The sequence below is a fragment of the Neofelis nebulosa genome, chromosome 14 (assembly GCF_028018385.1).
Source record: "Neofelis nebulosa isolate mNeoNeb1 chromosome 14, mNeoNeb1.pri, whole genome shotgun sequence".
In the NCBI taxonomy this organism is placed as follows: domain Eukaryota; kingdom Metazoa; phylum Chordata; class Mammalia; order Carnivora; family Felidae; genus Neofelis; species Neofelis nebulosa.
This window is the reverse complement of record NC_080795.1, coordinates 39806484-39950662: the sequence shown is the minus strand read 5'-3', so window position 1 is coordinate 39950662 and position 144179 is coordinate 39806484. Positions and strand designations below refer to the sequence as shown.

The 144179-nt window shown below is 34.6% G+C and overlaps 1 protein-coding gene and 2 long non-coding RNA genes across 10 annotated transcripts; 1 reads left to right on the top strand and 2 right to left on the bottom strand.

Annotated features, from left to right (window-relative positions):
- Nucleotides 1-23234: 23234 nt before the first annotated feature.
- Nucleotides 23235-37087, bottom strand: LOC131494300 (uncharacterized). Its single transcript, XR_009253303.1, has 3 exons — nucleotides 36670-37087; nucleotides 26396-26568; nucleotides 23235-23418 (listed from the first exon to the last, which is right to left on the bottom strand). It is a non-coding gene; the product is annotated as an uncharacterized LOC131494300 (long non-coding RNA).
- A 3-nt stretch (nucleotides 37088-37090) lies between these two features.
- TRIQK (triple QxxK/R motif containing) lies at nucleotides 37091-124032 on the top strand. Of its 8 annotated transcripts, XM_058698549.1 has the most exons (7): nucleotides 37117-37226; nucleotides 38306-38371; nucleotides 49796-49955; nucleotides 51411-51586; nucleotides 82163-82244; nucleotides 115468-115553; nucleotides 120897-124032. In XM_058698549.1, the coding sequence occupies exons 4-7, from the start codon at nucleotides 51536-51538 to the stop codon at nucleotides 121008-121010; spliced, it is 333 nt and encodes a 110-aa protein (XP_058554532.1). In that variant the 5' UTR covers nucleotides 37117-37226; nucleotides 38306-38371; nucleotides 49796-49955; nucleotides 51411-51535; the 3' UTR covers nucleotides 121011-124032. The 8 variants fall into 8 exon arrangements, with proteins under 8 accessions (XP_058554533.1, XP_058554535.1, XP_058554530.1 ...); XM_058698550.1 differs by lacking the exon at nucleotides 38306-38371 and having other exon boundaries at nucleotides 37091-37226; nucleotides 82166-82244; XM_058698547.1 differs by lacking the exon at nucleotides 38306-38371 and having other exon boundaries at nucleotides 37092-37226.
- On the bottom strand, nucleotides 121809-124936 carry LOC131494298 (uncharacterized). Its single transcript, XR_009253302.1, has 2 exons — nucleotides 124481-124936; nucleotides 121809-123480 (listed from the first exon to the last, which is right to left on the bottom strand). It is a non-coding gene; the product is annotated as an uncharacterized LOC131494298 (long non-coding RNA).
- Between the last annotated feature and the right edge of the window lie 19243 nt (nucleotides 124937-144179).

Genomic DNA, 144179 nt, shown 5'->3' with positions numbered 1-144179 from the left:
CTTGGGATGTTTTCTGGCACAAAGAAAAGACAGAATAGTAATCATTTTTAATATAATGTAAAAAGAAAAGAGAGGGCACCTTTGCCCTCTCAACAAAGTTCTTGGCTGAAGACTTATAAAAGTATGGTTGATCCATCCAATTTTGAGAGTCTAAAATCAGCCCATATTTCCTTCCACCCATTTCTAATTCCTATCTTATGCTCCTGGCTTCCCCCTCCCCACAAATGTCTTCCTTCATAGCTTCCTTCATAGCTTCCTTCATAGCTTCATAGCTAGATACTTTTCTCCAACTTATCAGTATTTCCTCTCTCACCCCCACCCAACTCTCCATCAACCACTTCTATCTTCCATTCTCAGAACTTGCATATATTTGGTTTTGACACATGTACAGCTTCTAGTAGAAACATAGTGGGTAAGAGAATGGGCTTTAGGTTTAGATTAAGTTTGAATCCCATCCCTGGCAATTAGTACTTGTATTACTTGAGTCAATTTGCCTCAACTCTCTGGTTCTCAGTTGTTTCTTCTATAAAATAGAGTTTATTCCCATTTCACAGTTTTGTGGTAATGGTTCAATGATAAAATGTCTGTAAAGTACACCTCAGTGTTTGGCACAAAACAAATGCTTAATTGATGGTGTTCGTCTTCCTCCTCTTTTTCTCCCCTTGGCACAAGATATACCTTGACCGGAGCTACATTGCTAGGGTCCGTACTTTCCCATCCCTTCCATCATGACTCTGAGAAGTGAAGGGAACCTGAAAATGATAATGTTATTCAATGATGATACCTTCTTAAAAATAAATAAACTATTTTTAACCTAAAGCTTATTTTTTAGTTGTTGTTTTAAATTACCATCAGCTTATCTCGTCTGCATCTTTCCTAGTAAAGACATTATTGGTGTGGGGGGAGTTTTATGGTTAAAATAGTAAGGATGGTTTAGATAGGTTTCCATTCACTTCCACTGCTTTAGATCAGGAAGTATTGCTATTAGATCTAGGCAAAAGCAACAAGAGGAACACCTGTATTTAGAGGGGTCATCAGACACACACAACACACACACAGAGTTTATTGACGACCACATGAACACCTATGATAGTCAGAATCCTGCATTCGACTTTGACATAAAGTGACCACTAACCTGAAATATTCATTCCTGCAACACCACTCAGGTGCTGGTGAAATACTATGCTAAGGTGTATTATGGGTTATGCCATAGGTGACATGCTTCAGAGTGCATGGGGCATTTGAGTAGCAAAACCACTTAGGTAAAGAAAAGTTAAATTAATTTTTAAATTCTTCTTTTCAAATGGTATGAATGTGGTGAATATTTGCACATAAAATATTATTTTCTAAGGATTCAAGAAGGCATTTTTTCCCTCTATGTTTCAATTTGTATTTCTACTTATTGTGTATCTAATTTTTGCAGTATTTCCAATAGTTGCACGTGGTGTTTGGAAATATATTACAACATTAAACTACTTACATTAGTCTAAAACATATATATACATATATATTTGTGGACAATGACACTGACACTGACACTGACACTGACAACTAATGGTGTTAAATAAAAATAGAATTGCAAAGGTTTTATCCTTCTAAATATGTTTAAAATATTTAAAGAGATTTAATTGCATTTTTAAGAAGACATTTTAAAGTTTATTTATTTATTTTGAGAAAGAAAGAGAGAGAGAAAGAGGGAGAGAGATAGATAATGCATGGGAGGGGCAAGGAGAGAGGGAGAGAGAATCCCAAGCAGGCTCTGCACTGTCAGTGCGGAGCCTGATGTGGGGCTCAAACTCAAGCACTGTGAGATCATGACCTGAGCCGAAATCAGAGTTGGACACTTAACCAACTGAGCCACCTAGGTGCCCTTCAAGAAGACATTTTAAATTTAACTTTACTTAAATAGCTTTTAATTTAAAACTAAATGTATTAATTATAATTTTTATACTTTTAAATTTTAGTAATTTTTAATGTTTTAAAAGAAAAATATCACTTCGAATATATACTAAAATAATTTTATATTTTAGCTGCTTTCTTTTCTATTTTGATAGAAATATTTGAATTCAAAGATATTTTCGAATTCAAAGATATTTTTAAAAAATTCATTAATATTGTCTAGGTCATTGGGAACAAGGACAAGTGGAGAACATGATAGAAACCAGCTATAAAAGTGGAATTCAGAAAATCTGCAAAGAAGAGATTTCATTAAGTCTTTAAAAACTGAAAACAAGAGAGGGTGGCCAATTTTTACAATGTGTGACCCACATCAACATCATATAGAAAGCATTATGTATTTTGTATTTAATGGAGATTTAGTTACCACTCAAAACAATGATGAGGAAGAAAATTATGTTCATCAAATTACAACTTGAATTGATCAATTGAAATATCTAAAATATCATATTCTATTTTCTTTTTTTTTTTTGAAGTTTTATTTATTTTCACAGAGATGGAGACAGTGTGAGAGGGGGAGGGGCAGAGAGAGTGAGGGAAAAAGAGAATCCCAAACAGGCTCCTTGCTGTCATCACAGAGCCCAATGTGGAGCCTGAACTCACGAACTATGAGATCATGACCTGAGCCAAAATCAAGAGTCAGACACTTAACCGACTCAGCCACCCAGGTGCCCCTCTCATATTCATTATTAAAAGAAAATCTAAACTGGTCAACAATGAGAATAAAAAATTATTTATATCAAAAGCACCACTCAGAAGAAACAATTCCAATTCTGGCCTGCCCATTAGAAGATGAAGAAAGTTACATGAATGAAGTCAAAAAACAGGAGTAAGAAAAATGAGGTCACTGTAACTTCACTATTTGTATTTGTGATGATCCTAGAACATGGCCATCAAGACTTTCTGACCTCAAAAACTCTTCCTGGCAAAATATGATCCATTTCAAACTAGTAATTATAATATTCCATTGGACAAATGTTTACCAAGTTCCTTTAATATGGAGAAAGAAACTAAAGTATATTATATATATATATATATATATATATATATATATATATATATATATATTCAGGGACTAAGTATTTTTTAATTTCTGTCATAAGTTTCAAATCAATAGTCAAGTCAAATCAGTAGTCAAAAACACTTAAGGTTTCAATTGAAACAAAATTTAGATGTCATCTGCACAGAAAACACAAGCCACTACTAGAGCTATAACCAAGGTTTAATAGATAGCAATAGCTAGTATTTAACAAAGAAAAGCAAACAACAACATACTGACATGATGGTTGTAAAACAATAATACAATGGACCTGCTTAAGTCATGTACAACAATGCTTTCTGGCACTAACAGCACAATATTTACAAAAAACAATGAAGCACTTTTAGGTTTTGTAAAAGCAATATTAAAGTGTGATGTTAGATGATTTTAAAACTAAATATTGCTCAATCAACCAGAGTGTACCAAAGACAAAAGTCAAATTTACCAAGTAACATTTATTATATGTATTATTGAGTTACCAGAAGAAGAAAAATAATTCAAAGTTAATGACTATTTCATTAGTTTCACACTTATTACAAAGCACATTTGTTTTGACTCAAGTAAAGAACTGAGAGAAAAATGATTTTCAATTTTAGGCAAACACTGTTGAATCTATGATAGTAACTCTGACATGGTTGATAAAGAAAAAGGCAGAATTTGGCCAACAATCTAGAACAATCTGTTTATACCATAGATGGCACATAATTTGAATTTATTACTAAGAGACATGGTCTCAACTATGCTTGTGGTAATAATATTATTTGAAGTAACTAAAAAAGTATATTAGATATTGTCTGGGTTTGCTACATCTTAAAAATATGTCAAATTTCAAATTTGAGTGTACCAGCACTCTTGAAAGCTGGAGGGAAACCCTACTAAATGCTGTTAACATAATTATATTTGTTTATTCAACATTTCAGCTGCCCCAGAAGAATATGATCTGGCTCATATCTGTCTGCTTTCTCTCTGTTTCTCTCTTTGTTTTTTCTCTCTCTGTCTGTTTCTCTCTGTCTGTTTCTCTCTCTCTCAGAAACACACACGCACACACACACAACTCTGAATTTCCTCAAGTGCTACCAAACTATTTCTAAATACTAGCTTACAACTCCCTGAGGCTGGAAACTCATTCTTCATTATATTTCTAGCACCTCGGATGCCCAGAATATAGTAAGCACTAAATAAATCTCATTTGTGCTTGGATAAACCATGTTGACTCATGACTTTACAGTTTCAAATCTGATAGTCATGCAAATCTACATTCCTCTGCCAAAGACATATTCTTTTTCCTACCTGACAGATATTTTAATGGTCTCCAGAGACATTTTTATAGATCTTTTTCTAAGTTGAGATGGATGTTCTTTCTTCACTGTTCCCAACATTCCTTGGTTTTCACCTATTAGCGTCTCTTGAGAATATATATGATTTACTTGTCTGACTTTCCCACTGGAGTACCTTAAAGATTTTATTTCATTTCACGTGTACCCTCACTTCTAAAATAGTAAGATAACAGGGCTTCAATAATTATCTTCTGAAATGAATAAAAATTAATGAAATTTATTATTTTCTTTGTGTTTGAGATATCAATAATAATTTTCTCCCAAATGCTATTGTAATTATTTATTTACCCAGAACTGACTTTATGTTATACATAAAATACCTGACCTTTACACAAAATGGGGGAATTTTGTTTTTATAATGGTAGTGCTCAAATTCCTGACAGTCTTTGATCAGATATAAAATATAGAAGTTTAAAAATATCGATTTAATTTAATTTTATGCCTTTTTACTAGGCAGAATTTTCTAACCCATTAGAAATTTCCAACGTCTTTCAGTAAAATGCGGTCTTACCAAACAATCTTCTCTGCTAAATTGTCTTTTTAAAATGAATATAAATCCTCACATTGGAGCTACACCCATTTCCTTAGCTCTACATTTTTATTATAACACTGAAAATTAATGGAAAGAATTAAAATGAATATGAAAAGAGAATTAAAGCATATCAATATTAAGCAGGCTAAATATTTAATACTTGATTACATAATGTAATCATTAATCATTCATTCATTTATTCTACAAACATTTACTGAGGGATTATTAAGGGCCAAGTACTGCATTGGTGCTTCATATAGGATTAAAATATGAATAAATTAAGTTACTGTTTATTGAATTTTTAACAGAAAAAGTTTTACCTTTGGGGCTGACTAAGCATTTACATTTTTTCATTTGTATTGATAACTGCTATTTTTTCTCAGTCTATCTATCTATCTATCTATCTATCCATTTATCATATATTTAAGTGTTCAGAAAACAAGTGCTGTAAATAATTTAATTTTTCTGGATTAATGAGTTTTATAACATTTCTAGACTTCACTTTACTTCATGTTTGTAAGTGCTGTCTTCTTGTTGGAAACCTTTAATATTCTTTGTTGGTCTAAATGATTAGAACTAAATGATTTCTGAGATCAAATTCAAATTTTCTACATTTATGGATAAGAAAGGTGAAGCCCAAAGGTCAGAACTAAACCCAGTTCCTAGACTCCTCGTTCATTCTTTCCTTTTTTCATCATTCTTTCACTCATTCACACACTAATTGATTAATTAATCCATTCATTCATTCAACTATATAAAAATCTATGAGCTGTAGGTGCTAAGATACCAGTGCCTTTTCCTCATGCCTACTTACTAGCACTTAAAACATCAAAGGAATATTCTCCATTATTTCAAAAATCTAAGAGTAAATCACAAACACTAAGTCTCACTTCTTATGACTAGATATAAAGACAGAAATTGAGCTGCATATAAGATGACATAACATGATTCACTTACAAAAATTAAAAAATTGTAACCTAGATAACCAGAGTCCTCTAGCCTTTCAAAGCCAATAAAGTTTGAGTTGTCCTTTCTTTTAATATGCAAATAATGTTTCAAAATTCTATTACATGTACTGTGGAAATACTAGCAAGATCAAATATTTTTTGGTTATTTCCCAAAGGACTTAATTCTTTACTCTTTGCACAATCTGAAATCCTAGTACCAATTTGCTTATTGATTTTGGTGCCTCTGTCTTACTTTCTGTAGACCTCCTGTCTCAGTTCCTTTCAGTTCAATCATTCCTTAATGCATTACTAGCAAAAGGTGCTATTTGTAACATACTTTACAAAAGATTTATAGGAAATGAAGTGAAATTATACCATAGCTCTGAAAGAGAAACAATGTGTAACTGAACATTGGTCAACCTAAAATTATCTAATTGTCCTCAACATAAGTAATTTCCCAGTGGATGCCAATGATCATAGCCTCATTCTATCCAACTAAGGAATTTGGCAGTGGGAACAGCAAAATTAGCAGCATTCTAAGAGATTTATTTTGACAGGAGTTGGAAAAGTGGGGCAGTGAGTAAAAAGAGTGCTCTAATATGACAGAGATAGTATGTCATTTGATGTAATACAATAAAAATATATTTTGATTGAGTGTCAAGAATGAGAAAGACAAGAAGAAATATTAGGACATCTAAGTTAACAAAGGTAAAAAAGGGGAATAAATAATCTAGGAAAAAATAAAAAAAAAACAGAATAAGCAACAAAGTAAAATAAATGGTAAAATTACATTAAAGTGGTAAGAATATCTCTATCTCTATCTATCTATCTATCTATCTATCTATCTATCTATCTATATCTTGTTCCCCTCAATATGAATGGGATGAATTCCCCCTCTAAAAAAAGCAGTTGTCAGCTTTGTGCTTATTTTTTATGAAACACATTGAAACAAAGGGATGTTTTAAAAGGTGAAAACAAAATAAGCAAATTGATATCATGGATAAATAAACAAAAGGAGAACAGTCACGTCTATAAAGACTCATTTGAGATCCAGAGATATAAATAGGTTGAAAGTGAAAAAATGGGGGAAAAAACCTTATTGCTTTAAATACCTTTAATATTAATAAATAAAGATAAAAATAAAGGAAGACAACATTCATCTTAGTAAATTTAAAAATTTTTAAAATAGAAGGAAAATGGAATTAGAAAAATACAGGTTGAGATTAATAAAATGTTAAGATCTAGAAAGCAAGTTATTTGGAAAAACCAATAAAAACAGTTAAATCCCCTAATAAGTCTGATTGGAGACAAAGTTATGAGAACAAAAAACATGATTTTAATAAGATTAGAAACATAATTAGGGATAATACAAACAATAAAAGATTTGTAAAAGAAAAATGGCAACCTTAGGCAACATTTGAAAAATTAGAGAAAAATGGCTATTTTTCAAGCAAAATTTAAGTTAATAAAATCTACCAAGAGGTACAAAGCATGAGGAGATCAATGATCATGAAATAATTTAAAAGTCTATTTAGCATCAAACATTAAAAAACCTTTTTGTTAAAACATCACACTCTCATAAACTTAGACATGCTCTGTAAACCTCTCTGTGCTTAAGTTTCCTTATGTGTAAAATGTGAATAATAATGTCTACCTCACTGAGTCACAGTCATGATTAACCAAGTTAATGTACATAACATGCTTAAAACAGTCTATAATATATTAAGCTTCTTATAAATGCTAGTTACTATTTTATTGAAGAAGAGAAAATCCCGATATTATTTAAATGATTAAGGCCATACAAAAAAGATGGAAAACTCCTCATTGAAATAATTTTTGAATTTGATAAGACAAAACAGAAAATTATAGACTTATTTTACTTATAAATAAAGCTATACTGGGGTGGCTGGGTGGCTCAGTTGGTTAAGCACCTGACTTTCGATATCGTTCAGGTCATGATCTGACAGTTCATGGGATGGAGCCCCATACTGGGCTCTGCGCTGACAGCACAGAGCCTGCTTGGAATTCTGTCTCTCCCTCTTTCCGTGTTCGTCTCCCACTCTCTCTCACTGTCTCTCAAAATAAATAAATAAATGGTAAAAAGACTTTTTTAAGCAATACTATTTTAACTATAATATTAGCAAATTAAATCTAGCGTTTTAAAAATAAATATTATTTAAAAAATAAAAATAATCATTATTAGATAATGTTGTTTATTCTGGAAAGGCTAGAATGAGCTTATACCCATAAATATAATTAACCTCATCAATGAATTAAAGGAGGAAAGCCTTATGAATATATAAGTGAATGCTTAAAATAATTTTATCAAATTTAGCTGCCATTCTTAATTTTTAAAAAGTGATTATGAAAGAAACTAATTATATATAAAAAAGGATGATTTCACAGCAACAAATAACACTCATTCTAAATAGTGAGAGTCTATCTTCTAAAATTAGGAACAAGAGAGGGATTCTTCCTGTTACTATTACTTTTAGCCCATCCACAGCATTATCTATGGTCCTCCATGTTTTATTTTTATCAACACTTAAAACTGTAAAATGCTCTGCATATTTTGCCTATTTTCCTGCTTTAGTCTCTATGTCATATTGACCTCCAGAATGTAAACTTCATGAGTACAGAGTTTTTGTCTGTTTTGTTCTCTGCTATATCCTCTGAGCCTTGAACAACAGCTGGCATAAAAATTAAGTAAGCAGAAAAAGAATGAATTAAGAATTAAGTAACTTATTTCATTTTACTTTTGAGGTAATAACTAACGTAATAAGACAAGAAAATTCAGTTAGAAAAGACAAAATTACTTCTTTGTTGTAATGACTACATATGTCAGGAAAACCTAGGGACTCAAAATAAAAATTTCAAAAGCTACTGGAATTAATGAGCATTTTGGAAGGAGTTGGATTTTTTTTATTCTAGAAATTTAAATCTGAAAGAATATCCAAATCTCCACAGTGGTATATAAAACTAGAGTTGAGTCCCTCTTAATAGTAACCTAAAAATTATCATGGGCCCTTGCTTCTAAAATCCCCAAAGCTCCTCTAATTCACGTTTCTCAATTCTATAATCCAGTAATAAGCTTAATTTTTTCTGGCTTAAGTTAATCAAAGACAGTTTTTTTTCCTTGAGATCCTATACATCCTACTTGGTACAATAAATAAAACTTGATTTTTATGTGTTCTTTAATTTAAAAACCAGTAATAAAAACAAATCTTTGGCAAATCTGAGAAAGCACAAAGAGAAATCACAGGAAATAAAACAAGAGCATGACAGTAAAAACAGCATCAATATTAGTGTCGCAATTGACTGGGATTCTTAGAGAAGCAGATGTTGTGGTTAATTTAATTTTCTTATTGACAAATAAAAAGGAAGTTATAAACATTTGAGAAAATCTTCACAAAATGAATTTCTTCATTTTGTTGTTTTAATAACAATGTAAAAGCATAATATACAGTTTCTTTGGGATTCTCAGCATTATGTTTCAATCTTACCACATTCTGACCGATGTTGAATACTGTTATAGCAATATTCTATTTTTTAATCTATGTTTTTATGTATTGCCTTTTCATAACCTCAGTAATTGAGCTATTAGTATTTTTAAAAATCAATTATTATAAATGCTTTATTAAAATCATTAATACTTATGGAAATCTTCCCATTATTTGTTGTTCATCTTTTAATTCTCTGATTTTTTTAATAAACAAGAGTTTTGGTTTTTTTTTTTAAGTTTATTTATTTATTTTGAGAGAGAGAGAATCCCAAGCAGGCTCTGCACTTGCCAGCTTAGGGCCCAATATGGGGCTCAAACTCACAAACCATGACATCATGACATGAGCTGAAACCAAGAGTTGGAAGCTTAACTGACTGAGCAACCCAGGCACCCCCAAACAAGAGGTTTTCCTAAAAAAATACTTTTATGTAGTCAAATGTATACTTTTTGATGGTTCCTTCACTTTTATGCTTAAATGGTTCTGATTATACAGATATTGTGCCATATATTATTCTAGATAGTTTTAATTTCTTCTTTTAGTTTTAATATTTGATACACATGGAATTTATTTTCATTTTGGGGCTGAAATAGCTCTAAATGGATTATTTTAAAATAGAAACATATTTTATAGACTGAGCCTTCCATTCCTGAGATATGACATTATTTTTATCACGTATTAAATTAAACCTTCATGACTAAAGAGTTTGTTTTTGGATTCTTGGTTCTCTTTCACTAATTTGTCCCTATATTTTTGTATCTGCAATGCACTAATTTTCTTAGTTTTTATTTTTCATTGCTTTTCCAAATAAAATTTAGAGTAGTTTTTACAGGTCTACTGCCAAAAATGAATAAATCATTGCTGTATTTTGGTTGGAATGGAACTACAATTACAGATTGGGGAAAAGGGGCATACATTTTTACAATATTTACTTCAATATGTATTCATCATATAATATTCTAAGGTATACAAAATTGAATAAGACATAATCCCTAATTTTGAGAAAGTTACAGTCAAAATTTGCTAAGTGTTCAGAGAGAAGTATCTTTTGTTGTAATGAGAACACAAGGAACTGATACATGGACCACACAGGGGATCTTGGGAAGCTTCTGGGAACAGATGATGTTTGAGATGACCAATTTATTTATTAAGTGTCAATATTACCCAAGTAAATGTTGGGGATTAAGTAGAACAGAGTCAAACTAAAACAGAATAATTTTAGATGAGTTAAATCACTGAACAAATTATAATACTTGAAAATAAAACAGGGGCGCCTGGGTGGCGCAGTCGGTTAAGCGTCCGACTTCAGCCAGGTCACGATCTCGCGGTCCGTGAGTTCGAGCCCCGCGTCAGGCTCTGGGCTGATGGCTCGGAGCCTGGAGCCTGTTTCCGATTCTGTGTCTCCCTCTCTCTCTGCCCCTCCCCCGTTCATGCTCTGTCTCTCTCTGTCCCAAAAATAAAAATAAAAAACGTTGAAAAAAAAAAAGAAAATAAAACAGACTTTATGCTTTTTAGCATGAAAGCAGAAAGTAAAATGTACCTAATATATCTTGTGCCCTTTTTGATTTAAACATCAAAAGAAGTGGCATGGAATTTAAACACCATGTGTATATAGAAACATACATACTTTTCAACCTCTCTTCTTCCTTTTGTGACAATAAAAAGAATAAAATATAAAAAGAACATTGATTCATCTTTTGGGATATAACAATTTTACAAAATATAAATAAGTATGAGGTAAAAATAAAAAACACCACAAATATGTCACCCAAGGTAATACTGAGAACCATATATCACTTCTAATGCTGTATCTTTGTGTCGCATCTATCTGTATCAATATTGAGATCATAGTAAATATACTGTTTGTTAACCTGATATTTCACTTGAGGAGTTATCTCCAAGTTTTTCAATATCCTTTAAAAACAAGATTTTAATAGGTAACAGGAATCTAGAATATGAATCTAGAATATGAATATAATTTTAATTAATTTTAGTGAATCATATATTTACCTGCTATAATTTTGATTATTATTAACTATGCCAAGCAATTACTTCTGGCATTGACTCACCAACATACCAAGCTGCTTCTCTAAACTGCTGGTATTCAAAGGCAATAATTGTATCCATTCAATGTTTGGGCTACTTATGTAGGGGAAGTGCAAATATTTATCATGTAAAACCAAATGACACATGCACAAGAGTATACATTAAATAATTCTTTATAAAGTTCTCATTCTCTGGAAGATAATTAATTCTTCTTTTTACTAGTTTTTGAGAAATTGAATAAATTCTTTTGAGAATGTAGAAAGTGTATGACACCTGTTTATAATTTTATATTTACAGAGCCATCCCTTGAAAACATCATTGTTCTATAGAGGTAGGAATGAACTTGTTGGCGGAACATCACCAAAGTAAGCCAACTGCTGATGCTTCAAGAGGCCTGTATGATATTATCTTCTTGAATTTGTGATATTTAATACTCACGCAACTCAAAAAATAGTCATTCTTTTTAGTGTTCCATATTTGATTATGTTAGAAGCATTTAGTTAACTTCTTACAGGATGCTTAGAAGCCAGCAAAGAGGAAGTCATGTCCAAGTAAAGTCAGAGGCCTGTCCTGGAAGCACTTTAAAACAAAACTCCAAGAAACTGGATCAAACCAGACAGGCCCAAGATGGTTGACTAAGTAGGCTGGAAACCCCTGACCAAATAAGGAACTCAAACCCCTCCTTCCAATAAATCCCCAGCCCAAGTAATGAATATTCTACCCCTGTGTTAACAACTGTTAATTAAAGATGGAAACTCAAATCCCAGGGGTGCAGCGCTCTCTCTCTCTCTCTCTCTCTCTCTCTCTCTCTCTCTCTCTCTCCAGCTCACCTATTCTCACATCTCTAGAGTGTACTTTGCTTTAATAAACTTTTTTGTTTGCACTGCTCACCTACTGTGTTGTCTCTTTCCTTGAATTCTTTCTCGTGACTAGACCAAGAGCCTTTGGCTACATCTTTTGTATGGGTTGGATCAAAGCTTCAGGGCCAGAGGTCTCCCCAGCCTACCCCAAACGATTAGACTCAGGGAGGTTGATCCTTATTATCTTAAATTGCAATAAATGGAAAGTTCTGAAAGACAATTCACATTTTAAAATTACAATGAGAAATTAACTTTTCAGCTGACCATTACATTCTCTCCTGATAGCCATACACCTGGGAAAACAGGTCTACTATTTGAGTAGATTGTCATGCGTCATGTCCAGATCTGTAATTTCACCTTCAAGGTGTAATTTCATTTCCTTTATTTTCACGTTATTGGAGGGTAACTATCTTAACTATAATCCTTAGGTGCCATCCAGTCATCTCCCTTCATGGATATGTAAGTCTCTGCATGCTCATATACACCCTCCAATTTCTACATTTGGCCAATAACTAATATAGAACAAAATTTTGGGCTTCTGTAACATGAATCCTCATACGAATATCATTACCTGATTTATGGCTGTGTCCCCTGCAATTCATTGTGGAAAGAATGGTCATCTACCAGGAAAGAATCGAAAAGAAGGAAAAAGGAGATAGCAGGGTACTATTCCACTTATCTCCTAAAAATAGTTCATTAATTAGTTTGGAAAAAACCAGTAAGACAAATTTTATTCCTACTTTTTTTCGTCTGCCTTGTATGAAACAGGAAAGTAGAACTAGGTGCAAGATGAAGCCCTGAGAAATTATTTCAACTACAAGTAATTGGAATAACTTGAGTTGTTGAATTACTTAAGGAGACACAGGGCTCACAGAAAATGAGTTAGAAAGGTGTATTCTAATTAAAGTCTAAGTAAAATTCTCATGTTAAGTGAGGTTGTGATTACTAATAGTTAAGGAGGGCACTTGTGATGAGCACTAGGTTTTATATGTAAGTGATGAATCACTAAATGCTACTCTTGAAACCAATACTACACTCTACTAACTCGAGTGTATTAACTAACTTGAATTTAAATAAAAACTTTAAAAAAAGATTAGCTGAGAAAGATATTTATGTTTATTTCTATAAACTATTCTTGTCTATTCCTATAAATACAGTTGCTAATTTTACTAACATGGGCTCAACTATTTCCCCAAGTAGTTGTATTTTGTCTGTAGAAGAAAAATCTTTAAAGTAAAAGGTTTTAATGTAAATTTCAGACACAGCATATGTCTGACGGAGCCACAAAACCATATGAAACAACATAATTACTGCAGTTGGTACTTGGGAAAATAGCGTGGTGCCTTTCAAGAACTTGCAAAAAAGGTTCCTCTGTTAAGTTATACTGTACAATATATAGATTCGTGAACATGTGTTTGATTTACAGTCTAATGCTATGGTACATTCAAATCATTTAACTAGAACTAGTTTGCTAGATCGAAGGCCACAAATACCTTTCCAGTAATTTGACTTCCCACATAACTCAGATATAGCAAGAAAATTTGCTAGTCAAACAGAGGAAAGCAGCTGGTACTCTGAACAATTAAGTTACTCACTGTAAATTATTAGTCATTGTAGAGAATATTGGATGGTTATTAATTTTGGGAAACTGACAAATCAAAGTTTTTAGCCTGTAAATATGAGGGGTTGGAACCTGGATTATGCTAATGACCACTATATGTGGTCTCTTATCAGCCAAAGCCTGGGCATGGAATATGTAATACAGTTATCTAACAATAGTAATGATGACAGAAGAAACTCTCTAAAGGCCCGATATACAAGGGAAGCCACTTCAGATTTCTTTATAAGTCAACATGACTGTATATAAAGTTTGTTCAAACCGAAAGCTTGATTTATGGCCCTCCACGCACGTATTGTACATCTGCTTTGTGAATGAGTAGTCTAAAGGAAAGCCATCTCGTCTTTGAGATAGGAACCAATGCTCATGCTCACTGCATTCCTTTAGGATAACACTTGTGATTCCTGCCTATATGCTGATCTATAATCTTTTGAGCTTTTATAAGATGTGAAAAAGTATATAACCCTGTAAAAACTGTTCATTGTCCAAAACACTTTCTTCCCTGTGTAAAGTGTGTTTCTCAGGCAGCTGTCCTAACTTGGGCTTGAATAAAATTCTCTTTCTTACTTCTAAAGATTCTGAAACGTTTGTTCAATTTGCGTTAACAGTAACAACAACAAAAAGTCATTTTACTTATACATTCCTCAGTTAACTAGCATGTTTTTGGTCAAGTTTGTCAGACTCTGACAAGGCCTGAGGAAAATTTAGGACATGTCAGACAGGCACAAACAGTAAATACATAAGATTAAATGTTAGCTTTTGGTTTCCTACAGCAAATGGCAACTGAAAATATAGTGAAGCCAAATCTCTCACATCTCTAAATTAAGCTATCTCCCAGGGTTTTTTTTTTGTTTTGTTTTTTGTTTTGTTTTGTTTTGTTTTTGTACTATTAGTAGATAAGTTCATGGATTTCATCTACTGAGAGTTCTTTCGGGAGTTGCTAAGAAATAAAAAAGAAAAGTGGAAGAAGAAATAGGAGATGGATTCTAGAAGCTATTGAGAAGTCATGAGGCATGGAGAAAATTTCATGGTCACTAGCAACATTCACAATGAGCATTTATTGTGCAGACACTAGCTTTTTCTCTCCTTTTTACACACAAAGACACATGCATACTTCAACTCACATTTAAGCAGAAAAACAGCTATGTGTTTAAGAAATTTTATTCTTATTTTTTATTTTTGAAGGAGAGAGAGAGACAGAGCATGAGCGGGGAGGAGCAGAGAGAGAGGGAGACACAGAATCCGAAGCAGGCTCCAGGCTCTGAGCTGTCAGCACAGAGCCCGACGTGGGGCTCGAACTCACAAACTGTGAGATCATGACCTGAGCCGAAGTTGGACGCTTAACCGACGGAGCCACCCAGGTTTTCCAATGTTTAAGAAATAGTTTTATACAAGTTTGGTGAACAATAGTCATTCAAAATCTATCACCGTGTCAGTTGACTCTGAAAAAAGAAAACTAAAACGAAGCAAATATATAGTAGTATCTGCTTGGGTCTAGGAAAAAATTAAGACAATGAATTTACTAACCGTTGGACACATGACAGGTGGAGAGGAATTTGTCATGAAAATTGGCAGAAGAGCTTATTTTTTCTACAAGAAACTTAGCTCAGTTAGAGGTAACAAGTGCTGCATTATGCACAATAGTTGAATATTCTTTGTGTGGTTTCCAGATTTTATAGAATACATAAAATACATACTTAGTAAAGAAAATTTGTGGAAAAATAATGAAGAAAATGTAGGGGGAAGGAAGGGGGAAGGCAAAATGGAAGGTAAGAGAGGAGAGAGAAAGAATCATTTTTTCAACCTACCTAAAAATTACAACTTGGGACTTCATTGAACTGGCATATAACCTTCCAATTTGCATGAAAGACCATTTGATTTTAAGTTTCCATTAGGAGATTAAGGACAGGGTTGTAAATATTAAATAAGTAATGATTCATTGCAAAGTAAGTATGTTTGCTAATGTCTATAACAGAATGAAAGAGGAGCTATAGAATTAAGTTCCTCTTTTCAATTCTTTAAAAAATTTTTTTAATATTTATTTATTTTTGAGAGAGAGAGAGACAGTACATGAGCAGGGGAGGGGCAGAGAGAGAGAGGGAGGGAGACGCAGAATTCGAAGCAGGCTCCAGGTTCTGAGCTGTCAGCACAGAGCCCAACACAGGACTCAAACTCATGAATCCTGTGATCATAACATAAGCCCAAGTAAGAAGCTTAACCAACTGAGCCACCCAGGTGCCCCCTTATTTTCAATTCTTTAATGAAGAATTGGCCTAAGTAAGACCCTATGCTTAGGTTTCTTTCTTATTCTGATATCTAATATAATGTTAACAACGACTTGAATTCTCCACTTTTCAGACCCCTGCTCAATATACCCTTTAAAAACTCTTCTTTCTGGGGTGCCTGGGTGGCTCAGTCAATTGGGTGTCTGACTCTTGATTTCAGCTCAGGACATGATCTCATGGTTGGGGAGTTCAAGTCCTGTGTCGGGCTCTGCATTGACAGTGTGGAGCCTGCTTGGGATTCTCTCTCCCTCTCTCTCTTCCTCTCTCTCTGCCCTTTCCCAACTTGCATGCACACACACACTCTCTCTCTCAAAGTAAACAAGCTTTTAAAAAAGAAAACTTTAAAAACTCCTTTCTCCCTTTACTTCATTTGAATCTTTGTCTTCCAAATCCTTGGCTCATCATGTAATGGTAAGATCCTATCCCTTGTGAGGACTTCATTATTTTTTACATCATAGCTCATTTGAACCCTCTCAGTACAAGAAAATGTTAACTATAGATTCCATCTTTATAGTAAATGTGAAATTCAAATATACATACGACATTTAAACAACATGATTTGCACACGGATACTAATGGACTTGATGAAGACAGGGCAGAGTGGTAATGGAATGTCACGTCATTACTACAGTAATTTTTCAGCCATCTTTTCATCAGTAAAAATAATGGCTCATGTTTCCTAATTTGTAAACATATTTTCATGTATTATTTCAATTTAACCTTCCATTTCTGTGATTTAGATAGACATTTTCCAGGTGAATGAAACTTGGAGAGGTTAAGTCACTTGAGCTTCACAAAGAGCTGGGCCTAAGAATCCAGCCCTGAACTAAGATCTGATGAGCTGAGCTGATGACCAAATCATAAACTATTCTTGTGTTTATTCTTCAGTTTAAACAAACACGGGATATTTACATGAAGATCATATGAAAGGAGCATGAAAAAACTTAGGTGAGGAAATTAAAAAGAAAAATTCGGTGGACTCCTAGCCCTTATTCTAGTGTCTGTGGCAGAAGCATTGCTATGTGTTTTATTAAATTCTATTTCCTTTCCACCCTGGGCACATAGAGTATATCTCCAAGCCTCCCCTCTTCCAGTAGGGGGGACCATGTGATTAAGTTCTGGCCAATGTAGTATGAAAAGTTTGGAAATGATACATACTGCTTATATGCATGGTCCCAAAAAAATGCATCCATGTATTTCTCTATTTATTTTTATTTTTTTACTTATGCTTGCCATATGCAATGGATTTACCCAAGATCTTCAAGACTTAGGAATGGTGGAAACTGTAGATGAAAATGTCTGATTCTCTGGGTGACTTCACGGAGCAGAGGCTTCACTCCCTGCCTTCCTGTAACAATTGTGAAGTAAGCAAGAAATAAACCTTTACTATGTTAAACCACTGAAATTTGGCACTTGTTTCTTACAGCAGTTACTGTACTCTGTGCATATGAACAGTTGCAGAATATTTTGTTTTGACTTGAGTTGAAGTGAAGTTCTCTCATCTCCTGGCTGCTTCTACTTTGTGTCTGCTGTGGCTTTATTTCCAATAGACTGATCTGAAGGGACTAGTAGTATACCAGCACGTAGATAGCAATGCTGCTCCTCTCTTTAGCACAGCACTTCTATAATTGAAAGTAATTTAGGGTAGGGGCGCCTGAGTGGCTCAGTCAGTTAAGTGTCCAACTCTTGGTTTCCGCTCAGGTCATGACCTTGACGCTTTGGGGGTTCGAGCCCACATCGGGCTCTGAGCTGGCAGGATGGAGCTGCTTGGGATTCTCTCTCTCCCTCCCTTTGCCCCTCCCCAACTCATGCTGTCTCTGTCTCTCTCAATATAAATAAATAAACTTAAAAAAAAAAGTAATTTAGAGTATATTTAAATTTAAAAACCATATAATTCCTACCATGGACTTCACTGTACTTGTAGCTTTTCAAACATTATTTTGTATAATTTTTATAGCAGCACTGTGAACAGGGTATTACTATCCTAATTTTATGGAGGAGAACTCTAAGGAATAGTGACATTAAGGAGTTTTCCCAATCTGTTGGATATAGATTGGATAGACCTGGCATTTAAATTCAATTCTGAAAGGCCCTAAAGTCCCTCAAAGTGGATTGTGTAGCAAGATCCATCTTTCTCTTCATACTTCCTTCCCTCCATCAAGGAGGAAGAAGAGCCTCAGTATCACATTATAACTTCTTCTTACTTCTGGGCTTATAATATGACTCCCTTCAGGAAGCATAACAGAAGATAGTTGGCTGTGAGGAAAAGAGAATATAATAGCTTCCATTGATATTTGGGGCCTCTGATTCTACATCAGATGTAGAACACTCAAAAGACCATTGTATCTTAACCTACTTAATCATTTAGAAGTAGAAAAATTATTTCTCTCAGATTTTTGCATCAGTTCTGGTAGATGTTCCAGCATGATAAAATTGCCTTGAAAGCAGTCAGTCATATCTATTCCTCATTCTGGACATTTCCCACAACTGAATAACATATGGTTAATTCAGTGAGTATCAGGTTGCTGTCGGAATTTTTTCTTGTCCAGTATTTATGCATTCAGCTGGTTGACAAAACACTTCATTGCATTTACAGAGTACAACTATAGCTTAACATTCCACAACAAATACATTATATATAAAAACATGTTCCATTGAAATTCAAAAAATATACATTGCTAAAATTAAAATGGACCAACTGTCTAGCTTTTCTGTTTTTAAGTCTAATTGAATCTCAGAATTTTGTTTTCCGTAGAAAAATACCCAAGTAAGGTAATAGTGCAAATGATGTAATTGTTAATTTAGCAGATTTCAAATAAAATTTACCAAAGAGAAGCCAAATTTCCAAAATAAAAAATGTATTTTTACTACTTATTGCTAATTTTAAATATTTCTATTTTGTCTCCATTTATTGATTTTTCTAAGATTCTTACAAAAATAGAACACCTTATTTATCTATTTCTGGATATCATGAAGATGGAACTTTATTGTATGTTCTGTAATATGAAATGAAAGTTATTATTTTACAAGGAAAAATAATGCCCTTGAGATGTGATAAGTTACAGAGCCTAAAATACTATTAATGCACCAGGATCAAAATGGCACACTAGGTAAATGCCGCATCCTATCCTTCTGTTTCTATTTCTGGAGTTCATAGTAAAAATATTTTTTCTTTTTAAAATTTTATTATTAATTTTTTTTTCATTTTAGAGAGAAAGAGCACACGAGTAGGGGAGAGGCAGAGGGAGAGACAGAATCTTAAGCAATCTCCACACTCAGCACCAAGCCCAACATGGGGTTCAATCCCACGATCCTGCGATCATGACCTGAATGGAAATTGAGTCAGATCCTCAACTGACTGAGCCTCCAGGTGCCCCAAAATATTTTTTAAATATCGATGGTTGCATTGGAAAGCAAGAAGGATATACCTTTTTGGTCCAGAAACTATGAGAAAATTTAAAAGATCCAAAGCAGACTGCATTTAGTAGAATAAGAAAGCTCATCTGAAGCAAAAGGACACATTTTGTTAGGAAATAAGAGAAGAGATGAAAAACAAATAAACCAGAAGCTTGTTAAGACAAAAATAAATAGCAATATTAAAAAAAAATTTTAACGTTTATTTACTTTTGGGAGAGAGAGACAGAGTGTGAGGAAGGGAGGGGCAGAGAGAGAGGGAGACACAGAATCAAAAGCAGGGTCCAGGTTCTGTGCACACAGCTCAGATGTGGGGCTCGAACTCGTGAATCCCGAGATCATGACCTGAGTGACTTGAGCCGAGTCGAACACTTAACCGACTGAGTCATTCAGGTGGCCATAAATAGCAATATATATTTTTTTGAAATTTGGCAAAAATATTTATTTATTTATTTATTTATTTATTTATTTATTTATTTATCTTTTTCAACATAATACTTAATTTTATTTTTTTTTAATTTACATCCAAGTTAGTTGGCATATAGTGCAACAATGATTTCAGGAGTAGATTCCTTAGTGCCTCTTACCCATTTAGCCCATCTCCCCTCCAACAACCCCTCCAGTAATCCTCAGTTTGTTCTCCATATTTATGAGTCTCTTATGCTTTGTCCACTTCCCTGTTTTTATATTACTTTTGTTTCCCTTTCCTTACGTTCATCTGTTTTATCTCTTAAAGTCCTCATATGAATGAAGTCATATGATATTTGTCTTTCTCTGACTAATTTCACTTAGCATAATACCCTCCAGTTCCATCCACGTAGTTGCAAATGGCAAGATTTCATTCTTTTTGATTGCCGAGTTAAGACTCTATTGTATATATATACCACATCTTCTTTATCCATTCATCTGTCGATGGACATTTGGGCTCTTTCCATACTTTGGCTATTGTTGATAGTGCTGCTATAAACATAGGGGTGCATGTGTCCCTTCAAAACAGCACACCTATATCCCTTGGATAAATGTTTAATAGTGCAATTGCTGGGTTGTAGGGTAGTTCTAATTTTAGTTTTTTGAGGAACGTCCATATTGTTTTCCAGAGTGGCTGCACCAGCTTGCATTCCCATATAAATAGCAGTATTAACGAAAGACCAAAGAGAATTTAAGGTAAGCAGAATTAAAGAGGGGGAGGGATATTGCATACTAAGGAAATATAATATAGGAATTGTAGCAGTACAGTTTCTTTATGTACCAGTAAGCATAGTTGAGAAATACTAAAGTGAAACTGATAAATATACAAAAATTTAATAAATCCACAGTCATGGTCAAAAACTTTGATACCTACCTTTAGAAACTTTTGATTTGTTGAATTGAGGATATAAAAATAAGTAAAGATATAAAATATTTGTATAACATAATTATCAAACTCGATCCAATAGATGTACATAGAATTTTATAGAAGTCTGTATTCAATGGAGGATTTAAACACAAATAGGACACCAAAAGAAAACAACTGACTATGTACTAAACCACAAAATAAATCTCAAAAAAGCTACCAGAAACTGATACCATAGATGAATATATCCATACTCATTGATGTTGCAAGATAATAAGAAATTAACACATAAAATAGCTCTCTTCAAGCTCCCTCCAAATTTACAAACCTATCAATTAAAAAAATTCTTCTAAATAATTCCTTGTTAGGAAAAAAATAAACCTTAAACCATTTTCAAAGGATAAAAGCACTGTTTATCAAAATGTATACTTTGTGTCTATGACAGAAATCAGAGGAAGATTTATAAACCTAAATGCATTATTAGAAAACAACAAAAACTAAAAATAAATAAACATAGAGAACAAAAATAACATAGACTTTAAAAACAGAAGTCAGTAAAATTAAAAAAAATGTTAACAAAATAACAAATAAAAAACAAAAAAAAGATTTCTAAAGTCGATCAACAGAAATCAAAAGTAAGATTTTTGGAGAGATAAATGTAAAAAATTACTGAAAAGTATGGCCATGAAAAAAAAAAAAAGGAGAAATACATTGGGAACTCAAGTTGACAAAGTTACTAAATAAAGTTTACAATATTATAAGAGAATGTACAAAATTTTATGCCATAAATTTTTAAGCCTACAAAAAATGTATATGCTTTAGGAAAATATGAATTCCCAAGTGTGTTCAAGAGAAATTAGAACAATTGAATTAAACTTTAAACCCTACACGAGATGGAAGCAATAGCAAGTCTAATAATTTTTGCCCAGATAGTGAGTTCTGGCAAGACTTCCAAAATAAACAATTTCTCATCTTCTGCAAAGATTTCCAGATCAAAGAAAATAAAGTGAAGCCTCATCTTAACTTTCAAATGATCCAAAGCAGACTGCATGCAATAGAAGAAAGAAGTAACTTAGTATATTCAATAGTTAACGAAACTGAGCAGTGATAGCAAACACCACACACACACACACACACACACACACACACACACCCTACAATGTGCCATTTGTACTTATAAAATAGACAAAAAAACCCATATAAAATATTAACAAGTCAAGTTAAGGAGCATTTTTGAAAAAGGCATGACTAGGTAGTGTTTTTTATAGGATAAAGTATATTCCCAAATTAGAAATCTATTACTGTAATAACAGTAAAATGTTGTTTGTTTATTTCAATGGGTAATGATAGACATTTAGTAGAAATGAATATTCATTTATAATAAAAATATTTAACAAAACAGGTCTAGAATAGAACATCTTTAACTTAACAAAGTGCCAGATATTTAAGTGAACATCATCTCACAATGAGGAAACATTAAAAATATTTCAAATTACAGTTGATACCAAGATGAAGATTCTCTCTATTGTTGCTACTATTCAACATTATGTTAGAGGTCCTAGCTATTGAAATAGTGAAAATAAAGTGGTATATACATTAAAGGAAGAAATAACTGTCATTCATACAGGATGCCAAATTCCAAGGTAGTCTATTATTATTTGCACATGATCCCCAATTCCAAGATAATCAGCAAGCACAATTGGCAACAGCTATGAAATTAAACCAAGTGGAATAGCTTGATATAAGACCAATATACAAAAATCAATGGCTTTCCCACAAACCAGTAGTAAGCAAATTAGAAAATATAGCAACATATAGCAAATATCATTCATAAAACCACAAAAACTATGATATCCCAAAAAACAAACCTCAAGAAAAATGTGTATGACCTGAATCAAGAAAATTATAAAATTTTAGTTAACAAGCTGTAACAAAGACTAGTAATATGTATGTTCAAGAATGAGAACACAATATTAAAAAGGCATTTAAAAATCAGTAATATCAGTGATATATCCACAAAAATACCAGTAAGATTTTCATGGAAAATTTTCACTTGAAAAATGGATTCTAAAATTTATATAAAAGTTGAGAGCTCTATGCCTAGTGACACGATTGAACTTAAATATCCAGATTGGTCTCTAGAATTCTTCATGTTTAATTCTTAATGCCGAAAACAACTAAAAACAATTAAAGATGCATATATATATATATATATATATATATATCCCCAAAGGTTAGTAAGATTAAAGTATTTTCAACCACAAATATAAGAGAAGGTATGGCAAGTCACATTTTCCAAAGGTGAGTATAATTTCTTCCATGCCACAGATCTGCAATGGGACCTCAACATGCTGTGAGAATCCCAAATCTCACAGAGACGCTACGAATAGGTCCTCCTGCCAACAACCCCAGCTAAGTGCAATGCGGCTTGCAATACATACTGACCCAGGTACCAGACATTTGTGTCGAAGAGCTTAGAGAACATGCCACCTACCAGCCATTTGTGTCCTTCCTTAGCAGCTCAGACTTGCCAGACGAGACCCCAGACATTCTGGAACAGACAAGCACTTCCTGTTGAGTCCAGTCCAAGTTCCTGACCCACAGGATTTTTGATTCTAATAAAATTATTGTTGTTTCGTACCCCTGGATTAGCGGTGGTGTGTTAAGCAGTACCAGTTGATGGGAACAGCTGTATTTCAGCGAGTAGCAAGACTACTGAAACTGTTTTTGTCCTGAAACTGTATGTCAAAGCTGGAAACTTCAGTGGTTCTCACAGACTTTAGGAGTCAGGGCTCACCCAAGGTGGGAAATATGATAGGAAACTCTCAAATATTGAGTTGAGAACCTCAGTGTAAAAAGGAAGCAAAGTTAAATATACTCATGCCTCTATTCTCAAAGAACTATTTTTGCCCTGTTTCTGAGCAGATAAAGGAAAAAAAAAAATCCCTGAGAGGTTGTGTTCTCAAGCTAGACTTACATGGATGTACAGTCAAAAGTTGAGGTCCTTATGCTTCAGGAAAGGTTTAAGTGATTCTACATTCTTACTTAATGTGCCTACAATGGTGATACACATCCTCTTTGAAAGACTGCACCTTTCTCCTACAACCATTTTTTAATTTTAATTTTCAAATAATTAATAATTAATTTTCAAATAAAATTGAACAGTTGGAACTTCTGTTCCCAATTATAATTAAGCAATACAGATCAGAGCTAACTTTCATCTGAAACAAAAATTCAACATCTATCAAAGCATGGTTTCAAACATTGTATATTAGGCAGCACAGGACATTGACTCCCGGGGAAGAAAATTTTAGGTCAGGGCTCTGAATGCCTCAGCTTACAGTTTGGACAGTTCCTAGGCCACAGTGCAGGGAAAGGAGACCTAAGTGGAAAAGGCTTGTACCTCCCAATCAAGATGATGGAGTTGAGTATCTGGTGAGGCCAAAACAGCTACAGTTCATAGGAAGGAATGCCAGACCAGAGAATACTGCAGAGTGAGGGTTCTGCATAGACATAAAAGTTACCTTTTCAAATTTCAGCTGAGTGCTGATCAGTGTGTGTGTGTGAGGAAACAACCTGGGTTTGAGAAAGAACTACTTGGAAGAAGCAGACGGAACAATCTATGGGGCTAACACAGGGTCATTTTTAGTTTATGTTCTACCAGCCAAAGTGGAAATACATCATAATTCAAAGGGCATTGGTTAGAATAAACACAGTGTTTTGGGTCAGTAGTGGGGAAAGATTAATAGACTACAGGCTGTAGTCCTGCCTAACAAAGCTTAAAAGTAAAGCCGGAAAGGGATTAAATTGTTTCCAAGTAACAACTGCATTCCGGCAACAACTGCACTCAAGAATATTTTAGGAACACAAAAACTTCTAGCATCCACCAAGGTAAAGTTCAAAATTTTGGGCATTCAATAAAAAAATTTGCCAGGTGGTCAAAGAAATAAGGAAATACAACTCACAGGATGAAAAAAAAAAATCAGTCAATAGTAATAGACCCAGAAGTGACACAAATGATATAATTAGTAGATAAGAATGATAAAACAGTTATTACATTTATCTCCTAAATGTTAAAGAAGGCAGCCAGAAGGAGGAACATGTTAGGGAAAGGAATGAATGATACAGACAAAAATACCAAATTGAACTTCTAGATATAGAAAAAAATTCTGAGGGGTGCCTGGGTGGTTCAGTGGGTTGAACGTCCAACTCTTGATTATAGCTCAGTTCATGATCTCATGGTTGTGAAATTGAGCCCTGCATCAGCCTCCATGCTCAGTGTGGAGCCTGCTTGGGATTCTCTCTTTCCCTATCTTTCTGCCCTCCCCACCTCAAAATAAATAAATGAACTTAAAAAAAAGAAATTTCTGATATGAAAAATACATTGGATGGGGTTAACAGCAAAAACTATAAATTAACTTGAATATAATGCAATGGAGCAATAGAAACTGTCAAAAGTCTATACAGAGAGAAAAATATAGAAAAATATGAACAGGTCAAATAACCTAATGTGCATGTGTTTGGAGTCCTTGGAGGAAGAGTGAGAGGATAGAAAAAATATTTGAAACAATAATGACTGAAATTTTTCCAAATTTAACAAAAATCATAAACACATAGATCCGAGAAACTAAAAAAAAACAAACAACCAAAACACAAGAAACATGAAGAAATCTACATCATAACATATAATCAAATTGCTTAAAGGTACTGATAAAGAGAAAATTTTAAAAGCAGCTAGCAATAAAAGATCATTACTTATAGAAGAACAAATATAAAATGATAACAGATAGCAGACTTATTGGAAATAATGAAAGGCAGAAGAAAGTGGGATGATATCTTTGAAATACTAAAATGAAAACTGCCAACCTGGACTTCTATACCCAGAAATAATATCTTAACAAATGAAGATAAAATAAAGGCTTATTCAGTCATACAAAGAATTCATCACTACAGACATCATAAGAAATGTTCAAGGAAGTTCTTAAAGCAGAAAAAAAAAATAATACTCAATGGAAACATGAATCTACATAAAGGAGCAAACAACACTACAAATTATAAATATGTAGGTAAATAAAAAAAGCTTTTTTATATTTTAAAAACATTTCTAAAGGAAAATTGTTAAAAGAAAATTAATAACATAGTGTCAAGATCATAACATATGTGGAAATAAAGTGCATGACAATAAAAAAAGGCCTGGGAAATGGAAATATATTGTTTTAAGTTTCTTTTACTATATGTAAAGTAATATAATTTCCTACCAGCAGAAATTGAAGAAAGCATGACAGCAGGCCACCCGGGGCACTACGTGTTATATGACCACATATCCTGGGTCAGTTACTGATATGCAGAAATACTTAAATTATACAATTCATATGTCGTAGCTCAAGCATGCATATGCATTTTGTTCTTGCTAAAACAGTAGTAACAAGGCACAAAACTAACTCAACTGTTCTTACTTCAGTTCTTTAAATGTGTATATTCTACCAATGCTCTAATAGTATTGCCAGCGACTTCCATAACACACTTACCTTGTATTTTGAGTTATGCTCAACTTCCACACATCATAGGTTCATCAGAAGTCTGTGCTCATAGGGCATCCTGAACTCCCCATGCAAGTGGGACTTCAAGGAATGGTGGCGAACACGCGTATTGTGTGTATCTCCTCTGCTCATGCTCATCCTCCATTATCCAATTATACATCCTTTACAAAAGACAAGTTCAAAGATAAAATTGTTAACAATTTCATGATGTCAACAGCAGAGCATTAACCAGACACAGGAACCTTCTGAGCTTGGGGTCCTGTGGGCCTACACATTTCTCATGCTGGCCTTGAGGGATACATTCTGGAGCTCAGTAAAAAATAGGTGGAAGTATTGGCTTTTGCAAAGGGTTCAGCACTGCTTGGCTACATTTGGTGGGATTGTCCTTATCCATTCTCTTAGTTCACTTCCCTGTCTCTTTGGCCTAGGTACAGAAGATAGTGTTGTCACCCTGCTGGTTGGGGTCATATCATGTGGCATGATGCCGAAGGATGAAGAAAGTTTCTGGTTCCCAATGACCCACTGAAGCCCCGTGTATGGCCAGATGTTTACCTGGGCCAATAGCCAGGGCTTCCGCTGCACTTGGTAGGATGGTGAGAAAGCCTCTGGGGTTAATTTCAACATTGAAAATTATCTAATTCATTATACCAATAGGAAAAGTTGAAAATCACTATGATCATTTCTAAATATGCAGAAATACATTTGATAAAGCCAATATCCACTTATGATTTTAAAAAAATTTGTTTTTTGGGGCGCCTGGGTGGCTCAGTCGGTTAAGCGTCCGACTTCGGCTCAGGTCATGATCTCACGGCTGGTGAGTTCGAGCCCCGCGTCGGGCTCTGTGCTGACAGCTCAGAGCCTGGAGCCTGTTTCAGCTTCTGTGTCTCCCTCTCTCTCTCTGACCCTCCCCTGTTCATCCTCTGTCTGTCTCTGTCTCAAAAGTAAATAAACGTTAAAAAAAAATAAAAAAAATAAAAAAAATAAAAAAATTTGTTTTTTTAAAAATGTTTATTTTGAGAGAGAGAGTGTGTGAGCCAGGGTGGGGGGGGGTGTAGAGAGAGAGGGAGGGAGAAAATCTCAAGCAGGCTCCACCCTCAGCACAGAGCCTGATGGGGGGCTCAATGTCACGACTATGAGATCATGACCTGAGCTGATATCGAATCGACACTTAACCAATTGAGCCACCGAGGTGCCCCTAAAAAAAAAATCTTTGAAAGACAGATGCAAAAGGGAACTTCCTTAACCTAGTAGAGAATATCATAAAAAAATTCACAGCTACCCAATACTTAGGAAAGAATGTTTAAAGCTCTCCCTTTGAGAATACAGAAAAGATAAGGATGCCTACCATCATCACTTCTATTCAATATTGTAGCATGAAAAAGACATAATAATATTGAGAAGAAAACACAGTCATTTACAAATGACATGATTGTGTAAAAGATAAAATGATGCAGATAATTTAAAAAGAAGTTTAGCAGAACTGTAAGACACAAAATTCAAATATCAATGTGGATATCTACTTCATGCCATGACAGAAGAACTAGTGCCAGACAGCCCTTCTACCATAACAACTGGACAAAACATACGAAGCAATATTTCTCAGGCATTGGGCAAGAGTCAGCACATGACCACAATTCCTTAAAGAAGGGAAACACTTGACATGAGCCCCATGTTCATTGCAGCTCTGTCTGAAGCCAATTTCCCCATCACAGCATAAAGAGCTGAAGCACAAGCAAAGCACATCAGTTTCACTGATTTGCAGAGGCAGATTTCCGTGTTTGGTTTGTCAAAACAGCTGGAATCTGTAGGGCTGGATACTGGAGAGAAGAAAGATCACATTAGGAAGGATCCAAAAATCTGTTTGGAGGTTTCCTCCAAGTCCTTAGCCAACAAATAGACTGGGTATATGCAATGAAAGACTTTGCAAGGCTTACCAAAGACCAGTGCTATGAGACTGGGGGAAGACTAAACATATTAGAGATTTATCAGAGCTGAGAGATAAAATGCCACCCCATGTAGACTGAAAAAACCTCAGAAATACTTCAGGAATAAAACTGAGACAGCAGAAAGACCACACCTTAAGCGAAGGGACCATTTCCTAAAGAAAGAACTACTCTGGACCTATACAGAGCTTAAAACCAAGCCTGGACAAGAACAGGAGGGGAAACAGAATTTGAAATTTGAAGAGAGCCAATACAGGGGGTCTTGAGAAGCATCTCGGAATTTCCTTTAATCCACCTTCACAGAGTATAAAACCAAGCCTTGACAAATCCAAGGTGGTTAGATATAACTGAACTTGCTACTAATAAAAAACAGACAAAAGAAAACAAACAAACAAACAAACAAAAAACACTTGTCAGAGGAATTTAATATACTACAGGGCCCCTACAGTGTATCATCCACAATGTTTAGTATACAATAAAAAGTTACCAGATATACAAAGAAACAGGAAAATATGACCAACAGCAAAGAAAACAGCAGTGAAGAGAACTGATCTTGGGAAGGCCTAGATGTTTTAATTACTAGGTAAAATGTTGAAAGCAACTATTATAAACATGTTCAAGGCCTTAAAGGGAAATATGGCCTTAATGAGTGAAGAATTAAGGAATCTCGGCAGACAGAACTATAACAAACATAAATAGAAATACAGAAAACATTTAAATGGGAATTCTAAAAATTCTACAGTAACTGAATTAAAAAAGTACTGAATAAGCTTAAGGACAGATTAAAGACAGCAGAAGTGGGCATCCAATCTGCAGAACAGAGTAAAGGCTTAAACATTAACAGAACCCCAGTGATCAGTGTGATACATTATCATTCATGCAAATGGCATTAAAGAACGAAGAGATGGCAATTACACTTACATGGCGAGAATTGCATAATGTACATAGGTGTCAAATCGCTATGTTATACACCTGAGGCTAATATAAGATTGTATATCAACTATCCTTCAATAAAAGATAAAAATAAGAATGAAAGAATTACAATAGGCCAGAAAAGTTATTTGAAAAGTTATAGCTGAAAACGTCCCAAATAATTTAAAGCCTTGGCTTACATATCTAAGCTCAGCAAAATCAAAGTAAGATAAATACAAAGAGGAGTACATGTACCCCCTAGACACATGATAGTCACAAGACTGAAAACCAAAGATAGCATCTTGAAAGCAGTCGGAGATGGGAACAAAAAGATAGATTGCAAACAGGAGTAAGAAAAATAATGGCTAACCTCACATAAGCAACATGATGGCAAGAAGACAATTGACTGACTTATTTAAAGAGCTCAAAGAAAAATTACTTTCAACTTCAAATTCTAAGTAACTTGCAAAAAGAAGAGAGGAGACATTTTCAGACAAATAAAATCTGAGAGAAAATATTACCAATGCACCTAGACCAATAAAAAATATGAATTCTTTTTTAAAAATATAATTTATTGTCAAATTGGCTAACATACAGTGTGTAAAGTGTGCTCTTGGTTTTTGGGGTAGTTTCCCATGGTTCATCACTTAAATACAACACCCAGTGCTCATCACAACAAGTGCTAATTCTTAACACCATTTATTGAAGAAGCTTCTTTCCCCACTGCATATTCTTGGCTCCTTTGTTGTAAATTAATTGACCATATATGCATGGGTTAATTTCTGGGATCTCTATGCTGTTCCTTTGATCTGTGTCTGTTTTTATGCCAATGCCATATTGTTTTAATTACTAGAGTTGTGTAATATAGTTTGAGTTCTGGGAGGGTGAGGCCTCCAGGTTTGTTTTTCTTTCTCAAGGGTGCTTTGGTTAAATGTGAATTGGTACAGCCATTACAGAAAACAGTATGAAAAGTTCCTCAAAAACTTAAAAATAGAACTACCATATGATCCCCCAATTCCACTCTTGGGTATTTACCTGAAGAAAATGAAAACATTAACTCAAAAAGATATGCACCTGTATGTTCATTGCAGCATTATTTACAATAGCCAAGATATAGAAACAACCATGTCCATCAATGAATGGATAAGGAAATTGTGGTACATGTGTATGCATATCTATATCTATCTATATCTATATCTATATCTATATCTATATCTATATCTATATCTATATCTGTATCTATATATTTATATCCATCTATGTCTATGTCTATAACCATAACAACTATAACTATATACAATGGAATATTACTCAGACATAAAAAATGAAATCTTGCCATTTGTGACAAGATGGAGGGACTCAAGGGCATTATGCTTAGTGAAATAAGTCAGAGAAAGACAAAAACCAGATGATCAATCCTATATATGAAATCTAAAAAGAAACAAAACAAATAACTCCCATCTCAAAAAAAACCCAAATAAGCCCCCCCACACACACACATGCACACGCGCGTGCACACACACACACACACACACATATAGACAGAGAGAGAGAGGGAGAGAGAGAGAGAGAGAGAACAGATTAGTGGTTGCCAGAGGTGGTTCAGGGGATGGGAAAAAATGCACTTGAACTGCATTTTTTGTTCCAGCATCTGTATCTATCTATATCTATACCTATATCTATATCTAAACCTCAAATTCATTATTTTATTTACTCATTATAATTTTTGAAGATCTATCTAGGAGGTTGTAGTGAGCTAAGCATTATATGCTATTGAAGAGGAATGAATCTTACAGTATTGGGTTAGGGAAGATGGATAATAATTAAAAAATAAAAGTACACAATAAGTTTTAATGGCTTTTTAAAGTAATTGTTAAAAGTTTAATCTCTCTAACCTCAATCTCCTTATTTCTGAAGATAACACGGGAGAGTAAATGTAACTTCAGATGAATGTTGCAAAAAATTATTGAAATGTGTAGTTATATTTTGTTGAGTTCAAAGAAAATGTTCAAAAGTCAAAGTGTATGTATGTATGTGTTTATTTGTATCCATTTTTATTTGAAAGAAGTATACTCACATATATATGTACACAAAAATAGAATCATTTATAATCTCATATTTTGTGTAAAAGGAAACTTGAAAGTTGGAACGGATAAAAAAAATACTAGTTCCATAATATAAAGAAAATTAAAATTGTCAGAGATGTACAAAAGGACAAAAAGTGCCAGAAATGGTAATTATGTGAGTAAATCTAAAAGACAATTCTCTTTGTTTTCTTTAAAAAAGCTAACCATTTAGGTCAAAAGCAAATACATTTTACATTGAAGTTTTACAATGCATTTAAAACAAACATATACAGCAACAATAATACAAATGATGGTGTGGGGACAGATACGTGGAATTACACTGTCATAAGGTTCTGACATTTGTGAAGTGTGGTGTATGAATGGGAAGCAGAATGTAACATGTGTGAGATGTGAAGCTGAAGTCCAGCTCTGGGATGTTGGTAGTGGAGGTAAAAACTGGGGGAGTGTGAAAGGAGGGCATACAGGGATCGCTCTTAAATACACAATTTTACAAGTACATAACATTGATGAATCCCAGCAATAATTTAAGGATACATATTATTAATTCTAGAACACTACATCCAACAATTGCAGAATACACATTCTTCTCAAGTACACTGAGAACAATCGTTCAGATAAACTGTATGCTGGGCTATAAAATAAGTTTCAATAACTTTCAGAAATTTGAAATCTTACAGTGTATATTCTTGAACAACAATGGAGTTAAATTAAAAGGCCATGACAAAAAGACATTTAGAAAACTCCCAAATACTTGGACTCTAAACAAGACAATTCTAAATAAATAACCCAATGATAAAAAAACTCACAGAAAGAAAAATTTTAAATATTTCCAAAAGAATCCTAATTAAAACACATCAAAATTTATGGGACATCACTAAAGCAGTCTTTAGAAGTAATTTTCTAGCTTTAAACGCCAATAATTTTAAAGGATAACAATTTAAATCAATTATCTTACTTTCTACTTAGTGATATAGAAAAATAAGAAAATTAAGTAAGCAGAAAAAAGGAAATAATAAAGAAAAGCAGTAATCAATGAAATAGAAAACAAATATGACAAAGTTAACAAAGCCAAAATTTGGTTTTCTGAAAAGATCAATACATTTGAATCTTACAAACACATTTTCTGTTAGGAGGGAAAAATAGTATAACACCTTGGGAAAAATTTGGTATTATACTTTCTTATTTTTATATATATATAGAGAGAGCACACACGAGTTGGGGTGAGGGCAGAGGGAGAGAGAGAGAATCTTATGCAGGTTCTATGTTCAGCACAGAGCCCTACACAGGGCTTGATCCCATGACCCTGGGATCATTCCTGAGCCGAAATCAAAACTCAGACACTCGACGAACTGAGCCACCCAGGCACCCTTGGTATTATACTTTCATTTACAATGTGCACACGCTCTACAAATTTTGATTCTACTCCTAGTAACAAATCAAAGAGAAACTCTTGTAAATCTGCAGTAGCAATGTTAACAACTGCCCTGTTTATCATAGAACAAACCCGGAAATAGCTCCAAAGCCCTGGAGTAGAAGAATAGATATATGAGTTGTGACATATCCATGCACTAGAATATTATAAATAATTAAATCAATCACAACTATACAGAACACTAAATTTAATCAAAATTTTCTTGAGTGCCCATTAGGTGCCGGGCACTGATCTCAGCACTTGGGGTACATCAGTTAATAAAACTGATGGGATCTCTACCCCTCAAGCAACTTACATTCTTTTTTTTTTTTTTTTTTTTTTTTTTTTTGGGACAGAGAGAGACAGAGCATGAACGGGGGAGGGGCAGAGAGAGAGGGAGACACAGAATCGGAAACAGGCTCCAAGGCTCCGAGCCATCAGCCCAGAGCCTGACGCGGGGCTCGAACTCACGGACCGCGAGATCGTGACCTGGCTGAAGTCGGACGCTCAACCGACTGCGCCACCCAGGCGCCCCAAGCAACTTACATTCTTGAGGTAGAGAAAGATAAGTAATGCACATAATAAATAGGCAAATTATATATAAAGTACACTAAAAAGTGATGAATGATTATAAATGAACAAGTGAAGCATCGGTAAGTAGGCTCTGAAATACCTGAGTTGGAGAAACTGGGGGTTAAGATACACGGGGGGAACATAGGAAGATGGCTCTTCTCAGTGTGATGCTAAATGAATATAATATTGATGAGCCTTAGCAATAATAAATGACAAAAGTACATCCAGATGCTGTGCCTCAATTCTGCCCTGCTGCAGTGGAAACTACGAAAATCGAAAATCGGCAGTTGCTCTTTCCTCCTGATGTGAGGGATTCAGAGGCCTTGTTTTGAGAGGTAAGGGGCACAAAATCAAAGCCGTTTTGATTAATGAGTCACCACTTGAATATAAAGGGGCTATCCACTGGAAAAGCCATTATTATTATGGGGACCCCTAAGAAGGGGGAAAATGCTATCAGTGAATTATCTGTAAATTGCATCCTAATCTCAGAACATTTAGTCATTGTCATATTGGATTAAACTTCCAATGACCAGAAAAAAAAAAGTAAATGTGAACGTTTTCAACTGGCTACAAGATATATACCTTTCACCTATATGTCTTTTGCCAGGTAAATAGCTGACAGCTGTACATTTGAAATTATATCCTCAAAATATTTGTAATATGTGATCCATCTTTCTTCCAAGTACATGAAATAATTTTCCATATATTTATATATAGAGAGATATATTTCTATAGATATATTTCTATATATATTGCCTATATCATCTGAAGAACATTTTTGAGATAAATAATTTTATTCTAGATTTCAGTGACAATCTTGCATTCCATTACTCAAAAAGCAAACATTGAGATATGTATTTAATAATGTATGTCAGTTAGCTTTAAAGAAAAGTTCATTCTAAAAATGTGCTGCTATGTAACTATAATTTCAAATATTGCACAAATTAATAAAAATACTTTATGGTTTATTAATTTTCTGAGTTTTATAAACAAAGTTTTTCTTCAGAAAAAGCATATCCATTTTCTAGGTTTTATTAAGTGGTTTCAATATATTTCTATGGGCTAAAACCAAGATTTTCAAACATAGACTGGAGGTCACACACAGGGATTTCTTAAATGAACTCACATGAAAAATCATTTCTATATATGTTTTAAAAAAATTCTCCTTAAATGCCTCCCTAATGTTCTAGGATGACTAAACAGAAATGGTAATATGCATGTTTGACCTATTAACCAACCAATTGCAGCTACTGAGAGAGCTAATTTGGATATTTCAACCTTTAAAATTTAAGGTAAATAAGTCCCAAGTAAGTTTTAATAATTTGACATTTTAATATTTTATTTTAATATAGTCAATGAATTTCATATGTTTTGACAGAATCATAATTTCTACAAATGATCTCTACAAATGGATTCTCCCAAATTTCAAGCTACATACATAATCATCTAGACCAAAGATGTTAGCACATATAATTATTGGATTCTAATTTATATTTCAACTTACTACAAATTTAAATATAGCATGTTTTATATAGCATGGTAAAGAAATAAGCATATGCATAACATACATCTGGATGTTTTAATTTTACATTAAGCCATTTACTTCTTGTTCAATGTCCCTAAGACATACTTTATTTCATATCTGGTTAGTTTGTACTTCCTAATTTCTTCTAATGTTCATTACTGCCTACAGTGGAATTTCAAATTATGTATGTTCCAAGTATTAGAGCAGAAATGTGAGTTAAAAAGTAAATAATTGAGGCATGGATAACATGAGACTCTCCTACTCCAAAAGTGAAGTTAATTGGAAACATTATTTTTTGGAGGTTGGTTAAGTATTTGGGTAGACACTTGCAAGACTACTTTGCAATAGTCATATTCATACAGGGTAAGTTGGCTAGTATTCATTTTATAGAATATGCTTGCAGAACAACTTGCCAGGATAAGCTATCTTGTAAGAATATGTTCCAGATAGAAATTCGGTGATAGAGACTCATTATTCATTGTTCTAACCTTATTTCCTCACTGCAGATAGAGTTTTGAAATGTATTTCTATGTATATGTGACACAGTATTTTCTACTGGATGTTTAACTAGATACCAAGGTGTAGAGTTCCAGAAATTTGAATGTATGTTTCAAACATCTGGAGCTATACATATGGGCAATATACAGCTGTGTTTATTTCAATGATTACACATTTACATGCATACAATACATTTATTTAAATGTATAATCTCTTATATATGTGAGAATAGTCAAACAAATGCATTTGCTGTACTTATTTGAATATGCAATTGAAAAAGAATTCAAATAAATAATTCACCACTTTTATTTGAATCTTACAGTATTTATTTATGTAACATACTTATTAATATACAATCATAGCTCTTTCTTTTTAATCTAAAACTAAATATTTTTAAAAGATTAAAGAAACATAATGGTGATCATGAGTCATAGAAATCAAGAAATTTTGTAGAGAAGTACTCATAGTGAGGTTTCAGAAGAATTTGAAAATTCAGCAGGACACAAGAATAAAATCATTTGCAATTGGAATGTTTCTTTCATTCCAACAATTTTATCATAGTGGACATTTTAATTGAATTTCAAAGTACTTGTCCAGAAGTATTGTTTTGTTTTGTTTTGTTTTTCCTTTATTATTATTACTGTATTGACAAGATAAACACTTCTGGGTATTGGTTTAATACAGAAGGAAAAAGGGTTACACTATTTTAAAGCCACACACATACAAATCTGGTTAAGAGTATTAAGATAATCTCATTTAACTCTACCTTTATTTCGGGGAGAGGAACTGGAGACCAGCAAATGATTTAGGAGAAAAGAAAAGAAAATTACATTTTGGATTCAATTCCTGGCTCTGATATCCTAGGAGATTTCAGAGACCTTCTAGTTAGTCTATTTATACTTGTCTCAGTCCTTCTGTTTTCTGTACGCTATTTACTTTCTCAAGGTTTTTTTTTTTTTTTTTTTTTTTTTTTAGCTATGATAGGCTGGCTGGCCTAGAGGAAAATGACTTACACTAAAGCAAGAGAAAACTTAAATTGAAAATCGCACAGGTTTTTGAAAGAATTTTAAATTCAACGTACCACAATATAAAAAGTAATGACTGCAGGCACTTCTTCATTTGTTGAATGACTGAACAAATGTAACCTATCTGAGCCTTTTTCATTGTTCACAGGCCTTGGATAATAACATTGGGTGTTGAGAGAATTACAGGATTAAAAGGTATAAATCATTCAATTGTCGAGTGCTTTCCAAATAATAACTTTGTATTTCATTCCCATTTGGTAGACGTGAAAACTGAGTACCTGGACATACCTCCAAAGCTTTGTTGTTGGTCATGTTTCAGGAATCACCTTTCCTAAATTGATTCATCTCCTGTGAAAAGCTTGAATCTGCAAACAATGTTGTTTTCAGAGACAGTTCATGCTTCCCCCATGGGATGCTCCCCGGAGATTGGGGATGGGAGTATGTGTGCGTGTTTAGCTGGGAAGGGTTCAGTAATGAAAAGAACATAATTTTGTCTTTCATAGTTATAAAACAAGTCATAGTCCTTATTTTTAATTTCTATGGTCATTTTGTGAGTCAGGTATTAGAGCTTGGGACTCGCGTCAAAAGGAAGGAAAGGCCGCGGGGCCGACGCCTCGGCGACCAGGACCCGCGCAGAGGAGGGAGAGAGATTGACCAATCGGAGCGCAGGCTGGGGACGGGTCCTGTCCCTCTCCGCCAAGCCCCGCCTCTTTCCGTACAGCCCCTTGGGAGTAGGGGGTGTGCAGCCTACTCGTCCCGCCCCTGCCTCTGAGTGACAGGACCGTGGACAGCAACATTTCCAGCAGGACACGAAGTTTGTCGGCCCTTGCCTTGGCTGAGCTAAGGTGTGTGTGTCCGGCGAGGGCGAGGGGGCTGGGGCGGCCCTGCCAGGGAGGCTTGGGGTCCGGGACTGAAAGCGGGCGCACGTCCTTAGCGAGTCCCCAGAGCGTTTAGGAGGTGGTCGTTCCTGCCTGAGAGCGGCGCTTGGGCTGGCTGGGCGTAGGGAGGCTCTGGAAGACCGGGAACCCGAAGCTAGGGAAACCCAGTAGGTACGGTAATCACTTAAGGACCCCTTCCGGCGTGCAGGGCGCTCGCGGTGGGGGTGGGGACGGCGAGCACGGAGTTGGGGCGGTGGGTGGGCGTGGCCGCCTCTGTTGCTAAGGAACGAGCGGTTCCCGTCCTGCCAGCGTGTCTGGCGCCGGCGCAGGGCCCTGGAAATTTTAGCTCCACCCACCTCCCGAAGCCTCTTTCTCGGTTGGGGATTGGCTCTCTTGTGCTGTCAGTTAATTCGTGTCCTGTTATTTTACAGTCCAGCACTCGGGGTCTCGTAGTTCTTGTTTTGGCTTTTCTCTGGTATTACTCCACTCCGTACTTTTACCAGCCTTCCCCTTCTTAATAAATATCTGCAGACCAAAACATTTGCAGAGAAGAGCTTCAGGCAGCGTTGAGGTGGCTTTATTTGCACGGGGTTGTGGGAGGGACTAGGGTGGGATGGGAGGAAAGGATCTTTGCTTGGTGCTTGGTGAATCCCTGGACCCACAGGGTGTTGGTGTCCATGTGGATGGCTAGGAAAAGGGGGATAGGATATCTAATTTCTTCTACCTGGAATTATTTTTCTCTCTGCTGTAACGTTTGAGCACAATGAGCGGCTCAAGAAGTTGAGGCAGTTCATTTTTGGACAAGCTCCAATACATGATTTCCCTTTCCAGTTCCTACTGTGGAAAGTGGGTGATAGATACTAATTGGATCAAGCCCCTCGGCTTGATTGGCCCACATTTAATGATTAACTGTAAGATGGTAACCACAGATAACCACTTCAGATCTCTTTGCTCCTATCATTTGGCCCCAAATGATTGAGCAGAACAAACATTCCAGAGAGAAAACACATAAGGAGCTAAAGTCTACTTTTACTTCCTTCTGCTAGGTTTACTGTATAAATCTACAAGAAGGAAGCTTGTACTTCTCAGAACACTGAGGAGAACCTTGGCCTGTAAGTCAGAAAACTGTCAGGGTTAGGGAATGTTTGTCCTTGGCCAATAACCTTCATAACTGTTTCCTCATCTATACTTTGCTCTTTGTTCCTAAAAATTAAGGGGGAATAATTGATTATGAAAGTATTATTAATAATTTACACAGATGTGAAGTGTTATTGATTGCACTCTATCTTTTTGTCTATATGATCTGAATTTGTAAACACATAGAAGTATGATCATTTAGCTTAAAGTAGTTTCAAACCTCCCTTGGGACTTCTCTTATCATCGGGTTATTTAGAAATGAAGCAACTCATTTATTTGTTGATTCTGTGAATACTTCTTGTTAAGTGGTGCCTTAAATATCTTGCATGACACTTTTTCTCCCCCTTGACATCACTTGGTTTTTCAAAGTATATACATAGCCTGAAAGGATTCGGAAAGATTACCTTCTAATCTAAGGATGAATGACCTTGATATCATGTACTGCTTTGAGAAGTTAAAGAAAGCTATTCAGTCTCCCCTTAGAGAAAGACACTGTTTGAAGTGTAATTGGACTCTGGATTAAGACCCTGTTTTGGGTCAACTTCTTGAGGGATAAGGAAATTATTCCCCCCCTTGCTTCATACCAAAGAGTGACTGAGAACATAGCTGGGAACAGAATTCGGTCTTTGTTCTTTCTTCCACATTGCATTTTACCATAGCTTAATTTTAGTTCAGCATCTTAAGCCAATCTTTTTTTTTTTTTAACCATTTAATAAACAGGAACTACCAGTGCTCAATAAATTGTTGCTGTCTTTCAAAACCATGTAAACTGTAATTTTTTTCAAATGCCCTTTGATTATTCTCTTAAAGGATATTCTTATATTTAAGCAAGTGAAAAAAAGAAATCATTGTCAAATATTTTGCGAAAATGTTAAATTGTATTTTTGAGATAAACATTAAAAACATAAACTTTCTCTTCTATCACAGTCCATTTTGGACAAAGAAAAGCTGATTATGTTTATGCCACTTGAATACCATTACCTGATTCCTAGAACTCTTTTCTTCAATTTGAATCATTTTTCATACTATTTTAATTTCCCATGGCTAAAAAGTATTGTGATTGGTTCCACTATGGTTTTTTTTCGTGATTTCTGTATGAAAATAAAGGCTATAAATAGCCTGAATTTTCCTAAAGTTTCTTTAGGTTTATCAATGAGAGTGGGCATATGTGGTAGACATTATCATCAGAAAGGGAAATCACTGAAAAGAGAAAATATGTATTGCTTTTTTAATAAACGTAAGAGTATATAGGAGCACATGTCATTTGCCTTATCATTTATAATTTTATTTTATCTATTTAGTATTTGACTATCCCTTTCTCAACTCCATTTCTGGTAGAGAAACTGATATAAAGATAAATGGATTAGAGAAAGCATTCTGCTAGAATTACAGTTTTTAGGGGCTCAATAAATAATCGCTTTATTTTTCCTCACTCTCTTGGGTGTGTAAACAGACAGAGGGAGTTTGCAATATCACCTTCCTTACTAAAGAGCTGATTTGGCATAGGGCTTTGGATGGGAGACCCGAAATGAGTACCAGTACTTTCTGCCTCCTCCTACCTCCTACCTCCTACCTCGTCTTTTCTTACATCTTTTCTTCAGTGAGAGATCATTTCAGTTTGCAGAAAAGGTACATTTACCCAGAATTAGCAATGAAGTAAAAGAAGGAAAAACTCTAGTATTGACAGGTTTCTAATAGCTAATATCTACCCATCAGAGTAATATGGACCAGTGGATTTCAGCCGCCAGTCACCAATCAGATAACTCTCACGTTGGGAAGCTGTGGATAGGAGTAGGATCTGAGGCCAGGACTGTTAACCTAGAGCTCTGATTTTCCACCCTAGATGATCCCTTTGGGTCTTTTGAAATAAGTGGAGGTGTTTTTAAATTATTACTGTGTCTTTAAAAGCTTATGGCTTTTGGGACCCTGAAGTTTAGGAATGGTAAGTATTGTGTAACATAGAGGTCCAGCTCAATGAAGAATTTTCTTCCCACACTCCAAGGCCAAAAACATGTCCTTTGAGAACTGCTGTTCCAGTGGAAGTTCCTCTACATGGAGGCATGAGGCTAGACGAGATTTCACCCTAGTCTTTGTTCCTCTGTGTTCATGTTTTTGTCATCAATAGATTAAGCTCTAAGTGTGAAGGTCTTAATAAAAATACTGCTTAGAAAATAGCTATTTTTTGGTATTTTCCAAGAATGACTAAAACAATGCTAATAGAAAATACTAATGCATATTTTATAATATTTGATATCCTCAAAACATTTCTAACTGAACAGAGAAGGATCTAGAGTCTAAGAGCTAAATCTTTTCACACCTGGTACATACATTTAATCCTTTCTTGTATGACAGAGGTGTTCAGTATCTTTTTTTTAATGTTTATTTATTTATTTTGAGAGAGAGAGAGAGTATGAGCATAGAGGAGGGGCAGAGAGAGAGGGAGAAAGAGAATACCAATAGGGTCCAGACACTGTCAGCACAACATGGGGCTTGATCTCACAAACCTTGAGATCGTGACCTGAGCCTAGACCAGGAGTCAGAGGCTTAATGGACTGAGTGGGCCACCCAGGTGCCCCAGAAATGTTGAGTACCTTTGTGATGATAGAGTGCAATAGGTATATATTTTCTTGAAAAAGAAAAGATGATTTCTTAGCTTCTTAACTTGGAAATGCTAAAAAACGATAGAAAGATAAATACTGTGTACTCAGAGGTTTAACAAATTCTGTTTTGTTGAACCTCCCGTAAATGAGAGGATCTTATGTATTTTCAAGCCACTGAACATGGAGAATGACAGCAGGAATAAACAGAAACTTAGTTCTTCTATAATAGTGTTATGCAGTGAAATAGTTGTAAAAATAACAGACCAATTGGACTGAAGACCTTAAAATTTTGGCAAAGACAAAAGGAAGAAAACCCTTTTTAACATATTTTAGATATTAAAAATATTCAGATATTGCTGGTTGTAGACTGATAAATTATATGGATACCTGTGACAAAATCCTAATTGTGGATTACAGTATATAACCTACACTAGACGGAAGGCACACTGGACTGAAAGTTTTAGACTAGGCTCCAGCAGTAGATAAATTATTTGGGGGTGAGGGGGTGATAATGTTCCAGACATCAAGTTCCTTATATGTGAATATCTAGAATTGAAGATTTGTGGTGTTCTTCCATTTTTATGAAGAATGTGCTTGAACATTATAATAATTCTCATTATTCACAGTGGTTCAATATAGCATGAATGTCTCTGGGCAGGGGCATATTAGGTTTTTTTTTTTTTTTTTTTTCTTTAAGAACCAGTTTATGGGGCACCCAGTTGACTCAGTCGGTTAAGCCTCCCACTCTTGATTTTGGCTCAGGTCGTGATCTCACAGTTTCATGAGTTTGAACCCCGTGTCAGGCTCTGTGCTGACAGCATGGAGCCTGCTTGGGATTCTCCCTCTTTCTTTGCCTCTCCCCTGCTTGTACTCTCTCTGTTCTCTCAAAATAAGTACATAAACTTAAAACAATTAAAAAAGAATTAAAAAAAAAGAACCAGTTTCTGATTCCATATTGTCATTTTCTAGGGGTCCATTATCTGCCTTTTCTCCTCTCCTCAATATTCCACCCTCACACCTCCCATACATACATACATTAAGAAAAGAGGACTGTGTAGAAATGATCTCTATAGTCTCTTTCTTTTTTTTTTTTTTTTTTTTTAATTTTTTTAGATGTTTATTTATTTTTGAAAGACAGAGAGAGACAGAGTGTGAGCAGGGGAGGGGCAGAGAGAGAGAGAGAGAGAAAGACACAGAATCTGTAGAGGCTCCAGGCTCTGAGCTGTCAGCACAGAGCCCGATGTGGGGCTCGAACTCACAAGCCGTGAGATCATGACCTGAGCTGAAGTCGGACGCTTAACTGACTGAGCCACCCAGGCGCCCGTCTATAGTCTCTTGCAAAGCCAAAATATGCTGTATAACAGCATTCGAAATGAATAAAGTGGAACAAAAAATTCCACAAACCCAAGGAAAAGGTAATCAGCAGAAGACTCAGGGGCATACCTGTGAAAACCAAAGAAGAATTTTAAGCTAAAGAACATTTGAGGAAGTTCTTTGACATGTAACATGTGCAAGAATTCATGGTCTCTATGGGTAGGAGAACTCCGTATATGAAGAGCAGACAATGATTAGGTGACAGTAGGAAGACTGTAAGGTAAAACAAAAAGATAAGGAAAAACTAAAAATGAGAACTGTATTAGTTTTATATTCCAGCTTTAACAAACTACCACAAATTTAGTGACTTTAAAAACCTCAAATTCATTATCTTAATCTGCAGTTCAGAAGTCTGAAATAGGTCTCACTGGGATGAAATCAAGGTTTTGGCAAGGCTGCGTTCCTTTCTGGGGGCTCTGGGAGGGAATCTGTTGCCTTGCCTCTCCCAGCTTCTAGTGGCTGCTCACATTCCTTGGATTATGACTCCCTTCATCTTCAGAGCCAGCAACATTACATCCCTGTATTTTTCTGTAGTCAAATCCCATCCAGACCACAGCTAAGAAAAGTGAACTGCTTTTAAAGACCCACCTGGATAATCCACGATAATCTCTCCCTTTTGAGGTTCTTCATTTAATCACATCCATACAGTCCCTTTTGCCATGTAATCCTCACAGGTAATATTCACATAATCACAGGTTAGGGAATCAAGACCTGGGCATCTTTGAGGGACGCATTATTCTGCCTACCACAATGACATATTAAAAAATCTATATTTGAGGCAGTAAAGAACAGAATTGATATTACTGCAGAAAATTTAATCAGTATGAAAAATAGACTTGAAAGTCCTCCTAACGTAAATATTGAATTCTTGAAAAGAAAGTTGATATGTGGAAGAAAAAGAATGAGATCCACTCTATGAAACTTTAGGGTTTTTGAAGAAGAGATTATAATATTGACAATTGTTCCTAATGAAGAGAAGACAGTATTTGAAAAAAAAAAAAAGTGATAAGCAAAGAGGTAACAGGAATCAAAACTTTTTTGAGCTGAAAAAGTCATGAGTGCAGAAAGGAGTTACATAAGGTGTGACAACTCAAAGAGACACAATATCAAAAATTTTTTAAATTAGTATAATGATACAGAAAAAATGCTTCATATATCTAGAAAGAGAGAAAAATAGCATATTACCGTCAGGAAACAAAAGTTAGGCTGGTCTCAGACTCCTTTCCTATAGCATTAAATAGCAGAAGACAACAGAGCAACATTCTTAAGAGGGTTTTCTGTTTTCTTTTTTTTAATATCCATGCAGTTTGTATTTCTTGTGTAATGGCACAGAAAACCACTCCTAAGGTTATAAGGGACCTTAAACTCTACCCTGTTTGCTTTTTTGTGGGGGGAGAAAACCTAAGACCTACAACAATTTATTAGAAGGTGATATAAATGTAAAAGCCATGGCATATTAAAAAAAAAGCTGACAGTATATCCTAGAGTTCTAGAATATTGATGTGGCTCTAAATAATTATGTCAAATCTAGTTAAAAATTGACTATGAGGGGCGCCTGGGTGGCGCAGTCGGTTAAGCGTCCGACTTCAGCCAGGTCACGATCTCACGGTCCGTGAGTTCGAGCCCCGCGTCAGGCTCTGGGCTGATGGCTCGGAGCCTGGAGCCTGTTTCCGATTCTGTGTCTCCCTCTCTCTCTGCCCCTCCCCCGTTCATGCTCTGTCTCTCTCTGTCCCAAAAATAAAATAAAAAATGTTGAAAAAAATTAAAAAAAAAAAATTGACTATGAATGTAAAAAATTGCTTGCATGAAAAGACGTATAACATAAAAATTAATTCAGCAACAACAATCTAGATGTAAATAGCATTTTGTGATTTTATGATTTATATATGCCAGAGATGAAACCTGGTAATTTAAGAGGATGGATAGACTCTAAAATATACCTAAAGCATTCTTCAGCAAACTAGGATCCATGGGTTTCCCAAATCTGGCTCAGTGCTTGTTTTTCTATGACCCATGAACCAAGAATAGTTTTTATTTTATTTATTTATTTATTTAAAAAAAAATTTTTTTTTTAACGTTTTATTTATTTTTGAGACAGAGAGAGACAGAGCATAAACGGGGGAGGGGCAGAGAGAGAGGGAGACACAGAATCGGAAGCAGGCTCCAGGCTCTGAGCCATCAGCCCAGAGCCCGTCGCGGGGCTCGAACTCACGGACCGTGAGATCGTGACCTGAGCCGAAGTCGGACGTTTAACCGACTGAGCCACCCAGGCGCCCCCAAGAATAGTTTTTACATTTTTAAATGGTTGGGGGGAAAACAAAACAAAGCAATAATGTTTTGTAATGTAAACACGAAATTCAAATTTTGTTAATAAATAAAGTTTTACCGGAACACATCTACACGTCTGTTTACATATTGTATGTGGCACTAAAACAGCAGTGTGGAGTAATTGCAACAGATAGGCAGATGTGTGGCTGTGCTGCTTTGCACTGCTCAGAGCACTAGGAATTGCTATGACAGTTATAGTTTGATTTTGCTTCTCAACCTTCAAAGCCTAAAAATTTACAATTTGGTCCTTTATAGGAAAATTTGGCAACTCCTGATGTAAACCGTAAACTTAAAAAATTGGAATTTTCTTTTTATTTCAAGGCACCCAGATTTACTCAGCAATTGCCCTTCAATGTTCTGCTTACCCCAGCATTTCTTTGGTCTTCTATGGACTGGCGTTAAAAACAAGTCTATTATTTTTTACATTTAATCATCCAAAATTTCTCTTTTTCACCTCTGTGCCTTAAATGAAACATATTCACGTAAAGATTTTAGAATTTCATTTCCAAAGACATTCAGTTAAATATTGCAGTACTGTTAGAAATAGTAGCATTTTATTATTGTATGCCAAAAATCTATGTGTTTATAGAGATAAGCATGTACTGTATTTAACAAGTGAGGTATGTATCAATCAGTTAATCAGCAAAGATTTGTTTGGCAGGTACAGATGAATTAGATAGAGGAAGTGGCTTTGAAACAAGGTTTGGAAGGATACCTGTGAATTTAACGTAGATAAGGCTGGGGCTAAGGTAACAAGGCAAAGAGAACAATATTTGTAAAGCTACTAAGCTGTCAATAGGATCACATAGTTGGGAAATGAAAGAAATTCAGTGGCTGGGACACAATTTGGAGAAAAGTAGCTGGAGTTGAGGCAATAAAAACTGTGGTCCAGGCCGAGAAGGCTGTCATGTGCCACACAAAGCAATTTTTTATCTTATAGGCAGTGAGGATCCATTTTAGATTTTTGTGCTGTAGAGCCAACATGATCAGATCAGTATTTTACAATGATAGTTCTTAAACTTTTCAAATACAGCACTCCCTAAATTTTTCTAATGCTATGAATATATGGTCATGGAACAAAAGTTGCATTGGGCTATACCCACATATGTCCTATTTATAACAGAATTTTCCTTGAGGAAGGATACATAGGCAATCCACTAATTATCCTAGGAACTTATGTGGTATGGAAACTTTTGTGAGCAGGTTGCTAAATAAACTGAAATAATTTTAAATTTTCAAAAGATTAAGAAGTTGCCTATAATGGAAAAAAAAATGATCTGTCTGGCTTCTCCTGTCTACACAGAACTACTTTAAGACCAAATATAATGTATTATGTCAGCACACTGCACCAGTGTTATATATGGCTTATAAAAACTTTATTAAAACTTGAGATGATAGATGTTTAGTTATGGATCCCTTGAACATATTGGGATTTTCTTTTCTTAGATATTTAAAAAGCAATGTTTAATGCTTAGCATTTCTTCTAATAAAATAAGCGTATTTGTTTTGAATGCCTCTAAAGAATTTCATTAAAACCATATCTCATTTTAAACATTGATTTTGATATGTAATAAAAAATAGTTTTCTAGGTAATATTGTCCCACATTTATATAGATCCTTATATTTAACACATTATTTTCATAAAAGCAATCTCATTTCATCCTTGCAGTAATCTCTGTGATACATAGAACAGTTCTTTTCTCCATTTTATAGATTTGAAATCTATATCTCAGATGGATGATCTGGATATACTCTTCCTTATAGAGGAAAGTGAGTGTACTCTGTGATCGGATAGATTGCATTCAAATCTGTGCCCTTTTCTTTGTTAACTGTGTATGCTTGGAAAACTCACTTAATCATTAGGAAACTCAGTTTTCTCATTGGGGGTTAATTGTACTTGTCCCACATAAATGTTACGAGAATTTCTGATAATACATGTGACGTGCAGAGCACAGTAAATGGAAACTGCTGATATCATTATTGTTGCTAATATTTGTCATCATCATTAATAAGTGTCCAATACCCATTATTCAAATTTTCAAAATCCAAAAGTTCTGCAAAATAAATTTTTTTCCAAGTTTTCATAAATTGAATTGAGGCAAAACCATACTTAAAATGACATGGGACTATTTATGTCATCTTTATTTTTCCAGTCAGTGTTAATATTGATAAGATTTTACTATGAAATATTAATGTGCTGCCCCTACTTTCCTCCAGGAGTGTTATGTAATTATGGTAAATGGGATATATTACTTTTCTATAATCTGAAAACCTCCAAGGCACAACTGGCCCAAACATTTTATTGTATTTTTTATTTTATTTTATTTTATTTTATTTTATTTTATTTTAATTTTACTTTTTATTTTTTGGCCCAAAAATTTTAGATAAGAACTATATATATTATCATAGTTTTTCATTTTAGCAACAACTTTATTGAGATATAATTCAGAACCATTAAATTTATTTTTTAAGTGTACAAGTCAGTAGTTTTTTGGATATTCACAGAGTTGTGCAACCATCACCACTATCTAATTTTAAAATGTTTAAATAACCTCAAAAAGAAACCCTGTACCTGTTATCAGTCATGCCCCATCTCTTTTGCTCTCACTTTCAGCCGCCCTATATAACTGTTAATTTGTCTTCTGTCTCTATAGATTTTCTCATTCTGGAAACTTACTATAAGGAGAACAATAGGAATAATGTATTAATTGGACTTTTGTGACTGGCTTCTTTCACTTAGCATAATGTTTTCAAGGTTCACCGTGGGCTAACCATGGAGTTACCATGGGGTAACACGTAGTAATATTTCATTCTTTTTTATGGTAGAATAATATTCCATTGTATGGTTATACCACGTTTTATTTATCTATTCATCATGGATTGTTTCCACTTTTTGACTATAAGAATATTGCTGCTATGAACATTCGTGTATAAGTTTTTATATGGACATGACGTGTGTTTTCATTTCCCTTGGGTAAATACGTAGGAGTGGGATTGCTGTATCGTATGGTTACTCTAAGATTTTTTGAGGAACTGCCTAACTGTTTTCCAAGACCGTTTTACTTTCCCACCAGCAATATGTGAAGGTCTAGTTCATATCCTCACCAATACTTCTTAATATCTGTCTAGTGAAGTGGTATCTCATTGTATCTCTTTTTATTTGAATTTCTCTAGTGACTAATGAAATTTAGCATCTTTTCATGTGCTTATTGGCAATTTGTTTCTATTCTGAAGAAATCTCTATTTAAATCCTTTGCCCTTTTTTAAATTGGATTATTTGCATTTTTACTGTTGAGTCGTAAGAGTTCTTCATTAGTCTGGATATAAGACCCATGTCAGATATATGATTTGCAAATATTTTCTCCCATTCTGTTGGTTGTCTTTTCACTTTCTTGATTATGTACTTTGGAACACAAAAGATTTTATTTATTCTGATGAAGTCCGATGTACCTGTTTTTTGTTGTTGTTGCTTGTATGTTTGGTGTTGTATCTAAGAAACTATTGCCCAACCCATGGTCATGAAGTTTTACTCCTCTGTTTTCTTCTATTTTATTTTTTTCTTCTATTATTTCTTATATTATTATTTTTCTTCTATTTTATTATTTCAGTATTTGCATCTAGGTCTGTGATTCATTTGAGTTAATTTTTGTGTATAGTATGAAGCAGAACTTCAGTTTTATTCTTTTGCAGTACCATTTTTTTTAATTTTTTTTTATTTTTTTATTTTTTATTTTTATTTTTGGGACAGAGAGAGACAGAGCATGAACGGGGGAGGGGCAGAGAGAGAGGGAGACACAGAATCGGAAACAGGCTCCAGGCTCCGAGCCATCAGCCCAGAGCCTGACGCGGGGCTCGAACTCACGGACCGCGAGATCGTGACCTGGCTGAAGTCAGACGCTTAACTGACTGCGCCACCCAGGCGCCCCAATACCATTTTTTTTTAAACACTGTGTTTTCAGGGGTGCCTGGGTGGCTCAGTTGGTGAAGTGTCCAACTTTGGCTCAGGTCATGATCTCACAGTTTGTGGGTTGGAGCCCTGCGTCAGGCTTTCTGCTGACAACTCAGAGTCTGGATCCTGATTCAGATTCTGTTTCCCCTCTTTCTCTGTCCCTCCCCCGCTCATGCTCTGTCTCTCTGTCTTTCTGTCTCAAAAATAACATTAACATTTTTTTAAATAAAAATAAAAATAAAAAATAATGTGCTTTCATATTTTCATGTTGACCTGGATTATTATCACTATTTAAAACAGCCTAAACATTGAAAGCTATTTTTAATGATATGATTAGAATTAGTGAAACTTGTGTTCTCAAATACTTGGGGTTAAATTTTGAGTTGGTTTTATTGTTATGAGAGAGTGGTTTGGAACCATTTAAACTTGATACTCTTATATATATAAGAGCAATTGTGACATAAAACTAGAGATGAGTTCAGTGCCTGGCACATAACAGATATTCAGTAAATATCTGTTGAACAAAAATGAATAAATCATGTTATTTGTTTTCTTTGTTGCTTTTTAATGGGCATTTAGTTTAGAAAGTAACATCTAATATTTATGGTTTTATTAAATTATTTTTATGTTTTTTAAAAATTATTTTTATAGGTCAACTCTGTACAAACTGCAATAACAGAGAACAAATTAAAATTGGTCTCTTTGCACACATATTCACCTCTAAAATATAGTGAACACATCTCTCACTACTTTTCAGATAATCATCATACAATGAATGAACCATTCTTAAAGTGTGGTCTGTAGAAATAATGTTACTATTTATTACAGTGGAAAGGGGGTCTTTAAATATATTTGAGACACACTGGGTCAAGTAAGTTTTAAAAGATTTTCCTATTACACAACTTCTCAGGACCTTTTTTTTTTTTTTTTTTTTTTTGAAGGTATGCCTTGTGAAAAAGAGGCATAGTATGGAACCTTTTTCTGAGTATATTTGACCAGAGAAGCTTAATTCAATTGAATCTATAACAGACTTAGCAAACCAAGAAACACTTCTTGGAAAATGCTACCACAGTGTTTTTATTTTGTGGGCATTAGGGCACTGGAGATCATCTGTTTAATATTTCCATATACTCTACTTTGAATTCCAGTAAGAAAAAGCAACCAAGAACACTGTTATTGGTATCTGGAATTGAATTTGCCAGGAATGCAAGCACGGCTTCTTCAGTAAAGATCTTGCCTTTGGAAACATCTTACCCCTTGGCAGCTCTCCAGAGTTCAGACTTAGCAGCATCAAGGACACAACACAAGGTGTGTTTATTTGATCTAACATTTGGCAAAAGGTGTTTTGACTTGTGGTTTGTTTTCTTTCACTTGTTTTCCTTGTTTTGGTTTGTTTGCTTCTGGCAATGAACTTGAGTTTGGAAGGTAGTCTTTCTTATGGAAGGCAGTATTACAATAGGGGAATGTTTTTACTTATATTTATTTTGTGGTATTTGGGCAAATCCAAGTAAATAAAGCAAGATCCATAGAACTATAAATCTGTATCTGAAATATTTTTTGAATCATTTGTTATCATTAATTATGTATTAGGATTTGTTTCTACATTAAATATTTGATATCTCTTGATGTTTGGTACTCTGTGATACTTTGGTACATTACTATATTTTGGTAATCATGTAGGGATCATAATCAGTGTCCCTGCATAGTAAGTAATGAACAGATTAAGATCATCATAAGATGTCGTTCAGTGTCGATTTTAATCTTTCTTGATTAATTGGTATATCCTCTTTTTGCCTGTTTTGTGGGAAGAGGAAATATGTTATAGAATCAAAGAATGTGGGTCCCCATTATATCTCCGACCTTATCTTCTGCTGTCCTCTTCCACCTCATCCTCTGCTCAGAACTTTTCAATGACTCTCTATTTCACTCAAGATAAAAGCTAAAGCTCTTAAACTGGCCTATATGTCTCTACAAGAGATGGTTCCTTGTTACTGCTCTAATCTCATCTCTAATGACTCACTTGCTCAGCCATACTGGCTCCTTTGTTGTTTTTTGAACATACCAGGCATGTTCCCATCTCAGGGTTTATACTGTTCTCTCTACTGAATTGCTCTTCCCTAGATATCTTCATAGCCAACTTATTCACTTTCCTTTGGGTCTTTATTAAAAGATCGTCTTCTAAATGAGATCTTACCTGGTCACCATCTAAATATCCCTGCTCTATATTTTCTACTTAGTATTTATCACTATCTAATGAACTATATATTTTATACTTATTTGTCTTGCTTATTGTCATTGTCCTTCGCAAGAATATTAGTTCCTACGAGGGCAGGTGTTTTTGTTTTCTCTGGGTTTGCTCTATCTGTAGCAACTAGAGTAGTCCTTGGTCCTCGATGAGTGAAATTAATGAAAGAGCGGTTAGTTCAGCAAACATTTTTTAAGCACTTACCATGAGCGAAGCACTATGCTAATTGGTGACAAAACAGAGATGAAATACACAGTTCCTGCCCTCAGAAGTACTGTTGGAAGGGATATAGATGGTTACAGCAGCCATCTCACTACAGTGTTGTGTTATGGTAAGAGTATGAATACGATACTGTCTGCATTTGGAGAAACAGCATTTGAATCAGACTGTGTTGGGCTCATGGAAGGCTTGCTGGAAAAGGTAACCTTTTGTATCAGCCAGGATAGCCTGGGTTATGCTGTAGGAACAAACAAGCGTTCACAGTGTCTTAACTCAACAAATGTTTCTTTCTCACACAGACTACACATCCAAAACGTGTTGGTAGGAAAGCTCATGTACTTCCATGACCCAGATGCAGCAATGGGAAGAGAGTGACTAATTATGCAGTGACACATTGGTCATAACAAATTTCAAAAGGGGGACTATGAAGTGCAATATTGTCTCTACCCAGAGGGAAAGGAGATTTGGAAGATATGTGAGTAGAATTAATGACTGCTATACCTTTCTACTGTTTTAAAGGAGTATAAGATGTCCAGGTAAAGAAGTATCTGAAAGCATTTTCAGACAAAGGAAGAGCATGGGCAAAGGCAGTAAGCTGTTATGTAGTGTGACAATTTCAAGGAACTGTATGCAATTCGAAGTGTTGGTATTGGATAAAGACAGGTAAAGAGTTTGGAAGGAGAACAGGGGTTAGAGTATACCAAACTATGGAACTAGAACTCCATCCTAAAGGACACTGGGAAACACTGAATGATATAATATACTTTAGGGGATTTTCTTGATTAAACTTAATTTATGAAAGATTATGCTAGAAGCAGTGTGGGAGATAGTTTGAGGGAAGCAAGACCAGAGACAACAAGACCAGTAATGATACTAATGCAGTAATACTGGTGAGATGCTTGATGAAGGCAATGATGGAAGAAATGGTAAAAGAGGGGAACAAAAGGTAAAAAGGCAGGAAAAGTATATACATGGGGATGGACTTCAGGGCACCGGGGGAGCCTTGGTACAACACACTTCTTACACTGAGGCTATAGTAGAGGTGATGACCTGACAGTGTTTTTACCTTAGCACGTGTGTGTGGATTTATGTGTGTTTGGTGTGTGCATCAATGTGTATGTTGGTGTTTGAGTGAGCTAGGGCAAGCTTGCAAGTGAGTGATTCTTACCTAGTGGTCTGTATTTTCTTTGTGACTTGGGACATAAGCTCATATGCGTCGAATAAAATGAAGGGGGATAGAAGACTTCAGGAGAGCCCTGCAGGTTGTAATGGCTACTGAGTCAGATGGGACATACCATTGACTTGGGGGAGAGAAGTTGCTGGAAGTGTTATGTACTTATAACAAATTAGATTATATATTTTACTGTAAAAATTGCTTTGGGAATTTTCCAGTTTCTTTTTCTTTAAATTGTTTAGAGATCAGTAATAATTCAAAAATGTACACTTTAAAAGGCATTTATATATGCTGCTTCCATTAAAGGGACTCATGAGATATAATCTAGCTCTAGCCCCCAAATTTTGGTTAACATGATAATACGGACCCAATCACTTCATAACAGAGGGAATAAAAATTTCTAAAACTAATGAGGTAGTTATCCAGTGCTTTTATGGGATCATTCTTTTATGCTAGATTTTCAAATAAAGTACTATAATGTGACAGTGAATTTTAATTTTTGAAAAGAAGTAGAGAAAGTATTAGAATATTTGTGATATTTTTTAAAGAAGTTTTCAGAAGACGTTGTTTGGAATGTACTATAATTTAAAGGATATTCTAAAATCATGTTTCTTGTTTGCCATTGTGTATTAAACCCATGGTTAAAATGTTTGGGATGTTACATTTATTATTGCAAATGAAAGTTTTGAGACCTTGATGGCAGAGCTAGTTTCATCTAATATCAAACTACTGCTCTCAGGAACATACTGAGCTGCTCAATGCATGTTGTGGAGAAAAATGTAAACATTTAGTACAACTCCTGAGGAGAGAATAACAAAGAAGTGATGGAAAAGTTGACCTGAAAAGATTCTTTTCTTAGACTGAAGGGTAATTTAGAACTTTTGACAAAGATTAAAGATAGTTACCAATTTTAAAACTGAGGACTAGTGTTTAAGCTTTTGTTTGTTTGTTTGTTTGTTTGTTTGTTTGTTTAGAATTCTTCCATTGTAGAAAGTATTTTTGAGTACTCATTATGTGCATATACCGTAAGCATGAAATTGGTACTCTCTTAATCCAAAATTTCCAATATTTTCTGACAAAAAGACAGCATATGTAATTTGGCATCTTAAAAGTTGTCCAAAGATACTTTTGTTGGAGCCACTTAGCTGATAATAAAAGATGGTTAGGAGACCAAGTAATGGCACAAAGTGTACAGTTTCTATGTAATTAAATTAGTACAGGCATAGTATACTCTTAGACCATTCTTGTACTCTGAGAACCTTAACTATAAGGGAGCTCACTGACTTTTTAAATGAATGTGAGGTCATCAAGTTCGGGTTGTTTTTTGTTTATAAAAACCATTTGGACTGTGAGGTACCTCAACAGCAAGTAACTGATTAAACCAGCATGACATAATGATACTAACATTTCATGAACACTTACTATGTGAGAAGCACCATGTTAAGTACTTTATATATTTAGCTCTTTAATTTACTGCTTACAACAGCCATGTGGGATAGGTATTCTTACTGTGTCCACTTTAAAAATCGTAAATGAGTTTAGCTTGGTAAACAACTAAAAAATGATTGAACCAGAGGGAAATGAGTTAAGGTAGAGAAAAGTTAACACTCATATTCCTATAAGAGATAGAGATTGCATAGTAATATTTTAAAACTCAGAGCATTTTTATGTGTTTACAGTAACTAACAATAAAGTGTGGATGATTTAAGCTAATGTAATAGTGTTTTGAAAAATATTTACTCAAAAACATGTGTTGAGTGCCTGCTGTGTACCACATTCTTCTAATCGTTACAGGTTTTTAGTTATAAAAACAAATATCCCTGCTCTTGTGGTACTATGTTCTAGTGGAGGGAATTCAGAAAATAAACAGTAGGGTAGATTTAATATGAAAAAGTCTTTTTTAATATTTTTAAGTAGTTGATAGATCTAAGGTAAGATAACTTTTCTGTTGCAAATACTGATAACCTGATAGTTTGTATCATTTTGTAGTGTCTAGGTCAAATCATGGAAAGGATGAAATATTGATTATTTAAAATGATTGTTTATTTTAAATAATTAATTTGAGATTAAATGTTATTGACCATTACTTTGAAGACATATCTTTCCCTCCTCCCTCCTTGCACACTGAGGATGCATCATTCCAAGAAAGCAATTAAATGTCATTTGTCATTTGTAAAAGAACTTTGTTTTGCATAATTACAGACCTGGGTGGTCCATGGTTAAAATGGAATGAAAGTGAATTAAAAAAAAAAAAAAAAGACTTAAGACATTTTTTCCAATGAAGGACACATTTAAGTGCAGTCTTAGCACCTTAAAATAACTGCAAATGCTCATGATTGAAGATTCAATTTTGCTCTTTTTGTTCAGCTATATCAGTGTGCCTTTATGTGTGTATGAGAAAAAGAGGAAGGCAGAGAATAAATATGAGAAGGAGAATGAATTATGCCAGGGCTCCCTAGGTGCCTTTGTTACAGTAGCTTTTCAGAATCCTTACCACTGTAATTCTAGGAATTGACTAAACATTTACATATATTGTTAAAAGAGAGGATGCCATTTCTCTCGGTCTTGGGTTTCTTCTCCTTTCTCTCCAGCGATCTTAGCGTGGCTATACAGGATATTCCTTTATGTACATACACGTCTCTAGTAGACCACTCTGAACCGCTCTATTCGGTAGGCCATCTTTCATTAATTCTTTCTTATGAATGCTTTAAGGAGTTAAATAATGGATACGGTTTATGGACTTCATTATTGAAGTAGTAATGATGTGGTACAGTAAAAAATTAAAATGTTCAATCACAAGGTCGTTAACAAAGAATGAAAAATAATTAAGGGCAAAAGAAGAAAAAAAAGGTTTTAAGATAAAATCCAAACTCGTTGAGAGAAGCATTGGAAAGATTTTGCAGAGGATAGAATCTGTATTAAAAGAAGAGTCCAGTTCTGTTAGTAACTAGATTTTTGTGTTGGAAGAGATAACATGAAAGTCTTTGGAACAGGCTGTCAAAAGGTTTTGGAAAAAGTAGAGGTAACAAAAGTAGCAAATGTAGTTTAAAAATGAACAGTAAGGAATGTAATGCATTAAGGAGAGATATGGCCTCATCAGAAATTGTGATTATAGCCAATAATATGAAAAAGTTTGGGAACATTTTTTTTCTTTATTAATTGATTTAGGCATTTTATTCATAGACTAAAAGTTGTTTATGTTCATGAAATCCTATCTTCTGATCTGAGCTAAACAGGGCAAGTTTGAAGGCAGGGGCTCAGAGCTGTCCGTAGCCTTTTTACTACATTCATTTTTAAATGCCTTATTTGAAAGAGAATGTCCTAGTTTATGATTTTCATATTTTTTCCCTTTTAGAAAGAGGCAGATGGTATGAAAACTGGACTCCCTTATTTAAAGGGAATGTTGATATTTATAACCAAGCTTATCTCCAGCAAGATTTGTTTTTTGCAGCTGTTCCAGGTTGGAAAAAATATTATATTAAAGCCCTGGCTTGTTTTTCTTTCCATATTTGGGGGTGGGGGGAATCTTCAGAATGTGAAAAAGTGATGTTTGATTTTAAACATGAATGCAATGTAAACTGTGATTTTTTCCTTCTATATGTGAATTTTCTGTTTGTATGCTGTGATGATATTACTCTTTTTGTTTCACTGATCTATTTCCTAGATGCATCACACTTGAAAAATAATTTACTCATCATTTTCATATCATCAAAGTATTCTAGGAAGTAGAGTAGATTTTTATTAAGTTAGTGTATGTTATTGAACAAACCATTGTCTAATTTTCCGTTTTGCTATTTTAGTCATTTTCTTTCTGCCCAGGACATCTTTTTCATTGGGAAATTAAGGTGTGTGTTTTTTTTAAATAGTTATGTTATTTGCCAGCAGATATATTTTTTCTTTTATCTTTTCTAGTTTTTGCTTCCATTTTTAAATATAAATGCTGCTGGACATTTCCCTGGACGTATTTTAGGAAGTTTTTAAAACCAATTTAATAATTAATTTTATTTTATACTCTAAACTTAATACATGGAGCTATCTCTTTGGGCACATGATAACACTAAATGGATATCTATGCTTGTACACACATAAAATCTTTGCACATGTTTGTTCAGCATATGCACCCACACATATACAGTTTTTCAGAGTCTTTTTGTTGTAAATATATTGATTTATTGTGAATAAATGTGATTGATTTATGGAGAGATAACTTACACAACTTCCTTGTCAAATTAAAGCAAGACCCACTATTTATCTTCTTGAATATGAAATTTTTTGCAAATTATGATTATGTCAGACTTATATATTTTTTCTTTTTAATAATTGAAACTAAAACTTTTATTTAAAAATTTTCATTGCCTCTATAGCATTTACAGTTAAACTATTTTAACATCATGAAGACCAACATATTGCTTAAATCTTTGAAATAAACCATTACTAGTAGCAACCAATTTATTTTCAGAGAGTTTCTGATTCCTGAGTAAGCCCTTTAAACTTCAATCTTCAGTTCACAAAATCATCACTCTCCCTTTTTAATTGCATAGAACATGAGTACCTGTAATTGATTTTATGAATTCAGTTTATTACATATCTTTTATTCTTCCTTTATTCTTTATACAGTTAAAAGTGTTAAGTGAAGGATATGGGAATTCTTTGTTGGTGCATCCTTTCTATTTTTTCATAAGGAATGCTTTTCATGCTAGTATGACAGTTCATTGCACACATGCCATTCTTTCCTTGCATGAGTGTTCCTAAGGTGGCCTTCGTAAAAATTTAAATACAACTCGCAAAATTAAGAAACAAATTGACATGAAACACAGTGAAAGCTGCTAGCATTCTATTGCTTGTGTTCTCACCTTGAACAAAGCAAGTGATTCCATAGAAACTATGAAACTATACCAATAAACATCACATATGTCACTATGTTTTCTTTGTATTGCTGCATGGTCCCAATGTATACCTATATGAATGAGCATTTAAGGACCATGTGACTGGGGTTGCCTATATTCATTTTCTACTTCTTTTTAACCAGAAGATCCAAAGTACGTGTTTTCCAAATTATTTGAAAAGAATAAAGATGAAAAGATTTTTTTTCAATCAGTACCTTATATATCTGAATGACATGTGACTTCGGATACAAAGAGCTGGGGCAGAAATAAAATAAACTCCTTTATTATAAGACATGGCTGAAGGAGAAGGTATATTTAATCATATAATTATAGAAGTAATAATGTATAAAAGAATGAAATGAGATATATTTAGAAACTATATTAAAATAATTGCATTTTTTAATTCAGAAAACATTTATGTATTTGCTTTGTGGCCTTTGGTTATGAACATCAGTGAATGTTATTCTGTTTGTTCATGGGGCAAATAGCAAACTGCTGACAATAATGTGTCTCTTTTGGAAATATCCTTCTAGAGTACTTGATTCAGAGGTAAATGTTAACTTACCTGAAGAAGGATTTTATCAACACTGTTGAAAATTGGCCAGTGGGAAAGATACCACTTGTAGAGTACTAATGCCATAGTAGAATAACAACTGATTCTAATATAGAAACCATTAAAATATATGTTAATATTGCGACATTTTAACTTACTAATAAGAGTATAGTTTAGGAGAGAATATAACAAAATTTACCATTCTTTTGTCTTTAAAAATAATTACTAGTAGTAACCTGCATAGCTATGTTTAACTGATTAAATAATCTAGATATTAGATGACCTGTTTCCAGGTATGTATTAATTAGCTTTAATTTTTTTTAATGTTTATTTTGAGAGACAGAGAGAGAGAGAGAGAGAGAGAGAGAGCATGAGTGGGGGAGGGGCAGAGAGAGAGAGGGAGACACAGAATCTGAAGCAGGTTTCAGGCTCTGAGCTGTCAGCACAGAGCCAGAGGCGGGGCTCGAACCCACGAACAGCAAGATCATGACGTGAACTGAAGTCGGACACTTAACTGACTGAGCCATCCAGGTGCCCCTATATATTAATTAGTTTTATATTGCTGCGTTAAAAATTACCATAAACTTCATGGTTTAAAGCAACAACCATTTATTAGGTCCCTATTTTGTAGATCAGAAGTCCAGTGCAGCCTGACAGGGTTCTCTGCTCAGGGTATTGCAAACTTGAAACCAAATGCCAACCAGATGTTCAAGGCTTTGTGAAAGAATCCGCTTCTAAACTTATATAGGTTTTTGGCCGAATTTAGTTTCTTGTGGTTGTAGGACTGAAGTCCTCATTTCCTCCTTAGTTGACTGACCTCCTTCAGGCGACTCATATTTCTTGCCAGGTGGCTTCATCCAGCGGTGGAGAATTTCTCAGGCATCAAATCCCGTTTAACTTGAATCTCTTTGACTTCTTTGACTTTGACCTCTAAACCAAGATTTAAAGTGGTCATATTATTAGACGAGTCCCACTTTGATAATATCCCTATTTTAAAGTCAACTGATACAGATATTAATTAAATCGGTGAAACCTCTTTTGTCATTTAATGTAACATAATCATAAGAGTTATATTTCATCATGCTCACAGATTCCACCCATGCACAGACTTTGATTTACTAAGTGCTCCAAGGTCACTTCATTATTTTTGCAGCTAATATCAGGTCTTTCTTGCTGTATCCACTTAACATTTTTGTATTTACATTTGACATACCACTTCCTATGTCTCTGCCACTATTTTCATAGATGTTTCTTATCTGGGCTTAGAACAGGATAGACATAAAGAACCCACACACTGAGATTTATATTTTTAAAAAGCAGCTTATGAATTTCTAGGCAGAGTTACTCTGCGTCTCCATTGTACATTCAAAACTGTTTTGAGAAAACATGGAGTATCCCAGTTAATTGCAAAAAGCTGTAATATATTTAGGAATTGATGTGACAGAAATTTAGTAATGAATTTTCATATAGGTTCATCAGACAACAGAGTTTGAGGTACAGGTTAAACTTGGGTGCAATACTAGGGGGACGTGAGTAAGTGAAAAATGTTAAAAAAAAAAAAAAAGAAAAACAATAGATAAGAAAGACAAATGCAAGGTGGTTACTTAAGCTGGCCACAGCCGCATAAGAAAACGTAGACTTTTGTTTATTCAAGTGGTTAATCTCCAGACATGCTGTACAGAACCAATTACAGTTGACCCTTGAACAATGTAGATTTAAACTTTGCATTTAAAATATGTGGATTTCTTTCAATAAATACAGTATAGTATTTTCTCTAGCTTACTTTATTGTAAAAATATAATATATAATACATATAACATGCAAAATATGTGTTAATTGACTGTGTTATTGGCAAAGCTTCCAGTCCACAGTGGACTATTAGTAGTTAAGTTTTGGAGGAATTAAAGGCTATCCATGGATTTTTGACTCTGTGATGGTTTGGCACACCTAACCCCCATGCTGCTCAAAGGCAAACTGTAGCTGAACTGAGGAAGAGAAAGAAATTTCTCTGCCAGCCTCTTCCGATCTTTTGTTTCTCATTGGTCAAAGCTCACCTTTGGCAGTATGCTACTGTCCTTGTACTTTTAAGATTGTTGTTGGGGAAACTCTCACACTGTGTGCTCTCAGGCTTCATTGTAATCTTGGAATTGGCGAGGAGCCAGGCTTCCTGTGGGTGTTGGAGTCGGTAGGTATTCCTGTGACTGTGGATGTGGTAGTGGAAGTTGTGCTTTCACCTTCACACCTAGAGGAAGCCAAAGTGAGCTGAAGGTAATGGTTGGTGTTGTCCACTGGACAAGTGATTGAGGCTATCGTAGTCAGTGAATCTGGGCAAGTGCATAAATTGGGTCTAACAGAGGTAAATTTATAGTGATTGCGTCTGGCCAACTGCTTTAAAAATTCTTTATCATATGTAAATGCACCTAGGCCACAGTTTGAACTCATTAAATGTTTGTGAAGTTTAATTTTTAAGTAATGTGATGGTCTTGGTTCTTAGAACCTCTTCAAAATTTAGATTGTTTTATGGATGGGGAAATAATTCAAGCATAATTAACATGAGGAGCAATAAATATCAGTCCTTTGCATACTTCTGTTAATTGAGTTCTAGAGTTATACTGAGAAGCATTGATCTTGTGGATGTGTTGCTTTTCAAATATGAGTATTGAACCAGATTGGTATTCTTTACTAGTGTAGACAAAAGCTAATTGTCTAAATTTCACACAATTATAGCAGAATTCAGATTAATGCTTACATGGTCTTCTTAGAAAAAGATTTTGTTATTATTTATTTTGTTGTAATTGTTTGCAAGATCAGGGTAGGATAGAACCTAGGTAGGCTAGTTGAACTGTCCAAAGAACCCTAACCAGGATAAAACAGACAGCAAAGCCCATCAAAATTAAATTGCTGAAAACAGTGATAAAAGAAATCTAAAATAGTCAAAGCAGGGGATGCATATGAAGTAAAGAAAAAAAAAATAAATTTGAAGAGTGTTCTTCAATATTGTTCCAACCAGAAGACTAAGGAGTGGCATCTGTTAAGTATTGAAAGAAAATAGAATTCTATACCCAGCAAAAATATTCTTCAAGCATGAAAGACAAAACAAATACTTCTTTATCAAAAAACAAAATAAAACAAAACAGCTGAGACAATTCATTGCCACAAATTTGCACTACAAGAAATGTTAAAGTAAGTTCTTCAGGAAAAAGGAAAATGAAATAATCAATTTATACAATGAATAAAGAGAACTGGAAATAGTAAATATGTTGGTAAATATGAAAAACATTTTTCTCATTTTTAAAAATTTTAAAAATATACTTGATTGCTTAAGGCCAGTATATTGGCTCTGACTTATTTATTATACATGTAGATGTAATGCATGACAATAATAGCCCAAAGGACTGGGGAAGGGGAATGGAAACTTACTGTTGTATGCAATATGTAATGTAGTAGAAGATTATTTGAAGCTAGACAGTGATAAGCAGTTTATGTACATAAAAAATGCAAGAGTTACCACCAGAACTGCAAAACAAAGAAGAATAACTACAGATTAAAAGTGAAGATAGAGTAGAATACTAAAATATGTTCAATTAATCCCAAAGAAGCAGGTAAAGAAGAGCAAGGAAAAGAACAGATGGGACAAATAGAAAATAAATTACATAATAGTGGATATAAACACAAACATAATTCCATTAAACAAAATGATCTTAACACTCCACTTAAAACAAATGTTTTCAGGCTGGGTGAAAAAACAAGACCCAACTATATGCTGTTAACAGATCCAATTAAATATCTCTGTGCAAGAGATCTCAGGTGTATCCATCTTCCTTGTTTCCACCAGATAACCAAAGAATTTGATGTTTTGATGTTTATTATTAAGAAACATGAAATATATATATGTAACATTTTTATTATGTATATATATTTCCCCTAAATGGTATCAGCTATTTATTTGTATATTTTAAAATGTTACATAAATGTGTTAACACGTGTATCACTGCCCACATATTTTAACTGTATTATATTTCATTGATGAATAAATTGTGGTATATTTACAGGGCTTTGGATTCTTTAAAAAAATTTCTTTTTGCTGTTATTAAAAATGTTGGCAGTGAGTAAGTCTTGTTAGTTTTTTCGTGCACATATAGCATTGTTTCTCTGATTCATATAACTAAGCAGTGGAATTGATGGTTCTGGTATATACATATCTTAAATTTTACTAGATCCTGCCATTGCACTCAGCAAAATACTCATTAATTACTGCTCTTATTTAATTGTAATAATCTGTTCTCTTAAAAAAAGTTCCATAAGTGGTCTTGCATATGTTTTAGAGGTATTCATAGTATTTATAGATATTTAAAAATGTTTGATTGCTATAATAAGTATGATTTTTGTATATGGACTTTATAAATTGTAACTTTGCTGAGCTCTTATAAAGAATCTTGTACAGATTCTAATAATTTGCCTATAGTTTTTCCCTGCCCTTCCCCAGTCACATTATTTGTGAATAATAACTTTTTTTTTTTCCTCTCCAGTTCCCATGTCCTGACTCCCCTTATATCATTATATCATCTGGATTTCTGAGTATAGTGATTATCTTTGTCTTGTTCATGATTTTCACTATTAAGGGCAATCTTTTCTTTACCTGTTTGCTACCCATCAACAGAGTAAGAAAGTTCTTTTCTGTTGATATTTCCTTCTTTCCTCTCTTTCTCCTTTCTTTCCTCCCTCCCTGCTTTCTTTTCTTCTTTCTCTCACTCTTTAAGAATCAATGAGTAATGAATACGTTTTTTTTTTTTTTCCTGTATCTGTTGAGGACTTCCAATTTATTTCACCTTAAATCAGTTAACATGGAGAATATTATTAATGCATTATCTAATATTAAACTATTGTTCCATTTTTGTTATTAGCCAAGCTTTATTGTGGTAAATTTTATTATGATTATGCATACTGGATTTGGTTTCTAATACTATATTTGGGATTTTTATCTCTCTCTTTTTAAGTGAGTTTGGCCTATGATTTCTCATTCTCATAATGTCCTTGCCTTCTTGTCATTATAAGGGTTTATTAGCTTCATTAAATGAGTTGAGAAGTGTTGTACCTTTTTGTTTTTCAAAATAGCTTATCACTTTATGTATCTGATGTAGCTTATTTATATGGATTATCTGTCTCTTGAATGGGTGATAGAACTTACCTGTAAAACTATCCAGTCTTGTTTGTTTTGTTTTTATTTTTAAGGATAGATTTTAATTACTAATTGACTCCGTCAAATGACTTTTGTGCTGTTCAATTTTATGCCTCTTGAACCGGTGTTAGAAAAACTGTTTTCTAAGAAATGTTTTATCTTAATTTTTAAATTTATTGACAAGAAGTTTTTTACAGAATCCTCTTGTTATGTAATAGTAATAGCTGCTGAATGTGTAGCCAGGTTCCCTTATACATTTCTTATACTTGTGTATCTTTTCTCTTGTTCTGTAAGGACAAGAGTTTGCTACCGACAAGAGTTTGCTACATGTTATTTTTCAAAAGATCAGCTTTTGTCTATGTTGATCATTTCATCTCTTTTTTGTCTTTGTTTCCTATTTCATTGTTTATTGCTCTTAGTTTATCCTCCCTTGTAATTGAGGGGCTTTACTCCTTTTTTTCTAGTGTTTTCTTTTTAGTTTTTTTTCAGTCTTTTGTCTATTTTAATTTCTTCTAAGTTTTATGGTAGTTGCATTTTTTGTAACTATTCATTGATGTATAATACATAAAGCAATATGCACATAACACAAGAATGTTGGATGTTCAGTTCTCACAAAATGAATGCTCATGTACACAGAAACCTGATAATTTCTAGGTTGAAGTGTTTCAATCTCAGTAATTCATAACGATGATAGAATGTAAAGTCTTTTATTGCTTTTTAACTATTTCAAATCTGTATTTTCCATATTTTCACTTGATAGCTTTTCTCTAATTATTTCTTTTTTTTTTTTTTTTTTGGTGAAACAATGTGAAACATTTAAAAATGTCAGCTATCAAGCAATACTTTGACATCTTCTTAAGTGAAATGCCTTATAAAAGACATTATACATTTGATAGAATAGGAATTAGGGAATAGGTGATGGGAAATAGAATCTGGTACAAAATAGAATTTATGGTTTTCTCATTTGTGTTTTGGTTCATAGCTGGGATATTTTTTCCTTTATCAATCCATTATTAGAGAAACATAAAAAATATACTTTTGTATTTTTGTACTTTTCTCTATTTTTATTTATTTACTTGTTTCTACATAATACAATTATGCTAGTAAATAACTCAGCGCTTCTCCCTATTAACGTTTTTACACATTATTTTCTCAATTTTTAAACTCAATACTTTTTATCATATTTCTTGGGTAGTATAGTTTGGTGGTTTTAAAAATGAGTAATTTGCATCATTGTTTATAAATATAAGTTTTAATAACACAATATGTTTGAAAACTACCAATCTGAGAAATCCTTATATTAGTAAAATGGTAATGATATAATCACATGGGACTTCAATATAATGAATGCACTTAATGCAACTTCTATGAAATTGGATGTATAGTAGTTATTTTTATATTTTTGACTTATTTACTAATAAAGCTATTTTTAGATAAGTCATACAGAATTATGAAGCTATTAGAAACAGAATAACCATAAAGAGCATTCTGATGGTTGCCTTGAGATGTCTATTTCCTCTTATATATTCAAATTAAGTTTACCTCAGTGAACATATCTTTCCTTGGTTCTAAAAGATATCTTTAAAGTGTATGTAATATTATTACCTGGCCTCTTTAATTTGTTTGTTTCTGGCATTTGTTCCTACGCATGAAAATAATTATAACCTGATACATATGATCAAGTAAACTACCTTTTTAAATTTCAAGGAAATGTAGGAGCCACATTAAGAAGGGAGACAGCATGGCTTTGTCAAAATCATTCATCATTCAATCTTTTATTGAAAAGACTTGGCTCAATTAAAGTTTTATATGTTCCGGTCTGGTATATTAACATTGAGTGTTTCTTGGAAACTATCCATGTACCAAACTAGAATTTTATTTTTCAGTTCACTTTTCCTAAAGTGGTTAGCCAGAGAGAGAGAGAGAGAGAGAGAGAGAGAGATAAGGACAAATCGAGGTTATTTTGGAAGTTTTAAAAACCTTTTTATTACTGAAATATATTTGACACACAATGTTATATTCGTTCTACTTGTACAATGTAGTGATTTGGCAATTCTGTACAACATGTAGTACTCACCATAAATTGGTGCTATTTGTCACCATATATTGTTACTATAATGCTACTGACTATATTCCCTATGCTGTACTTTTTCTCCCCATGAGTTAATTATTTTATAATTAGAAGTTTGTATCTCTTATCTTCTTCACCTATTTTGCCCATGCCCCCACTCCCTTTTTGTTTGCAAGCAACAGTTTGTTCTCTGTATCTGTTTCTTTTTTTTCTGGTTTTTGGTTCATTTGTTTTGTTTTTTTAGATTCCACCTATAAGTTAAATCATATGTTTTGCTCTATCTAGATGGACTTAAGTGACTTGTCACATGATGTTTTTGTTGAATTTGAAAACCTGGTTACTTGAAATATATTATACACACTAAAGTGACTAATAATTAGCATAAGTGATCATTGCCATAATGGTAATTGACACAAAACTAAAAGGCAGCCTATTCAATGGGAGAAGATATTTGCAAATGATATTACCTGATAAAGGGTTAGTATCAAAATACATAAAGAACTGATACCAATCATCACCCCCAAAACACATCAGCCAATGAAAAAGTGGGCAGAAGACATGAATAGATATTTCTCCAAAGAAGATATCCAGATGGCCAACAGACACATGAAAAGATGCTCAAATCCCTCATCATCAGGGAAATGCAGATCAAAACTACAATGAGATATCATTTTATAACTGCCAAAATGACTAAAATAAAAAACATAGAGACAAGTGTTGACAAGGATGTGGAGAAATAGGAACCTTCTTGCACTGTTGGTGAGACTGCAAACTGATATAGCCACTCTGGAAAACAGTGTAGAGGTTTCTCAAAAAGTTAAAAATAGAACTTATCCTATGATCCAGTAATCACACTACAACTGGGCATTTACCCAAAAAATACAAAAACAATAATTCAAAAGGAGACATGCACCCCTATTTTATTGTAGCATTATTTATAGTAGCCAAATTATGGAACAGTCCAAGTGTCTATCAACTGATGAATGGATAAAGAACATGTAGTATATATATACATATACATATATACATGTATATACTATGCAATATTATTCAGCCATAAAAAAGAATGAAATCTTGCATTTTCAACAACATGGATGCAACTACATAGTATAGTGGTAAGTGAAATAAGTCAGTCAGAGAAATAAACAACCTATGTTTTCACTCATATGTGGAATTTAAGAAATAAAACAAGTGAGCAAACGAAAAAAAAAAAAAAAAAGAGAGAGAACCCAAGAATCAGACTCTTAATTATAGAGAACAAACGGATGGTTATCACAGGGGAGGTGGGTGAGGGCATGGGTGAAATAGGTGATGGGGATTAAAGAGTACACTTATAATGATAAGCACTGAGTAATGTATAGAATTGTTGAATCACTGTGTTGTATACCTAAACTGATATAACCCTGTATGTTAATTGTACTGGAATTAAAATAAAAAGTTTAGTAAACAAAAAAAATGAAAATCCATAATTTTCAAATCTTAGATTAAATGATGAATCAATATATATACATGTAATTGCATAATATAGACCTTGAATGTTAGCAATTCGATATATGCGATCTATTTCTTTTTTATGTATGAGTACTTATGTATACATAGCATGTAGCTTTTCAAAACATTGAAAACATTTGGTTTTAGTTGTCTGTTTAGAATTCCATTTACCCCTTATCTTCAAAGTACTTTGATTTTATTCCACCAGTTTCTCCTCCTGTATGCAGACATATACTTACGAGAAGTAGACCCCATGGCTGCCTTTAGGGATAGGTCTAGTTTTAAGAGCAGTCTCATTTTTCATGCCACAGAGTGGAAGCACATGTCTGTAAGGCACAAAATCATGTGATCGGCATCTGTGGGTTATTTAATCGATATTAGTGTTACCCTCAATTGGTCTACATCAGCACAGGTTAGTCACTTGGTAGATTTAGTTCAAACGGGCTTTTGTCCATTGTTTCTTAGATGATCTACAAGTTAAAAAATCTTAGGCATTAACTTTTTATTACTGAATATTATACAAAAAATTAAATGTGACAAATTTCATGGATGATAATGCTGAGAGGTTTGTCAGTATTGGAGGAGAAAGTTACAAACATAAATGTGGAAAGGGCGAAACTATAGTGAATTGTGTGGCACTTGATTAGAAATTGGAAGCACTGACTTCATGCCAATACATATGTTCCCTAGCTCCGTGCACCAACAAGCTTGGAAACAGCATCACCCCCTTAGCAGTGAACATATCCTGTCCCCTGATCTTGATTTCTAAGAACTATTCCTCACTGAAAGGTAACTGAGCTCATGGCAGAAATGGCAGATTCCAGGGCAGGATCAGCGAAAGTATAAGATGAACCTTGAATATTTTATTGTGCCAGAAAATAGCAAGTGTTTAAAAAATAATGGCAATATGTCAAAAAGATATAAGTCACTTAAAGGATCTTCCACTGGCCAAATCCAGGACAATTTGAGCATCAAAATAAACATATGATAGAAATGAATTTTAACCAATTGAATAAAGCAGTAATATGAGTCTATACTGCTATAAACACAAAAATGAATAAATAAATGAGAAAAAAAACCACTTTTTTATACCATAGAATACTAGTTAAAGTATAAGGAATGATGAAATTAGAAAATTATCATTTGACAACTGTATAAGTAATTCAGCACAAAACATCAATAAATGCTAAACTAGTAGTTGAAAATTTGAGGAAGAACAGGATATTTATACAGTTCAAAGTACCCCCCTAACCAAACACTATTTACAAAGAGGAAAAAACTAAATTCACATTGGAGAAGTCAGTGGATTATTGCCTTAATCAAGTGATGAAAGTTAACACCACCAGTTGAGGAAAACATATAATGAGAGGAAAACAGTATCACTTCTGTGATATTCTTGTAAGTTTTGCCAGAAAATAAATGGGGACAGGACCTGGGTAAAACAAGGCAGTCATTGGGAGAAAAGAGAAGTTCAGATTGGTCATGTCCAGTTAGAATGATGCTGTACGTGTGATTGAAGAATCCAGAGCTAAGGAAATAGGTCCCTGATCCATATATTCACAGGATTGAGGTACCCAAGGAGAGCACGTGAGACAGACTGGGGAAGGGTGCATATGAAGATGGTCAAGAAGAAATTAAGAGAGGAAAGGGAGAATTGGACAGCACTAGCTTGGAAACCAACAGCTTAGTTTCAAGACCAAGTATTCAGTAGTTCTACATGTAGCAGAGAGACTTCATAAATAAGGACAGTTTGTCCCAGAGCACAATCTGATATTGTGGTATTGCCCTATCTGCAAGTATTGTCTAAAATAATAATTTGTTTCGTGAAATGTAAGTATTCCATAAGATGATTTGCCATTCCTTCCTTCTATTGCAACACCTTATGAATGACAAAACTAGTCGAGGTTCAGTGTCTTGTGAATTGTACCTGTGTACTTTATAGTTGGGACAAGAGTATACTGGGGCAAAAGTTGGCCCAGGACAGTCCTGGTTTATACTTGTCTGGTGACAAAGAGTTCCCTTTCACTTTCAAAATGTTCTGGCTTGGATGGTAAAATTATATAGTCATCCTGTTCTAGGTCTCTGTTGGCAGAATATTCCTTTCATATATGAAGCTGGGGAGCTGATAAGTATATGTTTTAGCCAGTTCTTCACATCTTTTATTCATTAACCAGATGCTTATTCACTTTCCTTATAATCCTTCTAAATCAGCTTTCCAATAATCCCTGTATTCCACCAAACTTAACATGAAATGGAGGCTTTACAAAATAACATGCAAAATTTGAAAAGTGGGTCAAGTAACATTGGAAACATTACATATTCAAGTCCTCTCTAAGAAACTGACAAGGCACAGGTAGAGACTCAAAAAGCTTTTCAGTAGACTTCCCAAAATTGTTACTATGTGGTCCTAAAACTACCATAGTTGGAGAACTTGGTTCATGTTTGCTTCAATGTAAAATACATATAAACTAAGAAACATTATAACTTTAGCTTTGAATAAGCCAAACTTGGTTTTTGTGATTTTGATAGATTTACAGTGTATCAGAACATTTCATCCATGCTGAGCACAGATATATTATTTGGAAGTTCCCAGTCAAATGTGTTTAAACATTTGGGCTAAATATTAAAAAAAAAATGTACTTTTTGCCTGTAAACCTTGTCTTGGGTAACTGATTGAAAGCTCTGAATCATAAGAATTCACTAATATTACTTGAAAACCAAGAAAAGGGAGTTTGTATTGAGAAATTATGGTAAAACATATATATATATATATATATATATATTTATTTATTTATTTATTTATTTATCTGTTTACTTAGGAATTACAGAGAGAAGACTAGATGCTGTCTGAGATGTTTGCAACTAAGGCTTATTGTTTTCCTTCTTCCTTTGGCCACCAATGTTTGGTACCCACTGGAAAGAATAAAAAATTTTTTATCCATATAATAATTGAGAAAATCTTGGGTTTCATATAATTCTCTAAAAATAACCCAGTTTAAAGGGATTGTAAGTATTGAAAATATCAAATCTCGTGACCTTTAGATCTATAATCCTATTTTCAATTACGTGTTGTCTCGTCAGAAAAAAGTCTGAAAGTGTATTGGTTAGTGGTCAAGGTAGACATGAAAGTGCCTTTTCTCTACCTCAGAATCCCTGAAGCCAAACGTATACTTGTTTCTTCTCTTTCCTCTTGACTCATTAAGCTTTTATCGTTAAGTAGTATGAGTTGCCTGCCTTACTGTTTTTTGGGGTTTTTTTTTGTCTTGTTTTGTTTTTGGAGAGAGAGTGGGGGAAGGGCTGTGTGTGTGTGTGTGTGTGTGTGAGAGAGAGAGAGAGAGAGAGAGAGAGAGAGAGAGAGAGAGAGAATGAATGAGAGAGAGAATATCTTAGAGTCCATGCTCAGAGCTCAGAGCCCAGAGCCCAACTTGGGGCTCAGTGTCAAGACTGTGACATCATGACCTGAGCTGAAATCCAGAGTCCGATGCTTAACGGACTGAGACACCCAGGCGCCCCTGCCTACTGGTTTTATACTAAAATTGTAGATGTCTTTGCTTTTCTAATATGGTTGGATGTGTGCCTCCTTGTATCAGCACTTTGTAATAGTAAAAACAGGGTCTGCAGTTTTGCTTATTTGATACCATGTTTATTATAACCTTAGAAACTTTTTGAAAGTACAGTTGACATAAAAAAAAACTTTATTTGAAAGATAGTGTACTTTATGTCACTAATGACTTTTTGTTGACTATTTTTAAAAATTTTTTTAATTTAATTTTTTTATTTTTTAAAATTCACATCCAAATTAGTTATCATATATTGCAACAATGATTTCAGGAGTAGATTCCTTAGTGCCCCTTACCCATTTAGCCCATGTCCCCTCCCACAACCCCTCTAGTAACCCTCAGTTTGTTCTCCATATTTATGAGTCTCTTCTGTTTTGTCCCCCTCCCTGTTTTTATATTATTTTTGTTTCCCTTCCCTTATGTTCATCTGTTTTGTTTCTCAAAGTCCTCATTTGAGTGAAGTCATATGATTTTTGTCTTTCTCTGACTGACTAATTTCACTTAGCGTAATACCCTCTAGTTCCATCCATGTAGATGCAAATGGCAAGATTTCATTCTTCTTCATTGCCAAGGAATACTACATTGTATATATATATATATACATATATATATATATATGTATATATATATATATACACATATACATACCACATCTTCTTTATCCATTCATCCATCAATGGACATTTGGGCTCTTTCCATACTTTGGCTATTGTTGATAGTGCTGCTATAAACATGGGGGTGCATGTGTCCCTTCGAAACAGCACACCTGTATCCCGTGGATAAATGCCTAGTAGCGAAATTGCTGGGGCGTAGGGTAATTCTATTTTTAGTTTTTTGAGGAACCTCCATACTGTTTTCTAGAGTGGCTGCACCAGCTTGCATTCCCATGTTGACTATTAAAAGTTACCTTATTGGCCAGTCCTTGTTTAACTAACCCATCTCCTTTTACAAATGTAATACAAGAAATTGACTGAAGTGCATTTCCCATTTTGTTGAATTTAAACCCTGTAAATAGTAATGATCATTTTTCTACTTAGGAACATGGTCACTTACTTGATAGAAATTCTCTCCTCTGATTTGAAGTGTTCATTCCTCTAATACTCGTGCAAAATTCAGAACTAAAATAAATGATAATTCCATGGGACCCAGCTACTGTAGCACCCCCTCCCCCAGTGATGAGCATTGTTGATGGTACATACAAGACAGCTTTTTGTCTATTCTGGGCAGTATAAATTTAATGTGTTGTTTTGAAGTATGTCATGTGTCCAGATGCCACAACAATCTGTGCATTAAAAAGACATTAAAATAAAAGTAAGTAAAATATTTGTGGATATTTTTTGATGGAGACCAGGGAATTTGTGATACAATTATGTTTAGATCAACCAATTCAATGAGGTTTCAGGAAAAACAGGAGCATTGTTTTCTTATAGCAATTACAAACATTTTATAATGTGTATTTATAACACTCCCCTACCCTCACCACCTACCCCATGTCTATTTCTCCCTATTACCTCCTTGTATTACCTATTTCTGTTAGTGACATACCATGTCTCTAAGCCAGTATTTTGCCAAGTATGATCCTAAGATTGAAAACTTTGGCAGAAGTTGGTACTTGTTAAAAATGCAGCTTCCTTGGTCCCTCCCCAACAGTACTGACTAGGTATCTCTGAAGAATGAGGCTTGGGACTTTGTATTTTAATCATCACTAAAGTTTAAAAGCACAGTTTTCTTCAGCTTGTCCTCCGCCTTGTACCCCCTTTGTGCTGTTCCCAAATTCTGAAAAGTCAACCCCCAAACGTCTCTTCCTTTCTGCTCGCTTGTGTTGCTCTCTTATTAGATTGCCTTTGGAATGTAACTAGATTTTTTTTAAGCTTATTAATTATCTTCAAACCTTCCAGTCTGTCTAATCATATTAAAAAGTGTCTGATTTGGTTACCTCACTGCACAAAACCCTTTTATGGTTTCTTTTTGAATTTAGAAGTCTGAAGTTTCAGCCGATTTGGATTTGTAAACACTTCCACAGTTTAGTCATACTGCCTTATTCAGCCTCCACCAAAGAGGCTGAGAGATCTCACAGTCCCTGCTGAGGCCTTCCATCGACTTCCAGCAGCATTTCTCAAATGCCAGTCAACAGAATTACCTGTGAGCTCATAAAAAATAAAAGTAGTGATTCTCAAAACATTAATGGCCAAAAAAAAAACAACAACAACAACAACAACAAAAAACAAAAAAACAAAAAAACCAAGAGCAAAAACAAATAAACACACAAAAAACCTGGAGATTCATGGACCTGAGACTTTGAGATTTTCATTCAGTAAGACTATGATGGGGCTCAGGAATCTGCATTTTAATGAGCATCCCAGACAACTTTGATGTTGGTGATGGATGGACAACATTTTGACAAATGCTGACCTACAGCCTTTGCTTGCTCCTGGTGAGCTGGTATGCCTACTAGACTCTAGAGACCTGAGTCTTTCTTCTGAGATGCTCAATTCCAGCCAGAGGGACTGGGATTTCTTCATTTTACCCAGGCCACAGCTCACTCCTGAGAGGCCTGAGTACTCAATGCAGTTTAGAGATAACCTTCTTCAAGACATTACACATTCCTGTTACCTTTATTTGCTGTCCAAGAGGACACATTGGCCGTTTGTCTCCCCTGAATACTTATGACCGTATTATTCTGAGGCTTATTTTTATTATTTTTAATGGACCAATCTCTCGTTATTCTCTTCCTTCTCTCTGTTATACTTTATATCCTTGAACCCTGTCCATCTTCAAGCACTACATCAATTATTACTTTTACCTCTTGACGTTAATTGAAACCTGATACCATTTCCCCAAAGCCTTCTTAAGTGGAGACTCTTCTTTCTTTAACTCTCCACACACCTGGGGATCAAAAGTCTGGTGGTTATCTTTTTATTTTCTTATTGCCACTTCTAGTTCATTTACTTTTCCATGTATATAAAAATAAACAAGATAAATGAAACAAAAAAGCCAACTCCTCTGTAGTTCATTCCCTTTGACTGTAGTACCTACCCTTCATGTGTCTTTATTCCTGTTAACTGTGGCCACCCAGGTCACTCCTCTGTCATCCTGACTTAGGGTCTTTCCACCTTAGCCCAAATCCTTCCACCATCCTGGGTGCCTTCACTATCCACATGTGTAATGTACTATCCTGGCCTCTCATTTCCTTAACTTGTCTGCCATATGGTTTTCCTATTACTTTAGTCACCCTGGATCATAACCTGCTTCATTTCAGTAATAACACCAATCACCTCATACTCTCTATTAATAAACTTTAGTTCTCCAGTCAAAGAAACTCAAGCTCTTTTATTCTCAAAACTTTGATTATTTGACCTCATCCAAATCTTTTAAGTCCAAAAATCGGTCCGCTTTCTGCTTAACTCTACGTCCCCCTGCTGTCTTCACTTCCTTCTCTAGCTTTAGACACCATGGCACATCACTTTACCCACTTTTTATAGTATCCTAGACTTTTCTGCCCCACTGCCCTTCTGTCATGCCTCTCTGGGAAAACCTAAACTTTGCTTCATCCAGCTGTCTACCCCTTCCCCAAGCCAGCAGCAAGCAGCTGAGCACTCAGCAAAAAAACATGCTATTTTCAATCACGTAGTTTAATGCGACCAAGGATTCATGGTTAACAAATTAATTCAGTCTCTTAATGTTTCTCATTAATTCTGTTTTCCCTGGACAGCCCTTTCTGTTTTTCCCCAGCATCAATTCCAGCCTCTGTGCTCTCAAATCTCCAAAGTCCCTACCTTCCATTTCACTCCTAGGAGACAGTGTACCTCTTACTTCATAGTGTGAACGTGGAGCTGCCCGGTGGAGCTTCCTCTAATTCAGACTCTGCCAAACTTCACAAGAGGTATTCTCACCTGCCCCCCTTCCCTCTTTCCTGTTAACATGAAACAGATCGTTTGCTGTGATTATCAGTTCAAGTGTGCACTGAGTCCTATCCCATCCTGCCTACTTGAAAAGCACAATCATTTTTTATTTTTTTTCCTGTCTCTTCACCACCTCCCTCCACTGGCTCCTTCTACTTATTATTTAGACTGACTCAAATTTCCCTCTGCATTCAGAAACAGACAAGCAAGCCCTCAAGAGTAAAACAAAACAAAGTGTGTGTGTGTGTGTGTGTGTATATATATATATATGATATATATATATCATATATATGTGTATATATATATAAATCTTCCTTATCCTCTCCCTTCCTCTCTGCATAGTGTCCTATGTATCCCCTTCCTTTCCCTTATTTTATTTTTTTGTAAATTTTTTTAATGTTTATTTTTATTTTTGAGAGAGAGAGAGAGAGAGACAGAGAGACAGAGAGACAGAGGGGGAGGGGCAGAGAGAGAAGGAGACACCGAATCTGAAGCAGGCTCCAGGCTCCAAGCTGTCAGCACAAACCTGATGCAGGGCTCTAACTCACGAACTGTGAAATCATGACCTGAGCCGAAGTCTGAGACTCAACCAACCGAGCCACTCAGGTGCCCCATTTTTCCTTATTTTATAGTAGATTTGTCTATACTTTCTATGTCTACTTTCTCACCTCTTACATATTCCTTAGCCCATGAGAAGTAAGTGTTTCAATGAGTGTTTCAGGGAAGAAGCAGGGGTCATCATTGTTAAATGATGTTACCAGGGTGTGTAAAACCCTGATGAATACTCCTTTAATTTAGGTCTAAAGGAGCCATTGCTTGTTTCACTCAGCATAGTAATTTTCAGATTTATCTCCATTGTTGCGTCTTATCAGTATTTATTTTTGACCAAGTAATATGCATTACTATGTAAATATGTAAATAGTTTCTTTCTTTCTTTCTTTCTTTCTTTCTTTCTTTCTTTCTTTCTTTCTTTCTTTCTTTCTTTCTCTGCATAAATAAGCCACAGTTTATCAGTTTATCTGTTGATCAACATGGGGGCTATTTCCAGTTTTTGGCTATATGAGTAAAAATACTATGAACATCCTTGTACAAAGCTTTTTTGTGGGCGTATGTATTTATCTCTCTTAGGTAAACACCTAGGGATGGAATTGCTGGTAGTTAACTTTGTAAGAAATTGCCCTTTTTCCAAAGTGGTTGTCAATTTACACTCCCATCAGCAGTGTACAAGAATTTTGGTGGCTCCACAGCCTCCCAATATTTTGTATAGCAAAGTGGGTATCGTAATATTTTAATTTGCATTTTGCTGATCACTGATGGTGTTGAGAGCTTTTCATGTGCTTATTTGTCATCCATATATCTTCTTTGGTGAAGTTTCTGTTCAAGTCTTTTGCCCATTTTTGTATTGTGTTGTATGACATATATTACTGAATAGTTCTTTACACATTCTGGAAGCAAGGTCTGTTTTCAGATATAGATTTTCTGAGTATCTATAATTCACATTTATTTTTTCCTGGTATCTTTTGATGAGCAAAAGCTAGTTTACATCCTCTTTTTTTTTTTTTCTTTTTTGCCTTTATGATCTATTCTGTTTGTGTTCTTTTTAAAAATTTTTTTGCAAGTTTATTTTTCAGAGAGAGAGAGGTTGCAAGCACAAGTGGGGGAGACAGAGGGAGAGGGAGAATCCCAAGCAGGCTCCATACTGTCAGCACAGAGCCCCACGTGGGGCTCAAACTCACAATCCATGAGATCATGACCTGAGCTGAAATCAAGAGTCGGATGCTTAACCGACTGAGCCACCCAGGTGCCCCATATATTGTGTTCTAAGAAATATTCCCTTGTCCAAGGTTGTAATAATAATCTCTTTTTTCCCCCCTAGTAGCTTTATTGCTTTAGCTCTTTTGTTTAGGTCTGTAATCTATCCTCAATTTATTTGTGTATGTGATATGAGATAGGGGTCCAATTTTTGTTTTGTTTCCTTACAAGGATATGCAACTGTTCCAGCAGTATTATTTATACTGTATTCATTTTAGTTTCATCATATGGCTGAAGGGTGGGTCCCAATGACTAAGATTCCTTTCCTGGAATATGACTTTTGGGGTTACACTGCCAACTATCTTACAGTTACTTACAAATTTTTATGTCAGTGTTGGCAGGTGATCAGGATTTTAGAAATCACCTTTGCACAGTTCAAGTTTTGACATATTCTTTCTGCAGCTATAACGGAAATTAATTTGGCAAAGGGAAGATGTGGTCACTTGGATCTCTGAAAACATTAGGAAGACCACTGATTAGTTCTTTAGTTTTACATAGTAGGAATTTATTCCTGCTTATAATAAATTATCTCAGTATTACAGTAGGTCAAAGTATACATTGTCTGCTTGGATGCTGTGTCACACTTTGATAGTCTCCCAAATGACCTATTTTTTTTTCACGTCTTTAAGCGTGGATAATTCTCTCTAGAGATCTGAATTACGTGCCCTTGCTTGAAATAATAAAACATAGATTCCACAAGTGGGGGAATATGGAAGTAACATTTAAAGTACATTTCAGAGCATGGGTAAATTCATGAAAATGTGAATGAGCTTGTCAAAATCATGGAACTAAAAGCTGAGTTTGATACTGCACCAGAACATGGGTAAGGATCACATGACAACTTGGGTTATTGATGATTTTTAAATGTTTTTGCTTTATATGGGAAATGGGTTATTATTTGGATAACTTATATGTTACTTATGTTATCAGCTTTGAATTTTTAAAACATCACTCTGGAAATAATGAATACACCAGATGAGGGACAAATGCATTCTTTATTTACTACTTTGTTCATCCCAACATCTGGCATAAGATTGTATTTTCATGATTGGTTCCCAATTCTGACTCAGCCATAACTAAACATCTTTTATGACTCTTTATAGTGTCATACTTAAGTAAGATTTTTTTTTTTTTAAGTAAGGGTCTTTTAGCCTTAAAAACTGAGATTATTATTTTTTCTGTGGTCATGGGTTGAATTTTTTTAATAACCTGTGTTTTGATCTGTATTTAAATGTCACAGTCTGGAATGAATGCTCTTTCTGGAAGCAGAGACATATGTGAAGGTTTCAGGTTCCTTATTTCTTTACTTGTTCTTTCTGGATTTCATAAAAAAGGTATAAATGAACAATAAAATAACTGTTGGAATGCGATAGAATATTGCACTACCTTTGTTTGTTTTTAAAGGTCACATATTGTACTTAAAAATACGTGTGGCAAATTGCTGTGTAAAATTCAGGTTAAGAAAGGATATGAAAAACAAAAACACTCTCTTTAATCTGAGAAGTCCTGAAGAGTGTAAAGTTTTAATTAAATACAAATTAATTATGAAATATTTTAATATGCAATTTAGGTATTAAATAAAATTAGCATTTTTCTTCCTTAAGTATGTGTTATCAAGTTTCAAGAATGTTAAAAACTTCTCTGATGATTTAATCTGAAATCATTCCTACAGCAAAATTCATAAATAATAAATATTATCTTATTAATCCATATTTTAGTTTAGCTGGGTCTCAGAGCAAGTTAGTTCCTCAGGGAATGTGGTGTTCTTTATAAAAGAAGGTGATGAGATGTAATCTCCAAGGAATTAAATTGTGAAAACAATCTCGGTATTGTACATGCTAATATAAATCTGTTATTCCCTTTCCGCATCTATCACAACACATTTTAAATTGTGGCTGATCTTGTATGCAAATAGCTGTCTTATTAGAAATTGCAGCTCTGTGTGCTCATGTCTCCCTGGATTTCTTGGGAGTTTGCTATCTAACCATCAAAGCAATAGAAATGAATGATGATTGCTGCAAGGCTTTGAAGAACAAAGAAAAGTCAGAACGTTTTAGAGGTTCTAGATGTCTGAGGCATTGACAGTTTGCACCATACACATGAATGGGTATCTCTTTACATCATTTAGAATAGCCTCAATGTGTTTATTAGAAAAGAAAATATTTTTCTACCTTCTTGTGTTTGTCACAGCTAATAAATGTAGGGCATTTGTGCGTGTGTGTGTTCTCTAGGCCTTTTTTGTTTGTTTCAACATTTGGTAAAATTTTATTTTGCTTGAAGAATAGAATAGAATACATAAAGAATGGAATAATTTCAAAGAATAAAGGTTTAATTTTTGAAATTTTGGTTAAGGATTATCAGTCACTAAAATAATTAGGAACAAAAATCAAACTAGCTCCTCTCTATTGTATCTCTTAGGTTGAAATTCTTTTAAAGTTTTTATATTCATAGGTTATATAAATGTGAAATGTATCTATTCACAGAGTATAAGCCTTTATAAAAATATAGGGTATCACCAAAAATATTTTGGTATCGCTTTGTTTATTTAAAGTACAATTTAAAAAAAGTAAAATCTAATTTACTTTGGTGGGTAGATTTTTTTTATGGATCCCTTACTTTTTTTATTTACTACAGGTAAGGAATGAATAAAATACTGGCCTCTAAAGTGTTATCTCTGTTAGGATGTTGGTTTAAATGACCAGGAAGGAATTAAGGGAAGCATAGTGAGTGACCATTTGGGTAGCTAGGCTTAGTAATTTGCTTTTTAAAATTTAAGCTATTCCATGAAGGCAACAGACAAAACTAAATTGAAGGGGTAATAATGCTTCGTGTATGTATTTATTTAAACTAACTTCTCTCCTAAAATGGAGTGATATTTTTCTAGCCCCACATAATCAAGATTAAAATAACTTGACTCCTCCTTGCAATTAATAAATGCGAAATACTATGCAAATGGTTGCTATATGAATAAATTATAATATATCTATTGATATTTTTTATGATGCTTGTATTAAAGTTCTGAATAATCACAAGTGAGAATATAGGATTAGGTGATGTCTTGGTTTTAGTTCTGAAATTTTAAAGTTAAACCACATGGTGTATGAGAAGTGAAGATTTTATTTATTTGGCTTTTTGTCTTACCTTGCACATTCCGAAATATTACCATAATATTAAATATGAAGATTATTATGGATAGAAAAATATTTTTTAACTGAACTTGTGTTTTTACACATAAGTGGTAATTATTAATTTGGGGATGCCTTTTACTGTGTTATGGACCCCTGTTACGATTGTTCAGTGTGACCATAAATATAAATAAACAATACAGTTTGATACGAAAAGATTTCAAAGGCATTTGGCATTTGAGAACCGTAATAATGCTCTTTAGGAAAGTTACAGTTTAATAATTTATGTGAAGACATCTATACATACTTGTTTTAGTTAGGATGATACTACCTACTGTAACAAACAAATATAAAACGTATAGAGGCTCAAATGCTGCAGTGATTCCTGTTGTCACAGCAGTGTGAAAGAAGAAAATAAGTTACTTGAGTAGCTTTCCTTCATGCAGTCAGTCATTCAGGGTCCAGGATGTCATAGGCTCCGTCATCTTCATCAGATTATTTCTAGTAGCATCCTGGGGGCTGTCTCCATTTCAGCCAGATGAATGAGAACACGTGGAAAATTTTTATAGGTTAGTTCTAGGAGTAGAAAACTCTAATTTATCTATTTTTTTTGTTAGCTGAAACTCAGTCACATGCCCATAGCTAGCAGCAAAAGGAAAATTGTCAAGTGAGCTCAGGGGAAAAATCAAAAACAAAAACAAAGCAAAAACAAAGGTATACATATATTTTAGTAAGCAGCCAGCAATCTTTCCTATAGTCCACCTTTCTGGTCGTGAAATAGCCATGCACATCCTCTTTCCTGCCTCTTTAGTAGGTTGATCTTAAAGTTTCCCACTTACTGTATCCGCACAGAGTCAAGGATCAAGCCAGTGCACAGTTCTCCCTCTTAGGTTGGAAGGTGGTTCCTTGAAGTTTACTGACTATGAAATTTTCCTAATGGCAAAGCAGAGGATAACTGCTTCATATCTCCTATAATCACTCCCATTTAGAAAGGGAAGAATGGGAAGGGTGAGAAACACAGCAATCACTGACCCAGCGTGACCATGAAACCTGCTGTGCACAAGGGTGTATGAGGCCACTGAGAAGGTCCATTGTCCCGACAGAAATTTCTTGCTTGGATCCTAATTATGGTCCTTTTAGAGAAGTTCCCTTGCCCATTTTTTCTATGGCTCTCCCTTCTGGATGGTTCTCCTTCCAGGTCACATATGAAGAGGATGTTACAAATCTAGAATTTGCCTTCTTTGGGGGCTGCAATCTGTTGGTTTAAGTTTAGAAGTCCAAGAATTGATTTTCATTCACATACCTTTTTTAGACAAAGTTGGTTTCCTTGTAAATGTAATTCCCTCAGATTTTAGTAACCTTCTTACCATTTCTAGTTAATTCCATGTGACACTGCAATTTCTTTTCCAGACATCTGCTTATTTTCTATGTTACAGAACCCCTGCACTTCTCTGTTTCTACCCAAATACTGGCTGCCTCTGTGATCTGAAACAATAGGTTCAGGTGAGAGGGGAACATCCCAATCGGCTCTCTCTCTCTCTCTCTCTCTCTCTCTCTCTCTCTTTCTGTCTTGTTTTTTAACTGGGAAGTCTTTTTTTTTTTTTTTTTTACATTTATTTATTTTTGAGAGACAGAGAGAGACAGAGCACAAGTGGGGGAGGGGCAGAGAGAGAAGGAGACACAGAATCCGAAGCAGGCTCCAGGCTCTGAGCTGTCAGCACAGAGCCCAACGTGGGGCTTGAACCCACAAACTGCGAGATCATGACCCGAGCCGATGTCGGAAGCTCAACCGACTGAGCCACACAGGTGCCCCTAACTGAGAAGTCTTAATGGGCCTTTATTCTTCAAAGCCCTTCTCACTTTTATTTCTTGCTATTTGGCTTTTAGAAGAAGTTGGCTTTTTCAACATTGTTATTCCCCAAATTACCAAGCTCATTATCATTTTATATTTTTGCTTATGAATTGGCCAGTTCTTGTCTGACCGCATCTTTATTTTGTAGTTCCTTATTAGAAACAGCGAGGAGCAATTTCCAGGCATCATTCAGGGAACAATTAAGTCTGTAATAAATAGACTTCACCAACATATATAAATTCTCAATCACAATAGAATTTCATTCCTCTTTCAGTAGAGTATTATGATGGTAAACAAGTCAGAGAGAGTATCCTCTTCTACCACAGGCTGACCAAGGTACTTTGTTCTTAATATGTACCCTTAAGGTTTGTTGGGGGATAATTTACATTCCAGCCAATTGGAAGGGGAAAGATAATGCAGCTGTCGACAAAGGAGATTTTTTAATCTTCGGGTTTGGGAGTGACACATAGTACTTCCATTCATATTCTGTTGGCAATTACTCAATTATGTATTTGAAGTGAGGCTAGGAAATATAGTTTAACTCTGTGCCAGGAAGACAAGGGAGAATTTGAATTTTGGTGAGTAGGTTGTAATCTGTGCCACATACATATTTTTTAAAGTTTTCATTTAAATCTAGTTCGCAGTGTAATATTAGTTTCAGATCTGCATGTTAGTGATTTTGGCACTTTGATACAACACCCGGTGCTCATCACAAGTGCACTCTTTTATCGCAATCACCTATTCTGCCCATCCTCCCACTCACCCGCCTTCTAGTAACCATCGCTTTGTTCTCTATAGTTAAAAGCCTCTCTTTCTTGTCACCCCCTCTTTGCTCATCTGTTTTGTTTCTTAAATTCTACATATATCTGCCACATATTTAAATCCAATAAAAATAATAAGGTTTGAATGTTGTGTTGTGGATTAAATCAAACAGTGCATATAATGTAGTAAGCATAAGAATATTAGTAAATCTAGAACTCAAATTTAGGCACTTTTGTTAACTGTGTCATGCTTTTTAAAACAAAATGTAAAGTGTCTGAGATTCAAATATTAGTTTTTATTTTGTAACATGGTAGATAATTGGAAAGAAACATTCTGCCAATAGCATGCCTACAACCCCCACCTATCTGAATGAACAGTACATGACTTTCACATTTACAGATAATACTCTCTAATAGTTTGGTTTAATTGAGTATTGATAGTACTTGATAAAAATGAATGTTACTGAGAACAAATAATTGGGAAATTTAATTACCAGCAATTGTATCCTCGATAATTTATTTGGAAGATTTTTGTGTTCTTTATTGATATCTAAAGGGAATAAGTCAAAGACATTTTTACCCAATGCTTTAAAACTGAGTTTTATGGAATAAATTATTCCTGAAGTTTGTAGATAGTCCTTTTGATTTTTTAGGACTTCATCATAATTATCTTCTTTCTTTGCAGCAGGCATTTTGGAGATCAAAGATGGGTAGAAAAGATGCCTCCACTGTAAAACTTCCTGTTGATCAGTACAGAAAGCAAATTGGTAAGCACTGAATTCCCTTTGATACATTCCTGTGAATTAAGATAAAGAAAAAATCAATTATGTGTGATATTAAGAAAATAACTTTTCCCTAATACATATGGTACACAGAATATGAATAATGAAGGACCATATAGTTTTTAAAGAGCAAAAAATAAGTGCAGTCCTGCTTACCAATGAAGAAATACACTTTGTGTACTTGTGATTTTTCTAAGCTCTTATAATTTTTATTAATTTAATAAAAGCAAAAGTACTTTGTATTATTATTCTTAAGGGTGGATGCTCTTATATAGTAAATTTTTTTTTATTTTTTTTATTGTTTATTTATTATTGAGAGACAGAGAGAGACAGAGCATGAGCACGGGAGGGACAGAGAGAGACACACATAGAATCTGAAGCAGGCTCCAGGCTCTGAACTGTCAGCACAGCGCCGGACGTGGGGCTCGAACCCACAGGCCGCGAGATCATGACCTGAGCTGAAGTCAGACACCTTACCGACTGAGCCACCCAGGCGCCCCAGTATTTATTTTTAACATTATCATCTATTAAAGCATTTATTTTTATCCATCTGAAAATTTTTAATTTTGTTGACTGAATGGCAGTAATTTGATAAGCTTGAAATTCTTCTTTAAAATTTTATCTTAATAAAATGGTAGACTAGAGAAAAGTCCACTCATCAACTTAAAAATAATAACAGAAAGCTTATCTGTTTTAGACTGTGCTCTAAGTGCAAGATTTTCTACCCAATCTTTTCAAGATTACATGAAGTATTTATAAAAAATTACCTACATATGAAGTCACAAAGTCCACTCAATTTTCAAGAATCAGTATCCTACAACTAGAACTTTGAACAAAGTGTAGTAAATTAGAAATAATTTAGAAACAAATTCCCATCTTGCACTTTTTCTTTTTACATGTTCCTACTCATTCCCACCCATTCCCACTTCTTTGGAAATAAAAAAAGTAATAATTAATGAAAACCTCTTCTAAATAACTGAAGGATAAACAGAGAAGTTCAAAGAGAAGTCAGAAAATAATTTGAAATTATTCATACCAAAAGAGCAAATACCTATTTCATAAATGTGATATATAAGATGTACTCCATAAAGATATTTCTATAAAACAAAAGAGATGCAAAATGAAAAGAATATTTAGAATATATATAACCAATGAAGAACTTATATGTAGAAAAATAAAGCCCTACTATAAATAAATAAAGTACTTTGGAAACCAGTAGTAAAATGGGTACAAAACATGAAGAGGCAACTCATGAAAGAGGAAATCTAAATAGACAAAAATAATAACAAAACAAACCACTATTACAATAAAAACTGAAATCAAAAGAGTCTTGTGAGGGGCGCCTGGGTGGCTCAGTTGGTTAAGCATCTGACTTTGGCTCAGGTCATGATCTCACGGTTTGTGGGTTTGAGCCCCATGTCGGGCACTGTGCTGACAACTCAGAGCCTGGAGCCTGCTTTGGATTCTGTGTCTCCCTCTCTCTCTGTCCCTCTCTGGCTTGTGGTCAGTCTCTCTGTCTCTCTCTCTGTCTTTAAAAAATAAATAAACATTAAATTTGTTTTTTAAAAAGAGCCCTGTGAAATGATCTAACTCATCTAACTGATAGATAAAAGCAAATTAAAAAACAGTATTTCTAACTACATTAATTCTTCATTAGGATGTTAATAAATCGTGTGGGTTGTTATGTTATTTATGTGTTTAAAAAGAAGGACTAACTTATCAGATTGAAGTCTGATCAAATGGGATGTGCTAACCACATAAAGAGTAACTATATAGTGGATCAATTCACAAACTCTTAAATATACAATTCTTAGAATTTTGACAAGTGTATATACTCATGTAACTAGAAATGCCAATTTTAATAAAAACATTTCCATTTTCTCAGGTATTTCTTCAGATCTGCTTCCAGTCATTCTCTGTCCACTTCCATATGCAACTACTGTTTTGATTTCTATCACCATAGATGAATTTTTTCTACTAAAAAAAAAAAAAAAGGCCTTCTAAGGCTTTTACTGAAATTGAATTTTATCTAATGATCAATTTTGGAAAATAGATGTTAAAAATTCAAAGTCTTCTGTTTTATAAACATGGCATATCTTTTGTTTTATTTAATTCTACTCCTATTTATTAGAGCCAAGGAAGAATGAGATACAGTAATATAATTGTGAGGCCTCAGCCTGTTCTTACACTAAATTGTTCAGAGGGTGCTGCGGTGTGTATTATATTCCCACACAAAGTTCTCTTTCCTGTGTTACTTTCTCTTGAAAGTATAAGCTACACAAGACCCAACTGTCTCACCAGGTTCTTGGGAGATCCATGAGAAGTGTTAGACTGGTTTGTAAACCAGACTGGTGCATGGATATGAATTATCCTGTGTGTACTTTGGAAATACAGTAATCATAATCAAACACAAGTAGTGAGGGTATACTTTTGTTCACTCTTTTTAAGGATAATGCTCTGCAGTCTTCAGATTCTCAAACATATAGTACAGGATATTATATATGTTTTTTTGTAAAGACAAAGAAATGAAATAGAAGAGATATTGACTAATTAATATAAACCAATTAGTTAAGATTAAGTAATTAAAAAAAAAAAAAGATTGACTCATTCAAGGATTTTCTCAAGGAAGGATTTTCTAATTTTCTGTATCAGAGTTAGGAAGTACCATAAGCCTGAGCTCATACTAATGATGATAAATCTATCACTGGCACTGTCCCCCCTTAAATGGAGTGCTATGCAAATGTTTCCCACATCCTATCAAAAATGTGAGGAGGGAATCAAGCAGCTAAAATTATCCAATATTTCAGTATTGGTGGTAAGAAAACAAGTATCAATAACAAATCAAATGAGTATTATAGTAGTTTTTTTAACATTAAATTTTGTAAATATTAAAGTTATCAGTAAGCTAATTTAATTACCAGTTAATGAACATTCGCAAAGAGTAGCGGCATTATGTATTTTCAGTGTTCTCTTATTACTAAATCTCATTTATATAATTTTTGTATGGTCACTCAGTAATGGTGTTTAGCGATACCAGTGCTGCTGTTTGAGTGACGGTTTTAGTATCACTGCTTAATATTTATCTTCTGCTAAAAATTTTATCTTTTGAATTATGTACTAAATGATAGTGATTAATGGCTTTGATAAAAGCTTTCTTTAAATATTCTTTGCTCAGGGAAGAATCAAATGGACTGGCATTGTGACTGGAAACACCTTACAGACACTGAATCTTCACATTAAATGGACAGGGTTTTAATTACTGTAGCATGATCTTGAAATGTGTAGTGAGCTGAGATGAAATAAACTTCTTGCTTTCAAGGCAATAAACCTAATAAAAACTGAATATTCTGAAATATTGCTGACTAAAAGGGGAAATAGTTTAGGTGTTATCATTTCTTCAGATATAATATTGTAAAATTAGGTAGTAAGATTGCCTAATGTCACATGCATTATTCTAGAGATAAGTTATTTCAAAATTGGAAGAGAATTTTAAAAATTGCTTTAACAGGTGTGCCTGGGTGGCTCAGTTGGTTAAGCATCCAACTCTTGGTTTTGGCTCAGGTTATGATCTCGCAGTTTCGTGAGTTTGAGCCCCAAATCGGGGTCCATGCTGTGCTGGCAGTGTGGAGCCTGCTTGGGATTCTCTCACCTCCCCCTCTCTGCCCCTCCCCCACACACTCTGTCTCTGTCTCTCTCAAAAATAAATAAATAAACAAAAAAACCCCACATTAACATAATTAAGATATTTTCTAAATATATGTTATTAAGTATATCAGGCAAAATAATATATATGTGCTAGGTAAATTGTAAAAATACAACTAATTTACTTGTAAATCTCTATTTTCTTATTGGCATATGATATTATAGATTCATTTCTTTAATATGTTCTAGAAAATTGTTAGCCATTGTTTCCTCAAAATATTACTCCAGTTTTCTTCTTCTCTCCTTTTGGGCAAATACCAGAAATTTTATTCTGTGTAATAGGATATGTGCATTTTTAACTGCTAAACTGCTCTCCAAAGTTGCTGTACCATTTTATAGGCCTATAAGCAAAGTAAAGTGTTGTCTATTTCTCCATATCTTTTTGTTACCAGGAGACTTAAAATATTTGCCAATCTCACGCACATGAAATTGTATTCATTCTTTTTAGTTTTCATTGTGTTACTTGCTGAGGTTAATCGTTTCTTGTACTTATTGATCTTTTGATTTCTCTCTTTGTGGATATTTTGCTGCTCCTATTTCCTCTCTTCCTTTCTTTTCCTTCCTTCCTTCATTTCTTTCTTTCTTTCTTTCTTTTCTTTCTTTCTTTCTTTCTTTCTTTCTTTCTTTCTTTCTTTCTTTCTTTCTTTCTTTCTTTCTTTCTTCCTTTTTTTGGTGAGTGGACATTTAATTGCCCTTTCCTTCCTTCCTTCCTTCCTTCCTTCCTTCCTTCCTTCCTTCCTTCCTTCCTTCCTTCCTTCTGTATGTGTATATATATATATACACACACATATAGTTTCTTGAATGAATTTTGTGATAAAGTTGAAGGAAATACTATTGAGTTATTTTTATCTTATTGTATTGAGTTATTTATATATACTGATAATAATCTTCTAGATAATAATTTTTCCATTATTAAACTTGCTTGTTGTTTTGGAAATACTTTACTTGTTTAATGCTACAGCTTTATAATAAGTCTTGGCAAATGGTAGAACAACGCCTCTCCTCAAACTTGTCTCAATTATTTTTTGTTCTTTATCCTCTTAGGTGAATTTTAAAATTAACTTTACATAGTCATGAAAAAGGCCACTGATGGCCAAATTGGAATTATATTGATTTATATATTATTTTGGGAAGAATTTATGTCTTTATACATGAAATTCATATCAATTTTATCCTTTTAAATAACGTATAGTCGATATATTCAATAAATTTTCATCATTTTCTTTATAAAGTTATTGGATTTTTTGAGTTAAACAGAAGTGACATGTACTTCAATTTTTTGCTATTATTGTGACTAGAAAATATTCAAGTGAAAATAGAGATATTCTTATTCTATTCCTAACTTTGAAGAAAATACTTCGTTTTCATTTTGCCATTATGTGTGATGTTAGTTCTAGGTTTTTGGTACATACTTGCCATTGAACTAAGGAAATTCTCCTTTGTTCTTAGTTTACTAAGAGATTTTTTTTCCTTTTTTAAAGTAATGAAGTATGAATGTATGAAAGTAATGAATTTTATTGAAGATTTTTTTCTATTAGAGGAATATTATTTGATATTTTGCTAAATTATATGAATAGATGTTTCTAAACTATCTTTACGTTGCTTACTTTGTTTTTATTTTTAAAAATACACAATTGATTTCAGTTTACTAGTAATTTATGATTTTTCTAAACATCCTTTTTTATGAATGTAATTGGCATATGTCTCTCCATTCTCTTACCATCTTTGTTTAGTTTCAGGTTGAAAGTCATACAAGATTTCTATAATGAATTGGAGAAATATACTTCTTATATCCTCTGGGATAGGTTATACAGATTTAGAAATAAAACCTTCTAGATTGTTTATACGACACCCTACCAAAATCCCTGTCTGAGGCTTTTTATTTGAGTAGATTTCTAGCTACTTTCTCTCTTCTTTTTTTAATCAATAGATAAAATAGATCTATTAATAGATCTATAGTTTTGAGCCACTCTGGATAGCTTACATTCAGTGATAAAGTTGAATAAAAGAATTTCAAATATATTCATAAATAGTTGGGCATAAATTTTTAAAAATATTTTTTAAGTATCGGGGCTCCTGGGTGGCGCAGTCAGTTGAACGTCTGACTTTGGCTCAGGTCATGATCTCACTGTGGGTTAGAGCCCCACATCGGGCCCTGTGCTGACAGCTCAGAGCCTGGACCCTGCTTCAGATTCTGCATCTCTCTCTCTCTGTCCTTTCCCCGCTCATGCTGTGTCTCTGTCTCAAAAATAAAATAAACAGTAAAAAATTAAAAAAAAAATTTTTTAAATATCTTAGTTTCTATTTTTAATTGATGTTATTTAGCTTTATCTTTTTATGAATATTAACTGTGATGTTGAATTTTTTTATGTTTTAAAGAATTAACTTTTATTACTATAGATTCTATTATTCCTTTGTCCATAATTTTACTGTTTATAATTTCCTTCATTGCTATTCGTCTTCTCTTTCTTTTGTAATTATTTGAGTTGAATGCTTTGCTATTTGTTTTTTAAACTTTTTAAAATAATGTATTCATTTAATGAATTAGATTTTTTCATTGCATTATTGGTATTACATTATTTAGAGCTTTCTGAGCTCATATATATTTCATATACTTATGTATTTCATATATATTTATACATTTATGTATTTTTAATTGATTCTTAAACTTATTATTTTTTGTTCAAAGACTTTCAGGGTGATATCAGTTTCTGATATTAAGCTTTTCTCTGTTGCATAATATGTGGTCAATTTCATAAACATTCTGTCTGTGCTTGAAAGGAAGAGGTATTCTCTAACATTAGGATGCACTACTGCTTAAGTTAATTGTGGTGTTCAAATGAATGTTTGAGCTGTCTTCCTGTGAGGAAGGAGAATTAAAATATCTTCACTAAGACTATGGAGATCTTAATTGTCTGTAATTCTATTGGTTTTTGCTTTGTATATTTTGAGGCTGTTTTTATTGCATAGCATTTCTAAATTTGTATATATTTCTAGTAATTTCTCTTTTTTTATTAAATAATGGCCTTTTTATTTATAAACATGCATTTAAGGTTTTTCTTAGAGTCTTTTGTCTCACATTAATATTGGTAAATGCCTTTCTTTTGCTTAGTATTCTGGTATTTTTTTCCTACTGCTTTACTTTTGTCTCAACTTTAACATTGTTTTATGTTTTTGATATAGCCTAAGAATCTTTGTTTTTGAACAAGCAAATTTAATTCTATATCATTTACTATGAATGAAAAATCTAGATCTACTTGCAGAATTTTATTTCATAATTTTACTTGTGGTTTTTCTTTGATGGTCTCTACCCTAACAGCTTTCCTGAAAAAATTTGGACTTTTTTTCATTGTTCAAATTTTGAAAGATTTACATTTCATTTCTCTCTGTCTCTCTTCTTCCTTCCTTCCTTCCCTTCTCTTTCTCCTTTCTCTTTGTCTTCATCTTCTTCATCTTCTTCTTCCTCTTCTTGACTTCCTCAGATTATATTTGTGATATATTTGACATAATGAAAACTAAAGTCTATTAATGTCTTTATTTATCCAAAACTATGTAAAGATTTTTAACTCTATATGATTACTCCTTCCTGTTGTTCATGTTATTGTGTGTATTACTTTATTTCTCTCATTTTTAACAGCACAAACTCAATTATTACAGCTATTATTTTTAGTTTTAATTACCAATAATTACTTAGATCTAACTTTATGTTGGCTGTTGTTACTTTTTGTATTTCACATCTGCCTTCTGGTGAAGTTACTTTTGCCTTCATGCAAATATCTATTAGTGACAAAAATTTCTCAGTCTCTGTTTATAAGGCAGTATTGCTACATTGTACTCATACTTGAATTATAGTTTAGCTGGGTATGTAATTTTAGGATGATATTTGTATCTGCTCAGAACTTTAAACAATATTGTTTTATTCATTTTCTGTTTCTGGTGTTTCTGATGAGAAGTGTTACAATAGTCTAATTTTAGGTATAGTGTTCATTCCTGTGTTTAAGATTTTTCTTTTTATCTTAAATGTTTTTCAGCTCTAATTTAATGCAAATACTTACTTTTATTTGGTAAAAAGAAAAAAAAGACGTAGGATTTGGTGTGCTGCTTCATCCTAAGGATTTTTGTCTTTCTTAAGTCCTAGAAGGATTTCAGTCTCTGATTTTTTTTTGTCTTTTGAGTAATGGCTTTCCCCTCTTCTCTCTAATGTCTCCTTTGAGAGTTATTATTATATATAAATTGAGTGTTCATTTACAATATCCATATCTCTTAAAAATCACTGTTATATTTTCTCTCTCTTTAAATTTCTATCCTATTTTGGGTTTGTCATTTCTCAGATTTATCTTACCTTTGATTAGGGCTTACAAATTATTTTTCTTTCTCAATCATTTATTTACTACTATGTCTAAGTTACATCCATGGGTATATAATTTCAGCGACCTTTTTATCATGTATAAAAGATCCATTTGATCATTTAAACACTCATTCTTTTTTGTTCCATTTCTTTGCCTTTTCTCTTTTATTATTTTAAACACCAATTTTACATATTCTTTAAGATTCTTCCACTATTCCTTCTTATGGTACCAACTTTCCCATTTATTATATTGGTTTATTGTACCTCATGCTATTTTCTTTTTCTTTCATTTTTTTCAATCATTTTATGCTTTATGTCTTCCCTGCCCTCTTGTGTGTGTATGTGTGTGTGTGTGTATGTGTGTGTGTGTTGTGTATTCATCTTCGGTAGAGGGTCATTTGCTTTTGTTTCTGTTTTCTTCCTCTGTGAGAGTTCCAGCAGTCTGAATTGTGAAATATTCTCACAGAATAGTGTTTAATTTAGCTACTGACAGTAGGGCCTTTATAGATTTGGGACAGTTATTCTAGACTTATTTTTTGGCCTAAGTTTCCTGCAATTTGGACCTCACACCTTCTTTTTTGGGACTGATAGGGTTAGGATTTGTATTTCTCACAGGTGACACATCTTTTCTCCACACCCAGAACTTAAAGGAGACAGAAATGATCCTTGCTATTTCCCAAATAAGTACAGGTTATTTTTCTGTCTTTTTTGTATGGTTTGGTTAATCTTTTGAGGACCTCAACTTTATCCATGTATTTCAGTTTCAGCTCTTTTCTTTCAGTAGTACTGTACATGCCTATGACTTAAAAGCCAATTTCCAATCCTCCTGATATCTAAAACCAGGCACTATACATCACCCCCTACCTCCCCACCCAAGGCCATTAAAGGATATCAGCTAGTAGAACTGCCTGTTTTGCTTTGAGTTTTACCTTTGTCTTCCATTTGAACATTTCCATTTTTACTTTTATTATCATAAATATATGTATATGTGTGTATGTAAATATGTATACCTTCAACATCTGTAGCTTTACACGATGGGCTTTTTACTACTGTTTCTATGTGTTTATGTAAGAGAAGCGTCCACCTCAGCTTTGTCTACCCTATTTTCAAAACTGGAAGTCCTTCAAACATTTTACTTGGCTGATAACACATACCACTTTCTTTCTTCCTTGTTTTAAGTATATATACATACATACATACTTTTTGCATCCCTGATGATCACCTCTAATGATAGAGGGTACTTATATTGATTATAGTAATCAATAAAAAAAATCTCCCTAATTCTAAGGTAATTAAATTCTGTATACCTTTTGTTTAATCTATTCTGTTCATATTAGTCTTAAGTATTTTATTTCTCTTGAAATGAGTGTCTTTAACTCACTTGGAAACTTACTGAAATATACTGTTTTTTAACTTTTCTGAAAGTTTGTGTTTTATCTTGCCTGTGATATTTTTTGATGGTTTCCTTTGATTCTATCTCTGTATCCCCCAGGGAACATTACACATAGAAGCTACTTTAAATAAAAAGGGAAGAAAGGAAAAAAAAAGTTTGTTTGTTTGTTTTGGCTAGGTGCAAAATAAGATTGATATGCTTTATATCTTCTACTCAACTACTTTCCTCTCGATACCTAAGCTGTTAATATGATTTTCTGAGAAATTAATTTATATCTTATGAACAACTTGTTTGTTTATCTTTCTAGCAACCCAAGCATAGTACTTGTTTCTTAGTACTAAATGTGATGTTAAATGATGGGGGCGGGGGGGGGTCTTCTGCAATATATGATTAATGTCAAGCTGTTCTGTCAAAGTACTTAAAAAGTATTGGTTTGAGTTGCCTTTATAAAATAAGTTTACATGGATTTTTTGGGGGGAATTAATTTACTAGTTTCCTCTGCTTAGCTCAAATATCCCTAAATAATTTTGAGAAAATTACTTTCTGCAATTTTTACTTTTATATATAATACATTATTATTTTTTCTTTAAAAGAATACATGACATCATTTTGTATGACTGGCTAAATATAAAGTTGTACTATACCAATGATAATCCACTGGACCTATATATTTTTTTAATTTGTTATCTGTATTTTATTATGTTGCTGGTTTTATAAGTTTTAAAACAATTTGATTAACATTTAAATTATTTTTTTTGCCTGTGATGATGCCATTTTTTTTATTTTATTCATTTTGCAGCTATTAAAATGCTGATCAATTGTCTACTGAGATAGTTACTGGAGTTTACGATAGGATTCCATAAGAAAGACTATAGATCCTTGCTTTTGTAATGAGTTTTCCAGTTATTTGTAGTTTACAATATAGTAACTAAAAATTGTGTTCATATGGCAGGAAAATTATTTTTTATGCCAAATTTTATTGCTCTTTTATATGTAATACAAGTAATGTGGTATGGTAATACCATATGGTAATCATATGGTAAGATGAGAAAAGTAAAATTTCAAATAGTGTTTTGCTTTTTGAGGAAGAGGGGAGGTATTTGAATCAGTTGATGAGAAATTATTGTAAAACTGTTGAAGGAAATATAAGTCTTTACTTTGATTAACAAATTTTATTATTTGTCAGTATTTTGGCATGCTGTAAATAACTCATCTTCCAATAATTCATTTGAGTAATTAAATTTAGATTGCAAATTTTTCTTTTCAAATATTTTGACTCTTATCTCTTTGCTTTTCTATTGTATCTTAATTGGTGTGGTCTCTATAAATGGACAATAAATTATATATCTTTGTTATAGAGATCAGACAGTGAATAGAACTTGGTATTCATCCCAGACAGAATTATGATTGAATGTATTTGCAAGATTAAAGCACTGAATTTACTTTTTTCTAATTAAAGGCAATTAAAGATTTCCAGACACAAATAAAAGACAATGAATTGAGGAATAAGTGTAGGAGCAAGTCCATTTGCAGGTGAAAAGATGTGCCTTTGAAGCAGAACCAGCTGTATTTTCATTGAAAGAATAACAGTTTAGGAAGCTTTTCTGCATGTGCTTGCTTGATAGCATAATGTACTCATAAGCAGCTTATGCAGTATTCAGAAAATAACAGTGCATTAATTTTTAAAGTAGCAAAGGCAGAGGAAGAGCAGTACTGCCACATGATGATAATGAGTGTGGCTAGTGTAATGCCGACTGTTGAGAAAGAAAAAAACAGCAAGCTTCTGAAAAATGAACATTTATAAAACAATAACCAGATATTCACATGATAATGAGCAATATCAACAAAGGGCAAAGATGCAGCCTTGTTTCTGGGCTTCAAGTAAAGGAATTGAAAAGCAAAAAGCCAAAAGCAGTTAAGTAATCTATTCTTTCATTAAACTAAGAAAACTCTCGGTAAAACTGTGGCATAGTTAAAACTATTTCTTTAAATATGAAATGATTCATGACATAAAATAGGTTTTTATGTTGAATTAAATAGAGCATATAAATTATTCTATTCTTTTCTAAATTAGTGTAATGTGAGGAATAGTATATGACAATATTAAGGTGCCAAAATATTTGTGGTTTTTATTAAATACATGTTTTTGTATCTACTTGTGATTCTTTATAGAAATGGCACCCATGCTAGAGTTAAATATATTTTAATGTACGGAATAAGAAAGGAAATTTTGACACAGGTAATATCTACTGATTAGAAATTGTAACTGAAAATGACTTTTGAAATTATTCTGTTTTAAAATAGCAGACACTACACAGATTGCCTGCAAAGTATATATAAGTAAAAATTATGAATATGTGTGGAACCATTTTTGCTATCAAAAAGCCCAGGTGTAATTTGAAAATTATTTTGCATCAATGTTTACTTTTTAGTTATGATTTCGCTTTTACTTGATATTCATAATCCCTGTTTAAGCCTTGGAGCAGGAAATTCTGTTGATTATGTACCATGAATTTTCAAGTATATATTTTCAATCTATATTTAACAGGAGAAATCAGAGGCAGGCTAGTTTGATTTGTTAAAGTTGCTGGAATTGGGAACTAGACATATATTATTAGGTGAATCTTATTCTTCTGTAATTGGAAGCAACTTGATAGATCATTTTTTTTTTTAAGTATAAGAATGATTAAAATGATCCCAGGGAAAAGTATCCATTCCACTTTGCTCTTCATTTTATTAGAATATGAACCAGAGCATGCGATAGCCATGTTTCTAGAGTGGAACAAGAAATACAAACTGGTGGTGGAAAGGCTAAGTCCTTCAGAGTCAAGACTGAAGTTCATGTCAATCCCAATTGAACTCCTTCTTCTCTTATCTCCTGGAATAAGTCAATAATCAATTAATCAGTTTCTTGCTGTCTCCCTCTCTCTTTCTTTCTCTTCTTCCCTCCCTTTTTCACTTCCTTCCCCCCCCCCCCCATCTTAGTTTTACATGGTTTCAGGACAGATTTCTGCCCTTTATAATGAAATAATCTTGAAAGGATCTAAAAAGATCTTCAACAACTATCCACACATTTTCCAACCAAGCCTGGGACTACTTTTCTCGAAATCTAGGATCTTGAATGACATATTTTTTATTGTGATTCAGCCTAAAGGAAGAGGAAGAAATATTTCAAAATTCTGATCATGCCAGTCTTACAGAGAAACTGGTTGTTCAGGTTACCATTCTCATTCTCTAGCTGGCTCTGGCCATTGTTATTTATGACTTCCCTCCTCCAAAATTCCTTCTGGATCTTGTCCCTACCAAGCATCTTCTTGTGATTAGTCCTTTACCTTTAATGGTAGCCCAAATCTTCATTCCTAAAGGTTCTGGGTGATTCCTCTATTTATAAAGTTATATAGAAATTTCATGAAATTTTATTATTGGTCATAATAGTACAAGGGATTATCCCAGGAGTTCCCTAACATCTTTCAATAATTCTTTTGGCCTTCACTATGTATTAACAAATCATTTTATCCTTGATAACCAGCATCCAATATGCCAGCTGATACTGTGATTCTTCAAGTTGTCTGTTTACCTATAGGCATGAAGAATCCAAACTGACCCGGTGCCAGTCTCAGTATCTAATTCAGGAAAAGTAATATTATGCCTTTTCTTAAGTTATTTCTTTTTCTAGGTAAAATGCACAACAAAATGTACTACTCAAACTTTGGCCACTGGGAGGATTTCCAACATGGGTTGTATTTTAGGGCCATCTCCTAGGATAACAGTCCACTTCCAGCTGGTGTCAGCATGTTATAAAGAGCCATCTACAAACATCTTTTTAACTGCTATAATGGTACACCCAATTTTATGGTTTGTTGAATTAGATAACCTCCAATTCATAACTGGTAGCTCTGGCCAGATGGTCCCAGAGTCTCATGACCAGGTAGTCAGTCTCCATCAGAGGTTGGTAGCAATCCAGGAGTTGTTTCTTAGCAGCCGTTACCTGCTGAAGGATGCATGGCATTGTTCCAAAACCCTAGAGACTGCCACTTCTTTTTGGGGGTGACCTGCTAAAGGCTTATTTCTATGTCACAGCTAAAAGCACTTCAGCCTTCGTTTATTCTGCCATGTCATAAACTCTAAGAGGTAGAGTAGCTTGCACAGCAATCTACTGGAGAAGCTTTTATTGTCCCATGCCCTACTAAACCTTAGCAGCTTTTCAGGTTCTCTACATATATAAAGTATGTGTGTAGGTTTTAAAAAACATGATAACAGCATGAGCAACCATGTATCCATCATCCAGGTTAAAAATTGGATGTATACCAGTACTTTAGAACCCTCTTTATACCCCTTTCCAATTGTAACTAACACTCTCTGAGCCTCAGAGATTAAGCACTGTCTTAATTTTGTAACAAGTCTGTTTATGCCCCCTAGATATGTCAAACAGTATATTGCTTTATTTTTGAATTTTATATAAATGAAATCATACTCTATATTATCATGTAATTTGCTTCTATTGAATATCATGTTTTAGAGTTTTATTTTTATTGATGAATTTTGATAATAGTTTATTCATGTTTTATGCTTTATAGCATTCCTTTGTATATGTATGCCAACAGTTTTCTGTCTATTCTCTTGGTTTTGATATTAGATCATTCTTAGTTTCTTTTTTTCTATGAATGCTATTCTGAGCATTTTGTGCACATTTTTGGACATGTCTGTTTTTTGGTTCATATGTATAAGAGTTTCTCTACAATATGTACCTAGTAGAAGAATTTTGGATCATAGATCATAGAAGAATGTTGTCAAGTAATGCCAGTAAGTCAGCCTTGTGTCCCTTTCTTAATGGTAGATATAGTGTTAAGTATGACAAGTTGGCCTTTTCTTCTGGAAACAATCCTGACATGCACTAAATCAGTGAACCTCCCCAAATCAGATTTAGGTGCAAGTTTCTGTATTTAACAGAATGTTCTTTCTTCTCCCTCTTATGCATGTATTTGAATGAAGCATCTCAGACATTTGTCATGTCTTCTCCAAGGCTAACATCATATCATTGTCATTGTTATATATTTTGCAGTAGTGAGGCAGTTAAATTCTCTTGGAATGAGACCATGGCCCTGAGACGGACAGTTCTAGTTCTCAAGCAGGGTTATAAGTATACTGCTGTCCCCTTCCAGGAAAGGCAGATAGTCTCTTGGATCTGTGATTGGAACCTAGAAAAATGCATTGGCTAGAATAATTAGCTATTTGTGACCATGGGTAAAGGATTTTTATGTTCCGCTTGTAAGAACAGTAAGAAAATTCTACCATAAATTTGAATTTAATAGTACCCAGTTCGTTTCTCAAAACCAATTAGCCACAGTGAGAAAATAAATAGGTCTGTGGAAATAATCAGTGTGACTGTATATTTAGTTTTGATGATATAGTCAATCTCTGAAACTTCTTCAGGAATGTACATTTCCTTTGATTTACCATTTTAGTAAGTAAGGGGAGTAATATTTCTACTTCAGCTTTACTTTCAAAATACTTCTCACAGCACATATCAGGGAACCAAGCTGAAAATGCTGCCTATCATGTGAGCCAAAACTGTCAAGTGAACATAGGGTCTGTTCTGGATCACTGAACCTACTATCAGGAGTTGAACTTTTTAATTTTTTTAAGTTTATTTATTTTGAGAGAGAGATAGAGAGAACACAAGTGAGGGAGGGACAGAGGGAGAGGGAGAGAGGATCCCAAGCAGGCTCTGTGCTATCAGTGCAGAGCCCGACATGGGGCTCCTTCTCATGAACCATGAGATCATTACCTGAGCCAAAACAAGAATAAGATGCTTAACTAACTGAGCCAACCAGGTGCCCTTGAACTTTTTAATTTTAAATTTACTTTACTTTATTTTTTTAATTCAATAAATTTGACATATAACATTGTATACGTTTAAGGTATACAATGTATTACTTTGATACATTTAGATATTATAATATGATTGCTGCTGTAGCAAAATTTATCTCATTACATATTTAAGGTATTACATTTTGGTCTATATTCATTATGTTGTGCACTCCATCTCTGTAGCTTATTTGTTGCTTGTTACAAGTTTGTACACATAAACACCATCACTCCTCTCCTTCTCCCCAACCCATCCCCTGGTAATTACCATTTTACTGGGTTCTTTTACAGATTTAACTTGTTTAACATATAAGTGATATCATACGGTATTTGTCTTCTCTATCTGACTTATTTGGTTGAGCATAATGTGCTCAAGGTCCATCAGTGTTGTAGCAAATAGGAGGATATCTTTCTTCCTCCTAGATGAACAATATTCCATTGTGTGTATGTACCACATTTTTTAATTCATTTATCCACTGATGGGCATTCAGTTTGTTTTCACTTCTTGGTTATTGTGAATAATGCTCTGATAAACATGGGAATGCATGTATGCCATTGAAATCATGTTTTCATTTCCCTTCCATATATAACCAGAAGTGGAATTTCTAGATAATTATGGTATATCAATTTTTAATTTTTGAGAACCCTCCATATTGTTATTCATAGTAGTTGGACCAATTTATGTTCCCACCAACAATGTATAAGAGCTTTCTTTTCACCATGGTTTTTCTTTTTATTATTATTACAACAGTGTTATTAACAGTGTAGTTAACATACAGTGTTATACTAGTTTCAGGTATACAATATAGTGATTCAGCAACTCCATATATTACTCAGTGCTCATCGGGATGAGTGTACTCTTAATTCCCTTCACAACACCTTGGTTGGTGCTGGTCCCTTGCCAGCACCTGTTTTCTCTTGTCTTTTTGGTGATAACCATTCTAACAGGCATGAGGTGATATCACAAGGGTATTTTGATTTGCATTTCCTTGGTGATTAGTGATGTTGAACATTTTTTCATGTGTCGTTGGCCATGTTGACGTCCTCTTGGAAAATTTTCTGTTTAGTTCTTCCCATTTTTTTAGTGGATTGTTTTTTTGTTATTAAGTTGGCTGAGTTCTTTACATATTTTGGATATTAACCTATTACCCAACATATGGTTGGCAAAGTTTTCCTCCCATCCTGTAGTTTGTCATTTCATTTTGCTTCTTTTGCTGTGTAGAAGCTTTTGAGTTTAATGTAGACCCATTTGTTGGATTTTTGCTTTTGTTGTTTGTGCTTTTGGTATCATGTCAAAAAAAAACATCATCAAGGCCAATACTGACAAATATATTCCGTACATTTTCTTCGAGACTTTTATAGTATCAAGTCTTATGTTTAAGTCTTTGATGCATTTTGAGTAAACTTTTGTGAGTAGAGTAAGATAGGTGTCCCTTTGTGTGTGTGTGTGTGTGTGTGTGTGTGTGTGTGTGTGTGTGTGTTCTGCATGTGTTTCTCCAGTGTTCCCAGCACCATTTGTTGAAGAAACTATCCTTTCCCTATTGGGTATTCTTGGTTCCCTCCAATTATGGTCGAATATTAGTTGACTATATCTACTGAGATTTAATTTTGGGCTCTTTGTTCTGTTCTATTGGTTGATGTGTCTGTTTTTCCATACTATTTTTATTACTGTGGCTTTATATACAGTTTGAAATCAAGAAGCATGATACCTCTGTCTTTGTTCTTTTTCTCAGGACTGCTTTGGCTATTTAGGGGCTTTTGTGGTTCCACACAAATTGTAGGATTTTTTGCTTTTATTTCTGTGAAGACTGCCTTCAGTATTTTGATGAGAATTGCATTGAATCTGTAGATGGATTTAGGTAGTGTGGCCATTTTAACAATATTAATTCTTCTTTTTTATTTATTTTTTTAATGTTTATTTTTGAGAGAGACAGAGACAGAGTGTGAGGGGGGAGGGGCAGAAAGAAAGGGTGATAGAATCCAAAGTAGGCTTTAGGCTCTGAGCTGTCAGCACAGAGCCCAATGTGAGGCTCAAACTCACAAACCGCGAGATCATGACCTGAGCCAAAGTCGGACGCTTAACCAATTGAGCCACCCAAGTGTCCCAACAATGTTCATTCTTCTGATCTATGCATGGGATGTATTTCCATTTGTTTGTGTCTTCTTCAGTTTCTTTCAGCCAAATCTTGTAATTTTCATTGTATAGATCTTTCACTTCCTTGCATAAATGTATTCCTAAGTATTATTTTTTAAAAATGTTTATTGATTTTTGAGAGAGCACAAGTGGGAAAGGGGAAGGGAAAGGGGACTGAAGATCTGAAGTGGGCTCTACGCTGACAACAGTGAGCCTGATGTAGGGCTTGGACTTGCCAACTACGAGTTCATATCCTGAGTCAGAGTCAGATGTTCAGGCACCCACTATTTTATTGTTTTGATGCTATTGTGAATGTGATAGTTTTCCTTTTATCAGATGATTCATAGTTAATGTAAAGAGGTGCAGTTGAGGAGTGCCTGGGTGGCTCAGTCAGTTAAGCTTATGTCTCTTGATTTTGGCTCATGTCATGATCTCATGGTTGGTGAGATGGAGTGCCACATGGGGCTCTGCACTGACAGCCAGAACGTGCTTGAGATTCTCTCTCTCCCTCTCTCTCAGTCCCTCTCTCACTCATGTGCACACTTTCTCTCTTTCTCAAAAGTAAATAAACTTAAAAAAAAGAAATCCAATTAATTTCTGTATGTTGATTTTGTATCCTGCCACTTTACTGAAATTGTTGATTCTATATATAAGATTATATTATAAACAGATAGAGCTTTACTTTTTCCTTTCCTGACTTGAATGTCTTTTATTTCTTTGTTGTCCCTAAGTCCACTAGCTAGGACTTCCATTACTATATTGAATAGGAGTTGTGATAATAGACATCCTTGTCTTATTCCTAATCTTAGAGGAAATAGTTTAAATTTTTCTTCCTTAAGGATAATGTTAGCTGTAGATTTGTCACATATGTCCTTTATTATGTAGAGGTAGGTACCTTCTATATCCAAACTGTTAGGGATTTTTGGCATCAAATGCTGTTATATTTTGTCAAATGGTTTTTCTGCATCTATTGAGATAATCATATGATTTTTATCTTTAATTTTATGGATGTGATGTATTACATTTATTGATTTCCATATTGAACCATCCTTGCATCCCAGGGATAAGCCCCACTTGGCCTTGGTATATAATTCTTTCAATGAATACTTGAAGTCATTTTGCCAATATGTTATTGAGAGTTTTTACATCTATATTCATCAGGGATATTTATAATTTTCTTTTACTGTGGTATCCTTATCTTGTTTTGGTATCTAAGTAAATCTGGCTTCATAAAAAGAGTTTGGAAGAGTGTGAAAGAGTTTGATGAGAATTGGTGTTGATTCTTGAAATGTTTAGTAGAATTCTCCAGTGAAGCTGTTGGGTCTGAGTTTTCTGTGCTGGGAGTTTTTGATTACTGATTCAATCTCTATGGTTATTATCAGTTTGTTCGTATTTTGTATTTCTTCCTGAGTTAATGTTGGTAGGTTATGTGTTTCTAGAAATGTGTCCATTTCTTCTAGATTATGTAACTTGTTGGCAAATAATTGTTCATAGATGTTTCTTTCATTTATTTATTTTAATATAATTTACTGTCAAATTGTGCTCTTGGTTTTTGGGGTAGATTCCCATGGTTCATCACTTACATACAGCACACAGTGCTCATCCCAAGTGTCTTCCTCAATGCCTATCACCCATTTTCCCCTCTCCCCCACCCCTCCATCCACCCTCAGTTTGTTCTCTGTATTTATGAGTCTCTTGTGGTTTGCCTTCCTCCCTCTCTGTTTGTAACTATGTTTTCCCCTTCCCTTCTCCCATGGTCTTCTGTTAAGTTTCTCAAGATCCACATATGAGTAAAAACATATGATGTCTGTCCTTCTCTGACTGACTTATTTCATTCAGCATAATACCTTCCAGTTCCATCCACATTGCTGCAAGTGGCATGATTTCATTCTTTCTCATTGCCAAGTAGTATGCCATTGTATATATAAACCACATCTTTATCCATTCATCAGTTGATGACCATTGAGGCTCTTTCCATGATTTGGCTATTGTTGAAAGTGCTGCTGTAAACATTGGGGTACACGTGCCCCTATGCATCAGTGTTCCTGTATTCCTTGGATAAATTCCTAGTAGTGTTATTGCTGGGTCGTTCTATTTTTAATTTTTTGAGGAACCTCCACATTGTTTTCCAGAGTGGCTGCACCAGTTTGCATTCCCACCAACAGTGTAAGAGGGTTCTCGTTTCTCCACATCCTTGCCAACATCTGTAGTCTGATTTGTTCATTTTAGCCTCTCTGACCGGTGTGAGGTGGTATCTCAGTGTGGTTTTGATTTGTATTTTCCTGATAACGAGTAGATGTTTCTTTTATAATTCTGCAGTGTCAGTTGTAATGTCTCCTCTTTCATTTCTAGTTTTATTTAAGTCTTCTCTCTTTTTTCTTAGTCTAGTTAAAAGTGTGTCAATTTGGGGGCGCCTGGGTGGCTCAGTCGGTTGAGCGTCCGACTTCGGCTCAGGTCACGATCTCGCGGTCTGTGAGTTCGAGCCCCGCGTCAGGCTCTATGCCGAGTGTTCAGAGCCTGGAGCCTGTTTCAGATTCTGTGTCTCCCTCTCTCTCTGACCCTCCCCCGTTCATACTCTGTCTCTCTCTGTCTCAAAAATAAATAAACGTTAAAAAAAAAAAAGTGTGTCAATTTTGTTTATCTTTCCAAAGAACCAGCTTTTAATTTCGTTGATCTTTTCTATTGTTTTTTTGGTCTCTGTTTCATTTGTTTCTGCTTTGATCTTTTGTATTTCCTTCCATCTGCTAACTTTAGGCTTTATTTGTTCTTTTTTTTTTCTAATTTCTTATGGTGTAAAGTTAGGTTGTTTATTTGAGATCTTTTTAATTTCATACTTAATATGTGTGTTTACTGCTGTAAACTTTCCTCTCAGAACTGCTTTTGCTGCAGCCCACACTATTTGATTTGACACACTATTTGACTATTTGGTATGTTGTTTTTCCATTTTTATTTGTTTTAGTGTTTTATTTCTTTTTGATCTAATGGTTGTTTAGAAGTGTGTTGTTTAGTTTCCACATATTTATAGATCTAACTTTCTTTTTGTTGTTAATTTCTAGTTCAGTGAAGATGGTTGGTATTATGTCAGTCTTTTAAAATTTGCTAAGAATTGTTTTGTGGCATATCATACGATCCATGCTGGAGAATGTTCTATGTGCAGTTGAGAAGAATAAATATTTGCCTGCTATTGGATGGAATGTTCTGTATATGTCTATTAAGTCCATTTGTTATGAAGTATGGTTCGTTATAAAGTTTCTTTGTTGATTTTCTGCCAGGATGATCTATCCATTGCTGTATAATGGGGTATTGAAATCCCATGCATTTATTGTATTGTCCTTTATTTCTCCCTTAAAACCTATTACTATTTGCTTAATATATCTTGGTACTCAGATATACAAGGTTAGGAGCATATTTATTTACAATTGTCATATCCTCTTGAGGTACTGACCTTTTCATCATTATATAATTACCTTCTTTGTGTCTTCTTACCTTTTTTGTCTTGGAGTGTATTTTGTCTGATACAAGTTTGGTTATACCCACCATTTTGGTTTCTGTTTGCTTGGAATATCATGTTCTGCCCTTTCACTTTGAACTGATGTGTGTCTTAGAGCTGAAATGAATCTCCTGCAGGCAGCATATGTTTGGGTCTTGTTTTTGTTGTTGTTGTAGTTGTTGTTGTTTTAACTATTTAGCCACTTTGCCTTTTGACTGGTGAGTTCAGTCCCATTACCCTGTTACATTTAGATTGATTATTGGTAAGTAAGGATTTACAACTGTCATTTTATCTTTTGCCTTCTGGTTATTTTGTCTCCACTGTTTCTTTTACCTTCTTTTTTTTTTCTTTTTTTGCGTTTTTTAGTGGTTTTCTGGGATGATTCTCCTGTTTTTGTTTCATGTCTCTCTTCTAGATTTTTCCTTTGTGGTTACTACAAGGTTTGTATAAGACATTTGATGAATAAAATATATTTTTTTCCTGGTGATAGCAATTTATCTTCATTGTCTATAAAGTCTCTGTCATTTCATTCTTCCCCTTTTATATTTTTGATGTCACAAATGATCTCTTTTTATGCTGTGACTTTGTTACCAGTTTGTGGTAGCTGTATTTTTAATGTCCTTTTCCTTTAAACTTTAAGCTATAATTAATAGTTTAACATACTATTCTAAAGAATATTCTAATTCTGACTGCTTGTCACCTTAAAAAGAGTTTTGTGTACTTTTGTCCTTTCTTTACAGCTTGAAATGCTTTTTTCAACATTTCTTGTAAGGCAGGCCTAGTGGCGGTGAACTTCCTCTCTCTTATTTGTCTGGGAAGGCCTTTATTTCTCCTTTATATGTGAAGGATCACTTTGGCAGATAAGATATTCTTTTTTTTTTTTTTTTTTTTTAAATTTTTTTTTCAACGTTTTTTATTTATTTTTGGGACAGAGAGAGACAGAGCATGAACGGGGGAGGGGCAGAGAGAGAGGGAGACACAGAATCGGAAACAGGCTCCAGGCTCCGAGCCATCAGCCCAGAGCCTGACGCGGGGCTCGAACTCACAGACCGCGAGATCGTGACCTGGCTGAAGTCGGACGCTTAACCGACTGCGCCACCCAGGCGCCCCTGCAGATAAGATATTCTTGGCTGACAGTTTTTATATTTCAAATTTTTAAATATGTCATTCTACTATCTCCTGACCTGTGGAGTTTTTGCTGAGAAATGTACTCATAGTCTAATAGGCATTACTTTGTGGGTTACTGTCTTTTTTCCCCTGTCTTTAAAATTCTTTCTTTATCATTACTTTTAACACTTTTAATGAAATATGTCTTGGAAATGGTCTTTTTGCATTGAGTAATAAGGCATTTAATAAGCTTCATGGAATTTTATCCAGTTCCTTCCCTAGATTTGGGAAGTTCTTAGATATTGAATTGTAATTAAATTTACTTAATTAAATTCTCTGCCTTTTTTCTGTCCCTCTTCTCCTTCTGAAATAATCATTATTTAAAGTTGGCTTTTCTAATGGACCCTGAGACCTCTTATAGGATTTCTTTGCTTTTTAAAAATCTGTTTTCTTTCCTCTTCTGCCTGAATCATTTCTAGATGCCTATCTTCCACCTTGTGAATTCTCTCTTCCATTTGATCTGTTCTATTTCCAATGCACTCTAATGCATTCTTTATCTCATTTATTAAGTTCTTTACCTCCAGAATTTCTGTTTGGTTCTTATTTAGAATTCCAGTCACTTTGGTAAACTACTCCTTTGTCTGTTCATTTTATTCCTGAGAGCTTTATATTGCCTGAGTTTTCTTATAGCTCATTGAATGTCTTCATAACAGCTATTTTGAATTCTTTTATCCCTTAGATTGCAATATTCCATGTCTTTGGGTTCAGTTTCTGGAGAATTGTCATTTCCTTTTTGTCATATTGTATTACCATGATTTGATGAAAAGTGCCTACTTTTCACATTGAAAGTAATGTACACTTTTCTTATTTAGGTAAGGTTTTGTTTAATGTGATTCTGACAGGTTGGTAATTAGGAGCCTTCCTTTCACTTTCCAGAAGGTGGTGGTATAGCATAATTTTTTGGTTTATCTTACTGAAAATTGGGAGTCCAGGCATAAAAAAAAAAAAAAGAAAAGAAAAGAAAACTGGCTGCAGAGGGGATGGTGCATATTTAGCACTTGGGGCTGTGGGTGTGCCTACAGCTCTGTAGAGAGATCCATGATTGTGGGGGAAGGAGTCCCAGAGGTCTGTGGGTGATTCTTTTCCCTGAACCCTGAGACAGACAACAGGAGACACTTCCCTTCAGTTCTCTTTGTCTGCCTACTTCTCTTTCCTTTCCCTGCCCCCAGTCACTGTGGTCCCTTCTAAAAGAGAGCAATAGATTCCCCTAGCTACAGAACACTCAACTGGGCAGACCCCACTTGCCAACCACCTTCACCCTCCACCTCCTCTGCCAGAAAGGTTGTGCTGGCACATAGCCAGACCTCCAGCAGCTTTCTCTGCAGCTGCCACCCCTGGTGCCACTGCGGCTCCCCTTGCTCCATGGCTTCCTCTGCTGTCCAGTCTGCCCACTTGTGGGTGTATTAATAGGTGCATCTTTTGAGTGTCCTGGTATGTAGTGAAGAGGTGCTTTTCTTTGGTTATGGATGTCTGATTAGTTGCAAATGAAAGGGGAATAAAAGGAATAACTCATGCTGCCATGATGCTGACCTCACTCTCAGATTTTTATTTTATTATCCATAAAGCTCTTTGACTTGAGAAACTTCAGTGACATTTTGACCTTCTAGGGGTTTGGGTTTCCTGAGTCTTTGGACTTTGATGTTCCCAGTATTTGGAATTGCAACTACCAGATATCCACATGACTTTCTCCCTAAATTCATTTAAATATCTGGTCAAGTGACATCAAGTAGTAATGTTAAGTGACGTTATCAAGGAGACCTTACCTGACCACTCTATCTGAAACACTGCATCTGTCCCTTTTATTTTCTTCTCCCTACTAACTTTATTTTTGTTTTTAGTGGTTTTTATCACTTGAGAAACTGAACATGTTTTTGTTTGCTTATTATCTATCTTTTATTTATTTATTTTTTAAATGTTTATTTAGTTTTGAGAGAGAGAGAGAGAAATCATGAGTGGGGAAGGGCAGAGAGAGAAGGAGACAGAGGATATAAAGAGGGCTCTGTGCTGACAACAGGCAGCCTGATGCAGGGCTCTAATTCATGAACCGTGAGATCATGACCTGAGCCAAAGTTGGAAGCTTAACTGACTGAGCCACCCAGGTGCCCCTATCTGTCTTTTAACAAGGATAATAGACAATGGGTCTGTTTTACTCACACTACTGTGTATTCAGTACCTAGAACACTGTTACATAGTAAGTGCTCAATAAATAATTTTAAAAGGTTTTTATTTTTAAGTAATTTCCATACCCAATATGAGAGTTGAACTTATAACCCTGAGATCAAGAGTCACGTGCTCTACCAACTGAGCCAGCCAGTCACCCCTCGATAAAATAATTTTTAATGAATGAATGAATGAAAGGGTTGGCTAAACATAAAATATTTCATATGTATTCCATAAAATGGAATATAAAAATCCTGGTGACCATAAGTGAACATTTTCAATTATGCTTAGTTAGACGTAAGGTTAACTAAGAACACTTACAATCAGTGATAGGTTCTAATTTCACACTATATTCAGAGGTTCTGGCAATTCTATCTAGCAACTTTAGAAAATAATGACTCATGCAGTTAAGATTGTGGAAGCAGGTGAAAATAATAAAATACTATATATATTTTTTTTTCTTAGAGTTTTCTTGTTTCTTGATGGACAATAATTAATAATTTGTTACTTGCTAGCCAAAAAGAACTTACTTCAGAGATTTCACTTGCTACTCAATAACTATGTGCACATACTTAGAGCAGTTTGGTAGTTAGTTGCTGATACTGGTTCAAAGAGCACTTTCATGCCACATTTTCCTATGCGAAAATGCAAATTTTAATATTTCTTAATTTTGAAATGTCCATTTTTCAGCATTAAATCCAGGTTCATTTTGAAAAAAAAAAAAAGAAAGAAAGCTAAAATCTATTACAGTATAAATACTAAAGCTCACACATCCTAAGTGTATTTCTGCCTTATGTAAGTTCTTATAAATACAGGAATTCTCATAAATTTATTTTATTATTCCAAGTACATTATTTAGGTGTATCATTATCATATTTGAGGAAGGCTTTTTCACTTTATTCCCAAAAATGATCTTGAATTTTACATGCAACAAAAGTTTTATAATGAGTAATTCACATTGACAGAAATACACACTCTAGATTTGTTAAGAATCTCAGATTGATTTGAAGGAATTTTAACTCTCAGTGTCATGATTTTTAGATAAATTTTCTGTTTGGATTGGCAATCTTAACAATGCAATTATCTCAATATATTTTCATTACTAAGAATTATGCATAATGGATAACAGAATCTGTATTCTTACTAGGCCATAAAAGAAATTTCCTGTATTATAGAATTTTCTACTAGAATATTAATTTCACAACTTTATTTTAAACATACAAAGGTGACATTTTATTACTATAAATATGTTTCATAAATTTAAGTTATAACATGCAGTTAACTTAGAGAAAATTAAAGAGAATGTTACGGCTGTTTTGATGATGGTCATTGAGATTGAGGATTGAGAATGGCATTTGTCTTCATGTATCAGTCTGAACATTATTTCTGTATTTCTAACCTTTGCTTTCATTACATAATATCAAGAAATTTCTATTAACATGAATAGTTGAAAAGAATAACGTAACTTTTTAATAGTACAGATCTGGCAACTTCAGGGTAGTCTTCAATTAAATTGGTCACAAAACTGGAAAGAACAGTAGTAGGAAATTTTATTTCACTACTAAATTTTAGTAATATTATATTGATATTATGTAAGGACAAGTTGTAGTTTTTATCATGAATGAATATAAAGTTTCAGTAACAAGAGCATAATAATCCTTCTAACTATGCATGTACCTTTCACTTTTTATTGCAAAACTATTAGGCTGTAATAAAAATGTGCATCCAAATAGGGACAACGATGTCTTTCCTGGCATTTGTAAGGAAAACACACCTATGCTACAGCAGTATATTCACTTTTATAATTCTTTGCTTGCAGATATTTAACGTCCTAAATTAGTAGAAGTTCACTACATACATCTGCTTTCCTAACCTATGATACATGTCCAAGAAGTTCAAATATAAGCATAGCAAAGTCAAAAGATAGAAACTAAAGCTGGTAGAACTAGCACTACAAAGCATTATACTGCTTATTTCCATTATATAATAATATGAAATTTATTATATTGTGTACATTAAATTTTTGAAAATAATGTAGATTATGCTTATAAATAGGGAATTGAAGAAAATATTGATTTGAATTAGAATATAAAATGTTAAGTATACATTTCATAACCTCTAGGACAGTTATTAAAATATACTAAAAGATCTATCAAAATCGTCATAATTTTTTTTTTTGAGAGAGAGAGCACAAGTTAGGGAGAGGGACAGAAGGAGAGAGAGAGAATCTCAAGCAGGCTGTATGCTTAGTGTAGAGCCTGATGCGGGGCTTGATCTCATGACTCTGGGATCATGACCTGAGCCAAAATTAAGAGTCAGACTCTCAACCAACTGAGCCACTTGGTGCCTCCAAATCATAATAACTTAAATAGAATGCTAAGAAACGTTTAAATAATTCAAAAAAAAGGGCAAGAAAAGTGAAACAGGAACAAGTCAAAGGGAACAAAAAAAGAAAGCAATAATGAAATAGTAGACCGAAATAAAAACATATTAATAGTTTAATTAAATGTTAATGGTCTAAGCATACCAATTAAAGGACAGTAGATTTTCAGGTTGACATTTTATAAAATGACCTAAATGTAGGCTGTATAAAAGAAATTAACATCAAATATAATGACATTGGAAGTAAACGGATGGAAAGGAAGCACTTCTTGAATAGAAAGTATCTCAAAAGTCTGCCCCTCTGTGAAAACAATAAGAACAATGCAAAAAAAAGTCAAAATCAACTTTTTCTGAAATCTGGAAATTAATGACACTCTTACAGTAGTCCAAGGAATGTTTATTCCAGAAAAATAGCTGAATCTCAGTAAGAACATTAGACTTTGTTGGGTTTTCACTGACTTTTCTTCCATCTTTCTGTCCTCAACCTTGCAACTACAGTAGTTGTGAAAAAGAGCATCCTGCAGGTACTGGAGGAGGCAGAATGGGTCTGGAGCTATGCCACACTCCATTCTCAGAGAGTTGTCCATATTTGACCTGTTAACTCACTGAAAAGCCTCATTATCAGAACTTGTCTTTATTTGACTGGACTTAGAGCTCACTCTGTGAAGAGCTCTCTCCCAGCTTTTAACAAATAGAGTCAGCGGCAAGTTTTTTTTAACATAACAACTACTTGAAGCAGCATTACTACTTGGGACTAGCAGAAGGTCCTTCTAAAACTATAAAAAACTGGGCAAAGAGATGTCAGTAGTCTTTAAAAATCTCCAACATAGATTTCTGGGAATCTAGAAAGCCACAAGCCTGTGCAGGGCTATGCCATGTCCAATAAAGACTTGAAAAGACTATAATATTTCTCATCTATTGCTGACCTTGAGAAAGCTAGCAGGAAGTAAAGGCTAAGGCAGAACTGTAAACTCCTGTCAGAGCTGGAAAATGTATACCAACACACACACACACACACACACACACACACACACACACACACACCACAGAGCCCCAGCAAAAGTGGAAGACCTACTGATTCAAGATATTTAAGAAAATATTTGTCTAGTCTTTAGGTGAAAATTAAGCTAAGTGGCTGCATGAGACAAGAATACAGACTTTACATAATGAGACCAAAAGTGTCACTAAGAAAACAAATGCTAAAAACAACAAAAGAAAAGCAAACAGCAGCAACAATATCATAGGGGATATATGATTTGTAGAACTGCCACATTACTTTATTTGATATGTCCAGTTTTCTACAAAGATTATAAAATGGACAAGGAATCAGCAAAATGTGCTCCATACACAGAAAAAGAATAGAAATTGTCTCTAAGAAAGATCATACCTTGGACTCATGTTTTTTCAAGTTTATTTTATTTATTTTTCGAGAGAGAGATTGGGGGGGGGGGGGGACAGAGAGAGAGGGAGAGAGAATCCCAAGCAGGCTCCTCACTGGCAGCACAGAGCTTGATGGAGGGCTTGATCTCATGAACCGTGAGATCATGACCTGAGCTGAAACCAAGAGTCGGATGCTTAACTGACTGAGCCACTCAGGGGTCCCATATCTTGGATTTAATTGAACAGAGTCTTTAAGTCAGCTGTTTGAAATATGTTCAGAAACTGAAGAAAATCATGTCTAAAGAGTTGAAATATGAGAATGATGCCTCACCAAATAAAGCATCTTATTATAGAAATGTAAGTTATATATACTTAAAAAAAAACAAATAGATTTTCTTGACTTGAAAAATACAATAATTATAAAAATTTTGCCAAGGGACTTCACAGCAGATGTGAACTAGCAGAAGAAATCAGGGAACATGAAGAGAAGCTAATTGAGATTATCCTTTCTGAGAAACGTGAAAAGAGTGAATGAAGAATGACAAAAAATGAACAGAGACCTGTGGGACACCATCCATAATACCAATCTATGTATAATAATAATTCTACAATGAAAGGAGGGAGAAAAATGGTCAGAAAGGGTATTGAAAACAATAATACCCCAAAACTTCCCTAATTTGATGAAAAACTTTAATTTTTTTTAATCCAAGAACTTTAATAAATTTCAGGTAGGATAAACTAAAGGGATCCACACTGGGCCACATTATAGTCAAACTGTTGAAAGTCAAACATAAAGAGTGAATCTTGAAAACAGCAGAGAAAAGTAACAAACACATGACATATGATGTACTGAAAGCAATAGACTGCCAAACAAGAATTCTATATCTAGCACAGCTATCCTTCAAAAACAGGAGAAATTAAGATGTTTTTGGGTAAATAAAACCAGATGATTTGTTAATAGCACACCTGCCCTGCAGGGAAACACTACAGGGAGTCATGTAGGCTGGAAGAAAGTATACAAGACAGTAAATTTGAATCCACGTCCATAAACAAACAAACAAACCAAAACTAACACCAGTAAAGGTAACAGCATAGATAAATATACTAGATGACTACGTATAGTTTTTGTATGTAACTTTTTTTCTTCTCCTTGCTAATTTATGAGATGCTGCTAAAGCAGTACTGAGATGGTAATTTATACCTGTTAACCAGTATGTTTATAAAGAAGAAAACAGTAACCTAACTTTCTGCTTAAACAAGTTAGAATATGAAGAGCAAAATAATCCCAAAGCAACCTGAAGGAAGGAAATAATAAGGATTGAAATGGAAATAACATACAGGAGAGAAAAACAATAGAAAAAATCAGGAAAATCAAAAGTTTATTATTTAGAAAGATCAACACAATTGAAAAACCTTTAGTTTTAGATACACTATCTACAAAAAAAACCCACTCAAATTACTAATATCATTAATGATATTAGTATGTTACTATCAGCCTTATGGATATAAAATAGATTATAAAGGAATACTATAAACAGTTGTATGCAAAAAATAGATAACCTGGTGAAACAATACTAATACTACTTCTGATGCAAATCTACCAGACCTATGATCATTGCTAGTGGGAATGTGAAACAATATAGCCACTCTGGAAAATGGCGTGGCAGTTTCTTACAAAGTTAAAATATAGACTTGCCATATGACTCAGCAGTCCTACTCTAGATGAATTGAAAGAAAACTTGTGTTCATATAAAAACCCGTACACCTGTGTTTATAGGTAGCTTTTGTAGTATTTGCTAAATACTAGACATAACCCAAATGCACTTTAGTGAGTGAATGGATAAACAAATTCTGGTACCTTCACATAATGGAATGCTAGTCAGCAATAGAGAAGAATTGGTGATACATACAACTTAGGTGAAACTTAAAGGACTTATGCTGAACAAAAGAAGCCATTGTCATATTATTGAAAAGACAGAGCTATAGAAATGGACAGTAGAACAAGGGTTGCCAGTAACTATGGGTAGGAGGAGGGATGGATATAAAAGGACAGCACAGGGAGTTTTTTGGAATGGGAGAACTATTCTGTACCCCGATTATGGTAGTAATTACATGAATCTGTACAGAAGCATTAAAATTCATAGAACTGTATACCAAAAGGAAAAAAAGCCAATTTCGCTGTATGTTAATTTAAAAATAAAATATAATAAATAGTATTATAGGATTATATCGGAGAGAGGAAGCATAAATCACTCAATCAGGAAGCTTGGGTATAGAGAGAAAAAGCTTTTGTTAACCTAACTATGCCATAGGAAACGAAAATACAGAAATGTGATGAATGGTGCCATTGAACAGAGAAATTAGATAATTGAGGTCCCAGATGAACTTCATAGTCTTAAATTATTCAGGTTTCCTTTCATATAAAATGTAATGAGCAGAGGTGCCTTGGTGGCTTGGTCGGTTTAGTGTCCAGCCTCTGCTCAGATCATGATAACCTGGTTCGTGAGTTCAAGCCCTGTATTGAGCTTGCTGCTGTCAGCACAGAGCCAGCTTCGGATCCTCTGTCCCCCTCTCTCTCTCAGCCCTTCCCCCACTCGCTCTCTCTCTCTCTCTCTCTCTCTCTCTCAAAAGGAAATAAACATTAAAAAATAAATAAATAAAATGTAATGAGCAATTGCCAAACAGCTATTTTGGTTACTGCATTATTGATATAACCAAAATCAGACCTGTGTCCAAGAAGCCACATACATATAAAATCTATATTATATATAAATTATATACGTATGTGCAGGTGTGTGTGTGTATTTTTACTAAGTTAAATACTCAGGAGGCAGGGGCTTCTGTATTTTACATTTTTTTATAATCCTGTGGTCATAGGTATCTTTCTTGAAGCCATAAAAAATTTAAATGTTGAAAACCTCTTTGGGTATAATAGAAATATCTAGTTTTGGTTATAAAGAAATTGACGAAGTCCCCTGTAAATGTTTTCACTTCGTAGACTGAAACTTCATTCTTCAGTCTATACTTTTGGACATGATAGTCAGTAAGCAGAATGCTACATTAATGACAGATGCACTATTTGGAGAAGTACCAGGTGTAAATAATTTTTAAAACCATCTATTTATTATAAATACATTTTCAAATGTTCCTATCAAATTTAATATAAATCTAGAGGTATTATTCTCTAAGAGATTACAGGAGTTGAATTGAAATAGAACACATTTAACCAAGAAGTTATACAACAAGTGAAGTAGGGCGATAAATCCCCACTCTAACATTGACTCTTAGGTATGTATTTGAATCTGTTTTATGACAGACACATCATCCAGAGTAAAACATATGTGTATGAAAAACATTTGGGTGAAGACAATCCTTTTTTAATTTTCCCCCCTTGCACCCGGAGATTATTATAGACCATATATAAAACAATAAATGACTTTTTGGCCTCAAATCTATCATCTTCCAATTTCTCTTTTGATTCTTCTTATAAATTTGTTTTGTAACCCTGAGTGGAAGCATTTGATGTGTCACCATTTTCATTGTTCTGAACTGTTTATATCTCAGCAGGAGTAATGACATGAATAGTTTGACTGTTCAGATGTGAAATCAGAGTGAACACTTGTCAACGCTTTTTCAACAAAATTAAATGTTGCTAATTTAAAATGGGTCAGAGTAATATTTTTCTGTATTTTATTCATTCTATAATTTAAATTTAGATCATTTGATGTACATTTTTACAATTGGCTCATTTCTGGATCATTAAACCTTATCATCAAATAATATTTATTAAGCTTCTACATGTTCATAGATCCAGAATGACTGCTATATGATAGCAGTTGAGAAAATAACATAAACTGACTCTTTTTAAAAAAAAAGAAACACATAGCTCTTCAGCTAAAGAAACACTTTATGTATCTAATGAACACAAATAGAGCGTTTTTTCATTACTCCCATCCATATGACTCACTTCTTCCTGCCATTTCTAATTCTAAAAATCTATATGGAATTTTAAGGGCACTTTTGGATCATTAGCAAACACATTAATATTTGCACATAATTTTTTAGAATATACTATTGTGTAGATGAACTGCTTTCAGATTTATTTCAGTGTGGGGAAGATGTGGAAACTAAAGTTAGAAGTTGTATTACTTACATAAAGGAGATACAGGGGAAAGATTTGGAAAGAAACCAGTCATGAAGGAAAAGGAGTAAGATGGAAACAAGGCAAACTAAGGAGAATGTAAAAGAGAGATTATATGGTCATATGCTAACTCCCATAGAGTGACAGATTGTATTTGAGACCCATTGACCCAGTTCTTAATTAAAAGTTTGGTTAACAAAATAGTGTATTATTCTAACGAATGCTTTTGTTATTGTTGTTTGTTGTTGTTGTTAAATCTATTTTCTTCACAGGTTATGTAACTCATTAGTTACATACAGGTTACACACAAACTCAGTTTTGTTATTCATAAGTGGTGTCATCAAATGGTATACAAAAAAGGAAGTTTGGTGATACTAACTTAATTTTTATTCATCTTTGGTAATGAAGTGTGGTAAAGGAGATTGAAACTATTATCTGAATGTAGCTAACCTACATATTTATCTAGCAGTATTTATTTTGTCCTCTATTAAGAACAAACAAAAGTTAAATATGCATTTTTCTAATGAGATCAGTGACTAAAAGTTAAGTACTTACGGATTCTTTCTTAGTTTCTTATTCACAGAAAACTTGAGGATATTCCTCCAATTGATTATTTGGAAACTTAATATACCATTAATAAAATAATTTGTAATGAGCTCTTATTCTTCATTTAGGAAAATAAAGTTAGCTTTACCTATTAAAGGGACCTTATGTATACACATTTGCCCATTTGTTCTTAAATGCTTCCAAAAGGCTTACTGTCTTTACTTTAAACATCTTACTCTCTCAAATAAGTTTTTATCTTTTTAGCTCTTCACTGCACACCAAATCAAAGATGTCTGTTAACTCTTCTTCCTTTAAAATCAAGAGAGGAGGAGAGGTTGACCTTAGGGTGACAAGTTTATGGCTTCCATAACTGGGAGCTACTTTTCAACTCCGTGTCCCAGGTTTACTGTATTTAAACATTCTTGGACATTTCAGATGGCTGTTAAACTTGAATTATATATAAGCATAACTCATTGCCTGAAATTATTTCTTTTTAGGTAAACAAGATTATAAAAAAACCAAACCTATTTTACGAGCAACCAAATTAAAAGCAGAAGCAAAGAAAACAGCAATAGGCATAAAGGTACCTGTATTTGGTAACTTTAAAGTTTGATATATGCATGCCATTTCATTTTCTAAAACTGGATTGCATGAATGTTGAATTCTAAATGTTTTATGACATTTCAAAATCAAAGTCGAATGCCAGAATTGAAGGTTTTTATAAAGAATTTGCTTAATGGGAAACATCATTCCAATTCTGAGACTTGACTTGGTCTTAAAATAAAACACAATGTCGCATAGGGAGCCAGTTATACTTAAAGTTGAAATTTATTTTTTCTCTAGCTACTGTGTATATTGTTCAAACAGTTCAGTGATTTATGTGGCCTGAATAAAAAAATTTCTTTCAATTTCAATAAGTTTACTTTTATGGTTATTGAAATTTTAGTTATAATTATATATACTTAGATCATTCATGTGTGTAATTTTACTCTGTGCATTACTATTGTTGCCAGTACTCTCTATTATAAAATTCTAATGATGTCCCCAAACTTGTTCTTTTAGAAAATCAGTGTTTTAACTGCTTAAGAGGGATAAATGCATCTGAGAATGATGTTAGCAGATACTAATCCAATGTGTTAGCATGATGAAGTTCAACAAAATTACATGTACATTATTACTCATGTCCATTTTTTGCCAAATATTTAGAGGTTAATCAAACTGTAAATACAAAAATTAACTTGACAGTTGTGCTGTCAAATGTGCAAAATTAAAGTGACTAGTATATATACTTTATTTAAATATTAAAATGTTAAAAAGAGATTTTGGCTTTATCTGGCAGATGAAAAATCAATTTTTCTAAGTTATAGCTTATAGCAAATGCCAAGGTATTACTACCAAGCTGTAACAGCTGTTGAACTGCCAGATGATATATTTGGTTGTCTTCCAGAATTTGCTATTATGATCACGAAACACTGCCTTCTTTTTACTCCTGATTGCTGATTTTGATCAAGCATTGCCGTGTGATACGGTATGTTTTCACAACAACAATCTCAGTTAGTGCTGTTGTGTCAGTTTTTAATGAAAAAAGTGAATTGCCTTTTTGTTTAAAAGAGAGATGATTAATCTTTTGGAGTTTTCTTCTAATTTCACATGAAATTTTATTCATCTGTAAAATTATTTCTGGGACATCATCTTTCTAAAAGTAATACTTGGGTTTGTTTTGTTTTTGTTTTGTGGGGTTTTTTTCTTTGTTTGTTTGTTTGTTTTGTTTTGTTTTGTTTTACAATTAGTTACCTGATGGTTGTCTCTTGTAGTGAGAGCATTATTTGTCATTTTCCACCAAGGCACTTATGTCCCTCACTTTTACCTCTCACAATACAGTGTTTTGGTTTCTTTTGTTGTTTTGTTTTGTTTTGTTTTGTTTTGTTTTAAAGAAAGATAATGGTGTAGCAAAATCCACTTGTGGCACAATATAATGAGCAACTACAAATTCGAATTTGAGATATAGTGCAACCACTCATTTACTAATATATGCACATCCTCTTTTGTTTTTTCTTATAGTTTTTGTTATTATTTCAATTTGAGGGAATGACTTTAGTATGAGATAAATCTACCTTACAGCACAAATTATCTAATATCTTTTTAAAAACAATGTAGAATATAAGCAAATTCTTTTTATGAGAAAAAAATTTTTCTGATTTCATTTATGATTTAAAGTATGTACAAAAGAACTTCTAACTGACCTCAGAACATAGCTCCTTTTCAATAAGCTAGGATATCATTTTGATTTGTAAACGTATGGTAAACAAAACCCTTAACTTTAAGCATTGTTTACTTTGCTTGAAAAATTATTTGAAGAGCCCATTAAAATGATATGAAACTTTTTAGAATCAGAACCATGGAGGTGTTTTACATTTCAGATCTGGCATACTAATTAGTTTGCCCTGTCAAACTTTGATTGCCTTGTCATTTTAGCATAGGATTTTAAATAACGAAGTTTCTTTCAGCAATTGCCATTTAATGCTGTTTAATTTCCCCAGTGAGTGATTTTATCCATATTGATAATGTCAGAGAAGCAACTAAGGACTAATGAACATCAAACATGTTTGACTCTTATCTCGTTGATATAGGATGACCATAATAGTACAATATTTTATCACTTTACTACTTATTTTTAGAATGAATCCTAGTTAGGCTCTTAAAATAATTTAAATCTATAGAAAATATGAACAGATGCATGGAATAGAAAAATAACAGCAATATCAACACTGAACACAGAATAAAGAGCCCTAGGATCACATTCTTCTTGCCTCTTACTGTTACCATCGTCTAGCCAGTCTGAGCTGGCATATTTGCAAAATGGCGAATATACCATTCCCTCACAGGGATGTCAGGAGAGTTAAATAACACAATGAGAGCACTTAACATTGAACCTAGTGCACAGAATTCACTTGTGAATGGTTAGCTGATGGAGAAGATATTTCTCTGAATTAGCCATTACTGGTTTGTACAAATAAGACTTCCCTTGGGTGTTTGTCATTGGCCTTCAGATCCCCTGCTTCAACTAAGTCTGTATTGTGTCATTATATTATATATTATAAAATGTTCTCGGTTTTGCTTTGGAGATACCAAGATTACTGTTACAAAGTTTTCAAAGTATTGCATCATTTTAATATACTTTATGTATAGATTATATAAATCTTACTCAACCCTTCATTATTTATTTAGAAATGCTATAAGTATTACAGTGTTGTAGAACCTGTAAGAAAGAAAGATGAGTAAGACAGGAGATTTCCTTACCATATAAAATCAACAGTATTGATTGAGAAAACTGGGACCAGCGATATAAAGAACTACACAATGTAGTCTTTATGCTCAAAGACTTTTGGCACTTTTTTGTAAATGTATGTTTGGTGACAGAAAATGTTTTGAGAGACCAGTAATGATTCAGAATAAGATGTGACTATTACTGTGTCAAAATCTAGAATTAATTTCTTTTTAGAAGCTGTTTTATTTCCTATGTCTTACCAATGTTAACAAAATGTTATAATTTATGACCCAGTATGAAATGAGTGCCACCTAAAAAATATTTGTACAACTAATATTTGCTATTTGGTTGATGTTCAGTTAGATTATTTTTCAAGAACTACAACATGACTAAAGTTTTTTAGAGTGTAAATACCCATGTGTTCTAGTATTTAGGAGGAAAAAGATAATTTATATGTGTTAATTTGTTTAAATGGCTTATTTGAAAGGTATAATCATAATAAAAGAATAAGGATCAAAAATGTAATTTATTTGTTTTATACAAATAAAATATTCGAGTGTCAACCATATCCTGCGAACAACCTCTTGGGATGAGCCATCTGGAAATGTTAGTTTTTTGTTTTGTTTTGTTTTGTTTTGTTGGTTATTTCTGATGTAAAGCTAAAAATGGCCAGGAGGTGGGGGGTCGTAAATGCCTACAGGTCTGTAAGTTATGGTTAGTGTCACCAGCACCCTGAAAGCAGTATTTTCAAATTTTACCATTGTTTTAACCCTTTACACATCCAGTCCCCACAATGCTCATTTCCTCAACAGAATAGGGACATTAAAAAAAAAAAAAAATGATGCTATTCCTCTCCATTCCTAGCCCAACCTCCTGCACCATATATTCAATAGAATTAATTGAATTAATGGATCCTCTGAAGTTGTATTCTATGAATGTTCTCTGCTTTCTACCCTTAAAACCCTTTTTCATGCCTCTGGATAGTCTGAAAATGTATAGTGTAGATGATAAAGAGTTGTTTGAAGGGACAAGGAGCAGTTGAAAAGCAGCAATTAGAGGTGATTATCAAATGAGATGGAGATGATGGCCTCCAATCAAGAGTAAAAACTACATTCTCGCTTGAAGCTTGTGCGGACGGTGACTGCTGTTGGACAATTTTGTTGTCCACTATACAGAACAGATGGAGTTTGCAGTTGTGTGTCACTTGTTTATTACAGCCTCTTAAAATTAGTAGCTGTGTAACCAGATGGGTCTGGGAGCACAGCTGTGGGTATAAGAATATAAATGAAACCTGTCTGATGCCGCCATGCCCTTTCGAGATGCCAGTGTTCCAACTGCAACAAAGAAAAACTCACTTTCATTTGACATTATATTGATGTATCAGATTTAAAAAAATCAAATCTTACAAAGACAGTTGACACTGACTCTGTCAACTCCATGATTCTCATCAGTTGCTTATTTTCATAGTTTGGAAATCTAAATCAAGGTAACTTTGAAGCTAAATATCTGTATAAAGCACCCATTTGTAATTTCAACATCCAGGTAAAAATTTCGTGTTGATTCTAAATCAAATTCATTTTAATGTTTTTAAAGTTTATTAGGGGGCATATGTTGAATTATTAATTGTACATTCTGATGAAATGTAAAATATATTCATGTAAATGCAAATAAACTGCTTCTCCATAAAACAATGCCAGGAATGGGTGTGATACACAATTGAAAATTAGAAAGGCATATTAGGCTCTTTAGGGTATGAAACTGGCATTAGTTGCTCTTTTTTGCTCTTTTTAGCTAAATGATATGTTAATATTGAGAACATTTCTTAATGGTGTGTGTGTGTATACAACATAGTACATACCATATATTTCATTATACATGAAGTTTATAGACTTTTTAAGAGATAATGGGATTTTTCCCATAATACATACAGTAAATTTTCGACCTCCATTTTAATTAACTAATATGACCCACACCAAATCACCAGATGAAATATTCAGAATCACCCTTCACAGTTCTGATAAATTACACCGTGTCATCCTCCACGAGCTAAAAGTACTGTTTTGTTCCCCCACATTATAAACTATAGGATTTAGAGTTTAAAAATTAGAGTTTCAACAAAATAATATTTAATAAAGATTTGCAGAGACATTAGTTAGAAACTGGTTGTCATAGGAGTTTCTTCCCATTAGAAAAAGAAAGATAGATGTTTTAAAAATCTGTGTCCAAAAGCTATAACTAATAACAAATGTATTGAAGCAGTAAATAAAATTAGGCCTACTCCACTAGAGAACAGGCAAACTGTGAGCATGAACCACACTGCTTGCACTGGTGTCTTCATATCCAAACTATGCAAATATTAAAATTACAAATTTTAAGTTTACTATGAGAAAAGCACAAACAAATTAAATGGAAATAATAGTAGGAATGAGTCACCCACTGATGTACTTGTCATTGCAGTGCGTGTTGTCAGGTACAAAATAAATTACTTTACTTCATGGCAAGAAGTGATAATCACAAAGAATGTGATTATTAGGTTCAAACTATTATTCTAGATGATGGAATTATATGGTGATTTTATCTGATGAAACTCATAACATTAACCAATCTCTTCATCAATTTCAACCCTACTTTTTTTTTTTTTTCTTTTTTCCTCCTCAGGAAGTTGGCCTCGTACTTGCAGCTATATTGGCCCTCCTACTGGCTTTCTATGCTTTCTTTTATCTCAGACTGTCCACAGATGTTGACCCTGATCTGAAACCAGATGAAGATTAGCTGAACAGCAATCAATGCATTAAAGGGAAATAATTTCATAAAAGCACCCCTTGGGACCAATACTTTCTAAAGTACTGAAACTGGAACATCTTGGATTCTTTCTGCTGGTATTTTTAGTTTTCAGAAATATCTTTTTAAATAGTTGCATAGGATATCAAGAAAAGAACCTTACCTAGCAATGTAGTATAATGTATGCTCCCGGATACTTTTATAAAAATCTTTGTACTTTGACAGGCAACCTATTCATGGTGCATTTAGATAAAATGGAAAACAGATCCCAAATTCTTCGGATGTCTTAGCCAATTTATGTGTATAACTTCATCGCTTACAGATTACTAAATCTATTTTTGTTCCATATACATCATAAGTAAAAGTATATATCCTCATTTACAGAAACATTCTCAAATCAGATTCAGAGCCTAAGAAGGAATAAAAAGTCATGGGGAATTTTTCATTTTACAAAGAAGCCCTGCTTTCTTTCCAGACATATTTTATATCATTAGAGGAACTATCTGCACATACATCTACAGTAATCTTTTTCCTTCTTTGCCAACTGTTCAGTGCACATGTGCTCCATCAGAAATGGCACCTGGATGACAGAAGCTCAAAGAGTCACATATGTCTCTAAAATAGAGTTCCTTTCCTCCTGGGCTGTCTGAACTGGTGTAAATACAAAGTTCAGTTGATCTTGATTTTAATTAACTTATTATTCTATTAATATAAACTTGGAATTCTATTTTAATTATGTTGTTCTGACTGCTTGCAGTATCAGTTTGCCCCTCTTGTTAGGGAGATATGTAACAATCTGTCATTTAATTGTGCAGGGTTTTTTTTTTCCACATAACAGTAACGAAGTCCTACCTACTTGGAATAATCTTCTTGGGTTGCCTCTTAAATCTGAACTATACGAAGTGGGTTTACAAAATTACATTTTGTCTCTTGAGAGTTAGTCAATCACAACTGTTTTGTGAAAAATAAATAATGAAAGAAAATGTATGCCTCACTACTCACATAGGTAATTTTTTGTTTATATAAATTTTCAAGATATTTTGCATTTGTTGGAGTATAATAATCAATGTATTCAATATTTTTACTGGTAATGGAGTTTTTAAAATAACTTTAGAACACACGAATACATAAAGCCTTGAAAATGGGAAAATATGTGTCCACAGCACATTTTTTAGCTACTATTACCTTATAGAAAGAAGCATAGAAAATTAATAGTTTGAAACATGTGCACAAAGGGTTTTATATCATATACATTGTATTTATGAAGAGCAAATAAAATGTTAAGGTTGTTTTCATATTTGCCAAGAGAAGAAAGACGTTGATAAATTCCCTAGATCTTCTTTGAGACTTTTGCAGATAGTTGACGATGACTGTATAGCATTATGTTCTGTAGAATTTTTTCAAGTAGCATAATTTATTTCATCAACGTGAAAACAGCCAAAAGTTCCAGGATCCTCACAGATCATTTATGCCAAACATCTGAGGGCAAAATTTAGCCAGTGTTATTTACTGGATTCTTCTCCTTGAAATCACAAACTCATGAGACAGACCAAGAGTTCTTATACACTCACCACAGCAGACCAATCCAAGTGGCATTTTTAGGAAAGGTTGCAGCATTTAATGCCATGTGGTATGTCTGTTCGTGAAGTGGGTGGCAAGGGAATATCCAAGCTGGCATTTTGGATATGATGGGCCTTTTCCTTTCCTGAGTGACACGCCACATGTCAAGAAATACTGCTTTTCCCTCACTCCTATCACATTTACGTGAACAATTTTCACTTAGTTCTTTTACCTCCCATATGGTGTTAAAAACAGTCATATCAAATAAAGATTATTTCTAATTTCAGTAGTAGTTTAAATGAGAAGATATATAATAATTTGTTTATTAGATACCTATCCAAGTGAGATATAACAGAATTCACAGTATTTAAAATAGGTGAATACACTCTTGGAAATGTCTGAAAATTCACTACTGTGGGAAAAAAAAATGTTACTGTCCCCTTCTGTTCTTGAGGTGTTCTTTTGAGGGGAAAAAGTTGTTTCTGATAGTAATAAATATTAGTTTATACATAGTATAATTACAGGCAGGTTTCATTACCTCGTTTTATCGATACCCTGAGCCTCTGGCTAGTCCATTTGTATAACTGACCTTACGACGGCTCCAGAGAACCACAAGTCCCAAAGGCTCAACATTGACTTTAATAAATAGCAGGTAAACAGAGACAACAATACAACACCGTTTTCATGAAATGCACATTTTTCATATTCGTATTGTCTGGGAAGCAGCCTGCAGAGAAATCCCAGGTTGAAATCTGGTTTGAATCTTTGAAGACAGAGAGGTGATGTTCGGCCTGCATTTTCAGGGGACCACACTTCTGAACAGTGAGCGGTGTTTGGCATAAATCTGAGACTGGCACCAGACACAAATTTCAGGCATGGGTTTTTCTCCTCCAGTAATTCACTGCTCAGAGGAATCCAAAAGACAAGAACAGAAAAATTGAGGTGACTTTTCAGAATGTTGAATCTATTTGTTAACAGGGTCTGCAGGATAAATTTCAGCTAATGCCGTAGACTTCACATCCAGCCTCAGGGATACTGTGAATGAAGTTCAAAGAGGTGCTGGTTCTTATTTTGCAAAATAAAGTACATATAAATTCATCTGAGAGGAGATACTGTGAAAAGATAACCTCATCTAGGATTTCTTTTAAAACAAATGAACAAAAAGCATATCATAGGACCGATACGGAGTTTGTTTTAAGTTGGCAAATACTTGAAGATTTTCAGTCTTTTTAATTTTTCAGGAATACTTCCACCCCAACCAGTGATTGCAAGATCCTGAAAATATGTTCTTTTCCATTTCTGTAATTCCAGTAGCATAGTGATCTGCACATATTTAATAAATGCATGTTAAAATTTAAGCTAATTTCTTTTAGTCCTCTCAGAGTCTGGTACAATGCTGCATGTAATAGATGATCAAAAATTATTTGCACAATAAATAAAACTTAGAAATCACTATATTGGTTAACTCCGCATTTAGCATTTATGGTCATTGGATGTACTAGGACAAGTACATGTTTCAACCTGTTCACTTTAAGATCAAGACAACTAGCGTTAAATTTGCTCTAGAATGGAAACATTGCTCTTTTCTAGGAAATCGAATATGTTATTTTTATCACTATTGTTGAGAAACACACGCAGTGTTTTTAATTTAACTTAGTATACATCCTCACGCCCAACAAAAATAAAACTAAATTTTCATTATAATGCTTAAATTTATGTGAGCACTAAAGCACTAGATTTTCCAGATTCTAGAATGATACAATCAGTGATAATTCAGTAGAGTAAATTATACTTTATTTAGGCGGGCTTCAGAAATAAAACTTCTAGAAATTAAACTTCCAGCCTTTTCACGTATTTCATCCATAATGTAAGGTTGTTGAGCCAGAGATAAGCACACTTACCTTGGACTTCTCTGGGGAGGTTCCTACCACTTCTCCCTTAGCAGCACTGCCTTCTTTTATTAGAACTGCTCCAGTGCAGCCTAGATAGAATGATGTTTGCTAGATTTTGTTCCACTGACATCAGACCTACAATCAGTACAACCCACAGTAAAAAAAAAAAAAAAAAAGCCTAGCAGATGAATTCAGTGCCAACAGAAACATTTTTACTATTTTATTTTGTATTTTAGGTATGCAGGTGAGTATGGAGGGAGCTGGGAGACTCACTCAAAGAACTATACCAGTGTGGAAATATCCATAGCGGGCCAGTAAATTCATCTAAAACAATTGAACTGCTGCCCTATTCAACATAGTGCCTCATTCTTAAATAATTTTTTTTTTATCCCTAGCAACAGACATGAGATCCTTATTTCAAGAAAAATAAGATACTTTACATGCCAGAAGATTTTTTGATGACAGTACCCCCTCCTATTCTTCATTTTTTAAAACAACAACCAAATTGGTGGGGAGGCAGCCAAAATTTGAGGTACCAGTGCCTCTCGAACAGATGTCGCACCATTATTTTTTAGCTCGTTTAGATGAATAAACATGTTAAACTGTGAAGTATTACATTTTAGATTTTTTCATTAAAAAAAGAGACAATCTGTTTACTGTCCTAATTGAGACAACAATCCTTGTGGTTGCCAGTTTTGGCAGTCATAACAATGAACTATAAATATTTGAACCAACCAAGTAAATGGTGACTATAAAGGCTATAGCATGTGTAAAGTTCTGTTTTCACGGGCACCCATCTTAGTATGGCATTTTTTTTTTTCTGACTTCTTCAAATACAATTGTGTAAATCTGAAGTTTCATGGTAAGCCTAAAAGAAATTGATTTCAATATCTAATTTCGTTCTAGTTTATTATCCTTTTTAGTGTTCAGCTATCCATCTGCTTGTAACAAATTGCTTCTGCAGTTGCTCTATTGAATGTGACAAGGCAGGTCTTCATCGGATTGCCTTCTCTGTACTTCCTAGGGATAACACAAAGAAACCAGAGATTTTTTTTTTTTCTGTTTTCATATTTACAAAGTGGGGTTAAAGACATTTTAGGTCTCTTAAATTGCAGCAATTAGTCTTTTTTAAGAGAAGGTTTTATAAATAAACCATGTCCAGATATAACTTTCGGTGTAATGTCCATGAGAAGGAGGTCACACTGTTAGCCGCAATGGGATGCTTTGCGTGGAACGTTGCTATGCTCACATACCGGTTGGAAGATCAAAGAGAAATCATTCAGACAGAAACAGTTCTTTAGTACGCTAGTTCCCAAACAATAGTCCAGGTAGCGAGTGCGCTTATGGGCATTTGGAGTGCCATCGCTCCCTTTACCTACCCGTCGTCACCTACTCCGACCCTTCGCCTTCTCCTCTGTCTGTTCCAGTTCTAAACTCTAGGCAGTCTTTAACAACATTCCCTTTCTCAGTTTGTATGAACCTCACATGTACGTTAGGTCATACTTAAGTATGTACTTACTATGTTAACTGCCTCTACTCTGTTGCTTAAAATGAAGATTGATCCTCATCTGCTTTTCCCACTATCTCTCACTTCTTACTACTGGCTTCTTTTTTTATCACTAGCCACATGCATTACACAAAACTAGAGAGAAGAGGATAATGAACCCCAGTGTACCCATCACCTAAACTGAACAATTATCAATATTTTGCCATTCGTTTGTGTTTCCCCCATTTTTTTTTTTTTTGTAACCTGAGGTATTTTAAAGCAAATCCTAAATAAGAGGACATTTTACCTATAAATATCTCAGTATAGATCTTTCACAAGAACTTGCATTTGTTTGTTTGTTATTTGTTTGGGTTTTTTTTTCTTTCATTACTAAGAAGCTATTATCACAGCTAATAGGATTAAATAGTTATTTCTTCTTATCATTTATTACCAAGTCCATATTAAAATGTCCCTAATTGTCTTCATGATATCTATTAATAATAGGTTTTGATTCAAGATCTGTACTGTATTTGATAGTATGCCTCTTAAATTTCTTTTATTCTATAGCAAACCTCTGTTTCTTTAATGTCATTGATTTGTTGAAGAAACCAAGTTATTTGTCCTCTTGAATATCCAATAGTCTAGATTTGGTCTTTTTCATTTTGTTCTTTATTTTAGCCTTCTATTTTTTTATATTTTCTGTAACTAGGAGTTAAATCGTAGGCTGGATTAGATCCAGATAGTTTTATTACTATTATTTGTTTTTAAGGCAAGGGTATGTCATCATATTTAATAAGACATATAATCTCTGGTTGTTTTATTTATTTTATTTTTTTGTTTTTATTTATTTTATTTATTTCCTAGGTCTGTTATCTCATTAGGTATTACAAAATGACATTTTTCTGTCTTTCCTTCAGTATTTAAGGGAAATTATTTAAAAAAAAAACACTAAACTATTTGTTTACTTTAAGGTATGATTCATAACAAGAAAGGAAGGATAAATACTTGAACCTTTGCCTTTATCAAATGTCAGTAGGTTAGCACTCTCTATTAGTGACCAGTGGAGATTTGACTTTCCTGTTCCTGTTGTTGCTTTTATTTTCCTTGTCAAGTCATAGATTTTACATAGGGGAAATGTGTTTCAACCCATTGCAATCATCATTCCTTTCAGCAGTGAAATACAAATTCCATTATCATGCTTTATGTTAGAGGTATTATCATTAAACTCATGAAAGTTTTGTGCTTTTATATGATTTTACATTTTTCCAAAAGTGATAGCCAGGGCAATCAGATTCTTAAAACGATAGGAATAAGTGGTAAATGTGGGGAAAAAAAAACTAACATTTACTGGTTATATGATTAACTGGAAAACTACTAAAATATTGAGTAAGATTTATGTAACGTCCTTTAGAAAATCACAAAATTGATGTGAAAATCAATTGCTCTAATAATTATAATAGCTAAATATCATAATATAAAATATATTTTACAATCACAATCAAAATTATGAATTGTCCTGAAAAAAATCAGCAAGAAATATGAAGAGTCTTCATCGGAAAAAAGACCTTACAGGGTAACATAATCAAATTTTAATAAAAACGAGACCAACTGTCTCCCTGGATGAGATGATTCAATATCGTACAAATATAAACTTTCTTCTAAATTGGAAACAGAAAAGAGAACCTTAATCCACCAGATATTAAAGTGTATTATAAAGTTATAATAATTAAAATAATCTCATAGTCAAGGAAAGTAGACAAGCAATAAAATGTGCAGTTGGGAAATAGATCCAAATATAAATATTTAATGTGTTATGTAAGTCATGAAGATGGAAAGATAGATTATTTATTAAATATATTAAAACAATTGAGTACCCATTTGAAAATTAAAAGATGCCTATACCATGACTTAAAACAAGATTAATTTCTGATGAAATTTATGATTTCTAAATGGGGAAAAAAGTATTAGAAGAAATTGTAGCATTTTTAGAATCTTTTACTGGAGAAATTATTTCTAGGTATTGATTCATGAGTCAGAAATCATAAAGGAAGTACTCATGGATTACAACACATTAAATTAAAATCTAACACACAGCCCAGCACTCAGTGTTAATTAAAGATGTGAAGAAACAGTTTCTTTCATATACTGCTTGGGGGAATGGTAATCTCGAGAACACACTTTCTGGAAGACACTTTTGCAGTGTACTTTAAAAATCTAAAATTTCATATATATTTTAGTTGCCTTCATAGCTCTAAAAATTTGTTTCAAGATAATAATGCCTGTAGTGTGCAAAAATGCACAAAGTATATTAACCACAGCACTGTTCGTAACCTCAAAAAAACTGAAAGCAATGTAAATGTCCAGCCTGAGAGTCTTTTTAAATGCATTGTGTTACATCTATTAAATAAAGTGTGATGGATTCATTAAAATAATATATATTTATACCTACTGAGAGATACGGAGAGAGAGGTGAAGCACTTAAAAATAGGATACATGTGATATGATTCTATTTTGCTTGAATATACATGTCTGTGTGTCTGTATACATGTGTGTCTGTATGAGTATGTTTGAAGACTAGCAAGAAGGTAAAGGGTATTTTTGGATATTGGATTATAATCCAATCCTCCACTCTACAGGGAGGACTAGAAAGGCAGTGTTTAACTGAGCTATATCATGAATCCAGACACTTGCTAAGTCTGTCCACTTCTCTTCCCGCTTATGTTCTTCTATTTTTCCTTCATTTAATAACCATAAAGCACGCATCAGGTACTAATAAGTCATCTTTCACAATTCCCCATCTATCCACTGTTAGTATGGAAAAAGACAGTTCTGCTTTTCTTATTTTTATTTTTATTTTTTAGTGAAAAATTTAAGAATGCTTCAGAAAGGATCTGATATTTAAGTTTATTCATTTTCATTCAAAAAATATTTATTGAGCACTTGCCACATGGCAGAACTTGCTTTGTGCTTGCAATAAATCTGTGACTATTAAGAACTAGAAAGCAAAAACAATATTCTTGCTGTCATGACATATGATCTTGAGAGATGGTAATGGTTTCATCAAACAGAAAAAGAGGGTGAAAAAGGTACTCCGAGTAAGAGAAAAACCAGTATTAGTGCTTGGCCAGTTCCAGCTGGCGTCTAGAATACAGAATGTATGTGGTATAGTGGGGCAGGAAGTTTGGTTATTAATGTCTTCTTGTGCTCATCGTTAACCTTCTTTCCTTTCTCCGCCTAAAACCATTTTCTCTTATTTAATCCGTAAAGCGCCTACATATCTCTCCTTCCAAGATTTATCTGTTGCCAGAATAATCCCTGGACTTTATCCTCTTAAGCCCCCCGCTCCCGTCCCCCACCCACCCAAGGCGATTCTTCTCTTACATAGAATTTATTCCATGATTATCCATTTATGTGTCTGATTCTTCAACTGGACTCTGAGGTCCTTAAGGAAGGAACTGTGGGTTTCATGCTGAATCTCAAAAGCCAAGTGCTGCCCTAGACCCGTGGTTTATACCACAGTAAATACTTCTGAATAAATAAGTTCTACACCTCATTCCCTAGAACAGGATTTCCCCACGTTCACATTTACTGACATTATGAGCCAGATAATCCTTCGCTGTGGAGATGTGTCCTGTGCATTGCAGGGTGTTCAGCAGCATACTTGGATGCTAGTATGCAACTAGATGCCTGCAGCACCTTCCCTGCCCTAGTTATTGTGGGAGGAGGTCATCCAGAGGTTGACCAATGGGGATGGAGGTCCCTCGGCCCGCCCCTATCTTGGGAGTGCACTTCCGCTCCCAGGCGATCTTCGCAGCCGAAAACGAAACGTTGATTGTCAAGGCTGCCGGCAACCTCGACGGAGCAGTGTGGACTTCATACTGTCTGAACCTGGGTAAGCCCTCTGTGTTAACTTTTAAGATTGGGTAGTGCCTCCGTTCAAACAAGCCTTGCTTGTTAAACCTGCCACCTCCAGCCTGGCGTGCTCTGCCTCTTTCTTGGGTCTCTCCTTGCCGGCTGCGTCTGGGGGCCTGTTTGAGATTTCACCTGGGAAGCTCCCGAGATTTCGAACCGAAAGTTAAACCCCAAAATGTCTACAGACATCGCCACATGGCCACCGAAGTCAGAATGACTGCCATCTGTACCACTGAGAACCATTATTGGTATCAATTCTGTGTATAATTTTATGTTACAGTTGCCACATGCGTTTTGGTATTATACTGTGTTTATCTGAAAGGTGTCTGCTGTTCAGAAAGATTATTTTGGAGGGCGCCTGGGTGGCTCAGTTGCTTGAGCATCTGACTTCCGCGTAGGTCATGATCTCGAAGTTCGGGAGTTCAGGCCGCAGGTCAGGCTCTGTGCTAACAGCTCAGAACCTGGAGCCTGCTTCAGGTTCTGCCTCCCTCTCGCTCTCTCTGCCCCTCCCCCACTCATGCCTTGTCTCTGTCACTCAAAAATGAATAAACATTAAAAAAAATTTTAAAAGAAAGATTATTTTGGTATTTTTTAACATTAGTATTTTTATTTAGAGGTTTCCCTTATACCATTTTTTTTTTTTTTTTTTTGCTCTTAAGCTTTTTCATAAATACCTTTTACTCTAGGGACCGTCAATCTTACACAATGTCTTTAATTCTCATCCATTGCCTATAAAACAGTCAATAATCTTGTTTTACTTTCTCTTTTGTCTTTTCCTTCTGTTTCAAAAGGTTTTCTTTCTAATTTGCCAGAGCATATCCTACGTAACACATAGTGCATACACACTTCTCTTCCTTCCACCCCTGCCCCTTCCCTCCTTTTAGGTATTTTATTCTTAAATTTAACTCTAAAATTAAATATATGAAATATTTATCAATTCTTTCGCCATAGATCTTCAGGTTATGTGTGTGTTGAATGAAGCCCATCCACACAAGGAAGGACCCATATGTAAAGTATTCTGTGAATTCATGAACGTTTAAAAGTGGTTTTCTGTTGGGGGCATCTGGGTGGCTCAGTGGGGTTGAGGACCTGACCTTGGCTCAGGTCATGATCTCAAGGTCTGTGAGTTTGAGCCCCACATAGGGCTCTGCTCTGACAGCGCAGAGCCTGCTTGGGATTCTCTCTCTGTCTGCCCCTCCCCCACTTGTGCTTTCTTTCTTTCTCAAAATAGCCTAAAAAAAAAAAGTGTTTTTCTTTTGCCTTTACACTTGAGGGGCAGTTGGCTGTTTCTAAAATACTTGGCTTGCAAGTTCTTTCCTTGAATTTCTTTAAAATGTTTTCCACTAATTTAAGAAACAAAACAGACAAACATAGGGAAGGAAAGGAAAAATAAGATAAAAACAGAGGGAGGCAAACCATAAGAGACTCTTAAATACAGAGAACAAACTGAGGGTTGCTGGAGGGGAGGTGGGTGGAGAGATGGGCTAAAGGTGATGGGCATTGAGAAGGGCACTTGTTGGGATGAGCACGGGGTATTGTATGTAAGTGATGAATCACTAAATTCTACTCTTGAAATCATTATTACACTATATGTTAACTAACTTAGATTTCGATAAAATTTTTAAAAACACGTTTTCCACTGATGCTTTATTTTGTATGTTGCCCTTGAGAAGTTTGATGCCAGCCTATTTTTTTTTTTAAATAGCAATTGGAAGTAATTTGATCTTACTGTCTGTCTAAGCTGAATGTTTTTCTTGGCCTTTAAATTCTTAATTGTTTCTCTAGGGCATGTCTCAGAGTTTGTTTCTGAGTTTTCAAAGACACACAGTGGGCCTTTTGAATATGTAAAAACAATTATTATCTTAGTCCTGAAAAATTTCTTTTGATTATAGTTTTACGTATCAGTTACAGCACATTTTGTTTTCCTTCTTCAAAGACTTCAATTATATGTATGTTGAACTCTCTTTGCATATCTTCCATTTCAACCATTTTCTCTTTGACCATTTTAGCTTATCTCATTTTTATCCTCTTGATTGTTTTCTTGCTTTTCTTCAAAGTCTCTTACTCAGTTTCACTAGAACCTATGATACCTTGGATACATTTTAATTTATTTATTTCTGAGATGGACTTGTTTATTTTTCTTTGGTTGTTCACTGAGATTAATTAACTCTTAATGATTTACTTTCTTTTTTTTCAAGTAATGGGATTCATTTTTAAATTTTTGATTCTTATGTGTATCAATAATACATCCATATGTATATCTGCATATCTATATCCAATCTACAGCTGCTTATTTGACGATTTTCAATTATGTTAAAAATTGTGTTAGAGTGCCCTTCTGTTTTGCAGATTTTTCTTTTTCCTTTTGTTTTTGTTTTTGTTTTCTCTTCTTTGGTAGGGAGCATTTCATCAGCTGAAGTATTTTGATTTGAATTTTCGGTTTTCTTCTTCCATTGGCTTTGTATGGAGTTGGCTTGATATTTTTTTCCTATTCCTACTTATTTTGGAGGTAGAGTCTGTAATCCAGGAGTGCCCCCTTCTGTCAGCATGGTAAGGCTGGTTTCTTATATGAATAGTCTTGGTGGTAGGAGAGACAGAATTCGTATGCCTGTGTCTTTTATTTCTGAAAGATCCTCAGTTTCCCTCTCTTACTTCTTTCTTCTTTCTCACTTCTACTACATCCTCATGGGGATAATATTTTCTCTACTTTTAGGATTGTCTCCAGGAAGTAATGCTTTTTGAAACTTCTGACTTCTTCATGACCACTCTTTCTCAAACCTCTTTCCTGTAGCTGATACTGTGAAGCACCAGATACTAGACCCCAAATTCTGACACTTTGCATTGTACTTTCTTTTTATAAAAAGTGTTCCACTTTCTAATGGTATCTCTTAAGCTTCCTTTTTCCTGTGTTTGGCATCTACAGGCTCAGGAGATCTTTTGGAATGTGGTGTTTATATCTCTGTTTATGGGTAATTTGATCATGATATTTTCCGTAAATAAAGCTATAAAGGCTTGAGTCATTTGGGATTTTATTTGTACTCTTTTTTGATATTATCATTTTGGGGGGAAGACTTGAGAGATTCAGTTTCAGGAGGACACTATTATTTCTAGTCCCAGAATTTCTTTGGAAATAGTTTGAGATTGAGTCTCTTCTAGGTTAAATGTGTAAGATCACCTTGAATTTGTTTTCTACAGGTTTTATTGTCTTTTGATTTTAAATTTTTTGTGTGTCTATAAGTTGCATATCCCTATTTGGACTCTATAATTTGAGGGGAGGGGTCTAGTAGTTCTGATTTTTACCATAGTATCTGGTACATTAACTTACACATAATAGTTTCTCAATAAATATTTGTTATTTGGTTATTAAAGCTATCATTTACTGATATAAGAAAATGTTTTTATATGTGATATTTAAAGCAAAACATTTGGGTTATTTATAGATCTTTAAAATTTTTCTTACATGAACAAATGTTGCGAAGTATCTGCTAAAACAATTAAAATATAGTTCAATTTTCTAAAAGGAAGCCATGTTTCAAGGGAAACACCCATCTGAGAACACATTCTCATGAAATAATAGAGGCTAATTTCTCCAATTCATATTTTTCTTAATTCTTTCACTATAAAAACACAAAAGAAAACTTATACATTTTGTTCTTTATTTTAGCATGTGTAAAAATTAAAATAGCAAACAATAAGGAAATATAACACATTACTGTAATCTCTGCTATTTATTAATTCATTTAATTTATATGCAAATTATATGTTTTAATAATCATAAATTGCTTGGCATCAGGTTGTTCCTGGTAACGAGCAGTTCGAGAGATGGCACTTTTTTGAAATTCTAATAAAGCATTCCATGGAGCCCTCTTTCTTTGTGAACATTGCTGCCCCTTGAAACAGACTGAAATACAGAGCTGAAATGATTTAAAACCTCAGAAGGTTTTTAAGGTTGGAATAGGAAGGCACTCTTGGTTTCATGGCTAGATCTGAACATTGAAGTTAAGAAGCAATTTCAAATCAATCTGTAGAAAGATTTTACCTCTGATCATGAGCAAACAGAGGCCCTCTCTCCAGTAGGTGTCAGGAGTCATGTGATGGACACTAATGATGTCTGCTGCCTTTTATCATCTGTCAGGGACAAGTCACATTTATTTCCACACAGACAGTGAGAACATTTAATGAAACAAAACAGCATTATCGAGCTCCAGGTTTCCCAATCCTCTTTGGTCCTAGAAATGAGGCGTCAGGTTCATTAAATTGTGGCTTGTGGAGGGACACCACAATTATAGTCTACTGAACCAAAAATTATAATAAGATCCCAAAGCAAGGCTTTAATATACACTAACCTCCTCTCTCTCTTTCACAAGTTCAAATCAATATACCAAATATCACAGGCTTAGGAGACGGATGTGTATTTATGTTTTATCATTCTTTAATATATATGTTCATTAAAGAAAAAAAAATACAAAACTAATAAAAAAAAAACTCAACCCAAATCATAGTACCCAGAAATATTCCCTAGTAATATTTATATATTCGTTATTTTCCTTTTAGCCTTATAGAGCTTATGATACATATTCTTAAAAAAATATGTAATGTATTTTTTCCCAGACTTCAATAGCCTGTGGCTACAGCAAATTTTTTTTGTCTTTAATCAAAAGACCCCAATTTTTTCTGTCTTAAATCAAAAGATGCATAAATGTGAGCAGATACAGGTCTACCATACTGCCATGTTCTTTCTAATTTATTCATTCACTCTGTAAATGTTCACTGCATATCCACGACATGCAAGGCACTTTTTAGGAACTGGAAATGTAGTAGTGAACTAAAATGAATAAAATCCCTGTCCACACAGAGCTCACATTCTGAAAGAGTAGGTAAGCAGAGTTATGAAATAGACAAATGAAAAAAATATATAAAAATACATAAACACAGGATGCCAGGAGATGAGAAGTGCTTGGGTGAAACAGAAGGTAGAGGGGGTGGGATGAGTGTCCCCGTTCTCCTACTTGCTCTGACACGGCCACAATTCACACTAGGTTTGATTGCACCAGACATGCTTCGACCTGAGGGCCTTTGCACTCACTGTTCTGTCTTTATGACTCATTCTTTCCCCTCTTTCTCATCTTTGTTCAAATGTCACCTTCTCCTTGAGGCCTAACTACCCTATTTAAAATTGCAATCTGATGCCACCTCTCCTGCCTCCAGTATCCCCCAGCCATTTAGCATAGTCCTTTTCCTTCATATTGAACACTCCCTTTTGAACATTCTGCAAATATCTGTTCTGGATATTGTCTGTCTTTCAGTCTTCAACCACTGGCATGTAAGGTCTATAAAGGCAGAGGTTTTTTTCCTAGTCAATCATGTATTCCAAGTGCTGAAACTAGTGCCTGGCACACGTAGGTGTTCAAAAAAATATATGTGAGATAGTTAAAGTGGAGATGTTGAATAGGCATTTGAATATCACAAGACTCAAGTTTTGAAGGAGAGGTCCAGGCCAAAAATACAAACTTGGAAGTCATATAGGCTGACATTTTAAGTCATGAAGTTGGAAGAGATCTCCTAGGGAATGAGTTAAAATGGAGAAGAAGAGAGGTTGTTGGAAAAATCGTTAGGCATGTCAATATCAAGAAATCAGCAAGATGAGGAAGATCCAGGGAGAAAGGCTGAGACAAGTGGGTACTGAAGTAGGAACACTAGTTGAGCATGGTCTCCTATGATCTAAGCAGACAACATGTTTCATTAAGGAAAAGACCAGCAAATCTGCAGTATCTGTATTTTTGCAAAAGAAAATGCAACGTCTCTTCAGTTTTACTGCTCTTACAAGTACTATACTACAAGATAAGCTCCATATTTCTGAGTAGTAAAAACAATTTTTATTGTCACTCCAATCTCATCAGAAAGTGTTACAGAGATTCTAATTTTTATAAAATTAACCACAGGTAATACACACGTGTAAACTGCAGTGTGGCCCAGGAAATGAATAGCAAACATCTTTAGTGTCTTAAGATGCACCGATTCTACGTTAGAGATCGTTGATCTACAAAATAAGACTCAGAGGGACCTCAGATTGAGATCATCCCAAGAAGAATTCATCATCTGCTTTCTGCATTCTCTTCCTCATCTATTTTCTACATTGGCACTTCCTACTGTAGAAGCCTGGCTGGCCCACCCGATTCTTCTTCCCTTCTCCAGCCAAGGGGCGAGCTGTGTTTACTTACTTCACATCCTGCCACCTTCACCCCTGTGCTCATTTCTGCCTTGTGCCCCCTCTTTCCCTACTGTGAGCATCTTCTTCCAGGCCCTTAATACTGTGCTTTCAGTTTTCTCTTCATAACCAACTGTTGGAAAAGCAATCTTTCAAGGCTCACCTATGTTCACTAACTCCCCCCTTCCTTCCCCACCTATTGCACTTTGACTTACATTCTCCTCCTCATATCTCTGCATCTGTTCTAGCTGAGATTACTGATAATGGCCTGACTATCCAATGCAATGGACACTTTTCAGCTCTCACTTTGCCTGCCTGGGGATATGACACTGTTGGAAACAATCTTCTACTTGACACACTTTCTTCTCCTGACTCCACATTATTTTTATTTTCCACTTTTCTGCCTGATTCCGTGTAGCTCCCTGTGTGGCTTCCCTTTTCTCTCTTGGGCCTTAAATTTCGGTATCCCTTGGGGTTTGATCTATGGTCCTTAGCATTTCTCAGTCCTTAATCCACATGAACCCCTTGTTCCAATCTAATTAAATCTAAAAAGAACCATTCGTTCCCCAGTGCTCACCTGTTTCCCCTCCCTGCTTTTTGATGGTGTTTTATCCACCTGTCCAGGTTCTTTTTCCACTGTCACTGCCGCCTGCTCACTCACAAATCTATAGGACTGGTGCCTCAGGACTCAACTGAAATGGCACTTTCTCTTCCTCCCCAGAGCACAACTGTACTTTTCATAAGGCACTTACCACAGCTCATCAAGGATTCGAATTATTTATGTAACCTTTTATCCCCCTGCAGGCTGGCCCCGTGTCGAATACATCCTTTCCTACATTGGCCTTGGATTGCTGAAACTCAATAAATGGACTGAATACAGAATAAATAAATAGGAATGTCCAAATGTTAGAATGACACAGTAGAGTCAGAGAAAAAGGTCATTTGGTTAGCAACTTCCAGAATTGCCTACCACACTCCAAATTAAGGACTGAACAGACTCAGTCCTGTTGGATTCCTGTCCTGTTGAAAATACTGTGGTTGCAGGAGCATCTCAGTGAGTGATGGCTATGGTAATGATTCACTGAGAAGTAGATATCTTTTTTTTTACAGTCCTGAATAAATGGACACTAAAATACAGAAACACATTTACAAATATGCAAATTAGAGTGGTTATCTTTTCTTCAGTTACTTTCAATGAACCACTTATATGTACATCAATACTGTTATTTCACAAGTTTTTATAATGTTTTAGACATTTATTATGTATGACTTCACAGTTCTTTGGGAACCTTGGCAGAGTTCACTCTGAAATACAATTAGCATTAATGATTATTAATAACGTTTTAATGGAGCATTATATTAACATGTGAGGAGATTAGGGCTTATTACGCTTGTTACTAATATTCTTCATATGATAATTTCTTTAACAGTTCTAAAATTTATTGTGCTATTATATTGACCCCTTTCCTTGAGCATTGCGTGCGCTTACAACTACCAAAACCACTACATTTAATTACCTAGGAATAAAAATCGCAACAGAAGGTATCCTTTATTGAGCATTGTGCCAGTCTAGGTGCGCTGGTAAGCCCGTGTGATCATCTTCTTTGATCCTCACAGAACCCTGGGAGGTAGATAACATTGTTTTCCCTATTTTACACTGAAACTGAAGCTTCAAAAAGTGAAGTGACCTTTTCAAGGTCATAATTTAGAAATAATGGTTCTAGGTTTCCAAAATAAAAATGTCTGATTCCAGAGACAGTCTTTTAACCATGTCTATTTAGCTTCCAAATCTCTTTGCTTTCAGTAAGACCGGTATTTGAGTGGGTGATACCACTTCTGTTTGGTTTGTCCATGTTCATAGTTAACACTGGTAGGATCATGTTATACTTTGCTCTAGAAAAAAAAATGTTCCCAAATAGGGAGTTTATTAAACATTCTATAGAAAGCAATATTTTACTGCATTTGTGTTTCCATAAGCTTTTATTTGAGAAGTACTAGCTTAAAAGGAAATAAGCCTGAAAATGAGCCTGGGTTCATTTTAAGCGCTCACAAAATACATTTTAAACAATCCCTTCTCTACTCTTGACTGCAGTCAAGTTGTCTGACCTGTTTTGGATCATCAGAGTGAAGTTTGCCCACCTCCAGCCTTCCAAAATTTCAAATTTTAATGATTCCATAAGGACATTGAAGTTAGATTGATGAGCTGACACTAAGTTTTCTTGAAGTTCTAAATAAGGAATATTTGAAAGCTAAGAGACCGGAGCAATTGAGACATAGAAATTCTTACAGTCTTCTTATGGATTTCAGGCTTCGATTTCCTCTTACCAGCCTTCGTCCTACTTTTCCTATCTGTAGATCACTGTCCTTGACAACCAAGGTAGAAAAATCATCAGACCTTATCAGATCTGTTCTCTGCTTGTCATCTGTCAGCATTGTGCAATCGGACCTGAGCCACAGGCAAACCTGGACCTTCCCTGCTCTTATGTGGCATATCAGTAAGTGAAACTTTTTTATATATTTTTCCTTAACAATTTCCAGTCACTTTAGCTCATTTAGGGCCTAAGATTTCCTGATGGTATTCTCTAGAAGTGTCTGGTACTTTTGGTTATGTGTTCTTCTTTAATATTCCCTTTTGCAGTGAAATCCATTGGAAAGCTCCCTTTGGGGATATATGTAACTTCTGAAGTGATGGTTCTAGACCATTTTGAAGGATCTAACTTTTAGGAATCTAAAGCCCTGGACATCCCTTCCCAAATAAGGCCCCTAGACATTCAAATTTCATATAATTTCGTGGAACTGATAAACCAATGACTTTCATCCATGGACACTTGTGGACAAAATCCTGATTGAAGCCACCATTATTGACTTTCTCATTTTCATTTTCATTAGGATTATCACAATTGTATCAAGGCAATTAAAATTTTAACATAAATAATTGAATTTTAATAATATTTATAGTAGGGTCTCACATCACAGATTTATCCCTACCTTTACTTGAGATATTTTGAAGACTGCCTTCATAAGATATGATTACCACCTGCATTTTCTACCACAGCTGTTTTGTATCACTGGTTCCTTTAAGGCAGTGTATAATAGCAAAAGTCAAGGCTTTGAAAAATAATGTTAATCAAGGTATTTAATATCTCTAAGCAACAGTATTCCCATCTGCTAAGTGTGATTAGGATCTACTTCATGGCTTGTTTGTGTGTTTGTTTTTTAACGGGTGAGAATTAAATGGGAATGTCAGCTCCCCAACCCAAGAAATGTCATTGGTTTCGTTAATTGCTGTTCCTTAGCACTTGTCCCGAACTGTGCCTGGCACATAGTAGGTGAGTCATGAATATTTATTAAATGAATCAATAAGGCACACAAAATTCTTAGCAGATGGTATGTCCTTAGTAATGACTTTTTAACCACAATGATTACGATAATGTTTCAGAAATGAAATAATCATCAGACAAGTCAAGAAGTCGTTGGAACATTCCTTTTAGCTTGTATGCCACTTGTAGCAGGTGCTCAGCTCTTTGTAAGTTCCCATTCCTATTTTATGTTTGTCCTTGCTTCCTCAGAGATGCCCTCCTAGCGAGCCTGGTTAAGATTCCCTGCTCCTGTCCTAAACCAGGAACCGTCTACTGTATTTCAGTCTCAGGTTCTTCACAGTCTATTACTTATTTACGGATTTAACCCACTCATCATCTCTTTCTCTTGCTAGCGAGTCCACTTTATGAGAGTCAGAACTTCATCTTGTTCACTTGTCATGACCATAGGTCCTCTGAGGTGCCGGCCACATCGTTAGCACTCAACCAACATTTGTTAAAAGAACACGAGAGTGATACCTAACTCCTTTTTGTCCTAGGACTGGTTAAGGTTTTTCTACAGCGGCCAGCATGTGTAGGTCCTAGTCTCACAGAACATGGAACTCTACTTCCTCTCCAGAGGGCACAGCTTCGGTCATCTGACTCTTCTGGGAACAGTCCTCAGAGCTGTTATTCAGATCCCATTCTTCTCTCTCTGTTTGGGATGCTTTATATATTTCTTGTGATCCTCCTAGCAGACACTAGTGGTTGCTGGTCCAGCAGCCATTTTCCCTTTACCCTTCCTTCAGAACCCACGTTCTGTTGAGGTAGCCACACTTATTTGCACAACCACTGCTTCTGGGGAGGTCAGGCCAGCCCCAACCCCAGGGAATAAGTCCGGGTTAATCTGATCCAATCATATGGTCTTGTTCCCTTTTCCGGTGATCGATTTAAGTATGGACATGTCACTCGGTGTTGGCCAGTGAGATGTGAGGGGCATTTCTTAAAGTTTCCCTGAACGGGTAACAACACAGACATAACCTCCATATTATATGCTTTGGAGCACTCTAGAGAGTGCTAGGATATAAGACTATAAGAGAGCAAGAGTGAGAGAAAGAGACACAACGAGCAGAGACAAGAGGCTGAGAGAATAAGAAATGAATACAAGAATGAGAGACAGAAGCTACAAGTGAGATCGTGAGGGAGAGAAAATGAGCCCAAGAATAAGAGATAAAGAGTGTACCTAAAGACCAGTTAACTGAAACGCCCTAACTCTATACTGTTTTCTAAAAGGATGAGCAAATAAAAAAAATGACTCTTCTATTGACCTGGCGGCCAGAAGCTTCCCGTAGAAGCAGAAAATTCAAAGTGGATTTTTCTATCTGCTGCTTACCGTTAGATGACTATGTAATAATTTTTTATTCTATTTCCTAGACTATGTTGGAGAGCCTAAATATGTCTTCTAATTATTTATGGAGAGAATTGAACAAACAAGTTACATCTTAAGTATCCAGAATCCTGGAGTTTCTGTAGAAATATTTTTTTTTCACGATTCTCAGCATCATTTGCATGACATCATTATCCACTCCCTGCGAAGAATGCCAAGGAACAGCCACAGGTGCCTGGCACACTCTGCCTATGGCCAGGAGACCCATATCATTAGGATAATGGCCGTGAGTCATCCTGCTTGGCTATGTGTTTGAAATCAAAACAAGAGGCAAAACCAACATAAGTGCAGTTAATTTAAGGCACTTTCTCTCTATTTATTAAGGCTAATTGCAAGTCTGGCTTACAATTAACAATTGCCCAAAGGATTAAAATGCCATGTCACTTGACATAACAGAACGTCCACGGCACTGCCCCCTGGATTTAATATTTCCAGGAACGGATCTCATTGCCTATGGTGTTATGCCCGGAGAGGGTCCTGCTGTAAAATAAGTATCCACGCTATCTTGGCAATGCCAAAACAGTTTCTGAGTTTTATGACAGCGTATGCTGGTGTCTGGTATGAAAGCAATACAGCTGGAGGCTAATGAATGGATGCAGGTAGGATGTTCCATCCTGTAAGAAGGAGGTTGCCTGTTCCCTCACCGGCTGCTGGCTGCAGCTCTCATACTGCTAGCGTGTTGTTGCCAGTGTTGCCACCTCATTAGAAAATTAGCTTTTAATTAACTTTGGAAGCTGTTGCATGGGTTTCGATAGGAGGCATCCATTTGTACACATCTTGTTGCAGAATTAAACCGCCCCTCCGTGTTTCTAATGGGCCTCTCCTGCCTTGCGGAAAAGCGGCAGTCTAGCGGCTTGCAGGCAGCGGCTCCGTGGGTAGCGGTGGCCACCCGGCCCCAGCCTGCTCCCAATTACCAAGAGGTGTCCTTTCGTGCCCTCGTGGGCAGCCCCTTACTCCAAGGCCACTTGAGACATTAAGTGGCAACAGAGAAGACCACAATCCCAGATGCTCCCCTTTCATGCTTCTGACCCCCAACCTGGCTTTAATGGCACGTAGTCTGGCAAGAATGTGCCTTACCTCATTTTTATATTTAAACATCTCTGCCTGAGCACAGTGGTGATAAACCTGCAGACAAGATAAATAGCTAGATTATCACTCTTCTCTCCAGGGGAAAGTCATGCTGTCAATTAGGCTAATGGGGGTTCCGGGTTCAGCTTTGGCAGGCCCTAACGCTAGGGAAGGCTTTTTGCCCTGCATAGCTGCAAAGCCCAAAGATGGATTTGAAAAGTGGCTACGACCCTAGGGTGGCCAATCAGCAAAGAGGGAAGTCAAGAACCTGATGATTAATCATCTGCCACAACAATGGGAGGGCAAGGAAGATGAGGCCCAGGAGACCAGATCTTTTGAGCTTTATTATAATTATACATTGCCTTTTTCAATTCTATTTGGTGGCTTAAAAGGAGACATGGGTGCTTTCTGTTTAAGAAGTGAGGCTCCATCCTTTATGAAAAGTAAGTGTTCTTTTGTCACACTTTTTCAAAGCACTTACGCGGCGTCTCATTTGATCTCATTACCAGTCTCTGAGGGACTTAGGGCAGGTGGCATTTTTCTCATTTTGCAGCTGATGGAACTGAGAAACAGCAGAGTTGAGTAATTTCCCTGTGGTCACACAGCCAGCTCGTGATGGCACCGGAATGAGCGCCCAAATAATCTAACGATCCTAAATCTGTACTTGCAGTTCTCCACTGCATCATCCCTCACCCCCAGCCACAGAAATTAAATTATGACCTACTACAAACTATATTGTAATTTTATCTGTTAACATTATTTGTTACACTAGAGGAGACAAACCTAAAAAGTAACTCCTTCTGGTAAATATAATCTGCTCAACAATGAAATAATTTATTTAATGCAAAATTGGAAAGCGTAGTGTTAGCCCTGAGCCGCCGATTTGGGCAAGAGAGGGATCACAGTTTTTAGATACCAACAGAAAATGACAGCCTGTGCAACACTGGGATTTTCCATATCCCAGGCTCTCTTTGCAGGGTGGAGGTTGGATCAATAGCACGGTGACCACGCAGTCTCCTGATGCACCTGGGCAGATACCGCTCTTTAGGTGTTGTCTAGGCAGTCCATTGGTTCTAGAATTTGTCCCGCACAAAGATGGCTCAGTTAGATAGTAAGTTTTCTGACATCCGAATTTTAAGTCAAAGCTTTATCTTTTAGTACATTTTCTCACTGAGCAACCAACCCTACCACAGCTTAACAGTTGGATGTTTTCAAGAGATGCTTTCTTGGTCGTATACTTCCGGTGCTCCCCGAGAGTAGATGACGGTGGTAATGAAGATGCCGACCGTCTGGGCACTCGCTCCAGTGCAGGTGACGTGCATTGTACTCTGCCTGAATTATTATCCTCTTTAATCGTCCCAAACCCTTGGAGGCATTTATCGCTATCACCCATATTTCACGTGGGAGGAAACTGAGGCTCGTGGTGATTGAGTTACCCTGCTTAAGATCTGACAGCAAGTATAAGGCGAAGCTGGGGTTTGAGTTCAAGTCTCCCTGGCTTCAAAGCTCAGACTATTCACAGCTGTGAAGTTTCAGAGTAGGCAAAGTCTCAGTGTGCGTCTGTTCACCAGGGGGCTTGACTCCCACAGATGCGGGAAACTGGCCTGGTGTCAGTCCTCTGAGGCCGCATTTACTAGCTTCAGCTAAATGATTGCTTCTCCTGCTTTAACAGAAACAAGAGTCACGGGAGATGCTTTATTGAAATGCATATTCTCAGGCCCTATCTCAAAGTCCGATTTAGTGGGATGTAGGAAGTTCCCTTTTTAATAAGCTCCCTAGGTGATTCTGGTATTCGTGGTTTCTCAACTGCACTTAGAAAAACAATGATCTCTATATTTCTAAGTATTAGAAAATATGGGTCTGAGTAAAAGTACCAAGTAGGCTGCACGAGGCATGGGTAGATCTTCTGTTTCTTTTTTTAAATTTTTTAACGTTTATTTATTTTTGAGGGAGAGAGACAGAGACAGAGCACGAATAGGGGAGGGGCAGAGAGAGAGGGAGACACAGAATCTGAAGCTGACAGGCTTCGAGCTGTCAGCACAGAGCCCAACGCGGGGCTCGAACCCACGAACCGCGAGATCATGGCTTAAGTCGAAGCCAGACAGTTAACTGAGTAAGCCACTGAGGTGCCCTATAGATCTTCTATTTCACTGAAAATCCCTGAAACAAAGAACAACAATAATGATGGATATTAGACACCTGCTTTGCAACACATACTTTCACATATTTTATTGCATTTAACCTTTGCAGCAATCTTGTTGGGGTCTCTGTGGGTCTGTGTGTGTCTGTGT

Coding starts and splice junctions, on each gene's coding strand:
- TRIQK (XM_058698547.1), top strand. CDS start 51,536: ATGAAGTGCAATATTGTCTCTACCCAGAGGGAAAGGAGATTTGGAAGA. Junction 82,245..115,467: donor TCAGTACAGAAAGCAAATTG/GTAAGCACTGAA, acceptor ATTTCTTTTTAG/GTAAACAAGATTATAAAAAA. Junction 115,554..120,896: donor AAACAGCAATAGGCATAAAG/GTACCTGTATTT, acceptor TTTCCTCCTCAG/GAAGTTGGCCTCGTACTTGC.